At 40.9% G+C, this 144179-nt stretch overlaps 1 protein-coding gene and 2 pseudogenes across 2 annotated transcripts; 2 read left to right on the top strand and 1 right to left on the bottom strand.

The window, feature by feature from the left end:
* Positions 1-42413: 42413 nt before the first annotated feature.
* Positions 42414-143376, top strand: RSBN1L (round spermatid basic protein 1 like). Its single transcript, XM_025380329.1, has 8 exons — positions 42414-43040; positions 95253-95369; positions 110135-110775; positions 127121-127258; positions 129719-129861; positions 134244-134411; positions 138714-138822; positions 138910-143376. The coding sequence occupies exons 1-8, from the start codon at positions 42458-42460 to the stop codon at positions 139546-139548; spliced, it is 2538 nt and encodes an 845-aa protein (XP_025236114.1). The 5' UTR covers positions 42414-42457; the 3' UTR covers positions 139549-143376.
* LOC112621122 lies at positions 56527-56901 on the bottom strand (annotated as a pseudogene). Its single transcript, XR_003118667.1, has one exon. The product of XR_003118667.1 is annotated as a 60S ribosomal protein L37 pseudogene (transcript).
* LOC112620551 lies at positions 68648-81395 on the top strand (annotated as a pseudogene).
* Positions 143377-144179: the final 803 nt, after the last annotated feature.

Here is a 144179-nt window from a genome sequence, read left to right as displayed (position 1 = left end):
TGTGGTCCCAGCTACTCGGGAGGCTGAGGCAGGAGAATGGCGTGAACCCGGGAGGCGGAGCTTGCAGTGAGCTGAGATCTGGCCACTGCACTCCAGCCTGGGCGACAGAGCCAGACTCAGTCTCAAAAAAAAAAAAAAAAAAAAGAAAGGCATTCTAATAGTCCTTTTAGCAATTATGTTTTTTAAGGCTAGAATGATATATACACGTAGTGATTTTTATTGTGAAAGTCTTAAGCCCATGACTGGGAGTTAGCACGAGTCTAAAAATCCTTTTTTTTTTTTCTTTTTCATTTTTTTGAGACAGGGTCTCACTCTGTCGCCCAGGCTGGCGTGCAGTGGCCCAATCTCGGCTTACTGCAACCTCCGCCTCCTGGGTTCAAGCTATTCTCCTGTCTCAGTCTCCCGAGTAGCTGGGATTACAGGCACGTGCCTCCATGCTCGGGTCATATTTTGTATTTTTTTTTGTTTTGTTTTTAGTAGAGATGGGATTTCACCATGTTCGCCAGGCTGGTCTCAAACTCCTGACCTCAAATAATCTGCCCACCTCGGTATCCCAAAGTGCTGGGATTACAGGCGTGAGCCACTGTGCCCAGCCTCCTTTTTATTTAAATGTCTCTAAACAATTATTTGAGAATTTCTGATAGGCAATGCTATATCTACTGCCTCCAACTTACAAGCATTCATATGGTGCTCACTGTGTCCACATACTGTTTTAAGTAAATTATTTAACTAACGCTATAGGCACTATCTTCAGTCTCCATTTATATATTTGGATATCAAGTTACGGAGAGAAGTTAAGTAACTTGTCCTAGGTTACAATGAAGGGAAGGTTTGTTCCCTCTATACTAGATGAAGGATGTGGGAGAGGAGGCGGGACTGGAGTTAGGTGATATTATATATTCAAGTCACAGCCCTATTAAGTAATTCTTCCCGGGAAAGTAACCACGAGAGCAGAGAGGCCTTAGCATTTGACATCTATTATGTGACTCCAAGCTTTCTAGCCTTATCTGCCACTCCCACTCCTCCTCCGCCCTAACCTTCAACCAGAAATTTAGCCCCCAAATAAACATTGGAATTTTCCAACTCTATGCTTTGCTCCTTGGCCCCACCCTGACCACTTTCTCCAAAAGCAAAAGTAGAGTGACATACCTTTCAAAGTCCACCAAGTTTACTTTGTTTATAAAGTCTTTCTACTTCTCCATGTATCACTCCCGTGATCTCTGGCAGAATTATCTACTTTCTCCATCAAGCTTCCTTGGCTCTTGTATTCTATTCAGTTTTTCCACATCATTTAAAATTGGCTGTTTATAAAATATGTCTTCCACATTTGCTTGCAAGCTTCTTGAGGGCCTAACCCGATTTTCTGCTTACAGGTAGACCCAGATGCACATAACTTACAAAGAAATTGTCTGAATAGAGGTGGCAGTCAGTCAGAGTGAAGAAGGTACCCTTTTCGGGCTGTTACATAAATTTTAAATTCCAACACTTTGGGCAGCTGAGGTGGGAGAATCACTTGAACCCAGGAGTTTGAGACCAGCCTGGGCAACATAGCGAGATTCCATCTCAGGAAAAAAAAAAAAAAACACTAGTGAGACGTGGTGGCATGCACCTATAGCCCCAGCCAATCAGGAGGCTGAGGCAAGATAATCACTTGAGCCCAGAAGGTCAAGGCTGCAGGGAGTCATGATTGTGCCATGCAGTCCAGCCTGAGCAACGGAATGAGACCCTATCTCAAACCAACTAACCGCTGCTAGAAGCACTTGCATATAGTGAAGAATTCATAATTGAGTGGCAGAGAGACAGATTATGAGGCATCCTTCTTGATGGAGTGTTTTATAGGAAAGGCAACGTGGCTCTGGAACTAGCAGCTGTAGGGCTGGCTTCTGGATCCTGGCATCAACAGCATGTTTTGACAGCCCAGGTCTATAGAGTAGATTTGTGAGTCACTCCTGAAGCTCAGCCTATACACTATTTCTTTTTTTTGGAGATGGAGTCTCACTTTGCCACCCAGGCAGGAGTGCAGTATCTCAATCTTGGCTCACTGCAACCTCTGCCTCCCGTGTTCAAGTGATTCTCCTGCCTCAGCCTCCTGGGTAGCTGGGACTACAGGTGCCTGCCACCACTCCCGCCTAATTTTTGTAATTTTAGTAGAGACAGGGTTTCACCATATTGGCCAGGCTGGTCTGAAACTCCTGACCTTGTGATCTGCCCACCTCGGCCTCCCAAAGTCCTTATATGCTGTTTCTTTAACCTGACAAATTTTATAATATACCATGTAGTAAGTCCCTTTTGGCTTACACCAGCTAAGGGTAGATTTTGCCTCTGCATTGAACCCAGACCAATGCATCTCCCTAAGAAAAATTATTGTCAATAATTCTCAAACGATTGCCTCTCTAATGTAAAAAGCAAAGTAAATTCAGTTAACTTGTTAACAATTGCCTGAGTTCATAAAACAGATATTCCAGGAAGATAGGCCTTTTTTCAAACAAAGAATTCATAGAGCTATTTCACATTTACATTGTCTAAACTTTCTAAAAATAAGTGTTTTTCAGGCATTTAAAAATTAATCCAGGCAGGGTGCAGTGACTCATACCTGTAATCCCAGCACTTTGGGAGTCTGGGGCAAGAGGATTGCTTGAGCCCAGGAGTTCAAGACCAGCCTGGGCAAGATAGTGATACCTTGTCTCTACGAAAACATTTTTAAGGCTTGGTGCAGTGGCTCATGCCTGGAATCCCAGCACTCTGGGAGGCTGACGCAGGTGGATCACTTGAGGTCAGGAGTTTGAGGGCAGCTTGGCCAACATGGCAAAACCCCATCTTTACAGAAAATAAAGTTAGCCAGGTGTGGTGGCACACATCTCTAATCCCAGCTACTAGGGAGGCTGAGGCAGGAGAATTGCTTGAACCCAGGAGGTAGAGGTTGCAGTGAGCCAAGATCACACCACTGCACTCCACTCCAGCCTGGGCAACAGAGCAAGACTCCAACTCAAAAAAAAATTTTTTTTTAATTAGCTGGGTTAATTTTTTCATTAGTCTGTAGTCCTAGCTACTCGGAGGGCTGAGATGGGAGGATCTCTTAAGCTTGGAAGGTCAAGGCTGCAGTGAGCCATGATCATACCACTGCATTCCAGCCTGGGTGACAGAGTAAGACCTTGTCTCAAAAATTTAAAAAAAAAAAAAATCCATGTTTATTAAGACAATTTTTAAGATGATTTTTGAAGGTAATTTACATGTTATCTCAGCAAAATTTTCAATAATGTGAACTAAAGGCATTAATCTTTAGCAAAGAGATTTTTATTCAATATTTTATTATCAAATGTTCAAACAGAAAAGTTGAAAGAATTATACAGTGAGTCATATAATATACTCATCATCTAGATTCTACAACTAACATTGTTATTTTTATCACATGTCTAATGATCTATGCATCACTATTCATCCATTACTCCATCTTTTAAAATATGTATTTCAAAGTAAGTTGCAAACATGAGTACACTTCACACCTGAACACTTTAGCATAGTAAAAGGATTTTTTTCAGGTATAGTATTTGTCCACTGGAGGGCCTCCAAATGCCATAAAATGTATTAAAAGTAAGTTCATCTGTAGTCCCCAAGAACTGGAGAAGGTCCTAGGGAAGGAGACGCATGGTGTGTAAATTGCATCAATTAGGGCGAGAGACTCTATCTGAAATCCAGAAAGAAGATTTCAGCCTTTTTTATCTTTACCCTCAGAGTTTCTCTTCCTCTTTTTACAGGTACTTTCATTGTAAAGGAAAAAATGTGTCACTGGCCTCTCTCCCCAACAAATGATTTGAGCTCTTGAAGGTCACAATTCTTTAGACCAAAAACTCAGAAAAGTTGAAGTCAAGATGTTATTATCTTTGTGGAAATGAGTTGATGACATAAATTAAATGTTTGTTAGTTTGTTGATTGTTAACTCACCACGAGGACAGGGATTTTGTTATCACTTGTCCCCAGAATGTAGACAGACACTCCCTGGAACATACTAGTGCTCAATAAATATTTACTGAAGAAATGAATGAATCCAAGTGCTTTATTCCAAATATAATCTTCACACATTTAATGTCATTACTGTCAAAGTTAAGACAATTAGCCTACTTTTTAGTGTAATAGAGCTCAGCATAGCTATGTAATGTAATGAATACCATTAAATTCCAAAAAGGAAAACAATCTCAAATGTAGCTCATTTTTCCAAAAACATGAAGAAATCTTGAGGATTCCACTGGGAAGTTACCTTTACAAAAACAAAAACAAAAAGGGCTGGGCGCAGTGGCTCACGTATGTAGTCCCAACACTTCAGGATGCCAGGACAGGAGGATTGCTTGAGCCCAGGAATTCAAGACCAGTTTGGGCAACCCAGGGAGACCTTGTCTCTACAAAAAATAAAAATTGAAAAATTAGCCATGCTTAGTGGTACATGCCTATGGTCTCAGCTACTTGGAAGGCTGAGGTGGCAGGATCACCTGAGCCAGGGAGGTCAAGGCTACAAGTGAATGATGATCATGCCACTGCACTCCAGCCTGGGCAACAGAGCAAGACTTTGCCTCAAAAAACCCCCATATAATATGGATATAGATTGATTATCGTAGATCTGTAGCTGCAACTGCAGAAATGACCATTTTTTGCTATGTGCAGCAGAGGAGTCAGCTTAAGCCTTCCCAGCTTCGGGGGCTCAACTGGCGCTGCCGGGGCAGGTGCTGCAGAGACTTGTGTTGCTGGGCGAAGTAGCGCTGCCTTCTGGCGGGGGCCACAGGAAACTTTCCAGAATGGGCTTCCCAGAAGCAAATGTGAAGTTTTGAAATTGGGCTGAACTTCTTCTGTGAATCCATGGGAACAAGAGCCAGTGGAATCTGAGTCGTTAATTTTTTTTTTTTTTTTTTTTTTTTTGAGACAGCGTCTTGCTGGGTCGCCCAGGCTGGAGTACAGTGGCACAATCTCGTCTCACTGCAAGCTCCGCCTCCCAAGTTCACACCATCCTCCTGCCTCAGCCTCCCGAGTAGCTGGGACTACAGGCGCCCGCCACTACGCCTGGTTAATTTTTTGTATTTTTTAGTGGAGACGAGGTTTCACCGTGTTAGCCAGGATGGTCTCGATCTCCTGACCTCGTGATTCGCCCGCCTCATCCTCCCAAAGTGTTGGGATTACAGGCGTGAGCCACCGCACCCGGCCTTGAATCGTTAATGTTACTCTCCTTTTTTACCCACAGACTGGTGATACCTGAGGAAATTCAAGTACAATGCAATTTTTTAATTAACTTTTCTTTTTTTTTTTTGAGATGGAGTCTTGCTCTGTCTCCCAGGCTGGAGGGCAGTGGTACCATCTCAGCTCACTGCAACCTCCGCCTCCTGGGTTCAAGCAGTTCTCCTGCCTCAGTCTCCCGAGTAGCTGGGATTATAGGCGCACCCCACCACACCCAGCTATTTTTTTGTATTTTTAGTAGAAATGGGGTTTTACCATATTGGCCAGGCTGATCTCAAACTCCTGACCTCACGTGATCCGCCCACCTCAGCCTCCCAAAATGCTGGGATTATAGGCGTGAGCCACCGCACTGGACCTTTTTTTTGAGACAGGGTCTAGCTCTGTCATTCAGATAAGAGTGCAGTGGGACATCATGACTCACTACAGCCTCCAACTCCTGGGATCAAGTGATCCTCCCACCTCGGGTTCTCAAGTAGCTGGGACTATAGGTGCACACCACTGTGCCCAGCTACTATTTTTTTATTTTTTGTAGAAATGGGGTCTTGCTTTGTTGCCCAGGAAGGTCTCAAACTCCTAGGCTCCTGTAATCCTCCCACCACAGCCTCCCAAATACTGGGATCATAGGCATGAGCCACTGCACCCAGCCTTTGTATTAGCTTTTTAAGGTGATCATTTTCTTTAATACTTCTCTGGCCTAGAAGAGCATCTCCATATCCAGCACAAATTAACCAAACTAACATATATCTCAAACAGCAATCAGGGGCTGTGCTAACATCTGTAATCCCAGCACTTTGGGAGGCTGAGGCAGGTGGATTACCTGAGGTCAGGACTTTGAGACCAGCCTGGCCAACATGGTGAAACCCTTTCTCTACTAAAAATACAAAAATTAGCTGGGTGTGGTGGCATGCACCTGTAATCCCAGCTACTTGGGAGGCTGAGGCAGGAGAATCACTTGAATCCAGGAGGCAGAGGTTGCAGTGAGCTGAGATTGCACCAGTGCACTCCAGCCTGGGTGACAGAGTGAGACTCTGGGGGGGAAAAAAAAAGACAGAGTGCAGTGGCTCACATCTATGATCCCAGCACTTTGGGAGGCCAAAGCAGGCAGATCATGTGAGGTCAGGAGTTCGAGACCAGCCTGGCCAACATGGTGAAACTCTGTCTCTACTAAAAATACAAAACTTAGCTGGACGTGGTGGCACGCACCTGTGATCCCAGCTACTCAGAGGCTGAGGCACAAGAATTGCTTGAACCCGGGAGGCTGGGGTTGCAGTGAGCGGAGATCGCGCCATTGCACTCCAGCCTGGGAGACAGAGCAAAACTCTGTCTCAAAAAACAACAACAACCAAAAAAGAAAAATTAGCCGGGCGTGGTGATGGGCGCCTATAGTCCCTGCTACTTGGGAGACTAAGGAAGTAGAATCTCTTGAATCTGGGAGGCAGAGGTTCTGTGAGCTGAGATCACGCCACTGCAGTCCAGCCTGGATGACTTCTCAAAAATAAATAAATAAATAAAACCCCAGTCTCTACAAAAAATTTAAAAATTACCCAGTCATGGTGGTGCATGTCTGTAGTCCCCTGTTACTCAGGAGGCTGAAGTGGGAGGATCACTTGAGCCCACCAGGTTGAGGCTACAGTGAGCAGTGATGGTGCAGCTGTACTCCAGCCTGGGTGACAGAGCAAGATCCTAAAACAAAAAACAAACAAAACAAAACAGCCATTAGGAGAATTTTTTTTTTTTTTTTTTTTTTTGAGACGGAGTCTCGGTCTGTCCCCCAGGCTGGAGTGCAGTGGCCGGATCTCAGCTCACTGCAAGCTCCGCCTCCCGGGTTCACGCCATTCTCCTGCCTCAGCCTCCCGAGTAGCTGGGACTACAGGCGCCCGCCACCTCGCCCGGCTAGTTTTTTGTATGTTTTTGGTGGAGACGGGGTTTCACCATGTTAGCCCATGTTGGGATGGTTTCGATCTCCTGACCTCGTGATCCGCCCGTCTCGGCCTCCCAAAGTGCTGGGATTACAGGCTTGAGCCACCGCGCCCGGCCAGGAGAATTTTAAAAAATGTTTTTGTCAGCCAGGTGTGGTGGCTCATGCCTGTAATCACAGCACTTTGGGAACGAGAGGAGGGCAGATCATTCAAGGTCAGGAGTTTGAGACTAGCCTGGTCAACATGTTGAAACCCCGTCTCTACTAAAAATTACAAGAAAATTACCTGGGCTTAGTGGCGGGCACCTGTAATCCCAGCTACTCGAGAGGCAGAGGCAGGAGAATCGCTTGAACCCGCAAGGTGGAGGTTGCAGTGAGCCGAGATCTCAACACTGCACTCCAGTCTGGGCAACAAGCAAAACTCCATCTCAAAAAACAAAAAAAAAAGTATTTTTGTCTCTACAGCAGAATGAGACACAAATTATTTTTTGAATGTTCCTGCACAGACAATAACATAAACAGTAATTTTAAATCTATCAGTTTTCCTGTTAGCGATCATAATGGCAGCCTATCTAGGTGGGGAGCTAGGGAGAGGGAGAACAGAGAGACTTTAAAACCATAAAAGTCACCTTTTATTTGATACTCAAAAGAGGTTCTAGGAGAAATTTTATGAGATGGAAGTATGTGAGGAAATAAGGTACATACTATTTCCATGTTGTAAAATTCAGTTTAGTGAAATAAACTACAAGAGGTTAGATGTGTGAAGCAATATCCTGCTACAGGTAGTGCTGCCTTCACACTAAAGAAATGTATGATTTGTAGACACCAGGCCCTGCCAAGAATTTTTTTTTTAAGACGGATTCTCACTCTGTCACCCAGGCTGGAGTGCAATGGGTGTGATCTCGGCCCACTGCAACCTCTGCTTCCCGGGTTCAAGTAGTTCTCCTGCCTCAGCCTCCTGAGTAGCTGGGACTACAGGCGCACACCACTGCACCCAGCTAATCTTTGTATTTGTAGAGATGGGGTTTCACCATGTTGGCCAGGCTGGTCTTGAACTCCTGACCTCGTGATCCACCCATCTCGGCCTCCCAAAATGCTGTGATTTACAGGAATGAGGCACCGTGCCCAACTCCTGCCAAGAATTTTAAATGGCCCAATGATGACTGTTGTTAAAGTAAACTTAGAGAAAATACCCTTTTCATCATCAGAGGCTCACTCCCACTGGATGGAAGGTGATAGATTTCAAGCCCCAAACAGTGGAAGAAAAATTTATCCCGTTTAATTATAATATATTCCTTTTTTGGTCCAGTCTTTGACTCTCCTATTTATCTTGGAGTTAAAATGTCCTTTTTGTGAATGATGGGAATGAATAGGTTTTTAACATTTCAAGGGACTCACCTTGACCAAAAAAAGTTTAAAAAACTCCATGTTAGGCCAGGCGTGGTTGCTCATGCCTATAATCCTAGCACCTGAGATCAGGAGTTCGAGACCAGCCTGACCAACATGGTGAAACCCTGTCTCTACTGAAAAATACAAAAATTATCCAGTCATGGTGATGCATGCCTATAGTCCCAGGTAGTCGGGCGGCTGAGGCATGAGAATCACTTGAGCCTGGGAAGCGAGCCGAGATTGCACCACTGTACTTCCACCTAGGTAACAGAGTAAGACTCTGTCAAGAAAGAAAAGAAAAAAAAGGAAGGAAGGGGAAGGAAGGAGAGAGAGGAAGGAAGGAGAGAGGAAAAAAGGAGAGAGAGAGGAAGGAGGGAGAGAGACAGGAAGGAGAGAGAAAGAAAGAAAGAAGGAAAGAAAAAGAAAAGAAAGGAAGGAAGGAAGGAGAAGAAAGAAGAAAGTAAGTCCATGTTAGTCTCCAAAATTATTTTGGAAATTTTACTGTACATAAAATTCCAATATCTGGAATGTCTAAAGAGTATCTTCCAGAGTAGGGTTTTGTAATGCAAAAGATAAATACATTAAAATCACCAAGAATTTTAAAAATTCATTTTTCTTATGCAGGTACTAGACAGGAAACTGAACAAAATTGTTTGGTAGAACAGGAATGCCTCTATTTTTAGCCCCTGCAAAGCATCTCAAATTCTCTCAGGGAATGTACTAAAGCTAACCAGTAAAAGATTGCTTTTTGGTATAAATGTAAGGGATACAAGTGCAGTTTTGTGATGTGAATATATTGTAGTGGCGAGGTCTGGGCTTTTAGTGTAACCGTCACCAAAATAATGTATATTGTACCCATTAAATAATTTTTCACTCCTCTACCCCTCCCACCCACCCACCCCCCCTAGTCTCCAGTGTCTATTGGTCCACACTCTATGTCCATGTGTACACATTATTTAGCTGCCATGTATAAGTGAGAACATGTGGTATTTGACTTTCTGTTTCTGAGTTGTTTCATTTAAGACAGTGCCCTCCAGTTCCACCCATGTTGCTACAAAAGATACGATTTCATTTTTTATGGCTAAATAGTATTCCATTGTAATATATATATGTATGTATGGGCCAGGTGTGGTGGCTCATGCCTGTAATCCCAACACTTTGGGAGGCCGAGGTGGGTGGATCACCTGAGGTTGGGAGTTCGAGACAAGCCTGGCCAACATGGAGAAACCCCGTTTCTACTAAAAATACAAAATTAGCAGAGAGTGATGGCGTGTGCCTGTAATTCCAGGTACTCGGGAGGCTGAGGCAGGATATATATATATACACACACACACACACGTATATATATGTGGATATATACAGATACATATATACATATACATGTATGTGTATATATATACACACGTGTATATATATATACACACACACACACACACACACACCAGGCTAGGTTTGGTGACTCAGGACTATGATCCCAGCACTTTAGGAGGCTGAGGCAGGCAGATTGCTGCAGCTCATGATTTTGAGAACAGCCTGGACAACACGGCAAAACCTCTTTTCTAATTTTTTTTTTTTTTGACATGGAGTCTCACTGTCACTCCAGGCTGGAATGCAGTGGCACAATCTCGGCTCACTGCAACCTCCGCCTCCTGGGTTCAAGCGAATCTCCTGCTTCAGCCTCCCAAGTAGCTGGGACTACAGGCTCACACCACCACACCCAGCTAATTTTTGTATTTTTAGTAGAGATGGGGTTTCACTATGTTGGCCATGGTGGTCTCCAACTCCTGACCTCAGGTGATCCGCTTGCCTTGGCCTCCCAAAGCACTGGGATTACATGTGGTGAGCCACTGCACTTGGCCTGAAACCTTGTTTCTACAAAAAATACAAAAATTAGCCGGGTGTGGTGGCCTGTGCATGTAGTTCCAGCCACTCGGAAGACTGAGGTGGGAGGATGGCTTGAGTCCAGGAGGCAGAGGTTCCAGCGAGCCGAGATCATGCCACTGCACTCTACCCTGGGTGATAGAGCCAGACCTTGTCTCAAAAAAAAATATATAAATATGTGTGTGTGTGTGTGTGTATATATGTATATGTATGTATGTATATACACACACACATCACATTTTCTGTATCCCATCATTTGTTGATGGACACCACTCAGGTTGATTCCATATCTTTGCTATTGTGCATAGTGCTGTGATAAACATATGAGTGCAGGTATCATTTTTTTCTTTTTTATACAGTGATTGCTTTTCCTTTGGGTAGATACCCACTAATGGGATTGCTCAATCAAATGGAAGTTCTATTTTTAGTTCTTTGAGAAATCTCCAAACTGTTTGCCATAGAGGTTTTGGTAATTTACATTTCCACCTGTCGGTGGATAATGTGTTTCCTAAACACATTATCGGTGTCGGTGTATAAGTGTTTCCTAAAAAGTAGTTTTTGAAGTCAACTGCCTAAGTATACTTCCTAGCTCTACCATCTGCTAGCTGCATTATCTTGGTCAAATTACTTGAGCTACTTTGTGCCTCAATTTCTTCATTGATAGAACAGGGTTAATAGCAGAATCGAGATCACAGGGCTGTTGTGAGGGTTAAAACAGATAATCTATATAGAAGCTGAGTACACTGCCTGACACAAAAGTACTAATTTACTGCTGGCTGTATTAGTTAATGTTTAGGCTAACTTGCTGTAATAAAATTGTTCTAAATAAGAAATGTTTATTTCTCCCCTGTAACAGTTGTGAAGATAGACAAGAGTTCATCCAGGGACCCAGCTGGCCATGTCTCTACTTGCCTCTGTGAGTAGATTCCGTATCTGAGTAACAAGCAGTTGTCTTCAACCACATGGGGTTGAAGTAGCTCATCAGTACCTTGTCCACATTCCAGCCCTGAGTAAGGCAATGTGTGGAGAGTAGGCGAGTTCATTCTTGAGGCCATTAAAGCAGAAGAATCCTGATTACTTCCACTCACATTTCATTAACCAAAACCTAGTTCAAGTGGCCACACTGGTTTGCAAGGGAAGCTGGGAAATGTCTCCAGCTAGGAAGCCATGTGCCCACCCATCATTTTGAGTGGAGAGGGGATCTATTATTTATTTTTATTTTTATTTTTGAGATGGAGTTTTGTTCTTGTTGCCCAGGCTGGAGTGCAATGGCAGGATCTCGGCGCACTGCAACCTTTGCCTCCTTGGTTCAAGCAATTCCCTGTGCCCAGCCAGGGAATCTATTATTAAAAAGAAAAAGGAGGCCCACTCTAATGACCTCATTTTACTCTAATTACCTCCCTAAAGATCCTATGTCCAAATACACTCCCATTCTGAGGTATTTACGGATTTCAATATGTGAATTTTTGGGGAGACATAATTGGGCACATAGCATGGGTTAAAGAAAGTGGAAATTGTATCCTTTGACTTTTTTTTCTCCACCTTTCTGTGTAAGCAGGAAAGGACATCTTTTGGAAAAAAGATATGGAGAAGAAAATGCCCAGGAATGTGTAGAAGCAAGGATCCTGAGTTGCTCTTCTGGTAAGAAAAAAATGAAGGGGATAAAATGGGTCTCTGGGGTACACTGCCTTTAGCTCCAGAAATGTAAATAGGCTCTTAGGCTCCTTCTGTTACAGGCTCACGTTCTTAATCCTAATGACAAGAATGCCATTAGGGTTATTAGTAAAAAGATATTTTCATTTTACATTTATGCCTGAACTTTATGTTTCCATTTTAAACCAGGAAATAAACTCAGTCAGCACTTTTATTTATTTATTTTATTTTTATTTTTTGAGACAGAATCTCACTCTGTTGCCCAGGCTGGAGTGCAGTGGTGTGATTTCAACTCACTGCAACCTCCTCCCAGGTTCAAGTGATTCTCCTGCCTCAGCCTCCCAACTAGCTGGGATTACAGGTATGCACCACCACGCCTGGCTAATTTTGTGCTTTTAGTAGAGATGGGGTTTCTCCATGTTGGTCAGGCTGCTCTTGAACTCCCGACCTCAGGTGATCTGCTCGCCTCGGCCTCCCAAAGTGCTGGGATTACAGGTATGAGCCACCTCACCAGGCCGTATTTCTTTTTTTATTTTTATTTTTTGAGACAGTCTCGCTCTGTCGCCAGGCTGGAGTGCAGTGGCATGATCTCGGCTCACTGCAACCTCCAACTCCCTGGTTCAAGCGATTCTCCTTCCTCAGCCTCCCGAGTGCTGGGATTACAGGCATGTGCCACCATGCCCAGTTAATTTTTGTATTTTTAGTAGAGACAGGGTTTCACCAGGTTGGCCAGGCTGGTCTTGAACTCCTGGTCTCAAGTGATCCACCGGCCTCGGCCTCCCAAAGTGCTGGATTACAGGTGTGAGCCACCATGCCCAGTCAGTCAGTGTGTGTGTGTGTGTGTGTGTGTATATATATCTCTCTCTCTCTCTCAAGGAAATTAGCTGTGAGAATAAAAGGATAAGCAAACCAAGTAATGAATGTGTTCATCACTTTAGTTTTTGGTCATTAGCCAGTGTTTAATCTTTAATTATAAGCTGAGTTTCTGTTCCATGCAACTGAAAAAGATCTAACACAGGCGGAATAATAAGAAGACTTCATGGGAGCCATGGGATATAAAGCTGCAGGATAGAGGCCGAGTATATTTCAAGGGGGAGGGCCTCCTTACTTATGACATAGGCATCATAATGAGCACAGTGAGAAGTCTGCCTTTGGATGATGACAGTAATTTACACTGGCAGAGTTGTGTAGCAGGGGTCCTGATTTGAGTCTAAGCTCTGTTCCCTCTAGGACTCAGCCATGGGGGCATCCATCTGGAACACTGGTGGAGTTAGTCCACCTGAGAATATATTCACATAAGGGACAAGATAGCCTTTTGGGAGTCAGAGCTTGTGCATTTGGTTTGAGGCAATGTGAAAAACTGTAAACAATCTCAGATTTCACCCAACTTACAAGCTAAAAAGTTCGCCTGGCACATGGATGCTGGCAGAAGACATCATAGTCCCGAGCCAGAATGAAGACTTTCTTACAGCAATAGCGATAGTAATAGCCAGAGTATCCGTTTTGTGGTTTGTTTTTGGCATTAGTTTGCAAAGTCCCCATTTCCACAGGGAGAGGCAAAGAAGGCCAGATGGCATCTGCCCTTGCAGTGGGCTGCATTGTAGAAGAGGAACCTTCAGCTTCAGGAGCCGGAATCTTTTATAATGGCAATAAACTTGCTTGCCCTTCGCTCTGGAAAACCTTATTCCTAGCCTCTAAGACTGTCTGCTCTACAAACATCCCTGAAGAGAGAGTCCTGAATGAAGGGCAGTCAGTGCTTCACTCGCCAGACGTGCAGAAATGCAAAACCCATGAAGAATGATCTCTGACTAAACCAGTGTCTGAGCGAAAGGATAATCCTGAGGGTCTGTCCTGGTAACCTCTCACCCGTAATAGCTCATACAGATTCACACCAGAGTTGTAATTTAAGCGGGTTGTGATTTAAGGGGACTGTGATAAAAGAGTAAAAACTAAAGGGACTGTTTCATTGAAATCCTGTTACGTCACTGAGAGTGCAAGAAATCAGTATCACTGGTATCATTTATTTTGACAAAGCTAATGAATGTGGCTTTGGTACCAAGAGGAGGCATTACCACATCTATAAGCACATTATCACAGTGGCCCGAACTGTGATATCACAGTGGAGAGTAGAATATACCACCTCTTACTTAAAATGATATGTTCATGGATGCTAGTGGCATTCCAACATTAGCGTGAATTTTAAGTTTCCAAGAAATAATTTTAAGTCTCTAAGAAGTTTAGAATGATAAAGTTCCATCAATACTTGATGATTTTTGGATTATCCCCAAAAAACCCAATCAAATTTCTAGTAACGGTTAGTGATTTCTGAACTATCCCCAAAGATCCTGAGAGTACTAAAGGGCAGTTTCTTAATCTTTTTCCACATTATCACAAAGAATGGATGATGCTTATCTCAGTGATGTATTTCCATGGATGTACTCAAATTTGGGGGAGGGAAACACCCCACAACAATTTTATTGGTACATGAAGAAAATAATACTACAAAGTCATTTTGTTAAATATTCACTTAAGGCTAGGCATCATGGTGGCTCATGCCTATAATCCCAGCACTTGGGGAGGCGGAGGCAGGAGAATCACTTGAGCCCATGAGTTTGAGACTACGCTGGGCAACATAGTGAGACCCCATCTCTACAAAAATTAAAAATTAAAAAAATTAGTCTGGTGTAATGGTGAGCACCTGTAGTTCCAGCTACTAGGGAGGCTCAGAAGCGAGGATGCTTGAGCCCAGGAAGTCATGGTCGCAGTGAGCTCTGATCGTGCCACTGCACTCCAGCCTGGGCAACAGAGTGAGACTGTTTCAGAAAAAGAAAAACAAGCCTTGGGCTCAGTGGCTCACACCTATAATCCCAACTCCATGGGAGGCCAAGGTGGGAGGATCACTTAAGCCCAGGAGTTCCAGATCTGCCTAGGCAACAAGCGAGACACTGCCTCTATAACACATAAAAAAATTAGCGGGGCATGGTGGCATACACCTGTAGTCCCAGCTACTCGGGAAGCTGAGGTGTTAGGGGAGGATCACTTGAGCCCAGGAAGCTGAGGCTGCAGTGAGCTGTGTTCACACCACTGCACTTCAACCAGGATGATAGAGTGAGACCTTGTCTGTCAAACAAAACAAAAAACAAAAACAAAAACATGTTCATTTAACGTTAAGAATTCAACAATACTGAAATCAGTTATGTAAGAATCGCCAAAATGTAGCATATCTAATTTTTAAATATTATGATTTCTCCCCCAACCTTTACTCACAATACCAATAAAACAAGTACACATTATCTGAAAAGGCATAAAATTTATTGTTAAAAACATAAAATTGGTAGATTCCCTCCATGTTATTAACATAAGGAAGATTTTCACTTTCCTTTGAGAGTTTTCACTGGGCTATCGTAACTGTTAGGACCCTACTAACAATGTTCAGAGCTACTGTTTTTGCGTACTGTAGATGTTGATGCACTCACTCACAATTTTCTCTTCTGTGGGCATGAGTGAAGTTTCCTTTATTTATTACATTTTTTAGAGATGGGGGTCTCACTTTGTTGCCCATGCTTGAGTGCAGTGGCATGGTCACACCTCTCTGCTGTCCTGAATCCCTGGGCTTGAGCAGTCCTACCGCCCCGTGGGTGAAGCTTTAAGAAGTGAATTTGAAATACAAAAGTAATTCAAAATGGCTATAAAAATAGGTTGTGGTTTATGTATAATTCCCTGCATGAAACTCCTTTCTCAGGAAATTATATTGGAATGCATGTGAGAAAGTGATTTCTAAAATGCCTCATAATAGTCTGTGTGTGTATACATACATATACACAGATAAATAATTCAAAACTGGCCGAGCGCGGTGGCTCAAGCCTGTAATCCCAGCACTTTGGGAGGCCGAGGCGGGTGGATGACGAGGTCAGGAGATCGAGACCATCCTGGCTAACATGGTGAAACCCCGTCTCTACTAAAAATACATAAAAACTAGCCGGGCATGGTGGCGGGCGCCTATAGTCCCAGCTACTCGGAGGCTGAGGCAGGAGAATGGCGTGAACCTGGGAGGCGGAGCTTGCAGTGAGCCGAGATCGCGCCACTGCACTCCAGCCTGGGTGACACAGCGTGAGACTCCGTCTCAAAAAAAAAAAAAAATAATAATAATAATTCAAAACTTTGGTACCTTATTATACATGCTTGTTTATTTTTGTTTGTTTGTTCCTTGAACATCTTGCATACCAAGATAAATTATTTTGGATCATCTAATATCAAAATGTGACATACCCAAACCAAACCAAAACAAAAAACAAAATGTGGACAGGCATGGTAGCTGAGGCCTGTAATCCCAGCACTTTTGGAGGCTAAGGTGAGAGCTCAGGAGTTCAGGAGTTCAAGACCAGCCTGAGCAATATAGCAAGGCCTCGTCTCTGCTAAAGACAAAAAAAAAAAAAAAAAAAAAAAGTGGGGGGTGCTGGGCATGGTGGCTGATGCCTGTAATTCTGGCACTTTGGGAGGCCAAGGTAGGTGGATCTACTTGAGGTCAGGAGTTCAAGACCAGCCTGACCAACATGGTGAAACCCTATCACTAGTAAAGAAATACAAAATTAGTAGGACGTGGTGGCACACATCTGTAATTCCAGCTACTTGGGAGGCTGAGGCAGGAGAATTGATTGAACCCAGGAAGTGGAGGTTGCAGTGAGATCACGCCATTGCCCTCTAGCCTGGGCAACAAGAGCCAAACCCCGTTTCAAAAAAAAAAAAGAAAAGAAACAAAAAAGTGACATACCAATGTGTTATTTTACTAATGTTGCAAGTGCTGAGCAAGAGGACATCTGAGCAGATGAAGCTGATGAGGTATCCTCTGAATGTGAGATTTCCTAGGGTGAAGATAAAACAAGCACTAAGGGGACTTTTACATAGGTTAGGGGACTTACCTGTCTGGAAATACTGTAGTATCTGAGTGAAGAAGTTCAATGAAAAAATAATTGAGAGGTTGTTAAAGCTAGTCTAAATGCACCTTATGGCAACCGTAGTTACCATGAGAGTTACTGGGAACATCTATTTCTCTGCAACCAGGAGACAATTGGGAACTTGGCTTTTAGAACATTTTACTTTTTCTTTTTTTTCTTTTTGAGACGGAGTCTCACTCTGTTGTCAGGCTGGAGTGCAGTGGCACCATCTCGGCTCACTGCAACCTCCGCCTTCCGGGTTCAAGCAATTCTCCTGTCTCAGCCTCCCAAGTAGCTGGGACAACAGGCTCACACCGTTAAGCCCGGTTTACTTTATTTTTTAAAAATTATTATTATTATTATTATTTTTTTTTAACTAGAGACGGGGTCTCACTATGTTTTCCAGGATGGTCTCACCATGTTTTCCAGGCTGGTCTCAAACTCCTAGGCTCAAGTGATCCTCCTGCTTCAGTCTCCCAAGGTGCTGGGATTACAGGTGTGAGCCTGCGTGCCTGGCACCATTTTACTTTTCTTAGAGCATATTTAACACTTGGGTTTATATTTCATTATTCGTGCATCTTTCTCTCCTTCCTAGATTGTAACATCCTGAAGGGTACTGGTTGTGTATTTTTACTCTTAGAATCCCCCACAGTGCCTCACATCCAGTGTCCAGGGTTGTTTAGAACTTGAAACTGGGGAAGAACCAAGGAAGAGTCCCCAAAGATGGACACTATGATTTTTTTTTTTAAGAGACAAGGTCTCACACTGATGCCCAGGCTGGAGTACAGTGGTGCAGTCATAACTCACTGCAGCCTTGAACTCCTGGGCTCAAGTAATCCTCTCTCAGCCTCCTGAGTAGCTGGGATTACAAGAGCATGCCATTGTGCCTGGCTTATTTTTTAAACTTATTTTTCGTAGAGACAGGGTTTCACTATGTTGCCCAGGCTGATGTTCAACCCTTGGCCTCAAGCAATCCTCCCACCTCCAGCCTCCCAAAGCACTGAGATATAGTCGTGAACCACCACACCCGGCTCTCTTCTTCTATAAACTATGGCTGAGATTCCTACTTTTGGGAGCATTCTTGGTGTTTGCAGTTTCTGAGCATGATTCTCCAGTAAACTGAAAAATCCTCTGATATAGTTCCAACAAATTCCCCTTTGCTTACGTTAGCTGAAATTGGTTTCCCTTGCTTACAACCAAAGAACTGTGACAGGAGAAAACAAAGGCAGTTGGTCGGGCATGGTGGCTCACACCTGTAATCCCACCACTCGGGGAGACCAAGGCGGGCAGATTACCTGAAGTCGAGAGTTTGAGACCAGCCTGGCCAACATGGTGAAACCCTGTCTCTACTAAAAATACATAGTTAGCTGGGCGTGGTGGCAGGCGGCTGTAGTCCCAGCTACTCCGGAGGCTGAGGCAGGAGAATCGCTTGCCTGGGAGATGGAAGTTGCAGTGAGCCGAGATCATACCACTGCACTCCAGCCTGGGCCACAAGAGCGAAACTCTGTCTCAAAAAACAAAAACAAAGAGAAAACCAAAGGCAGCCATCTTCCTCTAGTTTTTAGCAGTCTCTCCCGGTACCTCTCCATCTAAATCCGTCTTTCCAGGTCCCACCACAAAAGTACCTGGAATTGTTCAAGCCTTAGTTCTTGAGGCCCCAAACACTACATTCACGTTGTTCATGGGGCGATTTTTAAATAAAAAATGTGTGAAAGAAATCCTCTTAGAAATGTAACATGTAACTTTTAACATGCTACTGAATTGCAACAAGCATGTGGAAATACTGGAAAGGCAGCTGTAGATGAAACAGCCAAGGGAGAGCCAACAATTATGGTTGGTGTTAAGTTAGATGAGTTGAAATAAGAGACAAATATTTCCTAGGATTGTATTAAGGCATATGCATGAAAAAGGAGGGAAGCAATTATTTTTGCTTTATTTGGCACTGGGCAGGCTTCAGTTGGAACAAACTATATTTAATTTTACATGTCATACTATATAAAGAGAAAAAACTTGGACAGTATTCAGAGAACAGCAACTGATTAAAGGTTTGTGAAATTAGACCTATGGGAAATTGTGAAAAGAACTGGGCAAGTTCAGTCAAATGCAAGACATCCAGGTGTGATGAATGATGAACAATTAACTGTAAGTATGTGAAGAGATGGTTACCAAGTCTCAGGTATAGGTGACACAGAAAGGTAAATCATGGGATTGAAAAAACAAACAGGCCAGGTGTGGGGGCTCACACCTGCAATCCCAGCACTTTGGGAGGCCGAGGTGGAAGGATCGCTTGAGCCCAGGAGTTTGAGACCAGCCTAGGCAACAAAGCAAGACCCTATTTCTACAAAAAATAGAGAAAATTAGCTGGTTATGGTGGTGCGCACCTGTGGTCCCAGCTACTCGAGAGGTTGAGGTGAGATGGTCACTTGGGCCCAGGATGTCAAGGGGGCAGTGAGCTGTGACTGCACTACTCCACTCCAGAGAGATATCCTGCCTCAACAAATTGCATAGCAATGGAAGTAGAGACCAAATATTGTGAAAAGGTTAAACCAAAAAGCTTTAAAGAAACTGATGGAGTTATAATTTAGAATTCTGTATATACTATTATTGAAACAATTGAATTCAATTTTATACTTATACTGAATTAATTAGAAATAACTTAGAAGAGGCCGGGCGCGGTGGCTCAAGCCTGTAATCCCAGCACTTTGGGAGGCCGAGACGGGTGGATCACGAGGTCAGGAAATCGAGACCATCCTGGCTAACACGGTGAAACTCCGTCTCTACTAAGAAATAAAAAAAACTAGCCGGGCGAGGTGGCGGGCGCCTGTAGTCCCAGCTACTGGGGAGGCTGAGGCCGGAGAATGGCGTGAACCCGGGAGGCGGAGCTTGCAGTGAGCTGAGATCCGGCCACTGCACTCTAGCCTGGGCTACAGAGCGAGACTCCGTCTCAAAAAAAAAAAAAAAAAAAAAAAGAAGAAATAACTTAGAAGAAAAAGTTTTCAATGGATTGCATTTTTTTGACCAGACTGGAGTGCAATGGCGTGATCTTGGCTTGCTGCAACCTCTGCCTCCTGGGTTCTAGTGATTCTCCTGCCTCAGCCTCCCAAGTAGCTGGGATTATAGGCGCCTGCCACCACACCCAGCTAATTTTTGTATTTTTAACAGAGACCGGGTTTCGCCATTTGGCCAGGCTGGTCTTGAACTCCTGACCTCAAGTGATCCACCTGCCTCGGCCTCCCAAAGTGCTCGGATTACAGGTGTGAGCCACTGCGCCCGGACAACAGATTACATTTAACAAGTAAAAATCATCAGACAGCCGGGCGCGGTGGCTCAAGCCTGTAATCCCAGCACTTTGGGAGGCCGAGACGGGCGGATCACAAGGTCAGGAGATCGAGACCATCCTGGCTAATACGGTGAAACCCCGTCTCTACTAAAAAATACAAAAAACTAGCCGGGCGAGGTGGCAGGCGCCTGTAGTCCCAGCTACTCGGGAGGCTGAGGCCGGAGAATGGCGTGAACCCGGGAGGCGGAGCTTGCAGTGAGCTGAGATCTGGCCACTGCACTCCAGCCTGGGCGGCAGAGCGAGACTCCGTCTCAAAAAAAAAAAAAAAAAAAAAAAAAAAAAAAAATCATCAGACCAAGTGTGAAGAATGTTTTTAAGAAAAAACGGTGTATTTTTTGGGTCTTCTTTGGGACGTAGGCTAGCAAGAACAGCGAACAGCTCCTGAATAAGGAGCTGAATAAGCAAGAACAGCTCCTGAATAAGGGCAGTTCCTCTGTAAGTAAGGGATTGTGTGGGGCAAAGGGTAGGAGAAAAAGTGTGGTGAACAGCTTTTCTGGCCCTTGGAGTTTATCCTTCATTAAAGATTCCCCAGGAATCCCCACCATGAGATACATAATTCTCTCCAAAAGGGTCCTGTAACATATTTAATTCATAAAATCTAATATGCATGTTCATTGTACTAATCTTTCAATTTTTTTAAAATAAAAAGCTGAGATCCTCTGAGTATTTGTTTCTTATTTGCACCCTTTCTTGCTAAACTAGTTTCATTATACTGCTTTGATGTCTCCCTGATGGCAATTTTCTTGTTGCTGTTATTACTGTGTACACTTGGTAGAGAAATTAGATAAATCTTCAAGAAATGAAGAATTTTTAAAATGATTGAAAACCAAATAAATACATTTTACTAAAATTCTGGCAGGCAAAGTCTTTAAGTTATTACATAATTATCTAGTTAACATTCTTATTTTTAAAATTGTATTTTAAATTTGAAATGCAATGCAATGCATTCATACAACTTAAAACTCAATAGCTACAAAAGGATATCTAATAGAAGTTTCCGGCCTGGTGTGGTAGCACATGCCTATAATCCTAACTACTCAGGAGGCTGAGGTAGGAGAATCACCTGAGTCCTGGAGTTTGAGGCTGCAATGAGCTATAATTGCACCGTTGCACTTCAGTCTGGGTGACAGAATGAGACCCTGTCTCAAAAAACAAACAAAAACCCAAAAAACAACAAAAACTATGTGTGGGCTTTTGTGTGGACATAAGCTTTCAACTTCTTTAATAAATGCCAAACTTCCTTGTTAAATACCGAGGAGCGTGATTGCTAGATCATGGGGTAAGAGTATGTTTCATTTTTTATTTATTTTTATTTTTATTTTTTTGAGATGGAGTCTCACTCTGTCGCTCAGGTTGGAGTGCACTGGCGTGATCTCGGTGGGATTACAGGCATGAGTCACTGTGCCTGGCCTGTTTCGTTTTTTAATAAACTGCCAAACTGCCTTACAAAGTAGTCTTCCATCTTACATTCCCACTAGCAACCAATGAGAGTTCCTGTTGCTACACATCCTCTCCAGCATTTGATGTTGCCAGTGTTCTGGATTTTGGTCATTCTAATAGGTGTGTAGGATGGGCACTGTGACTCACACCTGTAATCTCAACACTTTGCAAGGCCGAAGTGGGAGGACTGCTTGAGGCCAGGAGTTTGAGACTGCAGTGAGCTATGATCATACCACTGTACTTCAGCCTTGGCAACAGAATGAGATTCTGTCTTTAAAAAACGTATCGGGCCAGGCATGGTGGCTCACGCCTGTAATCCCAGCACTTTGGGAGGCTGAGGCAGGCGGATCACAAGGTCAGGAGTTCGAGACCAGCCTGGCCAGCATGGTGAAACCCCGTCCCTACTAAAAATACAAAAAAAAATTAGCTGGGCATGGTGGCACATGCCTGTAGTCCCAGCTACTTGGGAGCCTGAGGCAGAAGAATTGTTTGAACCTGGCAGGCAGAGGTTGCAGTGAGCCAAGATTGTGCCACTGCACTCCAGCCTGGGTGACAGAGCGAGACTCCATCTCAAAAACAAACAAACAAGTAAACAAACAAACATATCATCCTCATCATAGGTTTTGGTGAGGTATTATTGTGTTTGCATTTCACTGATGACATACGATGCGCAGCATCTTTTTCTTTCCTTCTTAGAAAAAAATTCAGATCCTGCACATGAAGCATCTTTTCATATGCTTATTTCTCACCTGAATATCTTCTTCAGTGTGATGTCTTTCAAGGTGTTTGGTGCTTTTTTTTTTTTTTTTTTTTTGAGATGGGGTCTCACTGTTGCCCAGGCTGAAGTGCAGTGGTGTGGTCTCAGTTCACTGCAGCCTCTGCCTCCCAGGCTCAAGTGATCCTCCCACCTCAGCCTCCCAAGTGAGTAGCTGGGACCACAGTGACACGCCACCATGCCTGGCTAATTTTTGTATTTTTAGTAGAGACAGGGGTTTCTCCATGCTGGCCAGGCTGGTCTCAAATTCCTGGGCTCCAATGTTACACTAGCCTTGGGCTCCCAAAGTACTGGGCTTACAGGCGTGAGCCATCGGGCCCAGCCCGGTACATTTTTTAATTGGGTGTTTTCTTAGTGATGAGTTTTAAGAATTCTTTGTCGGCAAGGTGTGGTGGCTCACAACTGTAATCCCAGCACTTTGGGAGGCCGAGGCGGGCGGATCAGGAGGTCAGGAGATTGAGACCATCCTGGCTAACACGGTGAAACCCGTCTCTACTAAAAACACAAAAAAAGTAGTTGGGCGTGGTGGCGGGCGCCTGTAGTCCCAGCTACTTGGGAGGCTGAGGCAGGACAATGATGTGAACCTGGGAGGTGGAGCTTGCAGTCAGCCGAGATCGCGCCACTGCACTCCAGCCTGGGCCACAGAGTGAGACTCCTTCTCAAAGAATTTATTGTCTATTTTAGATAACAGTCTTTTATCGGATATGTCTTATAAATATTTTCTCCCAATCTGTGGCTTCTCTTTTTATCCACTCGACAGTGTCTTTTCCAGAGCACAAATTTTCAATTTTAAGGAAGTCCAACTTATTGGACTTATTAGTTCTTTCTTTCATGTATCATGCCTTTGGTGTTGTACCTAAAAAGTCATCGCGAGACCCTAGGTCATCTGGATTTAATTCTGTCTTATCTTTTAGGTGTTTTAAGGCTTTTGCATCGCATTTTATATCTAGACATATGACTTTTTTTTTTTTTTTTGACATGGAGACTCACTCTGTTGCCCAGGGTAGAGTGCAGTGGTGCGATCTCAGCTCACTGCAACTTCTGCCTACCGGGTTCAAGCAATTCTCTGCCTCAGCCTGCAGAGCAGCTGGGATTACAGGCGCCCGCTTACTGCAGCTTTACAGTAGGTCTTTTTTTTTTTTTTTTTTTTTGAGGTGGAGTCTCATTCTGTTGCCCAGGCTGGAGTGCAGTGGCGAGATTTCGGCTCACTGCAACCTTCACCTCCCAGATTCAAGCAATTTTCCCGCCTCAGCCTCCTGAGTAGCTGGGATTACAGGCACCCACCACCATGCCCATCTAATTTTTGAATTTTTAGTAGAGACAGGGTTTCACCATGTTGGTCAGGCTGGTCTCGAACTCCTGACCTCAGGTGATCCACCTGCCTCAGCCTCCCTAAGTGCTGGGATTATAGGTGTGAACCACCGTGCCCAGCCAGAAAGCCTTGAAGTTGGGTAGTGCCATCCTCTAACTTTGTTAATCTTCTTCAGTATTGCATTGCTTATTCTTGGTCTTGTCCCTCCTCCATATAAACTTTATTATTATTATTTTTTTTTGCGAGATGGAATCCTGCTCTGTCGCCCAGGCTGGGGTGCAGTGGCGCGATCTCGGCTCACCTCAACCTCTCCCTCCTGGGCTCAAGGGATTTTCCTGCCTCAGCCTCCTGAGTACCTGGTATTACAGGCACCCACCACCACGCCTAGCTAATTTTTGTATTTTTAGTAGAGATGGGGTTTTACCATGTTGGCCAGGCTGGTTTCAAACTCCTAATCTCAGGTGATCCACCTGACTCGGCCTCTCAAAGTGCTGGGATTACAGGTATGAGCCATTACACTTGGCCTCCACTTGTTCTTTAAAGTATTCTTTTTTTTTTTTTTTTTGAGACGGAGTCTCGCTCTGCCGCCCAGGCTGGAGTGCAGTGGCCGGATCTCGGCTCACTGCCAGCTCCGCCTCCCGGGTTCACGCCATTCTCCTGCCTCAGCCTCCTGAGTAGCTGGGACTACAGGCGCCCGCCACCTCGCCCGGCTAGTTTTTATGTATTTTTAGTAGAGACGGGGTTTCACCGTGTTAGCCAGGATGGTTTCGGTCTCCTCACCTCGTGATTCGCCTGCCTTGGCCTCCCAAAGTGCTGGGATTACAGGCGCAAGCCACCGCGCCCAGCCTATAACGCAGTTTTTATTTTTATTTCTTTTCTTTTGGTTGGGTTTTTTTTTTGTTTGTTTTTTTGAGACGGATTCTTGCTCTGTCTCACTATGTTGCCTAGGCTAGACTTGAACTCCTGGGATCGTGGGGTCCTCCTGCCTCAGACTCCTGAGTAGCTGGGGCTACAGGTGCATGCCACGGCACCCAGCTAGAATGCTGGAATTCTAGAATTCCTTTCATTTCTCATTCCTTTTCTGTTTTATTTAGAGTAGCTTCTTTAACTCTCTCTGTAGAGCCCTGTTTATTTCCTTTGTAATTGGTATGAAGATTTTATACATGTATGAATGTATTATGCATATAATTTTTTTGTTGTAATTTATCCCATGAGGCCTGGATTATTATGTTCATTTAGTTTGCTACTGTATACTTAAAACTTAGCATAATGACTGCTAGCACATAGTAGGAGCTCAATAAACATTTGCTAAAAGAAGGAAGACTCAGAGTATATTTTTATTGAAATGATTCACTGATGCCAAACTATCTGAATAGTTTGTTCTTTATATCTTTTTATATGTACCCTTTAGAAAAAGGTAAAAACTTCCCTGAACTATGGCTTATGGGCTATCAGACTAGCCACTTGACATAGCATGATCTTGGAAAAATGAGCCATCTGAGAATACCACAAATACAAAAACTCTAATTCTGAAACACTCCACTGCTATCCCCAAATGGTGTTGGGTATTTTTTTTTTTTTTTTTTGAGACGGATTCTCGCTCTGTCTCAATGGTGTTGGGTATTTTTATTTTTTATTTTTTATTTTTTGAGACGGATTCTCGCTCTGTCCCCCAGGCCAGAGTACAGTGGTGTGATCTTGGCTTACTACATGTTCTGCCTCCTGGGTTCACACTATTCTCCTGCCTCAGCCTCCCGAGTGGCTGGGACTACAGGCGCCCGCCACCTTGCCCGGCTAAATTATTATTATTATTTTTGTATTTTTAGTAGAGACGGGGTTTCACCATGTTAGCCAGGATGGTCTCAATCTCCTGACCTCATGATCCACCCGCCTCGGCCTCCCAAAGCGTGTTAGCTTTTATGACAATTTAAACATATATAGGCTGGGCACGGTGGCTCACGCCTGTAATCCCAGCACTTTGGGAGGCCGAGGCGGGTAGATCACCTGAAGTCAGGAGTTTGGGACTAGCCTGGCCAACATGGTTAAACCCCGTCTCTAATAAAAATACAAAAATTAGCCGGGTGTGGTGGCAGGTGCCTGTAATCCCAGCTACTTGGGAGACTGAGGCAGGAGAATCGCTTGAACCTAGGAGGCAGAGGTTGCAGTGAGCTGAGATCATGCCACTGCACTCCAGCCTGGGCGACAGAGCAAGACTCGGTCTCAAAAACAAACAAATAAAATATAGATCCTGAAACTACTTGCAAAAAGAAAAAAAATTTAAAAATAAACATATGAAAGGTATATGTAGTTCCAAATATCAGCTTACAGTAATATGATTGTAAGTCATGGGTGAGGGACTAAAACAAACATACACTAAACTGGACAAACAGGTTTTGAGTCTATTAGAGTCCAAAGGTGGCAAAGTTACAGTTAAATGAATAGTGCACAAACAAAAATTGTTAAAAGAACAGTGGTGAAAGGAGAGAGAGGGGAGTCACTTACTGAGAAATACATTTTTGTGAGTAGTACACATATTCTTGACCAAGTGGGTATAGGACACAGACTGCTGTGTGGCCACAAAGGGGACTAAATTAAAGAGGATAGATGGATTCTTTTTTTTTTCTGGGACGAAGTCTCACTCTGTTGCCCAGGCTGGAGTGCAGTGGCATGATCTCAGCTAGCGATTCAAACGATTCTCCTGCCTCAGCCTCCCAAGTAGCTGGGATTACAGGCGCCCACCACCACGCCCATCTAATTTTTGTATTTTTATTAGAGACGGGGTTTCATCATGTTGGCCAGGATGGTCTCGATCTCTTGACCTCATGATCCTCCCTCCTTGGCCTCCCAAAGTGCTGGGATTACAGGTGTGAGCCATCATGCCCAGCCAGATGATAGATGGATTCATTTTTTAGCTCACTACAACCTCTGCTTCCCAGATTCAAGCGAATCTCCTGCCTCAGCCTCCTGAGTAGCTGGGACTACAGGCATGCGGCACCATAGCCAGCTAATTTTTGTATTTTTAGTAGAGATGGGGTTTCACCATGTTGGCCAGGATGGTCTCGATCTCTTGACCTCGTGATCTGCCTGCCTCGGCCTCCCAAAGTGCTAGGATTACAGGCGTCAGCCACCGCACCCAGCCTGATAGATGGATTCTTATAAATCCAATCCCATTACTGAAAAGCAACTCCAAGCATAGGCCCTATAATAATAGGTCAGTAGCATCTTTATCATCCCCATCCATGTAAATTCCTTTCATTTTACTAACACGCTATAAAATAAACATAGAATACGTAGTCATAAAACATGGAACTTCAAGACTAAATACAAGAAACAAAGATTTAAAACAAGGGTATATTTTTTATAAATGGCCAGTCCTCTATGACTGCCTAACGTAACTGCTGCATATTGGACTTCCACATAAGATTTAGTTGGAAGAAAGGCTTCTTCTATTACTTTAAAAAATCTAAAAACTACCTGTCTAAACAATGGCAAAACTATTACAAATACATGTGGATTTAGGCCTGGTGTGGTGGCTCATACCTGTAATCCTAGCACTTTGGGAAGTCGAGGAGGGCAGATCACTTGAGCCCAGGAGTTCAAGACCAGCCTGGGCAACATGGTGAGACTCCATCTCCACTAAAAATACAAAAAGGAGATGGGCATGGTGGTGGGCACCTATAATCTCAGCTGCTCAGGAGGCTGAGGTGGGAGGATGACCCGAGCCTGGGAGGTTGAGGCTGCAATGAGCCGTGATTGTGACACTGCACTCCAGCCTGCATGACAGAGTAAGACCCTGTCTCAAACAACAATAATAACAAAAACAAAAACCCACAAATACACGTGAATTTAAAAAAAAAAGCAGCATTTCAAAATGCTTTGGTTGACTTAACCTAAGTAAAGCCAAAAATCATCAAATATTCCACGGCACACAAAGATCTAAAATGCAGAAAATATAATGCACAAAAATATTTTCATATTAATACATTAATTAACATATTGTTGAATTCTGGATTTTGCTGACTTACAAATAGGCACCAAAGAAGTACATCTGAGTTTGAGGTGTATCCCTAGCCTTGAAAACTCAATCACAGTGTTTTGCAATTTTAGGCACATGTCTAATGTATGACTTGTATAAAAAGGACAGGTTGTCCTTAATACTTGAAGATTAAGTAGCTAGACTAGTGCATGTTTTGCCTATAGCCCTCCCTATGCTGATGAGATACTATTACAGTCTTCACAGCTATGATTTTGCTTGCTAGGACCCCATCTTCAGTCAGTTTGGGCTGGTGTAACAAAGTACGATAAACTGGATGACTTAAAGACAATTTATTTCTCACAGCTCTGGAGGCTGAAAGTCCAAGATCAGAGTGCCAGTGTAGGGTTCTGGTGAGGGTTCTTTTCCAGGCCGACTTCTTGTATCCTTACATGGCACAAAGGGAGTGAGCTGGCTCTCTGGACTCTTCTTATATGGCACTAATCCCATCCACGAGGGTTCCACCCTCATGACCTATTACCTCCCAAAGACCCCATCTCCAAAACCCATCACATTGGGAATTAGGTTTCAACATATGAATAGAAAGGGAAACCTACGTCCATAACCAGCCCTGTTTTTGCTTGTGGCTCCACTTCTGCCTAATGGGATTCAATGATACTTTTTTTCTTAAATGTAAATTTTTTTTGCCTAAAACTATTGTATATCACCATCCTGTTTTGAGTTAAAGATAAAATATTTCCCAGTTTCTTCAACCTTTAACATAAACTATACTACAAATGTAAACAAATTGTTTTCCCACCATAATGGCTTTAAAAAGTAGAATAAATACTGCAGTCAAGACATCACCTTAAGTTAAATTATTTTTTTGTTGTTTCTTGAGACAGGGCTTTGCTCTGTTGTGCAGGCTGGAGTGCAGTGGCATGATCATGACTCGCTGCAGCCTCAACCTTCGGGGCTCAAGCAATTCACCCACCTTGGCATCCCAAGTAGCTAGAACTACAGACATATAGTATCATGCCAGCTTAATTTTTTAATTTTAATTTTTAGTAGAGAAAAGGTGAAGCCGGGCGCGGTGGCTCAAGCCTGTAATCCCAGCACTTTGGGAGGCTGAGATGGGCGGATCACAAGGTCAGGAGATCGAGACCATCCTGGCTAACACGGTGAAACCCCGTCTCTACTAAAAAATACAAAAAACTAGCCGGGCAAGGTGGCGGGCGCCTGTGGTCCCAGCTACTCCGGAGGCTGAGGCAGGAGAATGGCGTAAACCCGGGAGGCGGAGCTTGCAGTGAGCTGAGATCCGGCCACTGCACTCCAGCCTGGGTGACAGAGCCAGGCTCAGTCTCAAAAAAAAAAAAAAAAAAAAAGGTGATATGGTTTGGCTTTGTCCCCACTCAAATCTCATCTTGAATTGTAGCTCCCAGAACTCCCATGTGTGGTGGGAGGGACCCGGCGGGAGATAACTGAATCATGGGGGTAGTTTCCCCACACTGTTCTCATGGTGGTGAATAAGTCTCACGAGATCTGACGATTTCATAAGGGGTTTCTCCTTTAGATTGGCTCTCATTTCTCTCTTGTCTGCCCCCACCTAAGACGTGCCTTTCACCTTCCGCCATGATTGTGAGGCCTCTCCAGCCACGTGGAACTGTGAGTCCACTAAACCTCTTTTTCTTTATAAATTACCCAGTCTTGGGTATGTCTTTATAAGCAGCATGAGAATGGACTAATACATGAGGGCTGATCTCAAACTCGTGACCTCAAGCAATCCTCCTGCCTTGGCATTCCAAAGTATTGGGATTACAGGCGTGAACTACTGTGCCTAGCCTAAGGTCAATTCTTGAATACAGAGACTGTATAAAGATAGGACATTCATGATTTGGACTCTTAAACATAAACCAACTCTTCAAAGCCTTTGCATCATCTCATCAGTGTTGCCTGAAGTTTTTGACCAAGTATCTCAATCTGCTAGGGCTGCTGTAACAAAGTATCACAAACTGGATAGTTTAAACAACAGACATTTGCCTCACAGTTCCGGAGGCTGCAAGTCCAAGATCAAGGTGAGCAGGACTGATCCTTCTGAGGGCTGTGAGGAGAATATGTCCCAGGACCCTCCCCTTGCTTCTGACAGTTTGCTGGCTACCTTTGGAGTTCCTTGGCTAGTAAAAGCATTACCCCAATGTCCGCCTTTACCTTCAAAAGGCATAGGCATTCTTCCTGTTTGTGTGTCTGTGTTCAAATTTTCTGTTCTTGGAAGGACATGAGTCATACTGGATTAGGGATTGGGGGACCACCTTATTGCTTCTTTTTTTCTTTCACTTTTGTTTGTTTGTTTGTTTGAGACGGAGTCTCGCTCTGTCTCCTAAGCTGGAGTGTAGTGGTGTGGCTCACTGCAAACTCCACCTCCCAGTTTTTTTTTTTTTTTTTTTTTGAGACTGAGTCTGGCTCTGTCACCCAGGCTGGAGTGCAGTGGCCGGATCTCAGCTCACTGCAAGCTCCGCCTCCCGGGTTTACGCCATTCTCCTGCCTCAGCCTCCGGAGTAGCTGGGACCACAGGTGCCCACCACCTCGCCCGGCTAGTTTTTTGTATTTTTTAGTAGAGACGGGGTTTCACCGTGTTAGCCAGGATGGTCTCGATCTCCTGACCTTGTGATCCGCCCGTCTCAGCCTCCCAAAGTGCTGGGATTACAGGCTTGAGCCACCGCGCCCGGACACCTCCCAGTTTTAAGCGATTCTCCCACCTCACCCTCCCGAGTAGCTGGGATTACAGGTGTCTGCCACCAAAATACAAAATAATTTTTGTATTTTCAGTAGAGACAGGGTTTCACTATGTTGGCCAGGCTGGTCTCAAACTCCTGACCTCAGGTGATCCGTCTGCCTCGGCCTCCCAAAGTGCTGGGATTACAGGTGTGAGCTACCACGTCCAGCCTAATTTTTTAATTTTTATTAGAGACGGAGTTTCACCATGTTGCCCAGGTTGGTCTTGAACTCCTGACCTCAGGTGATCCACCCACCTTGGCCTCCCCAGAGTGCTGGGATTACAGGTGTGAGCCACCATGCCTGGCCTCCTATTGCTTCTTAACTTGACCTCACTAACTATTACATCTGCAATGATCGTATTTCCAAATAAGGTCACAGTTTGAGATAATGGGGGTTAGAACTTAAACATGAATTTTTGAGGTACACAATTTAACCTGTAATACACTATATTATGTCTGTATTTATTTATAAATTATTTTGATCCAGTACTATAATAACAATTATACACACTGTAACTCCTACACAATTTGAAATTTTAAAATTAAGACAAAGGTAACTGTACATAGAATCAGTATGTTTTCTGAACCCTTATAGATTGTCTTGCACACTCCTGGATTACACACATCTCATCAATCTCAAGAATAAAATCAAACTCTTTGGCTTGACAACCTTCCACAATCTGACCTCTGTTTTCTTGCCAGTCTCATCTCCTGTCATTCACAATATTTCCAGCATTCCAACCAGTCTGAACTTTTGCAGTTTCCCTTGTGCGCTAGGCTCTTTCTTCATTCAACAACTCTATGCATGCTGTCTCCTGCTACTGGAATGCCCTCATTCTCCTTGCTTCCTATGAACACATGGTAAACTCCAATCATCTTCCGAAACTCAGTTCAAACGTCATCTCCCCTGGGGAGCCTTCACTGACTGCTCTAGGCAGCATGAAGCATTTTGTCAGTGCCAGTAGCACCTTGGTCATATCTTTATTATTGCAAATTTCTGTTTACACGTATGTCAGGTGGAACCGATAGCTGGCCTACAAAAACAATGCATTTTCAGGTGGTTCTACTTAACATTCCCTAGACAACAAGTCCACTGAGAGCAGGGACTGTGTTTCATTTATTTTATATTTCCAGTCACTAAAATGGGGTTTGGCATAAAGTAAATGCCTAATACAGGCTTTCTGAAATTAAGGAAAAGCTTACTCTAGCACCGCAAACTGTCTACTTGCAGATTTTCCTTTTCGAGAATGGGGTAGTAACTTGATCTCTTCTATAACAATAACTATTAACTATTACTTAAATTTTCTTTGGTTTTATTTAGCTTAACATTATTTTAAACAATTCCTCCCCCTCTTTGTTTGCTTCTGTATATGTGGTAAAATATCTTCAAAAAATATACTCTTTTTTTTGGTTGTTGTTTGTTTTTAATTGGTGACTGGGGTTTCACTATGCTGCCCAGGTTGGGCTCAAGTGATCCTCTTGCTTCAGCTTACTGGGTAGCTGGGAATATAAGCATTTGCCACTGTGCCTGGCCTTATTTTTAAAAAATACAGAAAAATCAGGAACAAGGTACCTAAGTACTGTTTTGTAACCAATACCAAAGTATTTCACAATTTTACTGTCTTACTTTCAAAATATTTTAATGCTTTCAGATAAGAATTATAAGTAATCATAAGTAGGAATATACATAGGAAAGCTAAAGAGATTAGCTGTGTAAAATGAATATGACATTTAAAATTCTGACAATTACTTAGTAGCAGCAAAGGTAAATCTAATTCCCAAATTTCAATTGTCCCTAATATTATCTGGTTTGAAGAAAAGCTGTGATAACGGCAACAGTGTTTAAGTATTGCATGGGTAGTCAAAAGGCAAATTGGCCTGATCTGACATGTGGATCTGGCCAACTGAAGTTAGAAAGCAGTACCTGGTGAAGTCTGTGAGGAATTAGCAGGAAGTGAAAATGGTTACGTGAACATTTTTCACTCTTCCTCATTAAAGTCCCTAAGTTAACAAAAGGTATTTACTGACTCTTCAGCATGCCAAGGCTGTCAAGGGCAACACTTTACACAATCTGGCTCTCACCCATTTTAGAGAGCCCTCTCCTTTTATGGCACTTTGTGTCCTTTATCCTTGAACCACAATGAACTTCTCACAAAGAATACCACATTGCATGTGTCATTACTCTCCATCTCTTTCCAAATGCTTGTTCCTCAGCCTAGAAAGTCTTTCCCCATGTTCTTTGCCTACTAATTTCATTATATTATTAATTACATTGTCACACAGTGCTGGGCACATTGTAGACACTTAATACTGTTTGATTGTCATCAGTAATAAATGAGATCAGTCTTGAACAACAGAGCAACACAGTCTTAAACAAGAGATTATTTGGAAACAGATCTTGTGATTAAAGTTAACTCCATGAGGACAGAGACTGGGTCTGCCTTGTGCCTGGCAACAGGTAGGTGTTAAGCATTTACTGACTAAACACTTAACATATGTGGAAAATAAGGAAAGCAGACTTTTTCTTTTTTGAGATGGAGTCTTGCACTGTCACCCAGGCTGGAGTGCAATGGCTTGATCTCGGCTCACTGAAACCTCTGCCTCCTGGGTTCAAGGGATTCTCCTGCCTCAGCCTCCTGCGTAGCTGAAATTACAGGTGCCCACTGCCACACCCAGCTAATTGTTTTTTTGTACTTTTAGTAGAGACGGGGTTTCACTATGTTGGCCATGCTGGTCTCGAACTCCTAACCTCGTGATCCACCTGCCTCGGCCTCCCAAAGTGCTAGGACTACAGGCATGAGCCACTGTGCCCAGCCAAAAGCAGACTATTTAATAAACTTGACAATAAACTGAAGAAGTGAATCCATAAATGGATGGTGACAGAAGAACCTCTAGCATAAGTGGTAGTATACCAAGGAATAAAGAAACTGTAGAAAATAATGTCATTGACTAGCAAAAGCAAGCAAACGAACAAACAAAAAACCACACACAAAAAACTATTATAATGTTACTACAAACATAACAGATTATGGGGGAGAGAGGCAATATATATGTAAATATGACTTATGCTTTCAATTGTCATAAGTGGTCAGAGAAATTAGTTTGCTGATAGAAATAAAAATAACACTACCTTTCATATCCTCAAAAAAAAAATCATTTCCCCCTAACATATTGGGGTTTTTCTGTTTGACACTCCTATTTGGAACTTCAAAAATGGTATTTAGGCTGGGTACTGTGGCTCACGCCTGTAATCCCAGCATTTTGGGAGGCCGAAGCAGGCGAATCACTGGAGGTCAGGAGTTCGAGACCAGCCTGGCCAACATGACGAAACCCTGTCAACAAAAAATACAAAAATAAGCTGGGTGTGGTGGTGCGTGCCTATAGTCCCAGCTACTCAGGAGGCTAAGACACAGAATTGCTTGAATCCAGGAGGCAGAGGTTGCAGTGAGCTGAGATCGCACCACTGCATTCCAGCCTGGGTGACAGAGCAAGGTCCTGTTTCAAAAAAAAGAAAGGTATTTAATCCCCAAACATTTATTCATTCACAAATACCTATATTATAATTGTATACTGCAGTTTATATTGGTGCTGCATTATTTTAGGTTTCTTTCCCTATAACCATTGAATCACTTCACTTGGCATCATCAAGTGAACTTTTTTTTTTTTTTGAGATGGATTCTTGCTCTTTTGCCCAGGCTGGAGTGCTGTGGTGCGATCTAGGCTCACTGCAACCTCCACCCTCCAGGTTCTAGATACTCTCCTGCCTTAGCCTCCCAAGTAGCTGGGATTACAGGTATGCACCATCACGCCCAGCTTATTTTGTACTTTTAGTAGAGACAGGGTTTCACCATGTTGGCCAGGCTGGTCTCGAACTCCTGGCCTCAGGTGATCCACCTGCCTCAGCCTCCCAAAGTGCTGGGATTATAGGCGTGAGCCACTGCGCCCAGCCCATCAAACAACTTTTAAGAGAAACTGTGTGCCTCCAGGATCTATGCCATGTACTGCCAGTTTACTGTAAGGAAACTAAAGTAACTGGGTGTCCAGACTATTCACACATTTGACACAGATGAAAGTGATGAGTAAGGCATACTGGCAGTATTTGTAAGCTCAGATGGCAAGATTAAGATTTCAGGACAAACCCCACCTAAGGTTAAAAGAACTTAACAAATAGAAAGCACCTTTATCTTGCATTTGCACTTGTCCATCTATGTTGTCAAAGCTGGATTTGGCAAACCTTTACTTCAGGTTTCAGGTCTTGATATTCAAGGTTTCTTGGTATCTGATTTGTCTCTCCTTATTCTACACTTTCACTAGCAGAAAACTCCCAGTGACATTAGAACTTAGTATTTTCCACCCATTGAGATGAATTATACAGATTAAATAGGGAAAAGATTAGGATTAAAATCCTTAGAATAGGCTGGGCGCGGTGGTTCACGCCTGTAATCCCAGCACTTTGGGAGGCCGAGGTGGGTGGATCACGAGGTCAGGAGATCGAGACCATCCTGGCTAACATGGTGAAACCCCGTCTCTACTGAAAATACAAAAAATCAGCCAGGCGTAGTGGCGGCCACCTGTAGTCCCAGCTACTCAAGAGGCTGAGGCAGGAGAATGGCGTGAACCTGGGAGGTGGAGCTTGCAGTGAGCCAAGATCGTGCCACTGCCCTCCAGCCTGGGTGACAGAGTGAGACTCCGTCTTAAAAAAAAAAAAAAAAAAAATCCTTAGAATAGGCATTATATGTAAAGAGACTTATTGGGTTAGTTTTAAAAGTTAAACAAAAGAGTGGTTATTTCCTTGATGGGTCCTTAGCTGTTGGTATAAGCTAATGGTATAGAAGTAGTTATTAATTTGAGGGGAATCAAGAAGAGCCAGCACTTGAATGTGAGGCAAAATATATATTACGATATCATCATATTGTTACCTCAAGGCACTGTACATAAATCATACAGACAAGCTTTTCAAAGCAGAATCTGCAAAATTAAAATTATGAAATAACTTTGTGACAGTCGTAGTTTTGTAATTTGTTGGCTGTACTCGCATGTGTGGTATTTGTACAAAACTGCACTCTTCTAACTGTGGGTTATCAGTTATCAGGAACCCACTCCCGTAAAAACTAGTCTACTCCTGGATAATGGCATTAATCCTTTCATGGGGCAGAGCCCTCATGACCTCATCACCTCTTAAAGCCCCACCACTCAACACTGTTGCATTAGAGATTCAGTTTCTAAGCCATGAACTTTGGGGAACACACAACTTTTGGGGACACATTCAAACCTGTTCTTTTCTATGAGATAAAAGCGCTGGAATCTACCAGCACTCTAAGAAACACTGCATCTTTTTTGAATGTCTATTTTCTGAACATAAAACTTTAATTAACTTAAACTTCTAAAGAGGCCTGACCAATGTCTGGATTTAACATTCTGATGCTTTAGACTTCTGCTTCCTCTTGCAAAATAGGACATATTAGAAAGAAAACTGGTGTAGAGTCAGAATAAACATGAAATTCCAGCTCAGTTTTGAAAAATGCCTTGGAAAGCTTTGTAGAATTGGGATGATGCAAAACACCCACAAACATAAGAGATACACAAGGCACTCAGTAAACAGTATCCTCTTAACCACAAGTGGTGTGACATTGTGGCTCAAACTATGAAGCCAAGAATGGTTACTCTGGAGGTTATTCACTGTTCAAAAAGAAAGTAAAGGATAGTAAAGAAAATTAACAAATTAGGTACTGGGCTGCATTTGCAATTCGGACATTCTATGAGTCTATCATTTTTCCTTACATTTCTTTGCCACACCTAGGCTTCGAGGTGTGGATAAATACATTTTACTCTCTACCTACCAGTTCTTACCTAAAATAGCTTCCTCTTCCTGGAGAATTGACTAGAACCACAAACCATTTTTTTTTTTTTAACAACCACAAAACTTAAGCTTTTCTTTTCTGAGATTTACATGATTGAAAAAGGCTCCTTATACCCATTTTACAGGCCTCCTATCCCTTTCTTAAAATAAGTATCAAAATGAGCTGATGTTCTTCCATATGAAAATTCTGGCAGCATAATTAACCCCAGGAGAGACATTTATGGATAGTTTCTATTTACTCCATTTGGCCCCTTTTACTCTTTCTACCTTTTGCTTTCCGCTGTGTGGTTGCTAATGGCTCTTCAGTGAAGCCTTTAAGCGGTGGCTGATCCCTCTACTACAATTTTCAACTTTATTTTCCCCCAGTTTGCTCTCCTTAAATACACAGAGGACAGCTCTAAAAACTGCTAACACACATTTGTTGTGGCTGGAAGTTTGAATATATTCGATTAGCATCTATTCCAGCAATGGACAAAGGCAGGGTTGTGCATGAAAACAAACCAAACTCTCAAAACTATCTTAACAAAACGAAGCTACTCCTTTCTAGATGGAAGTCAGCCTGCTCGTCTGTGGGTTATATCTGACTCACAGATGTTTTGTTTGGCTTGCATGGTGTTTAGGAAACTTCCCATTAAAAAGTCTACATATTTAGCAAGTAGGCCCACTATTTCCATAAGGGAACGATCAGCGAGCGCTGAGAAGCACAAATGTATATTGTAGAAAACACACCACATTCCCAGTTTTCTATAGTCCCCTCCACTTCCTATTATCTCACATTCAACCTGACTCTGACTTATTATTATTTTTTACCCATTGCTACGGTTTCAATGTGTCCCCTCCAAAATTCAGGTGTTGAAACTTAATGGCCAATGTAATGGTATTAAGATGTGGGGCCTTTAAGAGATGTTTAGGCCAGAAGGGTTGCTCTCTTGTGAATGAGGTTTATGGGATTACAAGAGGCTTCATGGGCAAGCGGATCACTTGAGCCCAAGAGTCTGTGACCAGCCTGGGTAACACAGTGAGGCCCCATCTCTACAAAAAATAAACAAAAATTAGCTGCGAGCTGTGGTGAGTGTCTGAAGTCCTAGCTACTTGGGAGGCTGAGGTGGTAGGATCACTTTAGTCCAGGAGGTTGAGGCTGCAGTTGCGCCACTGCACGCCAGCCTGGGTGACAGAACAAGATTCTGTCTCAAAATAAGTAAATAAGATAAAAGAGGCCTCATGAAGCCTTCAGCCTGCTAACCTTCTGCCTTCTACCATGTGAGGCCAATATGTTCCTCCCCTCAGGAGGATGTGGCCCATATCAAACAAATGAACCTGCCAGTGCCAGGATCTTGGGCCTCCAGCCCCTAGAATTGTGAGAAAATAAATTTCTGTTCTTTATAAAAGACCCAGTTTCAGCCGGGCATGCTGGTTCATGTCTCTAATCCTAGCACTTTGGGAGACCATGGTGGTCAGAGTGTTTGAGCCCAGGAGTTCTTGACCAGCCTGGGCAACAACATGGCGAAGCCCTGTCTCTACAAAAATATAAAAATTAGCTGGGTATGGTGGCGCATGCCCTAGTCCCAGCCACTCGGGAGGCTGAGGTGGGGGGAATGCTTGAGCCCAGGAGGTCAAGGCTACAGCTGTGAGCCTGCCACTGCACTCTAGCCTGGGTGACAGAGCTGAGACCCGACCTCAAAAAAAAAAAAAAAAAAAAAAAGGTGGAGAAGCAGGGTGTAGGGTAGGTAGGGTAGCATGCTTTTGGTAGAGCCGTTACAGGGAATGAAATGGAAAAGGAAGCAACAGATAACCAGTGAGTCGACAACACCAACAACCGAAAAGCAAAAAGGTATGGAGATGAGAAAACGCACTTCATGGTTCAACAGGTCCAAGGTCCAAGAGTACCTGAAACTTGTCACTCTTCCAGTGTTTCTTGGCTCAGGGAATGGCCCCACGGTCCAAGTTTTGCTGGTTAGAAATATAGAAGGTATTCATGATATCTGCTTCCCTTACGTTCATTATCCAAATCATCACATAGGCAACAGCCAAAGGAAAAAGCACATCAGGTAGAGAGAACCACATTGCAATGTTCCTATGTTGAAAGACAACATCGTGCATTCTGGAGATTAAAGATCTTTTAGTTTGAACGAAGAAGGGGCTAGATCATGAAGGGTCTTATAGGACACATTAAGGATTTTGTTTTTTGTCTTGAGAGCAATGAAAGCCATTGACTTCAGGTCTGAAGCAAGGCAAGAGAGGTGGTCAGATCCAGGCTTTTTTTCGTTTTTTTGAGACGGAGTCTCACTCTGTTGCCCAGGCTGGAGTGCCCTGGCATGATCTCGGCTCGCTGCAACCTCTGTCTCCCAGATTCAAGCGATTTGCCACCACAGCCTCCCGAGTAGCTGGACTACAAGGGTGTGCCACCATGCCCAGCTAATTTTTGTATTTTTAGTAGAGACAAAGTTTCACCACGTTGGCCAGGCTGGTCTCAAACTCCTGACCTCAGGTGATCTGCCTGCCTCGGCCTCCCAAAGTGCTGGGATTACAGGCATGAGCCACTATACCTGGCCGAGGTCTTGAAAAGAGCTTTCTAGCTGTAGAATTAAAAACCTGTATGAGATTATAAAGAGATTATGCTAAAAGAAATTGGTGATAGTGGTAGAAAATCTCTGCCAGTTAAGAGTTGACAAGAATAATCTAGTTGAAAGGGAATGGCTAATTACACAGGACAGAAAATAAGATAGTTGCGTATGTTTTATAACAGACAAGTACTGTCTTTAGACCTGGGTAAGGGGCCTCTGTTTACTTGGCCCTCCTCTTGCTGTAAAGGATGAGGAGCCCATGAGGTCAGGGGCCATGCCTGCCTGGAGCCTGCACTCCTCTTTTAGACTGGCTAGATCTGAGGGCAGAGTGAGCTGCCAATTGCACATCACCATTTGCAGGCGGGGGATATGGACATATGCCTGGACATGTTGGGTGTATGTACAGCCCCTTTTGGTGTGGCAGGTGATGAAGTTGGGGATGGGAGAATGGGGTCAGTCCGGGGACTCTGAGAACTCTAAATTCAAACATGGACTTCCAGATCATATGAAAGTGGATCTGTCAAGGAAGTAGAATAGAATGTATTTTATAGAAGTTTGTTATCTTGATTTATTTTTTAAATATTTAGACAGATGGTGTCTGGACCTCCATAGCCACACTCTTGCCCAGGCTCTACAAATTTAGTGCCAGGCCTAATAACAGTGCATGAGAGTATAATGTAATGCAAGGAGTAACAAATTCATGCAGGCAAGGGTATAGTTTACCTGGGCTCTTAAGAAGTCAGATTTAGGCCGGGCGCGGTGGCTCAAGCCTGTAATCCCAGCACTTTGGGAGGCCGAGACGGGCGGATCACAAGGTCAGGAGATCGAGACCATCCTGGCTAACACGGTGAAACCCCGTCTCTACTAAAAAATACAAAAAAAACTAGCCGGGCGAGGTGGCGGGTGCCTGTAGTCCCAGCTACTCAGGAGGCTGAGGCAGGAGAATGGCGTGAACCCAGGAGGCGGAGCTTGCAGTGAGCCGAGATCTGGCCATTGCACTCCAGCCTGGGTGACAGAGCAAGACTCCGTCTCAAAAAAAAAAAAAAAGAAAAAAAGAAGTCAGATTTTCCAGACCTGTGTGCTAGAGATCAGAGAATGAGTGGTGCAAGTTTCCAGGCACTATATTAATGGATGTTAGAGACACTTTACTAGATTAGGAGGGTCAACAATTAAAAACTGAATTCAATTGTAATAGTTTCGGAGTGATTTTGAAAATCTTCTTGAATATGGCATAAGTTGAGTGTGGAAGGCACCTTAGTGATCATGTAATCAAATTTACTCATTTAACAGGTAAGAAAACAGAGGACCTAACAAGTGAAGCAGCCAGACTAAGGTCACGAAACTAGTGCATTAGCAGATGATTTCCAGCCTAATCCTCTCGGTCCACTCTCCCACCAATGCTAATTTTCTTGAAGACATCTGCTGCCAGTCAATTCCAATTAGAAAGTTTTCATGTTACACATTCAATAATTTTATTACTTTAAAAAATTTGAGGCACCTAAAAATAAGACCATAAACCAATATTAAATTTGACTTCAGACCTTTTTTTTTTTTTTGAGATGGAGTCTCACTCTGTTGCCCAGGCTGGAGTGCAGTGGCGCAATCTCGGCTCACTGCAGTCTCCACCTCCAGGGGTCAAGTGATTCTCTTGCCTCAGCCTCCCAAGTAGCTGGGACTACAGGCGTGCACCACCATGCCTGGCTAATTTTTTTTTGTATTTTTAGTAGAGACAGGATTTCACCATGTTGGTCAAGGTGGTTTCGAACTCCTGACCTCAGGTGATCCACCCACCACCGCCTCCCAAAGTGCTGGGATTACAGGCGTGAGCCACTCACCGCTCTTGGCCGAAAAAAAAAAAATCTTAAAAATATTCTTTAAAAAATGAATAAATTGGCACTGTCACCCCGGCTGGAGTGCAATGGCAGATCTCGGCTCACTGCAACCTCCGCCTTCCGGATTCAAGGGCTTCTTCTGCCTCAGCCTCCAGAGTAGCTGGGACTACAGGGGCGTGCCACCACGCCCAGCTAATTATGTATTTTTAGTAGAGACAGGTTTATCACTATGTTGGCCAGGCTGGTCTCGAACTCCTGACATTGTGATCTGCCCACCTCGGCCTCCCAAAGTGCTGGGATTACAGGCGTGAGCCACCGCGCCTGGCCACATTTCTTATCTTTTAAGCTAAAACCCATCTCCCCAAATTGCTTATCTTCGAAGCAAAAATCAAAGCACATGCTTACAAAACATCCAACACGCAGTGTGCTTACTAAATGCTAAAATACAGAAATCGAAAAAAACAATTCTTGTCTTTCAAACATCTATAAATAATCGCCAACAAATTTTTCTTGGCAACTCTAAGTTATAATAATTATTATAAAATTAAAATCTTAAGGCCGGACATGGTGGCTCACGCTTGTAATCCTAGCACTTTGGGAAGAGGAGGTGGGCCGATCACCTGAGATCAGGAGTTCGAGTCCAGCCTGGCAAACATGGTAAAACCCCGTTTCTAATAAAAACACAAAAATTAGCCGAGCATGGTGTCGGGCGCCTGTAATCCCTGTTATTGGGGAGGCTGAGGAAGGAGAATAGCTTGAATCCGGGAGGCGGAGGTTGCAGTGAGACGAGATCGCGCCACTGCACGCCAGCCTCGACGACAGAGCAAAACTCTGTCTCAATAAATAAACAAAATAAATAAATAAATAAAAAATGTTAAGGGTCTAGCCACAACAGTTCAAAAAAGTCTCCAAATCCAGGCAGACTCTCTCCTTCAAGCTTGTAAGTAATCCGAAAGTTCTAGAGTTGCCGGAAGTTATCTCCCTCAATGGATTAGAGCACATGATCTAGCAATAATAACGTACCTTGTCACCACATCAAATGATTTTGAACATCTCCCATCATCGACTACCGACTAACAAAAAGAAGGACTTGATTCCCGGCAAATTTTTCTCTTCTGAACTGAGCATCCCCGAAATCCAGCTTTCTGAACGCGCAGATGCACGGTGAGCGGTACCCCAGGAAAAATGGAAGGGAAAGCGGTACAAGCTAAAAGTCTTCTTGGCAGCAGAGACGATCGCTACCTCGGCCAAGACAGATCTGGGGGTCCAGGGCAGGGATTCTTCCCTGATATCCACCCGGCACCCGAGTTCACGCTGGCAACAGTGGAAAGCCCTCCCCTCGCAGAGCGCTCCGCCACTAGCCGCACCCCTCCGAGCTCTGACCTCCAAAGAGGGTCCCTTTGGCGATCCCGCCCCTTCGTCTGATGTTTGTGCCTTTGATTGGCTCTTAGGTGGATCTCTCAGCGTGGCTCGCCCAATGGAGGTCTCGGTCGGTGGCCCGGTCGCTCCGCCCCTTCCCTAGCCCACGCGGAGGGCCCGCCCCCTGCCCCGCGCCGGCTAGCGGAGGAGAGTAAATACAACAGAAGCGCAAAATGGCGGAACCGCCGAGCCCAGTGCACTGTGTCGCTGCCACCGCCCCCACCGCCACCGTCTCGGAGAAAGAACCGTTTGGCAAGTTGCAGCCCTCCTCCCGGGACCCTCCGGGTTCTCTGTCCGCCAAGAAGGTCCGGACTGAGGAGAAGAAGGCACCGCGGAGAGTGAACGGAGAAGGGGGCAGCGGCGGGAACAGCAGGCAGCTGCAGCCGCCGGCAGCTCCTTCGCCTCAGAGCTATGGCAGCTCCGCGTCTTGGAGCTTTGCCCCTCTGTCTGCTGCTCCCTCCCCGTCCTCTTCTCGGAGCAGTTTCTCTTTTTCCGCTGGCACGGCCGTTCCCTCTTCAGCCTCCGCTTCCTTGTCTCAGCCGGTGCCGCGCAAACTGCTGGTCCCTCCTACGCTGCTGCACGCTCAACCTCACCATCTCCTTCTGCCCGCCGCCGCCGCTGCCTCGGCTAATGCTAAGTCGCGCAGACCTAAAGAGAAGCGGGAGAAGGAGAGGAGGAGGCACGGTCTCGGCGGGGCCCGAGAGGCCGGCGGGGCCTCCCGGGAGGAGAACGGGGAGGTGAAGCCGCTGCCCCGAGGTGGGTGCCGTGCGGGGAGGGGGAGGGGAGGGTGCCGCGGGTCCCCGCCGCCCCACTGGCGCCCACGGGGCCCGGGAAGGGGGAGCGCGGCGGCCTCGTGCGCCAGCCTGGACGGGCCGGGAGGCGTCCGGTTTTCAGCAGAGGATTTTGCAGTTCCCAAGGGGATAGGAAATGGAGCCTGTAATTTCGGTTGCAGAGAAGGGGATGGCCGACGCTCTTATTTTCTGTATCGTTTCTTCCTCCCAGTTAGTGCGCTGCAGGATTTGTAAAAATCCATCTTGAGGACTCCCCTAGGTGTGTTTGGCTAGGGAGAGAGATGGAGGGAACGGGATGGGGGAAGGGTTTGGTCTTGTAAAAGATGCTCGGTTGATTGTTAGGCCATTTAGACGTGGTCGCGGGAATTCGTATTTGTGACACAGCGTTCAACCCCGGATAATCCTGTCAAAAAAGGGGTGTGGAGAGAGCACTGGCGTCAGCTGGAAGCTACCAGAGGCCTGAGCTTTTCATCCCTATTAGGGAAATGAGGTAGCGTGCAGGGCCCGAAGTGCGCTGTTTCGTAAGGTATCCTCCCTGCACCCTACTCTCCGCTGCGTATTCTTAAGTGTTTTGGGTGGTCCTGTTTGAAATAGCACCCTTCTGAAAGAATTTTCAGCCATATTCTTTTTTTCCTGCAGCAAATGATAAGAGCCAGGAGCTTTGACGATTTTTGGACAGGTCAAGCGGCTGCAGAATGTTTGAGCATTAGAAAAAGGCAGATTCTTAAGGGTTCTTGTCAGACAGGGTCAGTTTTGTTTTTAAATGTAGGCTAGTCGTATAATTTTTCAGATAGTGTTTCTTTAAAATAGGTGTTTCTGCCACTTCAGCTACGGATACATAATGATCTGACAATAGTGCAACATACAGACTAGGTGAAAATCAAATCTTTATGTGATCACAAGCTTAAAGCGCATGATCTTCATTATAAATGTGCACTGCTACACAGTGTTGTCAAATGACTCTTTTTTTTTGTTTTTTAGAAAAAGAAATGTCAAGCAGTTTTGGCATTGCTGATCTAACAGTAACTTAGGTCATGAAAAGTTTTCTGTTTGGTATAATATTGTTTTCACAATTTAAAACATGCTGCATGTGCATGTAGCAATAGTGCCACTTCTTCCTTGATATTTTTTGCCTGTAGCAAAACTTTGACATCTAAGCATAGCCATTAGGGACTCTGGTGCAATGTAAAGATCTCTCAGCTTCCGGGAGTGTTGCTTCTAGGAAAATGGTTTTGAGGATGGGATTTATGGTACTTTTATTCAGGAATTTTAGGTGGTTAGTATTTTAAAGCTATTTTGTTTTAACAATTATATGTAAAATTTAGGGGATAAGTGCCTGGAAGTCTGTCCGTAAGCAGCTTGGTATCATCACTAGTGTTTGTGGTGTATAAACTGCACATTTGCTCTAAGTTCTCTGAAAGAGGAAGTAAATATGAATGTTACATACTTGGAGTAATGGAGTATTTGAGAATAAGCATTCTTTAACAATTCTAACTTGAAATGTGGAGTACACAAATGGTCCTTAAAGTGAAATGGCTGTTAAAGAGGAATTTTTATAGTCTTTTCAATTACATTTCGAATCCTCCTTCTTTTGAGGGTTAACACTAATATTGTTAATCCTGAATATAAACAGTAATAGGTTTTACATTAAGATGTGGGAATGATCTTTTCCCATGACCTATGTGGATTTTTTTGAGTAGTGACAAGATATTAACACTACTGTAAGATTTTCATTTTTTCAGATAGAAATGCTCTTATTGAAAAACTGTCAGAGAAAAAGATTGCTTTTCAGTGTCTTGGTGGTAAATTTAATGGTGAAAATTTTTCCCTCGTAACTTGGGGAATACTTATATCTTTCTAAAGTTTGAATTTAACTGAATTGAAGTTCTGTTTTAACGAATTAAGAAGATTCTTAAATAGTGGTATTAACAAGTGGTATAGCAAGAATACATATATGCCTTTATTATAGATATAGTTGCAAATATGAAAGTCCTAATTTGCAATACAATGCTCATTTCTCTGTGCTTTTTGTAAAAATCTTGGTGAATGGGTGACCAAGTGTTTGTTTAGGTATATACCTCTTTTTAGTGTTGCTCTAAGTTGGCTGTGCATAGTTCAGTAACCCTTCAATTATCCACAACTGGCTGATTGAACAGTCTGAGTCAGAACCAGACATTAGCTATAAAGACACCTAAACAAGGAAGAGATTCTCCCTCAACAAAACAAACCTGAACCACGCACACTCGAAAGACCTAGCCTGCACCCCAATTTGATTAAACAGTTAAGCTCCTGTATTTGTAGTTGGGCTTTTAAAAAGTCTTAAGTCAGAACTGCTTTATTTTTACGTTGGTGACCATTCTAACAGAACGTATTTGGATTAAATGAAAGCATGTATATGAAAGGGCCTAGCAGGGTATTCAGTAAATGTTATTTGAAATCTGAAGCATAGTTATTAATTTTTTTAACCCTATAACTAATTAAAAGATGGGTGAATGCTGATAGAGGAAGGATCATTGACAGATATGAAAGTTAAGAATGATGAACAAGAGAATTATGAAAGTATACTAATATAGGCCCATTTAGTGCAGGGCTTGATGCCTCACAATCTCTAAGGCCATCTTATCATATTGCTGTAGCTGACTTGCGTGATAGCTTGACTCACCAAGTAAAAGTTAAGTTTCTTATAAAAAGGAAAAGTGCAAAACATTTTAGATTTTTTTTTTTTTTTTGAAACAGAGTCTCGCTCTTGTTGCCCAGACTGGAGTGCAGTGGCGCAATCTCGGCCCACTGCAACCTCCACCTCCTGGATTCAAGAAATTCTCCTGCCTCAGCCTCTAGAGTAGCTGGAATTATAGGTACTCGCCAACACGCCTGGCTAATTTTTGTATTTTTAGTAGAGACAGAGTTTCACCATGTTGGCCAGGCTGGTCTCAAACTCCTGACCTCGTGATCCGCCCACCTTGGCCTCCCAAAGTGCTGGGATTATAGGCGTGAGCTGCCGTGCCCAACCAACATTCTAGATTTTTAAAACCAGAAAATAATCTGATTTTAGTGCTTATGGAGGTAATTTACTGAAGAGTTAATATTCTTGTAAGACTGAATAAATTGTAGAATTGGTAAGTGTGGAAAGTAAAAATGGACGTATACCAAGAGTATCCAAAATTTAGAATTATTTTATGGCAAACAACACAACAAATATTTAATTAGCTATTAATGTGCCTTCACTGACTCCAGTAACCAGTAAAATTTGTATAGATCTTCTAACTATTGTTAGTACTTTTGCATTGTATTTGTTGACTTACTTTTTTCCTTAAAATGAGCCTGTGAAGTATTCCAAGACGAAACCAGAGCATTTCACTGAATTTTTACCTTGAAAGTGTAGTTGCAGAATTTAATGAAAATAGCAGCTTTTCTTAGAATCAAATAATCTGAGGTATATAAATGTGAGTGATATCAAAGGGATGGGTGTCTGAAGATTTTTCTAACTATACCCTCCAGTATTGTGACTGCACAATTTTAGGTTAAATTCATATTCAGAGTTTTTATCATATGACTAAATATTTGTTTCTGCTGAAGGAATAATTTACTATGATTTTATTTTCTTGTATAACCTTTTGTTTTTCATGTCTCATTTTTTTTCGTTTGCTTAGTTTTCTCTGGCAAAGTCTTTCTGTACCCTCCAGTAGCTCCATAAAATGCTTCTCAGTGCAATTTTCCACATGGGCAAATCTGTCAGATAAACTTACCCATTCCATTTGTTCCTGTAGACATCCCTTCTGGGGCTGGGTGCGGTGGCTCACGCCTGTAATCCCAGCACTTTGGGAGGCTGAAGCTGGCGGATAGCCTGAGCTCAGGAGTTCAACACCAGCCTAGGCAACACTGAAACCCCATCTCTACTAAAAATACAAAAAGTTAGCTGGGCGTGGCGTTGTGTGCCTATAGTCTCAGCTACCTGGGAGGCTGAGGCATCGCTTGAACCCAGGAGGCGGAGGTTGCAGTGAGCTGAGATGGCATCACTGCACTTCAGTCTGGGCGACAGAGCAAGACTCCGGCTCAAAAAAACCAAAAAAACAAGACATCCCTTCTGTGCTTTTTAGTCTGGGTTGTTTCCTCTTTAGGCCTGCTGTATAGCTATCACCTTGGGACTTTCCTTAGTGATATTCTGGGAATTTCTTTAACTTTTGTTGAACTTTATTTTTCTGACTATTATGCCTTCCTTTTGGTTTCTTCCTTCATTTTGGATTTTCATTTTGGATTTCATTATTACCCTTTTACTTGACTGGCGGTTGAGAAATTTCTGCATTGGAAATAATTTTCCCTCAAATGTTTGAAGGTGGTATTCCATTATTGTCTGGTTCCCAAAGTAGATTAAGATGTCTGATCTCCAAAAAGTTGTCTATTCTACTATCTGGGGGATTTCAATCCTTTCACTGAATTTTATAATTTATATATTTTTTTCTTTGGTGTTTTTCTTCACATCTCACTCTTCCTTCTGAACTTTCACTGAATTTTACTTTTTTTTTTTTTTGAGACAGAGTCTTGCTCTGTTGCCCAGGCTAGAGTGCAATGGCATGATCTTGGCTCACTGCAGCCTCTGCCTCCTGGGTTCAAGCAATTCTCCTGCCTCAGCCTCCCAAGTAGCTGGGATTACAGGTATTCGCCACCACGCCCGGCTAATTTTTTGTATTTTTAGTAGAGACAGGGTTCCGCCATGTTAACCAGGCTGGTCTTGAACTCCTGGCCTTAGGTGGTCTGTCTGCCTTGGCCTCCCAAAGTGCTGGGATCATAGGCGTGAGCCACCGTGCCTGGCCTTCACTGAATTCTAAAGTTTTAGCTTTTATTTTTTTGAGATGGTCTTGCACTGTTGCCCGGGCTGGGGTGCGATGGTGCAATCTTGGCTCATTGCAACCTCTGCCTCCCAGGTTTGTGTGATTCTCCTGCCTCAGTCTCCCGAGTAGCTGGGACTAGAGGCGCACACCACCATACCCAGCTAATTTTTTGTATTTTTTAGTAGAAACAGGGTTTCACTGTGTTGGCCAGACTGGTCTCCAACTCCTGGCCTCATGATCTGCCTGCCTTGGCCTCCCAAAGTGCTGGGATTACAGGTGTGAGCCACCACGCCAGGAAAAGTTTAAGCTTTTAATAAGAATTTTTAAGAGCTCTTGTCCTTTGTTTCAGTATTATGGTATTTTGTTCCTCTTTCATGGGTGCAGCATTTTCTGTTTCCTCTTCAAGGATATTAATGACAGCTTCTTTGAGGTGTTCTTCTGTTCTTCCTATTATTTTTGGTTCTTCTTATTTGTTTGTTTTGGTCGCTTTCTTTTAGTTGGAGATTTTGTTCAGATCTTTGTGATCATGAGCAAGGTTAATGACTAATGGACTGCCATGTTTTTAATCTTCATTTCTTTTCTCTGGATGCTGGGTAAGAAGGCTTTCAGTTTCTTCAGATAGAGGTCCTTTAATTTTCCTGTCTCTGTGTGGGTGGAATGATGGAGAGAGGAGGGGTGTCTTAGTCACTCGGGCTGCTATAATAAAATACCATAGAATGGGTGACTTAACAGAAATTAATTTTATAATTCTGGTGGCTGGAAGCCTGAGGTCAGCATACCATCGTGGTCAGGTTCTGGTTAGGGCTCTTTTCCTGGTCTGTAGATAACTGCCACCTTCCTGTGTGCTCACATGACTTTTCCTATAATGGAAAGAAAAATCTCTTCCTTTTCTCTTTATAAAGCTACCAATTTTATTGGATTGGGACTGTGCCCTCTGACCTCATTTAATCTTAGTTACCTCCTAAAAGCCTTATTTTCAGATACAGTCACATCAGGCATTAAGGCTTCAACATACGGATTTTGGGGAGGCATGATTCAGTCCATAGTGAAGGGCTTGGCAGAGGTAATGAGTTTATATGACAGGGTTCTAGTGCTTCATAGGGGAAGAAAGCTACAAGTCTTGTCATTTAGTAAGTTTTTACCTAGTCTCTCTGTTTTCATACCAGCATTTCACTTCTCTTTTCTGTGAGCGATACCCCTCATCTTGGAGCCACTCTGATTCAGTTTTGCTGAGGACCATACCTCCTGTTCCCTTAGGAGTGTGTGTTTGTGGGTATTCTGCTCTATTTCCTAGCACCCTCGGATTTCTGAGCTTTTCTGGGGTATTGCAGGGTAAAGAGGATTGTTTGTTATTATCTCTCCCATTATGCTAAGGCATTTACCATTCTACCATTAGCTTTTTGTCTTTATACATTGTATTTCAGGTAATAGTTACAGTATCTCCTAGTTATGTCAGAAGTGGAGTATGTGTTTGTCTCTTTTTTCCTACTGTTTGGGTTCTTTTTTTTTTTTTTTTTTTTTTTTTTTTTTTGAGAAGGACTCTCACTCTTTCACCCAGGCTGGAGTGCAGTGGCACAATCTTGCTCATTGCAACCTCTGCCTCCCAAGTTCAAGCGATTCTCCTGCCTCAGCCTCCCAAGTAGCTGGGACTACAGGTGCCCACCACCATGCCCAGCTAATTTTTGTGTTTTTGTAGAGATGGGGTTTCACTGTGTTGGCCAGGCTGGTCTCGAACTCCTAACCTCAGGTGATCTGCCTGCCTCTGCCTCCCAAAGTGCTGGGATTACAGGTGTGAGCCACCATGCTTGGCCTGTTTGGGTATATTTTTAAGAGACAGGAATCTTGCTCTGTTGCCCAGGTTGGAATGCAGTGGCACTATCGTAGCTCAATGTAACCTTGAACTCCTGAGCTCAGAGGATCTTCCTGCTTCACCCTCCCCAGTAGCTAGGACTACAGGTGTGCAACCACGCCCTGATACACTTACTCTTTTTGAGCTGATATACGTCTGTTATAAAGGCATGATATTTTCACAGGGTGATTGTTAGAATGAACATAGTATATTGTAGAACCTGGCATATTGTTAGGCATTCGTAAGGGATGCTAGTTCCTGACCTTACTTTCATACCTAACGCATTGGAGACATGTAGTTTCACAAGTAAGTATAATTTGTCTAATTTTCCCATGGTGTCCTGGTTTCTGAGACCACCTGATAGTTAGAATGAACCATACTAACTTTTTGAAAGAAGTTTGTATTTCAGAAGTTTTAAGTTGGTTATAATAAATCTCATTAATTTTTCACCAATCTCAAGTGAATTAAACTTTTCAAGTAATGGATAAACTACCTAACATAGGATATTGAAAAATAATGAAAAACTTGTAACTTCAAAACATTTTCATTTTGAGTATACATTAAACTTTATGTTGTATATTTTATATTTTCTTGAATTACAGATTGAAAAATTTAACTTTTAATCACAAGATTTTTAATTAATACAAAAGAAACCAGTGTACTTTGAATTCTGGGTGTACTCATTATGCTACTTCAACAGTTTTTTTCACCTCCCCATCTCCACTTATTTATTTATTTTTGGCTCTAGCATCTTAAAGCCTATTCCAGATGTAAATAATTTTACCAAGAAACAATTAGGACTGATTTTTTTTTTCCCATTACATAACTAATAGTGCTTATGAAGTTTAAATAGTAGCCAGGCACGGTGGCTCATGCCTGTAAACCCAGCACTTTGGGAGGCTGAGGTGGGTGGATCACCTGGGGTCAGAAGTTCAAAACTAGCCTGGCCAACATGGTGAAACCCCGTCACTATCAAGAATACAAAAATTAGCTGTATCGGGCGCCTGTTATCCCAGCTACTTGGGAGGCTGAGACAGGAGAATCACTTGAACCTGGGAGGTGGAGGTTGCAGTGAGCCAAGATGGTGCCATTGCACTCTACCCTGGGTGACAGGTGATGAGCGAAACTCCATCTCAAAAAAATAAAGTTTTAATTGTGTGTGTGTGTAAATGTGTAAATATACAAGTGAGATTCTTCCTTTACCCCAAACTATCATTAATTGATGTATCTGTGATATCTCAACCCCCATACTGTCATTAATTTGGTATATTGCCAGTCTAGAATAGATTTGCTTCTATATTTTCCAGATTAGCGCTTGTTAAAAAATTTTTTAAAAATTGTGATAAAATACATGTACCTTGACTCTTTAATATGACTTTGACTTTTTGAAGATACCAGTCCAGCATACTTATTATCATGCAAATTTTCCTGTATTCATAATTTTTAAATAGTTATCTTATTGTGGTGATATTTACTTTATATTTCTTGTAAATTGGAAGTTAGCTATAAAGACTCTGTTAAATTCAGGTTAAACAGTTTGGGTGAGAGTGTTTCCTAGGTGCTCATATTACATCAGGAGGCATACAGTCTTTAGATTGTCTCATTATTAATGGTGTTAAATTTGATTACTTGATTAAGGTGACCACTAGGTCTCTCCATTGTAATGATTCTTTTTTTTTTTGAGAGGGAGTCTTGCTCTGTCACCCAGGCTGGAGTGCAGTGGCTCGATCTCGGCTCACTGCAACCTCTGCCACCCGGGTTCCAGCGATTCCCCTGCCTCAGCCTCCTGGGTAGCTGGGATTACAGGCGCATGCCACCATGCCCAGCTAAGTTTTGTGTTTTTAGTAGAGACAGGGTTTCATCATGTTGACCAGGCTGGTCTTGAACTCCTGACCTCAGGTGATCCGCCTGCCTCGGCCTCATGATTACAGGCATGAGCCACCACACCTGGCCTGTAATGGTTTGTTTTTATATTTGCATTTAGCTTGTAATCTGTGGGGTGATGCTTTGTGAATATCCAATTCCCTGACTATCTTTTACTTAATAATATTTTCTTTCTTGTTTTTTTGTTTTTTTCTGAGATGAAGTCTCACTTTGTTGCCAAGGCTGGAGTGCAGTGATGTGATCTTGGTTCACTGTAACCTCTGCCTCCCAGGTTCAAGCAGTTCTCCTGCCTCAGCATCCCAAGTAGCTGGGATTACAGGTGCCTGCCACCATACCCGCCTAACTTTTGTATTTAATTTCTTTTCTTTTCTTTTTTTTTTTTTTTTGAGATGGAATCTTGCTTTTGTCGCCCACGGTGGAGTGCAGTGGTGTGATCTTGGTTCATTGCAACTTCTGCCTCCTGAGTTCAAGGGATTCTCCTGCCTTGGACTCCTGAGTAGCTGGGATTACAGGTGCCTGCCACTACGCTGGGCTAATGTTTTGTAGTTTTAGTAGAGATGGGTTTTCACCATGTTGGCCAGGCTGGTTTTGAGCTCTTGACCTTATGATCTGCCCGCCTTGGCCTCCCAAAGCGCTGGGATTACAGGCATGAGCCACTGCGCCCAGCAACTTTTGTATTTTTGATAGAGACAGGTTTCACTGTGTTGGCTAGACTGGTCTCCAACTCCTGACCTCAAGTGATCTGCCCGCCTCGACCTCCCAAAGTGCTGGTATTACAGGCATGAACCACTAGGCCTGGCCTTAATGGCATTATATTGTTAATTATCCCAGCCTAACCATTTCATTGGGGGTTAAAGAATGATGCCAAATGATTTCTAAATATAAAATGAATTATTTTGGGGGGTGGGAAATTCAGTATAAATTGCTCCTCCTATGTCTAGTTTAAAATTTGGCAATCTATTTTTATTTCGGATACCAGAGTAAATACTGTAAGTTTATTGTTATCTGTATGGTCAGAATCTTGTGGTAAACACTTTTATTGAATTCTTAATTCACCATACTTTGAATTTTGGAAGGCCACTTGCACAGTGCTTGTAGATAAAGATTGATTGTAGTAGTCCAGTTACAGTTGGTAATCTATTACAATATTGGTAACATGGCCAAAAATAAAAAAGCCCTGCCAATTTTTAAATATAGCAAATATGTATTACTGATACTGTGTATAATTTAAAATTATAATCTCTATTCCATGATGCCCTCTCTTGGCTAATATAGATTAACTGTATACCCACATGAATTCCCATTAAACTAGATTTTTTTTTTGAGACAGAGTCTCACTCTGTCACCCAGGCTGGAGTGCAGTGGCGCGATCTCAGCTCATTGCAACCTCTGCCTCGGTTCAAGTGATTCTCATGCCTCAGCCACCCAAGTAGCTGGAGTTACAGTTGTGCGCCACCATGCCCAGCTAATTGTATTTTTAGTAGAGGCAGGGTTTCACCATGTTGACCCGACTGGTCTTGAATGCCCGACCTCAAGTGATCCACCCGCCTTGGCTTCCCAAAGTGCTGGGATTACAGGCTTGAGCAACTGCGTCTGGCCTTGAACTAGATTTCATGAAGTCCTTTAGAGTAGGTATTGTTTTAGTGATCATTTATGACCTTTCCCTTACACTCAGTGATTAATCTGAAGAAAAAATATATAATACCTTTTTATTAAGAAATTAATTTTATCATCCTTTGGGTATATACCCAGTAATGGGATGGCTGGGTCATATGGTACCTCTAGTTCTAGATCCTTGAGGAATCGCCATACTGTTTTCCATAATGGTTGAACTAGTTTACAATCCCACCAACAGTGTAAAAGTGTTCCTATTTCTCCACATCCTCTCCAGCACCTGTTGTTTCCTGACTTTTTAATGATCGCCATTCTAACTGGTGTGAGATGGTATCTCATTGTGGTTTTGATTTGCATTTCTCTGATGGCCAGTGATGATGAGCATTTTTTCATGTGTCTGTTGGCTGTATGAATGTCTTCTTTTGAGAAATGTCTGTTCATATCCTTTGCCCACTTTTTGATGGGGTTGTTTGTTTTTTTCTTGTAAATTTGTTTGAGTTCTTTGTAGGTTCTGGATATTAGCCCTTTGTCAGATGAGTAGATTGCAAAAATTTTCTCCCATTCTGTAGGATAAATCATGCTGCTATAAAGACACATGCACACGTATGTTTATTGCAGCACTATTCACAATAGCAAAGACTTGGAATCAACCCAAATGTCCATCAGTGACAGACTGGATTAAGAAAATGTGGCACATATATACCATGGAATACTATGCAGCCATAAAAAAGGATGAGTTTGTGTCCTTTGTAGGGACATGGATGCAGCTGGAAACCATCATTCTTAGCAAACTATCACAAGAACAGAAAACCAAACACCGCATGTTCTCACTCATAGGTGGGAACTGAACAATGAGATCACTTGGACTCGGGAAGGGGAACATCACACACCGGGGCCTATCATGGGGAGGGGGGAGGGAGGAGTGATTGCATTGGGAGTTATACCTGATGTAAATGACGAGTTGAGGGGTGCTGACGAGTTGATGGTTGCAGCACACCAACATGGCACAAGTATACATATGTAACAAACCTGCACGTTATGCACATGTACCCTAGAACTCAAAGTATAATAATTAAAAAAAAAACTTAAAAAAAAAAAGAAATTAATTTTATCAACCATGTTTGCATTGCATATTTAAGTAGCTACTTTTGTTAGCTTTTTTTTTTTTTTTTTTTTTTTGGAGATGGAGTCTTGGTCTGTCGCCGAGGCTGGAGTGCAGTGGTGCGATATCGGCTCACTGCAAGCTCTGCCTCCTAGGTTCACGCCATTCTCCTGCCTGAGCCTCCCCAGTAGCTGGGACTACAGTCGCCCGCCACCACGCCTGGCTAATTTTTTGTATTTTTAGTAGAGACAGCGTTTCATTGTGTAAGCCAGGATGGTCTTGATCTCCTGACCTCGTGATCCGCCCACCTCGGCCTCCCAAAGTGCTGGGATTACAGGCGTGAGCCACCACGCCCGGCCAGCTTTTTTTATAGAAGGGTATATGTTTCCTGTAGATATTTAACTTAGAACCACTTTCACTGTTTGTCATTGGAGCAATATATGGAAAGCAGATGTCCTGGGATAATATTCTGGTTGGATCACTGATGAATTTTATATCTTAAAGGAATGAATATTCACTATTATTCAGTTTTCTCATTTGAGAATAATGAAAGTACCAAAATTTGTAAATTTTGTCAAGCACTTCTCTCTTTTTTTAAATTATAGATGACTGGCATCTATATGAGGCACTTTCGAGATAGGTCATAAGCTTATGCAGTGAGTACTTGGGTGCACCATGAGCTGGGATATGAGCTCTTTGAGGACAGAAATAGTAATAATAATAGCCAAAATGTATAGACCTGTACTTAGCTCTTTACATATACTGTGGTTTTATATAATTTTCACTAGTCCTTTAAAGTTTAATTAGATATTAGCCTTTCATAAATACTGTATGGGAGTTCAGAAAATTTAAATATAAAATAAGTTGTAAATCTAGGTTTCAGATCTTTAGATAGTCTGATTTCAGAGCCCCAACTCTCAAGTACCATGCAAACTTTGTTAAATTTGTTTTTAAATCTCCTTCATCTAGAATCATACCTTGCGTTATGAGACTATCAAATGAATGAACTGGGTTTTGGAGGAAGAGTAGAATTTAGGTAAATCGAGATGATGGAGACAGGCTTGTTTGGGGTTGGGAGGTGGGATGGTGTGAAGAAGATTGTAGAGGCAGGAGGGTGTGTGGCATGTTCAGTAGTCTGGGAAGAGAACCATTGGCTGAGATAGATGCTTTTGTACAAAGTTGGAAGTTAAGATGGCATGGCAGTTGAAAGTTGGCCACAGTGTGCCTTCCTTTTGCCAGGATGAGGAGTTCAGACAATTTTTTTTTTTTTTGGAGACAGAGTGTTGCTCTGTAGCCCAGGCTGGAACGCAGTGGCACGATCTTGGCTCACTGCAAGCTCCGCCTTCTGGGTTCACGCCATTCTCCTGCCTCAGCCTCCCCAGTAGCTGGGACTACAGGCGCCCGCCACCACGCCCGGCTAATTTTTTGTATTTTTAGTAGAGACGGGGTTTCACCACGTTAGCCAGTATGGTCTCGATCTCCTGACTTTGTGATCCACCTGCCTCAGCCTCCCAGAGTGCTGGAATTATAGGCGTGAGCCACTGCGCCCGGCCAAGTTCAGACTATTATGTGTGCAACAGCAAGACACAGTTTTTTAGGAGGGTGATAATATATTTAAATTGGTATTTTAGCAGTAATAACTTTGGCATTGTGCAGGATGGATTGGCTGAGAGAAGAATTGGAGACAGATATGGAAGACTACTGTATTAGTGAAATGAAGTGATTTTACTGAAAAAATGATTGGTATACTTGGACATGGAAAGGAAGACCTAGAGAGAAACATATGATAAAGCATCTTGATTATTGAATGTGTAGCAAGAAAGGAGGATTCAGAGATATTTTCATGGCTTCCGATGAAGAGAATAAGCATATCACTGAAAAATTGCGAGTTGGCCCGCCGGAGAACTGAGTTTGAAATGTAGTCTGGTACCTTATATTAGAGTTTTGTCATCAGATAGAACTCAACATTAGTGGTGAGTCAGTGGTAAGGGTTAAAAATAACTGCTTGACATAGAAGGGATTCTGTTTTGTATGTGTGTGTGTATGTGTATGTGTGTCTGCCTGCCTGTGTGGAGGGACCCTTTTAGAACTCACAGGGGCAGATAGCAGTAGTTTCTCTTTCCCTTTTCCCCTCTCCTCTCCTCTCCTCTCCTCTCCTCTCCTTTTTTATTTATTTATTTTTTTTATTTTTTAAAACCAGAACATTTATTGCATGACTAATCGTTGACATTCTTAAGATGAACTAGATGCTGCAACAGCTGCCCTCTTGGGTTTAGGTGTTGTTCCTTCACGGAATCCATGCCTGAATCTGCGGTATACAATTTTTATGTGCCTCATTCGACCAGTTCCGGTGGTATTTCGTCTTTTAGCCTTGGCACTCCAGTTATACTTTCTCTTGCGCTTCGCAGGGTAGCCACATTTGCCACAGGTCGACTTCTGAAGGTGGTAGGCCTTAGAGCCACAGCGGCGGCACAATGTGTGCGTCTTATTGCGACGCTTTCCAAACGATGACGTTCCCTTTGTCATCTCGCTTCTGCAGCCGAGACCAGAGAGCTCTTTTCTTTTCTTTTCTTTTCTCTTTTTTCTCTTCTCTCCTCTCTACTCTCTTCTCTCCTCTCTCCTCTCTCCTCTCTTCTCTCCTCTCTTCTCTCCTCTCTTCTCTCTCTTCTCTCTTCTCTCTCTTCTCTTTCTTCTTCTCTCCTCTTCTCTCTTCTCTTCTCTTCTCAGACAGAATCTTACTCTGTCACCCAGGCTGGAGTGCAGTGGCACGATCTTGGCTCACTGCAACCTCCGCCTCCTGGGTTCAAGCGATTCTCCTGCCTCAGCCTCCCGATTAGCTGGAATTACAGGTGCCCGCCACTACACCTGGCTAATTTTTGTATTTTTAGTAGAGACGGGGTTTCATCGTAATGGCCAGGCTTGTCTCAAACTCCAGAACTCAGGTGATCCCCCTGCCTTGGCCTGCGAAAGTGCTGGGATTATAAGCGTGAGCCACCGTGCCCGGCCAATAGTTACTTTTTTTAATGAGGAGCAAATAATCTAGAGTCCTCCTTAGTTCCTAGGTAACGAAATTAACTGTTTAGAGCCTTCCATCCCCACCCCCCTAATTTTCTTTTTTCTTTTTCTTTTTTTTTTTTTTTTTTTTTTTTACCATCAATAAGAAATTTACTTGTTTTAAAAAAATCCAAATGCTGGCATTGTCCAGAAGAATTTAACAGGTTTATTTATAATTATTACAAAGTTGAACCGCTGAAACTTGTTCACTGAAACATTTTAACTTGCATTAATGCTTTACGTCTCTGCATTTATATTAAAAATTCACATACAAATGAAAATGGAAAAACTGCCAATACCTGATTTCTGTCCCCTATTTTTCCACTCGCAATCATATACTTAGGTACCTTTTGACCCCATGGAAAAAAAATATGTAACGTTCAGAACTACCAATAACAGGAAGAAGAGGATTTTTTTTTTTTTTTGAGAATGAAATGTTTCCCATCATAGTGGCTTCTTAAGCACGATCTCCACGTATGCGGCGTGCTAGCTGGATGTCTTTTGGCATAATTGTTACACGTTTGGCATGGATAGCACACAGGTTGGTGTCTTCAAAAAGGCCAACTAGATAGGCCTCACTTGCCTCCTGCAAAGCACCGATAGCTGCGCTCTGGAAGCGCAGATCTGTTTTAAAGTCCTGAGCAATTTCTCGCACCAGATGCTGGAAGGGAAGTTTGTGAATCAGAAGTTCAGTGGACTTCTGATAAGGTCTAATTTCACGGAGCGCCACAGTACTAGACCTGTAACAATGAGATTTTTTCACCCCTCCAGTAGAGGGCGCACTCTTGCAAGCGGCTTTTGTAGCCAGTTGCTTCCTGGGTGCTTTACCACCGGTCGATTTGCGGGCAGCCATGGTACAGAGACCTCCTTACTTACCCCCCTTCTCCTTCAGCTGGAGCTCGGCGAGCGAGAGGCGGCGCTGGTGTTAGAGAGCAACGGCCCCCTAATTTTCTTTGTCTGTCTTCTGCCACTAATTTCAGCATTTGGTTTGGTTTTGGGCCCTTTGTACTCTTCTTTCTGGCTTTTGCTTATTGCCCTGGTAGTTTTCTCGTGTCCATTGTTAGCACTCCTCAAATTTTAACTTAGTCCACTTTTAAATCTATATAAATTGCTTCCTTGACATTTAATATGTCCTTAGATTTTTTTTTTTTTTTTTGAGACGGAGTCTTGCTCTGTCACCCAGGCTGGAGTGCAGTGGCGGCGTGATCTTGGCTCACTGCAACCTCTGCCTCCTGGGTTCAAGCAGTTTTCCTGCCTTAGCCTTCCGAGTAGCTGGGATTACAGGCGCCTGCCACTGCACCCTGGCTAATTTTTGTATCTTTAGTAGAGACAGGGTTTCACCATGTTGGCCAGGCTGGTCTCGAACTCCTGACCTTGTGATCCGCCCACCTCGGCCTCCCAAAGTACTGGGTTTACAGATGTGAGCCACCGTGCCTGGCCAGATATTTTTTAAGACTGTAGAATTAATATGTTCAAAACTTTTAGTCTTCTTTATCCAGATTTGTCTTGCTATGTATATTCCTTGTCTCAGTACCATATACCTAGTGGCTCAGTCTTGAAAACTGGGTTTGTACCCTCTGCTGTCATTTAACTTGTAGCCAAATCTGGTTACCACTCACTGTCTTTCATGTCTTTCCACTTTTGCTCTGTCTTTTCTACTAGTCTTAGTTCAAATTACCATTGTCTCTTGCCAGGATTATTGCACAGTTGCCTCCTTAGTGGGCTCCCTACTTCAGATCCATGTGCTTTCACTTCATTCTTTATGCTATATGGTCAGAGTGATAACCAGATATCTAAATGCATATCTAGTGTACAGCCATACCACCCTGAACCATGTATTTCATCTAAATGCATGTCTAATCATCTCACTTTCCTGTTGCTGGGATGAAGTTCAGATTCCTTGAAATGTCTTCCAGAGCTCTGGATGATCATATTCTTGTTTTGTTCTTCAGGCTCTTCTCAGTGCTCCTCACCGCCTAGAACTTTCTCCACCCATTTTCTTTCCGTCTCCAGCTCCACACTTTTACTACACCTAGCTAATGTCTGCTTATCTCTCTAGGTCTCAACTTGAAAGGGAGGCCTGTGCTCCTCTATGACTAGGTTAGGTTCCCTTCACTTTGTTCTTCTCTTATGCTGACTTTCTTTACTTCATTTTCTTGTTTTTTGTTGTTTCTGAGATGGAGTCTCGCTCTGTTGCTCAGGCTGGAGTGCAGTGGCGCGATCTTGGCTCACCGTAACCTTTGCCTCCTGGGTTCAAGTGATTCTCCTGCCTCAGCCTCCTGATTAGCTGGGATTACAGGCACCTGCCACCATGCCTGGCTAATTTTTGTATTTTCAGTAGAGATGGGTTTCACCATGTTGGCCTGGCTGGTCTCAAACTCCTGATCTTAAGTGATTTGCCTGCCTCAGCCTCCCAAGGTGCTAGGATTACAGGCTTGAGCCACCACGCCCAGCCCTTCTTTCCTTCATTTTAGTAACTTGTTTGTCCTCTTTGCTAGACTGTAAGTTCTGTGAAAGCTGGGTCTGTGATTATCTTCTTTTGGATCAGACCTTCAACTTCTGGATACATAGTTGGGAACTGAGTGAGTTGCAGTTCATTTCAGCCCTTTTTAGCTGCTCAGAAGAGATGCCCGATTGTCATTTAGAAAAACAATTGGCTGGTATTTCAAACTGAAAACAGCAGAAGGGTGATAATGGGATAAGAAGTTGATCAGCAGCTCACAGACAACAGGCAAATTGTCAAGTGGAAGGGAAATAAACTGTGTGGGTAATAGTAATCTAATTATATTTCACAAATTGAGTTATCAGAATTGCCATTTTGTATACTCTAACTTCACATAGTTGAAACTTATCACTACATTGTATAAAGAAGATCTTTTGCATATTAAATTTTTTTTTTAAACTATTTTTATTTTTGGGAACACAGTCTTGCTGTCACCCAGGCCAGAGTTCAGTGGCTTGATTATAGCCCACTGTAATGTCGAACCCCTGGGCTCATGCAGTCCCCTTGCCCCAGCCTCCCAAGTAGCTAGGACTACAGGTGAGCACCACCATACCTGGCCGATTTAAGGAAAGTTTTTTGTAGAGATGGCTTCTTGCTGTGTTGCTCAGGCTGGTCTTGAACTGCGTTCAGGCAATCCTCGTGTCTTAGCCTCTGAAAGTACTAGGATTACAAGTGTGAGCCACAGTGCCAGCCTGTATTGTTAGTCTGAGTTTGTTTACAAAAGCTGTGTTAACCAACAACAGTTTGGGAATGGACAGATAGAAGTAAAGGAGGGAATACTTTTTCTTATTTTAGAATAGTGGCATTTTGAGTAATTGTTCTGTGTTCAGAAGGAACCATATTTAAGTACAGTGTAAATTTCTAGTAAAATTTTTACCTGTTTTGCATACTTCCATATATATAGAATTATGAGTGAAAACATACATGTTGTGTAATATACAATGGAAAAACCATAGCACTGAGAATCAGGAGGCCTTAGGAGCAAATTCTTGCCCTACCACCCATTTGTGATCTGAAGGAAAGGAGTAAAACCTGTGTGAGACTGAGGGTCTTCATCTGTAAAATAAGGGGTTTGAACCAAATACTGAAGGTTCTTTGTAAGCTCATTTGACATTTTATAATTGTATGTTTTTTTTTGTAATCATAATGAAAATTGCCTAATTAAATTTTCTAACTATAATAGTATATGTTCATTGTAAAAATAATTCAAATTTTAGGAAGAAAAACATTTGAAATACTATTATGTTTTAATGATTATATTTTCACTTAGTGTATTATTTTCACTTATATGTACATGTATATAATTTTTATGTGTATGCTTTTTTATATGTCTACAAATCTTATATATACATAAATGATTTTTTTTTTTTTTTTTTTGAGACGGAGTTTCGCTCTGTTATCCAGGCTGGAGTGCAGTGGTGCAATCTTGGCTCACTGCAACCTCCACTGCAGGTTCAAGCCGTTTTCCTGCCTCTGCCTCCCGAGTAGCTGGGATTACAGACACCTGCCATCATGCCTGGCTAATTTTTGTGTATTTGTAGAGACGGTTTCTCCATGTTGGCCAGGCTGGTCTTAAACTCCTGACCTCAGGTGATCGACCGTCCTCAGCCTCCCAAAGTGCTGGGATTACAGGCTTGAGCCATTGTGCCTGGCCACATATGTGATTTTTTTAATGTACACAACGTTGTTTATGTGTTCTGCAACCTGCTTTTTTCATTTAGCAGTATATTAGAAATACTGTTCCATGTCAATACATGTAGAACTATATTATTAATTTTAATTGCTTACCTAGTATTCCTATTTGCATTATATGTATAAACCATAATATATTTAACTCATACTATATTGTGGGACATTATATTCTTTTTTCTGTTGTAAATGATGCTAAAATAAAACTTCATGTGTGGGCATTTATTCATTTAAAACTTAGGATACAGTTCTAAAAGTTAAATTATAGAGGGTAAGGGGAAAGTTAAAGATATATACACTTTAAATTTTGATAAATAATGCTTTCCTGAAAGATAAACAATTTGCTGTATCACTTGCATTATATATGAGACTGTCCATTTTTTACATTCTTTCCAATGCTGTTTTCTCAGATTTCAAAATCCACGTTTTGATTGTTGGAAATTTTATGCATTTATTAATGATTAAGATTAAACATATTTTCACATTTCACTTAAATGTTCATGTGCTTTGCCAAGTCTGAGGGACTTATCCTTTTCCTTTTTTAAAAATTGGTTTGTGAAACTTTGTATATTAGACATATTATCCCTTTACTGTTGCAGTTTTTTTCTCTCTAAACTATCATTAGTTCATAAACATTATTTAAGGGAGTTGTGCTTGGTCTTTCTTTCATACGGAAGTTTTATGTTTTTATGTACTCAAATTGATCAGTAATTTAATTTTTTGGCTTTTCTCTCTCTCCTTTTTTTTTTTTTTTGATGGAGTCTCACTCTGTCGCCCAGGCTAGAGCGCAGTGGTGTGATCTCAGCTCACTGCAAGCTCCGCCTCCTGAGTTCATGCCATTCTCCTGCCTCAGCCTCCCGGGTAGCTAGGACTACAGGCATCCGCCACCATGCCTGGCTAATTTTTTGTATTTTTAGTAGAGACGGGGTTTCACCGTGTTAGCCAGGATGGTCTTGATCTCCTGATCTCGTGATCTGCCCACCTCGGCCTCCCAAAGTGCTGGAATTACAGGTGTGAGCCACCGCCCCCGGCCTCTCTCTTTTTTTTTTTTTTTTTTAAAATGAAGACACAGTCTTACTGTGTTGCCCAGGCTGTTTCTCAAACTCCTGGCCTCAAGCAGTCCTCATGCTTGGCCTCTTCCAGTGTTGGGATTATAGGTGTGAGCCACTTCGCTTGGCTGTTCTGGCTTTTCTTTCTTTTTTTTTTTTTTTTGAGAGGGAGTCTCGCTGTGTCGCCCAGGCTGGGGTGCAGTGGCCGGATCTCAGCTCACTGCAAGCTCCGCCTCCCGGGTTTACGCCATTCTCCTGCCTCAGCCTCCCGAGTAGCTGGGTCTACAGGCGCCTGCCACCTCGCCCGGCTAGTTGTTTTTTGTATTTTTTAGTAGAGATGGGGTTTCACCGTGTTAGCCAGGATGGTCTCGATCTCCTGACCTCGTGATCCGCCCGTCTCGGCCTCCCAAAGTGCTGGGATTACAGGCTTGAGCCACCGCGCCCGGCCTATTTCTTAGAAATGTTATTTCTACCTTTAGTTCATAAAAATATTTTCTGAAATAGCCTATTATTGTTTTATATGACATTATTGATTAAAATCTTTGCTCTGTTTAGAATTTATTTAGACACAAAATTAGGAATCCAAATTAATTTTGTTCCAGTAATTAGTTGTTTTAACATCATTTATTGAATAGTCCTTCCTTTCCACAAATATGTAGAATGCTGATGTTTATCATACTAAAATCATATGTGTAGTTGGGTCTGTTTTTAGATTTACACTTTTTTATATTTACCTCTGTAAATTTGTTTCTGCTCAACTAATACCCTCATTACTCTATCTGTAGGATAGATTTGGTATCTATAGGGCAAAAATCCCGATACTCTTATTCAGAATTTTCCTGGCTTTTTGAAACATTAAACTTCTTGAATTGTAATTTACATAAAATACATTTACCCTTTTTAGGTATATAGTTTTATGAGTTTTGATGAATAGTTGATAGCCACCAGCAGAGTAATGACATAGCAGATTTTTATCACGGCAGAAAGTTCTCTCTTGCTACTCAGTGCTCTCCCATCATCTTTAATCCGAGGGTGATCTGTTTTCTGTCCCAATAGTTTTGCCTTTTTTAGAATGTCATATAAGTTGAATCAAACACTAGCTTTTTCTGTCTAGCTTTTTTCACTTGTTATATTGCTTTCGAGATCCATTAGTACAGTTGCATGAATCAGTTCATTTATTTTTGTTTCTAAGTAGTAATTCCTTTTGTGGAGATAGCACAATTTGTTGCTACAAATTGGTGGACATTTGGATTGTTTCTGGTATTTGAAGATTATGAGTAAGCCTGCCCTAAACATTCACATAGAAATCTTGTAGTGGGCGGCCGGGCACGGTGGCTCATGCCTGTAATCCCTGCACTTTCGGAGGCTGAGGCGGGCAGATCACAAGGTTAGGAGATCGAGACCATCCTGGCTGACACGGTGAAACTCCGTCTCTACTAAAAATACAAAAAAATTAGCCAGGCATGGTGGCAGATGCCTATAGTCCCAGCTACTCGGGAGGCTGAGGCAGGAGAATGGCGTGAACCCGGCAGGTGGAGCTTGCAGTGAGCCGAGATCGCACCACTGCCTTCCAGCCTGGGGGACAGAGTGAGACTCCGTCTCAAGAAAAAAAAAAAAAAAAAAATCTTTTGGTGGGCTGTATGTGGTGACTCATGCTTGTAATCCCAGCGCTTTGGGAGGCTGAGATGGGCGGATCACCTGAGGGTGGGGAGTTTGAGACCAGCCTGACCAACATGGTGAAACCCCATCTCTACTAAAAATACAAAAATTAGGCGTGGTGGCATGTGCCTGTAATCCCAGCTACTTGGGAGACTGAGGCATGAGAATTGCTTGAACCTGGGAGGCAGAGGTTGCAGTGAGCTGAGATTGCACCACTGCACTCCAACCTGGGCAACAGAGTAAGACTCCATCTCAAAAAAAAATAAGTTTGGAGTGGATATATGTTTTCATTTTTCTTGGGTAAATACCTAGCAGTGGGAATTTTTTTTTTTTTTTTTGGTGACAGTCTCACTCTGTTGCCCAGGCTGGAGTGTAGTGGTGTGATCTTGGCTAGGTGATTCTTGTGCCTCAGCCTCCCAAGTAACTGGGATTACAGATGCCCGCCACCACACACGGGTAATTTTTAAAAAATTTTTAGTCGAGATGGGGGTCTCACCATGTTGGCCAGGAAGGTCTCGAACTCCTAGCCTCCAGTGATCATGCCTGCGGTAGCCTCTCAAAGTGCTGGAATTACAGGCATGAGACACTGTGCCTGGCCCTAGCAGTGGAATTGTTGGGCTGTTAGGTGTAAGTGGGCTGTTAAGTATGTTTAAGTTCACAAGAAACTGCCAAACTGTTTTCCAAAGTAGTTATATTTTTCATTTCTCCCAACTCTGTTTTTGCCTTATTCAGACCTCCCCTCAAGAAAGACTCCCAACTCTTGATATTGCCAGTTTAAAAATCTTCAGCCATTCTAGTAGATGCATAGTAGTAGTTCGTTGTGGTTTTAATTTGCATTACGCTAATGAAGAGTGATTTTGAGCATCTTTTCACGTACTTGTTTTCTATATATATTTCTTTGATGAGTTGTCTGTTCAAAGTGTCTGTTACTGGGTTGTTTTCTTATTATCAAATTGTGAAAGTTGTTTACATATTCTGGGTACAAGTCCTTTATCAGATACATGTTTTGCACATGTTTTCTACTATTCTCTGTCTTTTCATTCTCTTAATAGTGTCTTTCACAGTTTTTCACAGCAGAAATTTATAAATTAATGAAGCCCACTTTATACTTTTATTTCTTTTATGGTTTGCATCTTTTGTTTCTTAACTTCAAAAGCTTTTCCTAACCCTAGATCACAGGATTTTCTCTCAGATTTTCTCTAGGCATTTTATAGGTTTAGGTTTTATATTTAGGTCCGCAATGCATTTTGAAAACTTCCGTCTATAAGGTTTGGGTCAAGATTCCCTTTGTTTTTCTCTTTCTCTTTTTTTTTTTTTTTTTTTGGACACAGTCTGTCACTTTGTCACCCATACTGTGGAGCGTAGTGGTGTGATCATGGCTCACTGCAGTCTTGAACTCTTGGGCCCACATGATCCTCCCTTCTCTTACTCTTCGTGTGTTCTTGTGACTATTGTTATTGTAGTATTTTTGTCACTCTGTGTTACTGGGTGCTTTTGTAATAAAATTCTATTTATATTTAATAATAATGGCTATATTTGTCCAGTGCTTAAAATTAGGTATTGCACATAGTGTTGGAAACAATGCATATGTTGCCTGTTATAAAAATTGTGAAAGACCGGGCGTGGTGGCTCACGCCTATAATTCCAGCACTTTGGGAGGCCGAGGTGGGTGGATCACCTGAGTTTGGGAGTTGAAGACCAGACTGACCAACATGGAGAAACCCTGGGTCTACTAAAAATACAAAATTAGCTGGGTGTGGTGCTGCATGCCTGTAATCCCAGCTACTCGGGAGGCTGAGGCAGGAGAATTGCTTGAACCTGGGAGGCAGAGGTTGCAGTGAGCCGAGATTGTGCCATTGCACTCCAGCCTGGGCAGCAAGAGTGAAACTCCGTTTAAAAAAAAAAAATTGTAAAAGACAAGTGTTATTATCTATAAAGATGAGACTACTGAGGCACAACATGGTTAAGTAACTTGCTTTGTGTCACTTGATCAGTTATTGGCAGAGCTAGAATTTGAGCTTAATATGTATAATTATAAAGCCTGAATTATTTCCGTTATATCACAATACATTTAGGCTTTCTTTCTTTCCTTTCTTTTCTTTTCTTTTCTTTTCTTTTCTTTTCTTTTCTTTTCTTTTCTTTTCTTTTCTTTCCTTTCTTTCTTTCTTTCTTTCTTTCTTTCTTTCTTTCTTTCTTTCTTTCTTTCTTTCCTTTTCTTTTCTTTCTTTCTCTGTCTCTCTTTCTCTCTCTCTTTCTCTCTTCCTCTCTCTCTTTCTTCCTTTCTTTTCTTCCTTTCCTTCCTTTCCTTTCTTTCCTTTCTTTGTTTCTTTCTTACAGAGTCTCACTCTGTCACACAGGCTGGAGTGCAGTGGTGTGATACTGGCTCACTGCAACATTAGTCTCCCAGGTTCAAGTGATTCTCATCCCTCAGACTCCCGAGTAACTGGAATTACAGGCATGGGCCACCATGCCCGGCTACATTTTGTATTTTTAGTAGAGATGGGGTTTCACCATTTTGGTCAAATGACCTCAAGTGATCTATCTTCCTGCCTTGGCCTCCCAAAGTGCTGGGATTACAGGGGTGAGCCACTGTGCCCAGCCTGCTGCTTTCTTTCTTATGCGGATTTAAAAAACACTTATTTATGGCCTGCTTTGTGCTTGGGTGGGGGTGGAAGAAGGGGAGATACAAAGAGGAGAACTTTATATTTCTTGCCTTGAGATAATTTTTAATTTTATTAGAGAGAGAAATAGCTGCAATGTAAAATACACTGCTTATTGTTGGTAATTTTTTCCCTGCATATTGCTTTTTTATTTGTCTTCTATGGTTGCCTTCAAATGCTTATCAATAGTAATTTGTTTCTTTTTACTTAAATCCTTTTGCCCCCTGGAAACTTCATTCACATTGAGCGTCACTTATATGCAAAGCACCATTCTAGGTTCTACAGAAGGTAGCAAAGAAGAGCAAGATATGATAATTGCAAAGGAGCTTAGAAAACAGGAGGGCAGATTGAGCAGTTATAGAAAAAATCAGAATTCAAATTATAAAAGAGGGAGGAGGAGGATATGGTCATTTGTGGTTGTGGGCATCGAAGAGTGCTTAGTGGAGGAAGCTAAATTTCACCTAGATCTTACAGGATGTGTAGGATTTTGGTAGGTGGAATTGGGATGGGCAATGACATTTTAGCTAAGGGATATTAGTAAAAATTATTAGAGTAAGATATTTGAATAATGATGAATCAAGTAATCTGGAATCTTGTTATATATGTGGGTGAACAGTTGAAGAAAAGGCAAAAAGAAGGTGAGTCTTAACTGAAGATTCTTGAATGACATATTGTGGGAGTTTTCTGTTTTTAGATAGGCAGAGGTAAGCTGGTTTGTTTGTTCATTCATTTTAAGCAGAAGAGAGTGACGTGGTAAACTATACATTGAAGGAACCTTTTTTGGTCACTGTGCTTACTTGGTGGAAAGGAAAGAAACTATAGGTATGGAAACCCTTTCTTTCAAAAGCTAGTGAGAATACAGTAGGTGGTGACTATGGAAAGGGAAGAAAGGACGGAAATATTTTAACAGAAGGATAAACTGAACTGGTCAAGTGATTTAGTGTTAGGGGAAAATTGAAGAAGGAAGTATTGGTGTTACTGAAAATTTTTTGTATTTGGATGTTGGATGAGGATGTGCCATTAACAGAGAATTGGAAGGAGAACTTCAACTGTTTTATATTAGAAAGATGATATTTTGGTGTTCAATATTCCTTATGGAGATGAAGATGTGGAGTTTGGCAGAGAGGTTGGGTTGGGAGATTTATTTGGAGATTAATTTGCCATGAGGTTATAGTTTACATCATGTGAGTACATTTTTAGAGGCAGTGTAGAGAAGAGAGAAGAATGCATAGGAAAGATCCTAGCTAAATGTCCCGGTTTGGATGGTAGGATTATGAGAATGAGGGAGTAGTCAGGTAGGATAGTACAGTTTCAGTGAAACTTGAGAAATTTTGAGAAGGAATCAATACTGTTATATTGCAATGAGGTCCACGGAAAAAGGGCTGAGAAGCCACTGGACTTGTTAGCTTTGATTAGCTGTGTTAGGGAGGGGCTGTGATAAATCACTTCTTTCCCATTTACTGTTTGTGTAGTCCTTTCTCTTCTTTTTACTGTATCCTTCATCTCCTTCAATTTTTATTTTTGCTTATGTAATTCTAATCATTTTGTAGTGTAACTACTTTTCCTTCTGCTTCCCCATTTAAGTTCTGTATATTTCTCCTCTTCTGCCGCTGCTTGTTCTCTCATCCATTTCTAGCCATATATTATTCCTGGAAGGATATAGGAGAGGGAAGTGGAGGAATGTCGTTGTTGCTCAGTTCAATTGATTTCATGGACTGCATTATTATGGTATGAATTATGGCTCATATTCAGGGCAGGCAAAACTGATAGTGTGAAGCCTATTTGATATTTGTGCAGCAACAATATATTGTGACTGAAAGCTGTAGTATGAAATTCTGACATTTTCTTCTTTCTCTCTTTTTTTTTTTGAGACGAACTTTCGCTTTGTTACCCAGGCTGGAGTACAGTGGTGCGATCTCGGCTTACCACAATCTCCGCCCCCTGGTTCAATCAGTTCTCACGTCTCAGCCTTCTGAGTAGCTGGGATTACAGGCGTGCGCCACCTCACCTGGCTAATTTTGTATTTTTAGTAGAGATGGGGTTTCACTATGTTGGCCAGGCTGGTCTCGAGTTTCTGACCTCAAGTGATCCACGCGGCTTGGCCTCCCAAAGTGCTGGGATTACAGGCATGAGCCACTTGCCCGGCCGACATTTCTTAAGAACTTCCAGTGTGGATTTTTATGACACTGTAATTTCTAAAAAATGAATATAAAGAATATCCTGTACATCAAAATTTGTGGTTTGAAGAGTAAAAGCATGGCTTCTTTTTCTTAAAAACTGTTAAACCTAATACATAATGTATGTGTGTATGCATGTTCAGAATACATATATAGTTTATTTTTTAATTCTAATTTTAATTTTTTTTTTTTTTGAGACAGAGTCTTGCTCTGTCGCCCAGGCTGAGTGCGGTGGTGCGATCTTGGCTCACTGCAAGCTCCGCCTCCTGGCTTCATGCCATTCTCCTGCCTCAGCCTCCCGAGTAGCTGGGACTACAGGCGCCCGCCACCACGCCTGGCTAATTTTTTGTATTTTTAGTAGAGATGGGGTTTCACCGTGTTAGCCAGGATGGTCTCGATCTCCTGACCTGATCCACCTGTCTTGGCCTCCCAAAGTGCTGCGATTACAGGCGTGAGCCACCGTGCCCAGCCACTAATTTTAATTTTTTGAGTTAAGGTCTCACTCTTTGCCTAGACTGGAGTGCAGTGGCATGATCACCGCTCACTGCAGCCGTCACCTGCTGGGTTTAAGCGATCCTCCTACGTCAGCCTCCCAAGTAACTGGGACTGCAGGCATGTACCACCATGCCCAGTTAATTAAAAAAAATTTTTTTTGGCTGGGCGTGGTGGCTCACACACCTGTAATCCTAGCACTTTGGGAGGCCGAGGTGGGAGGATCATGAGGTCAGGAGTTCAAGACCAGCCTGGCTAGCATGGTGAAACCCAATCTCTACTGAAAATACAAAAATTAGCTGGACATGGTGGTGTGTGCCTGTAATCCCAGCTACTTGGGAGGCTCAGGCAAGAGAATCACTTTAACCTGGGAGGCGGAGGTTGCTGAGATCATGCCACTGTACTCCAGGCTGGGACACAAGTGTGAAACTCTGTCTCAAAAAAAAGAACTTTTTTTTTTTTTTTTTTTTTAGGGACAGGGTCTCTCTGTGTTGCCCAGGCTGGTCTTGAATTTCTGGGCTCAAGCTGTCCTCCCACCTTGGCCTCCCAAAGTGCTACGATTACAGGCGTGAGCCTCTGTGCCGGCCCATAATTATTTCTAATTTTCTCCTTTTTTTCTCTTGATTAACTATAACATAACATTGAGATAACATATATCAAGTGAGGTAGAACAACACTTGAACAGTTTTAATGGAGGGAGACCTTTGGAAACATTTTTTAAATGTGTTTATGTGAATACATATTATGTTATATATTCAGTGTTTTACTTTGAAATGTTTTTTTTCTTGTGTCTGCTAATATACTGTGAGTGATTCTAAATCTTTAAAAAAGTATATATCTGAACATAATTATCAGTTCTTTCGGGAAGGAGATTTAGGTTACCAACTTGATTATACAAATAATACATAATATATGAATCCTTTTCTTTTTCTTTTCTTTCTTTTTTTTTTTTTTTTTTTTGAGAGTCTCGCTCTGTCATCCAGGCAGGAGTACAGTGTTGCAATCTCGGTTCACTGCAACCCCTGCCTCCTGGGTTCAAGTGATTCTCCTGCCTCAGCCTCTGAGTAGCTGGGATTACAGGTGTGCATCACCACGCCCAGCTAATTTTTGTATTTTTAGTAGAGATGGGTTTTCACCATGTTGGCCAGGCTGGTCTCGAACTCCCGACTTCAGATGATCCACCCGCCTTGGCCTCCCAAAGTGCTGGGATTACAGGCATGGGCCACTGTGCCTGGCCATGAATCCCTTTCTATTGTAGAAGTTTCAGATAATTTAGGAAGTAAATAAAATAAAACCCAGAAGTTTCTTGTCTTTCTTCGCTAGGGATAAGCCCCCCATTTTTTTTTTTTTTTTTTTTTGAGACGGAGTTTCGCTCTTGTGGCCCAAGCTGGAGTGCAGTGACGCAATCTCGGCTCACTGCAACCTCCGCCTCCTGGGTCCAATTGATTCTCCTGTCCCAGCCTCCCGAGTAGCTGGGATTATAGGTGCGCACCACCACGCCTGGCTAATTTTTTGTATTTTTAGTACAAACGGAGTTTCACCATCTTGGCCAGGCTGTTCTCGGACTTCCGACCTCTGGTGATCCACCCACCTTCGCCTCCCAGAGTGCTGGGATTACAGGTGTGAGCCACTGCGCCCGGCCATGAATCCCTTTCTGTTGTAGAAGTTTCAAATAATTTAGGAAGTAAATGAAATAAAAACTAGAAGTTCCTTTTCTTTCTTCCCTAGGGATAAGCCCCCCAGCTTTTTTTTTTTTTTTTTTTTTTTTTTTTTGAGATGGTGTTTCACTCTTGTGGCCCAAGTTGGAGTGTAGTGATGCAATCTCGGCTCACTGCAACCTCTGCCACCTGGGTCCAATTGATTCTCCTGCTTCAGCCTCCCGAGTAGCTGGGATTATAGGCATGCACCACCATGCATGGCTAAGTTTTTTTTTGTGTTTTTAGTATAAACGGAGTTTCACCATTTTGGCCAGGCTGGTCTTGAACTCCTGATCTCAGGTGATCCACCTGCCTCGGCCTCCCAAAGTGCTGGGATTACAGGCGTGAGCCATCATGCCCGGCCAGGGGTAAGCCCTTTTAAGTGTTTGTTCTTTCACATCTTTTTCTGTGCATTTACAGATGTACATATATAAACACACACACTCACACAAGAGATTATACAATTTACTGTGTTATGTTATGTTATGTTATGAAATGGAGTTTTGCCCTTGTTGCCCAGGCTGGAGTGCAATGGTGCGATCTTGGCTTACTGCAACCTCTGCCTCCTGAGTTCAAGCGATTCTCCTGCCTCAGCCTCCCAAGTAGCTGGGATTACAGGCATACACCACCATCCCCGGCTTATTTTATATTTTTAGTGGAGACAGGGTTTCTCCATGTTGGTCAGGTTGGTCACGAACTCCCGACCTCAGGTGATCCACCCGCCTTGGCCTCCCAAAGTGCTGGGATTACAGGCATGAGCCACTGTGCCTGGCCAAGATTATGTAGTTTATTTTTAAAAACCTAAATATACTATCTATATGCCTTTTTCTGTAAACCTCCTTTTTTTTTTAGTTAACAGTGTGTCTTAGAGTGCTTCTGTTATATATTGTTAAATTTATACACACATACATATACATGTGTATCTCTGTATTTCTAGTTAAGTTTTGCCTTTATAAGTTTTTTAGTAAGCATTTCATTTCAGAGTAGTTTTAGATTTACAGAAAAGTTGCAAAGGTAGTACAGAATTCCCATATACCATTATTAACATCTTACATTTATTTAGCACATTTATCATAGTTAATGAAACAGTAGTGATGCATTATTATTAACTAAAGTCCATACTTTATTCAGAATTTCCTTAGTATTTTGTCTTGTATCCTTTTTCTGTTCAAGGATCCCATCCAGGATACTATATTATATTTAATCATCATGTCTCCTTAGACTCCTTTTGGCTGAGACAGTATCTCAGACTTCCATCGCTTTTGATGACCTTGATTGTTTGAGGTGTACCAGTTAGGTATTTTGTGGAACGTCTCCCAACTGGGATTTGTCTGATGTTGTTCTCGTGATTAGATTGGAGTTTAGGGTTTTGGGGAGTAAGACAATAACTGTAAATTTTAAAGATAAAATTTAATTTAAAAATAGTGAAAAATTTATAGTAAGAAGTGTCCCTAGGTTTCTCTGTTCGTGGTCCTCAGCTAGTTTAGTTTCCCATCTGCTTTTTTTTTTTTTTTTTTGAGACAGAGTCTCGCTCTGTCACCCAGGCTGGAGTGCAGTGGCCGATCTAGGCTCACCGCAACTTCCGCCTCTCGGGTTCAAGCGATTCTCTTGCCTCAGCTTCTAGGCGCATGCCACCACGCCCAGCTAATTTTTTCGTTTGTTTGTTTGTTTTCTTTGAGACAGTCTCGCTCTTGTTGCCCAGGTTGGAGTGCAGTAGTGCGATCTCGTCTCACTGCATCCTCCGCATTCCTGGGTTCAAGTGATTCTCCCGCGTTGGCCTCCCAAAATGCTGGGATTACAGGCGTGAGCCACTGTGCCTGGGCTAATTTTTGTATTTGTAATACAGATGAGGTTTCACCATGTTGGCCAGGATGGTCTCAATCTCTTGACTTCTTGATCCGCCTGCCTCGGCCTCTCAAAGTGGTGGGATTACAGGCGTGAGCCGCCGTGCCTGGCCATCATCTTTTTTTTTTTTTTTTGGAGACGGAGTTTCACTCTTGTTGCCCAGGCTGGAGTGCAGGGGTGCTCTTTCGGCTTACTGCAACCTCCGCCTCCTGGGTTCAAGCGATTCTTCTGCCTCAGCCTCCTGAGTAGCTGGGATTACAGACATGTGCCACCACGTGCAGCTAGTTTTATATTTTTAGTGGAGACGGGGTTTCTCCATATTGGTGAGGCTGCTCTCGAACTCCAGACCTCAGGTGATCTGTCGTGCCTCAGCCTCCCGAAGTGCTGGGATTACAGGCGTGAGACATCACACTCAGTCGCCCGTCTGCTTTTAATTCCAAATTTCTGAATAAAATGCTCATACTACTTTTCTTTAGTTAGACATATAGTACATTCTTGTTATGTTAGATAAGAATTACCACTTTATTTATTTATTTTTATTTTTAGTATTATTTTTCAAGACAGACTTGCTTTGTCACCCAGGTTAGAGTGCAGTGGCTCAGTTAGTAGCAGCGATTACAGGCCTGTGCCACCATGCTAAGCTAATTAAAAAACAGATTTTTTTTTTTTCCTGTAGAGACAAGGCCTCACTTTTTTCCCAGACTGGTCTTGCCCTTCTGGCATCAAGTAAACCTCCTGCCTCAGCCTCCCCGAGTGTTTGGATTACAGGTGTAAGCTACTGAGCCTGGCCAGAATGACCACTTTTATAACCTAGCTTCTTTCCTTTTTAGTAATTCCACATACCTTAGTTAAAACAATAATCAGTGCTTATAATGACTCTGCAAATGCTGTTTAATGCAGATCAGGGAGAGATCCTTTTTATATGGCTTTCTTCATTTTTGTGTAGTTAAAAATTGCCTCTCTTTTTCATTTACTTATGTATCCGTTGCTTCATTTTCTACTCTATTCTCTGTGTTCTGTGATAAGAGATAATTTGCCAGGTCCCCCTTTGTTTCTGGAGGTCTTGTTTTTAAGTGCTCCATTCTTGTACTTCAGCCTGAACTAGTTATCTGCTGAGCCATCTGCACAGTATTTATTTTAATACATTCTCATCTGTTCTTTTATGCTGGGTCCCCCGATCTCACATCGTCTTCCTTTGTTTACTACTCCTTAATTTACTTGAGCACACCTTCAAATAACTTACTGTGACAGCATGCATGTGTGGTAATTTTTTAAAAATTTTTGCTTGTCTGAATATGCCTTCCTGCATACTTGATTGATAGTTTGGCAGATTATAAAATTGTAGATTAAAAATTATTTTCACTTGCCAATTTTGAAGGCATTGCTGCATTACTTTCTAGCATCTGTGTACTGTTACTGTTGAAGAGTTCATTTCCATAGTTACCTGATCTTTTATGTGATCTGTGTATTTTTTCCTTTCCTCTAGAGGGTTTTAGGATCTTTTATTTATCCCAGTATACTGAAATTTCATAATTGTGTGTATAGTGTGTGTGTGAGGAGGAGACCACGGTGGTGGATTCCATTCTTTGTACTCATCCTTTATGAAAACTTTCGTTTGGGAGACTGATCTTTTTTGGGAAGATTTATTGTATTATTTATTTGATATTTTTCTTCCCTATACAATTCTAAACTACTCCCCGCACCCCCCCCCCCCGCCGAAATTTCAGTTAATTTGATATTGGATCTCCTGAATAGATCCTTTTAGGTCACCTTATTTTGCTGTTTTCTACTTTTTTTGCCTTTTGTTCAGGTTTTTGGGAGATTATCTCGCCTTTATATTCTAACATTTTAATTAAGTTTTTCAGTTTTGTTATTATATTTTTAATTTTCCATATCTCCTTTCTAAATTTAATTCAGTTTAAGCGTTTTAGGAAAGTACAGTCAGCTTGTTTTTAGGTACGTCCTTTGCCTTACCTGGGATGCCTGAGTCTAGAAGCCTATTTAGTTCCTTCAAAAATGGAAGTTCAGTGTTTTCCTTAAGGGATGAGAGTGAAATAATCTCAACTATTTGGTGTGGGAGGACTGGGAAGTTTAACTCTTCTTTTTATAAACTTTGAGTCAGTTTTCCTTAAGATAGCTATATGTGTGTTTGCATGTGTGTGTGTGTATATATATATGTGCAAACATATATGCATACATGTAATATGTGCATTTATGTGTATATACATGTATTCACACACATGTATATATGATAGTCTTGGGATCCTTTTATAGATTTTGACTCTTACTTTAAACATTAATGACTTCATAATTTTTCATTGTATGAGTATACCCAACTTTAATCAGTTCTCCATAATTAAAATTTAAGTTATTGGCCAGGTGTGATGGCTCACATCTGTAATTCCAGCACTTCGGGACATGGAGGTGGACAGAGTTCGAGATCAGTCAGGGCAACATGGTGAAACCCCGTCTCTACAAAAAATATAAAAAACTAGCCTGGTATGGTGGCATGTGCCTGTGCTTCCAGCTACTTGGGAAACTGAGGTGGGAGGATCACTTGAGTTGGGCAAGTCAAGACTGCACCGAGCCATATTCGTGCCACTGTACTCCAGCCTGGGTGACAGAGTGAGACCCTGTCTCAAAAACAAAATTTTTTTTTAAAAGTTATTTTCAGTTACTATTGTAAATAATGGGGAATGAGGACACTTGTATAGCTAGGTGGTACAGTTGGCCGTCTTCATCTGTGGGTTCTGCATCTGTGTATTCAACCAACCATAGATCAAAAGTATTTGGAAAAAAGCAATGAAAAATAACAATACAACAATAAAAATAATATAAATTAAACAATGCAGTCTAACAATTATTTACATCGTATTTACATTATATTAGGTTTTATAAGTAATCTAGAGATGATTTAAAGTGTGTGGGAGAATGTGCATAGGTTGTATATGCAAATACTATGTAATTTTATATAAGTGACTTGAGCATCCACAAATTTTGGTGCGTGGATTTAGGTATTTATGGGGGTGTCCTGGAACTAATCCCCCATGGATGATGGGCAACTGTATTTGTGCAGGTTTGCCTCCTTTTTATTAAATTCTAGCAGCGGAATTATGGAATCAAAGGACTGATCTGTTTTAATGTTTGTTCTACATATTGTTAAATTGCCCTCCAATAAGACTGTCTTTACACTCATTGTGTAGAAGTACCTATTTCACTTTACCTTTGCCAGCATTCGTTATTCTTTTTTTTTTTTTTTTTTTTTAAATAGTCAATTTGATAGGTGAAAAGTGGTTTCCTACTGCTCTGATTTGTATCTCTTTGAATACTACTGGTAAGGTTGAAATTTTTTCCATTTTTTTTTTTTTTAACGTTAGCATTCTTTGAAACTTGCTGTTTTATGTCCTTTGTTCCTTTATTTTTCAATTTTTAAAATTTAATTTTTAAAGTTTTTTTGGTATTGTAAAAGCTTTTTTTTTGTTTAAACAAAGCTCTACAGATGGTGAAGATGTGAAGAAAGGGAACCCTTGTACACTATTAGGAATGTAAATTAGTACAGCTCCTATGGAAAACAATATAGCGATTCCTCAGAAAATTAAAAATAGAACTACCGTGTGATCCAGCAATCCTACTGCTGAGTATATACTCAAAAGAAAGGAAATTACTATGCTCCCATGTTCATTACAGCATTATTCACAATAGCCAATATACGGAGTCAAGCTAAGTTTCCGTCAAGAGATGCATGGATAAATGAAATGTTGATATATATACACTGTGGATATATTATTCAGCCTTAAGAAAGAAGGAAATCCACCAAACAGGAACCCACATCCAGGAACAGAGCACTTTGCTCTTCCCTCAGACTGAATGGAGACCAGAAATCAGATGTTTATGCCCAAGAAAAGTAGGATTTCATTCAACACTTCTCCCGGATTGTCAGGGTGCTGACTGAGAATGAGATGGGGCACCCAGAGATAGGAGTGCTATTGCCCGACTCGAGGAGGTCCTGGAGTACAGTGCCATTGGAGGCAAGTATCACCAGGGTTTAATGGTGGTGGTAGCGTTCCAGGAGCTGGTGGAGCCAGGGAAACAGGATGCTGATAGTCTTGAGTGGGCCCTGACTGTGAGCTGGTGTGTGGAACTACTGCAAGCACTCTTCCTGGTGTCAGATGACATCATGGATTCATCCTCACTCACCTGCCAGGGGCAGATCGGCTGGTATCAGAAGCCAGGCATAGATTTGGATGCCATCAATGATGCTGTGCTTCTGGAAGCATGTATCTACCGCCTGCTGTGTCTACCACAATTTCAGTTAGGAGAAATAAGTTCAATAGAGATACATGCTTTGTTGCCTGGAGCAGCCCTATTACCTGAACCTGATCAAGCTCTTCCTGCAGAGTTTCTGTCAGACTGAGATTGGGCAGACTCTGGACCTTATCACAGCCCCCCCGCCCCGCCAGGGCAGGGTGGATCTTGGCAGATTCACTGAAAAGAGGTACAAATCTATTGTCAAGTACAATTGATTCCTGTAGCTGCAGTGATGTATATGGTGGGCATTGATGGCAAGAAGGAACATACCAGTGCCAGGAAGATCCTGCTGGAGATGGGAGAGTTCTTTCAGATTCGAGATGATTACCTTGACCTCTTTGGGGACCCCAGTGTGACTGGCAGAGTTGACACTGGCATCCAGGACAACAAGTGCAGCTGGCTGATGGTTCAGTGTCTGCAACAGGCCACTCCAGAACAGTTACCAGATCCTGAAGGAGAATTACGGGAGAAGGAGGCCAAGAAGGTGGACCTGGTGAAGGCACTATATGAGGAGCTGGATCTACCAGCTGTGTTCTTGCAGTCTGAGGAAGACAGAGCCACCTTATGGGTCTCGTGGCAGTACACGGTGCCCCTAACCCCAGCTATCTTCCAGGGACTAACACACAAAATCTGTGAGCGGAAGAAGTGGCCTATAGACTGCAAGGGCAGGGAGAGGAGGCTCTCAGTAAATTATTGTGTAACCTTAAAAAACAAAAACAAAAAGACAAAAACAAGGAAATCCTGTCATTTCATTTGCAACAACATGGATGAATCTGGAGGATATTGTACAAAATGAAATAAACCAGACACAGAAAGAGAAATGCCTTATGATCTCATTTATATGTGAGGTATAAATGAGTCAAACTCATAGAAAAAGTGTAAAATGGTGGTTACCGGATGCTGGGGGATTGGGGAGATGTTCAAAGGATACACAATTTCAGTTAGGAGAAATAAGTTCAAGGGATCTATTGTATATCATGGTGACTACAGTTAATACGTTATAGATGTGAAAATTGCTAAGTAGATTTTAAGTGTTCTCACCACACACAAAAAGATAAGTATGCAAAAATTTTCTCCTATTCTGTAGGTTGCGTGTTCACTATGATGGTAGTTTCTTTTGCTGTGCAGAAGCTCTTTAATTAGATCCCTTTTGTCAGTTTTGGCTTTTGTTGCCATTGCTTTTGGTGTTTTCGACATGAAGCCCATGCCTAGGGTTTTTATGGTTGTAGGTCTAACATTTAAGTCTTTAATCCATCTTGAATTAATTTTTTTTTTTCGAGACGGAGTCTCGCTCTGTCGCCCAGGCTGGAGTGCAGTGGCGCCATCTCCGCTCACTGCAAGCTTCACCTCCTGGGTTCATGCCATTCTCCTGCCTCAGCCTCCTGAGTAGCTGGGACTACAGGCGCCCGCCACCACGCCCGATTAATTTTTTGTATTTTTAGTAGAGATGGGGTTTCACCATGTTGATCAGGATGGTCTCTATCTCCTGGCCTCATGATCTGCCCGTCTCGGCCTCCCAAAGTGCTGGGATTACAGGTGTGAGCCACTGCCCTGGCTTGAATTAATTTTTATATAAGGCATAAGGAAGGGATCCAGTTTCAGCTTTCTACATATGGCTAGCCAGTTTTCCCAGCACCATTTGTTAAATAGGGAATCCTTTCCCCATTGCTTGTTTTTGTCAGGTTTGTCAAAGATCAGATAGTTGTAGATGTGTGGTATTATTTCTGAGGCCTCTGTTGTGTTCCTTTGGTCTACATCTCTGTTTTGGCACCAGTACCATGCTGTTTTGGTTACTGTATGCTTTGTAGTATGGTTTGAAGTCAGGTAATGTGATGCCTCCAGCTTTGTTCCTTTGGCTTAGGATTGACTTGGCAATGCGGGCTGTTTTTTGGTTCCAAATGAACTTTAAAGTAGTTTTTTCCAATTCTGTGAAGAAAGTCATTGGTAGCTTGATGGAGATGGCATTGAATCTATAAATTACCTTGGGCAGTATGGCCATTTTCACGATATTGATTCTTCCCCTCCATGAGCATGGAATGTTCTTCCATTTGTTTGTATCCTCTTTTATTTCACTGAGCAGTGGTTTGTAGTTCTCCTTGAAGAGGTCCTTCACATCCCTTGTAAGTTGGATTCCTAGGTATTTTATTGTTTGAAGCAATTGTGAATGGGAGTTCACTCATGATTTGGCTCTCTGTTTGTCTGTTATTGGTGTATAAGAATGTTTATGATTTTTGCATGCTGATTTTGTATCCTGAGACTTTGCTGAAGTTGCTTATCAGCTTAAGGAGATTTTGGGCTGAGACAATGGGGTTTTCTAGATATACAATCTTGTCATCTGCAAACAGGGACAATTTGACTTCCTCTTTTCCTAATTGAATACCCTTTATTTCTTTCTCCTGCCTGATTGCCCTGGCCAGAACTTCCAACACTGTTGAATAGGAGTGGTGAGAGAGGGCATCCCTGTCTTGTGCCAGTTTTCAAAGGGAATGCTTCCAGTTTTTGCCCATTCAGTATGATATTGGCTGTGGGTCTGTCATAAATAGCTCTTATTATTTTGAGTTACGTCCCATCAATACCTAATTTAACAAAGGGCTAATATCCAGAATCTACAAAGAACTCAAATTTACAAGAAAGAAACAACCCCATCAACAAGTGGGCAAAGGATATGAACAGACATTTCTCAAAAGAAGGCATTTATGCAGCCAACAGACACATGAAAAAAATGTTCATCATCACTGGCCATCGGAGAAATGCAAATCAAAACCACAATGAGATAGCATCTCACACCAGTTAGAATGGCGATCATTAAAAAGTCAGGAAACAACAGGTGCCAGAGAGGATGTGGAGAAATAGGAATACTTTTACACTGTTGGTGGGACTGCAAACTAGTTCAACCATTGTGAAAGACAGTGTGGCGATTCCTCAGGGATCTAGAACTAGAAATACCGTTTGACCCAGCCATCCCATTACTGGGGATATACCCAAAGGATTATAAATTATGCTGTTGCAAAGACACATGCACACGTATGTTTATTGCGGCACTATTCACAATAACAAAGACTTGGAACCAACCCAAATGTCCAACAGTGATAGTCTGGATTTAGAAAATGTGGCACATATACACCATGGAATACTATGCAGCCATAAAAATGGATGAGTTCATGTCCTTTGTAGGGACATGGATGAAACTGGAAACCATCATTCTCAGCAAAGTATCGCAAGAACAAAAAACCAAGCACTGCATGTTCTCACTCATATGTGGGAATTGAACAATGAGAACACTTTACAGGAAGGGGAACATCACACACTGGGGCCTGTTGTGGGGAGGGGGGAGAGGGGAGGGATAGCATTAGGAGATATACCTAATGTAAATGATGAGTTAATGAGTGCAGCACACCAGCATGGCACATGTATACATATGTAACAAACCTGCACGTTGTGCACATGTACCCTAAAACTTACAATAAAAAAAAATAAAAAAGATAAGTATGTGAAGTAATGCATATATTTGTTGAATAGCTTGATTTAACCATTTTACAATGCATTCATACATCAAAACACCATGTACACCATAAATATATACAATTTGTATTTGTCCGTTTAAAAAGAAAAAAGCTCTGCTTAAGAAGGAAATTAACCCATTGTCTTTTGGGGAAAATTGTTTGTCCTATACTTACACTCAGAAAAATTGTGGATCCTTAATGTTAGGGAAGCATAGTTTCATTCAGTCATAGAACTTACTGTAAAAAATGACTAGGCCAGTTAGATAAGGGGACTAAATTTGAGAAACTATTCCCGGAAGACTTTAAGGACTAAGAATTTTCTTCTGTGGTGTAGCATGGCAAAGGAAAAGAAGGAAGGATTAATGAAGATGAACCAAGAGCACCTTATGAAAGAGAAAGTCATTGATTTACTGTAGAAAATAATGCAGTAATTTCTCACTTTATCACAGAAACTGTTTCATGCATAAAACAAGCATTTATTGAAAGAAAGCCTTCTCTACTCATGGAGTTTACGTGGATGGGGAGGAGGATGGTAAGACAGATGTTTGTAACCAGAATACAGTGTGAAATTTCCTGTAATACATATAGATAACCCAATTACTATACAGTATAGTACTAATGGACCTTGTTTAGTTTCTTAGCACAGAAAAAATAAGAATTGTCCTTTAGGTGATTGCCAAAAGTTAGAACTGTTACCTCTCTTTCCTGTAGTGACAAATGACATCTGAGAATTAAGAGAGAGAATAAAATGAAATGAGACTCAACAAAAAAATTTTCATTTTGAATAATTAAAAATTTTTTTTTCTATTTTTGAGGTCATCAGTGTGAGAATGATGATAGTTAAAAATTTTTGTCATAATTAAGGTATATTATATTTTAGGAAGCTAGGAAGTATGTAGTACATTTTAAAAAGTCATGAGAATAATTAAAAAATGACAGTCTTCTGTTATCTGGTAGATAATTCTGAAGATTCCAGGTAAATGGATTGTTGACATGTTTATTCTAGTTTTTGTTTTAGAGATAGAGTCTTGCTCTGTCACCCAGGCAGAAGTGCCTTGACACTGTCATAGTTCACTGCAGCCCCCTGAGTAGCTAGAACTACAGGTGTGTACCACCATGCCTGGGTAATTTTTTTTTTTTAAAGGTTTTTGTAGAGACAGTATCTTGCTTTGTTTCTCAGGCTTATTTTTTGATATTTACTTTAGAGACAGGGTCTTACTCTGTCACCCAGTCTGGAATGTAATGGCATGGCTATAGCTCACTGCAGCCTCGAATTCCTAGGGTCAAGTGATCCTCCCATTGGGTTTATTTTTACTTTTTTAGAGATTGGGTCTTACTCTGTCAGCCAAGCTAGAGTTGCAGTGCAGGGTTCATAGCTCGCTTCATTCTTGAACTCGTGGACTCAGGGGATCCACCTGGGTAGTTTGGTGTGTAGGCATGTGCCATCATGCCCAACTAGTTAAAAAAGAAAAAAACCCAACTTTTTTTTTTTTTGTTAAGAGATGCAGACGTCTTTATGTTGCCCAGGCTGTTCTCAAACTCCTGGCCTCAAGTGATTCTCATACGTCAGCCTCCTGAGTAGCTGGGATTACATGTGTGTGAGCCTGGCTCTTGTAACTGTATTTTGTACCTATTAATCATCCTCTCTTCATCCTTCCCTTCTTTCTGCCGTTCCTAGCCTCTAGTAACTGCTTATCGACTCTCTACCTTCATTAGATCCACTTTTTAAGTTCTTACATATGGGTGAGAACATGCAGAATTTCTGTGCCTGCTTTATTTCATTTAACATAGTGACCTCCAGTTCCATCCACATTGCTGCCAGTGATGAGATTTCCTTCTCTTTTTAGGCTGAATAATATTCCATTGTGTATATGTACCACATTTTTTTATCCATTCATTCATTGATGAAACCTTAGGTTGATTCTCTGTCTTGGCTATTGTAAATAGTACAGTAAACATGGAAGCGCAGGTATTTCTTTGATAACACTGATTTCCTTTCTTTTGGGTAGGTTCTCAGCAGTAGGATTGCTGGATCATATGGTAGTTCTATTTTTAGTTTTTTGAGGAACCTTCATACTAGTTTCCATATTGGTTGAACTAGTTTGCATTTCCACCAACAGTGTACAAGTGTTCTCCTTTTTCTGCATCCTTGCCAGCATGTTTTTTATGTGTGTGTTTTTGGTAAAAGCCATTCTAACTTGGGTGAGACTATATCTCATGGTTTTAATTTGCATTTTCCTGATGATTAGTGATGTTGATTCTTTTTTCATGTACTTGTTGGCCATTTGTATGTTTTTTGAAAAATGCCTATCTAGATCATTTGCTGACCCCCCCGCCCCATTTTTTTTTGAGATAGGGTCTCTGTCACCCAGGCTGGAGTGCAGTGATGTGGTCATGGCTCACTGCAGCTCCAACTTCCCAGGCTCATGTGGTCCCCCTACCTCAGCCTCTCAGGTAACTGAGACTACAGGTACACGCCACCATGCCTGGCTAATTTTTTCTTTTCTTTTTTCTTTTTTTTTTTTTTTGAGTTGGGGTTTCACCATGTCAGTCAGGCTGGAGTGCAGTGGTGCCATCTCGGCTCACTGTAACCTATGCCTCTGGGGCTCAGGTGGTCCTCCCACCTCAGCCTACCGAGTGGCTGGGACTACAGGCATGTACCACCTGGCCTGGCTGATTTTTGTATTTTTTGTAGAGATGGGGAGTCTCGCTGCGTTGCTGGGCTGGTCTCAAACTCCTGGGCTCAAGCGTTACACTCGTCTTGGCCTCCCAACAATTTACGTCTTTTTTTTTTTTTTTTTTTTTTTTTTGAGACGGAGTCTCGCTCTGTTGCCCAGGCTGGAGTGCAGTGGCCGGATCTCAGCTCACTGCAAGCTCCGCCTCCCGGGTTTACGCCATTCTCCTGCCTCAGCCTCCCGAGTAGCTGGGACTACAGGCGCCCGCCACCTCGCCCGGCTAGTTTTTCGTATTTTTTAGTAGAGACGGGGTTTCACCGTGTTAGCCAGGATGGTCTTGATCTCCTGACCTCGCGATCCGCCTGTCTCGGTCTCCCAAAGTGCTGGGATTACAGGCTTGAGCCACCGCGCCCGGCCAATTTATGTCTTTTAATTGGATAGTTTAGTCTATTTTTATTCAATATTTTTATCAATAGATAAGGACTTATTTTCTGGTTGTTTTCCTCTCTTCTTTCTTCCTGTTTTCCTTTTGTGTTTAAGTGATTTTTCTCTAGTAGTATGTTTTAATTCATTGCCTTTTTTTTAGGGTATCTATGGTAGGTTTTTGCTTTGTGGTTACTGTGGGGCTTGCAAAAATATCTTCTAGAAATAACAAGGTTTTTTTGTTTTTGATTTTTTGAAATGGAGTTTTGCTCTTGTTACCCAGACTGGAGTGCAATGGTGTGATCTTGGCTCACCACAACTTCTGCCTCCTGGGTTCAAGTGATTCTCCTGCCTCAGCCTCCTGAGTATCTGGGATTACAGGCATTTGCCACCACGCCGGGCTAATTTTGTATTTTTAGTAGAGACGTGGTTTCTCCGTGTTGGTTAGGCTGGTCTGGAACTCCTGACCTCGGGTGGTCTGCCTGCCTAGGCCTCCCAGAGTGCTAGGATTACAGGCGTGAGCCACTGTGCCCGACCACAAGTTATTTTAAACAGATGTCAACTAACTTTGATCAGAAAGATACCAAGGAAAAACTTAAACAAACAAAACCTCTTTAAGTCAATTTCCATCACATTTTGACTTTTCTTCTCTTAATGTCGATCTTTTCATATTTCCCATCTCTTAACAGGTTGCCATGGTTATTTCTGATAGATTTATCTTTTTTTTTTTTTTTTTGAGATGGAGTCTCACCCACTCTGTTGCCCGGGCTGGAGTGCAGTGGTGCGATCTCTGCTCTGCAACCTTGGTCTCCTGGGTTCAAGCGATTCTCCTGCCTCAGCCTCCCAAGTAGCTGGGATTACAGGCACGCGTCACTGTGCCTGGCTAGTTTTTGTATTTTTAGTAAAAATGGGGTTTCACCTTGTTGGCCAGGATGGTCTGGAACTCCTGATCTCAAGCAGTCTGCCCATTTCGACCTTCCCAAGTGTGGGATTACAGGCGTAAGCTACTGCATGCGCCCTGCCCATTTACCTATTATACTTGATGCCAAAAATATGAGTGGATTATACACCACAGTTACAGTGTTAGGGTATTCTGAATTTGTGTACTTTTACCCATGAGTTTTGTACCTTCAATTTTTTTTTGTATGTTAGCACCCCTTTGTTTCAGATTGAAGAGCTTCTGAATATGTTGTCCTACTTCCTCCATGTATAGTTGTTGAGAGGTTTATTGTCAGGCTAATCGGAGCTCTTTATATGATACTTGCTTCTTTTCACTTACTGCTTTGTAAAATCCTATGTTCGTCCTTTTTCTCTGATAATTTGACATGCCTTGGGGTAGTCTTATTTTGGTGGAATATGTTTGGTGATCTCTGACCTTCCTGTGTCTGGACACGTATCTTTCTCCAGGTTTGGAAGGTTTTCTGGGATTATGTTTTATTTATTTTTTTCAGAAAAAATTTAACAGGTTTCTTTATAAAGTTGAACTGCTGAAACTCGTTCACTGAAACATTTTGACTTGCATTAATGCTTTACATCCCTGCATTTATATTAAAAATTCACACACAAATGAACATGGAAAAACTGCCATTACCTGATTTCTGTCACCTGTTTTTCCATTCACAATCACATACTTAGGCACCTTTTGACCCCATGGTGGGGAAAAAAATCTAACGTTCAGAACTACCAGTAATGGGAAGAAGATAATTTTTTTCTCGTGGGAGAATGAAATGTTTGCCATCATACTGGATTCTTGAGCATATTCCCCACCAATATGGTTTGGCTCTGTATCCCCACACAAATCTCATCTTGAATTGTAATCCACACCTGTTGAGGGAGGGACCTGGTGGGAGGTGATTGGATCATGGCAGCAGTTTTCCCCCATGCTGTTCTTATGATAGTGAGTGAGTTCTCACGAGATCTGCTGGTTTAAAAGTGTCTGGCAGTTCCCCCCTCACTCTGTCTCTCCTACCATCTTGTGAAGAAAGTGCTTGCTTCTCCAGCACTATCGTGCTGCCACGATAGTGGGTTTCCTGAGGCCTTTCAAGCCATGTAGAACTGTGAGTCAATTAAACTTTTTTTCTATCTCAGGTAGTTCTTTATAGCAATGTGAAAAAGGATAATACATCCACGTATTAGTGGTGTGCTAGCTGGATGTCTTTTGGCATAATTGGTTTTTTTTTTCTTTCTTTTGAGATGGAGTTTTGCTCTTGTTGCCCACGCTGCAGTACGGTGGCGTGATCGCAGCTCACTGTAACCTCCACCTTCCAGGTTCAAGCGATTTTCCTGCCTCAGCCTCCTGAGTAGCTGGGATTACAGGCACGTGCCACTACGCCTGGCTAATTTTTTGTATTTTTAGAGAAACGGGGTTTCACCATGTTCACCAGGCTGGTCTCGAACTCCTGACCTCAGATGATCTGCCCGCCTTGGCCTCCCAAAGTGCTGGGATTACAGGCGTGAGCCACCGCGCCTGTCCCTTTTGGCATAATTGTTACATGTTTTGCATGGATAGCACACAGGTAGGTGTCTTCAAAAAAGGCCAACCAGTTAAGCCTCACTTGCCTCCTGCAAAGCACCAATAACTGTGCTCTGGAAGCGCAGATGTGTTTTAAAGCCCTGAGCAATCTGTTGCACTAGACGCCGGAAAGGAAGTTTGTGAATCAGTTGTTCGGTGGACTTCTGGTAACGTGTAATTTCACGTAATACCAGGCCTGTGATGATGATGTGTCTTTACCCTTCCAGTAGAGGGCACACTCTTGTGAGCGACCTCCTGGCTGCTTTACCACACTGGTCAATTTACGGGCAGTCAGCTTTGTAGGAACTATGGTATAGAGGCCTCCTTACTTACCCACCTTCTCCTTAGGCTGGAGCTCAGTGAGCTAGAGGTGGTGCCGGCCTTAGAGAGAGACAGTGGTGTGGCGGTGGCTGCAAACACAATTGAAAAGGATTATTTTTTAAAACAAGTTTACTGCCCCTTCTTTCTCTACTCCTTGAAACTACTCTTATGTTTGTTTTGAGGTTATTCGCTATATCTTGTAGTCATGCTTTGCTCCTTTTTATTCTTTTTTCTCTTCTGTGTATTTTCAAATAATTAGTCTTTAAGTTCACTGATTCTTTCTTCTGCTTTATTCTTTCTACTGTTGAGAGCCTGTAGTGCATTTTTCATTGCAGCAAATGCATTTCCCAGTTCCAGGATTTCTTTTTTTTTCCATTATTTCAATATCTTTGTTAAATTTCTCTGATAAATTCCTAAATTGCTTATCTATGTTATCTTGGAGTTGTCTGAGTTTCCTTGAAACTGCTATTTTGAAGTTTTGATCTGAGAGCTCACATGTCGCTGTTTTGTTAGGGTTGGTCACTGGCTCCTTGCTTTGGGGGGGTGATGGCTGCCTGTTTGCTGTTGTGTCTTGCGGTCTTATGTCTGTGGCTTTGCATTGAAGGATTATTTATGTATTCTGGTCTTCAGTGTCTGGTGTCTGGCTTGTTTTGGTCCTTACAGAGTTTATTTGCTTAGTGGTTTTGTGCGGTTGTCTGTCGAATCCCTTTAATTCCATATTGCTGCCTCCTTTTCAGCACTAGATGTCGCAGTAAGCCCAAGTTCGCCTATTTGGGGCAAATGTTCAGAGGACTGCCTATCCCCAATGACGGGGTGGAGGCGCGGCTGGCAGGGGGTGGGAGTTGATCCTACAAAGGATACTCCCGCCGTGTGGGAGGGCTGGCTGCAGGTTCATGCCCAGAAGACCCATGGAGCTTGCCTCCTGTGGTGTGGTGCTGCTCAACAGCCACCCTGATTTGGCCTAATTTTTTGGCTGAGATAAACTGCAGAGTTTCCTGGACTGTCTCCAGCTGCCATCAGGGCTTTTTCTCCCTACAGGCACTTGCAATGCTTCTTGTGGATTAAGGCAGGAATGGTTTTCCTGCAGGAGAACCCAAGATGATAAAGAAGCTGGCTGTCTGCCTCATTCTTACGTTTTCTAATGTAAAACTTTGAGTCTTGGGGGATTTTTCCATGGGGTGCCTTGCAGGTCTGGGGAGGGGAATCACAGAAGTTGGTTTCTCTTACCATCTATTTGGAGTTTTAAATTTCCCTGTGGCCCTGGGGATCATCTGCACCTCAGGTTTGAGTTCTGGGATATTGCTAGCGATAGTCTTGATCCTGGATATTTGCTTTTGGTTTTCTTTGGGGAAGAGTGAAGCCAGATGGCTTCTGCTCTGCCATTTTGATAGTGCCACTTATTTTTTTTTTTTTAGCATATTGAAAATATTCTGCTGGCTTGTGGCTGTTGAGAAGTCAGTAGGCCTTTGCTGTTTTAAATGTGGTCTGCTTTTTCCTTTCACTTCTTTTATAGTCTTCTCTCTGTCTGCAGCTTCCATTGTGGTGTTTTTGTGTGTGGAATTCTTTTTATTCATTCCATGTAAGAGTTACTAGCTTTCTTTAATCTGATTTTTCTGCCCTAATTTTGAGGTCTGTATGGCTGCAGTTGGAAGGAGGTGGTAAACAGGGATTTCTTCAAGGTTTCTGGGGACCCTGTAGCTGCAAGGTCAGAACAGAAGTGAAGGCAGTGTCCACTACTGACACCTTGGGAGCCCTCACGACTTTAATAATAATAGAGACTAGTGAATTTTATTGAAACCAGATGAGATTATTTTGTTGCTAATAACTGATGTTCCAAAGTGGTAGTTACAATAAGAATCAACTGGCATTTGTTGACTGTAAGATTCTTAGTGCAGTATTATTATTCATCTTTATTTCCTAAATCCATACATACTTAATAGAAGTGTATTGGGTGAATGAGATACATATTACACTGAAGCGTATATGGCTTGTACTGCTAAATCGTAAGTTCACCGTATTTCTGAAGATCCCATTTATGTTTTGTTTAAAATTATTTTAGGCTGGGCACAGTGGCTCACTGCTATAATCTCAGCACTTTGGGAGTCTGAGGTAGGTGGAGAGCTTGAGCACAGGAGTTTGAGACCAGCCTGGGCAACACAGTGAGACCCTGTCTCTACAAAAAATTAAAAAATTAGCTGGGTGTGATGGCGTGCACCTGTTGTCCCAGCTACTTGAGGGGCTTAGGTAGGAGGATCGCTTGAGCCTGGGAAGTCAAGGCTGCAGTGAGCTGTGGTCATGCCACTGCACTCCAGCCCGTGTGACAGAGGAAGACCCTGTCTCAAAAAAACAAACAAAATTATTTTAATGAGTTTCTTTTTATATCTTAACCTTTATGTGTGGGCTAAACACATACTTTATATGTGTTTAAAAGGTATGTGTTTAGCCCATGTTCATTTTTCCACATATATAATTTCCTTTTTGTTCTGGGTTGATAGTAACTTAGTCATGTATTCCTTCTTCTTTCTTCCATTCTTAGATTCCTTTGGCCGTTTGGGTTTAAACTATATCATAGGTCTGTTTGCATCTGTTCCCCCCACTCCCCTTTGTATTTACTTATTTATGCCTTAAAAAGTTGACCTCATGTTTAGAGCAGCTTTAGGTTCATAGCAAAATTGAGCAGAAGGTACAGACTTCTCATATACCCTCTCCCCCAACACATGCATAGCCTTCCCCATTATTTTTTATTTATTTATTTATTTTTTTGATACGGAGTCTTGCTCTGTCGCCCGGGCTGGAGTGCAGTGGCACGATCTTGGATCACTGCAAGCCCCGCCTCCCGGATTCATGCCATTCTCCTGCCTCAGCCTCCCAAGTAGCTGGGACTACAGGCACCCACCACCATGCCTGGCTAATTTTTTGTATTTTTAGTAGAGACCGGGTTTCAATGTGTTAGCCAGGATGGTCTCGATCTCCTGACCTCGTGATCTGCCTGCCTCGGCCTTCCCCATTATTAACATCCCCTACCAGAGTGGTACATTTGTTACAACTGATGAACTTACATTAACACATCATTACCACCCAAAGTCTATCGTGTACATTAGGAGTCACTCTTGGTGGTATAAATTTTCATGGGTTTGGACAAACGTGTAATGACATGTATCCACCATAATAAAGTACGGAATATTTTAAATGTCCTAAAAATCCTCTGTGTTCTGCCTATATTCATCCCTCCTCCCCTCTATACCCTGGCAACCACTGATCTTTTTATTTAAAGTCTCCATAGTTTTGCCTTTTCTAGAATGTCATATGGTCAGAAGCATACATTATGTAGCCTTTTCACACCGCTTCTTTTACTTAGTATGTATTTACATTTCCTCCATGTCTTTGCATGGCTTGATAGCTCACTTCTTTTTAGTGCTGAAGAATATTCCATTGTCTGAATGTGCTACCTAAAGGACATTATGCTTGCTCCCAAGTTTTGCCAATTATGAGTAAACCTGCTGTAAATATTGTGGTACAGATTTTTGTGTAGACATAAGTTTTCAGCTCCTTTAGATAAATACCAAAGCCTGTGATTGCTGGAACATATGATAAGAATATATTTAGTTTTGTAATAAACTGCTAAACAGCCTTCCAGAGTGGCTGTACCATTTTACATTCCCACCAGCAGCAGATGAGAGTTCCTGTTGCTCTGTATTTTTGCCAGCATTTGGTGTTGTCAATGTTCTGGATTTTGGTCATTCTAATAGGTGTGTAGTGGTATCTCATTGTTTTTATTTGTGTTTTCCTGATGACATGAGGAGTGGCACATCTTGTCATATGCTTATTTGCTATCTGTATATCTTCTTTGGCGAGGTGTCTGTTAAGGTCTTTGGTCTTTTTTTTTTTTTTTTTTGAGACAGGGTCTCACTTGTTCATCTAGGCTTAAGTGCAGTGGCACGATCTTGGCTCCCTGCAACCTCTGCCTCCTGGACTCAAGTGATCCTACCACCTCACCCTCTCACCTAAACCTCCCACCTCAGCCTCCCGAGTAGCTGGGGCTACAGGCATGCATCACCGCGCCCAGTTAATTTTTGTACTTTTAGTAGAGATGGGGTTTCATCATGTTGCCCAAGCTGGTCTTAAACTCCTGGGCTCTAGCAATCCGCCTGCCTCAGCCTTCCAAAGTGCTGGTATTACAGGCTTGAGCTACTGTGCCCGGCCTGGTCCATTTTTAATAGTTTGTTTTCTTATTATTGAGTTTTAAGAGTTATCTTTTTTTGGATAATAACCCTTTATCAGATTCATCTTTACCAAGTATTTTCTTATAGTCTGTGGCTTCTTTTTAGTCTCTTGACTGTGTCTTTTGCAGAACAGAAAATTTTAATTTTAATGAAATCCAGCTTATCAATTCTTTTTTTAATCTATTGTGCCTTTGGTGCTGAATCTAAAAACCCAGAATCCCTGGTCATCTAGATTTTCTTCTGTGTTATTTTCTAGCACATACCACCTCTCCCAGTTGTTCCAGTACTGTTTGTTGAAAAGACTTTTATCTTCATTATATCTCCATTATATAGCCTTTGCTCCTTTGTCAAAGATAAATTGCTTGTATTTAAGTGGATGTATTTCTGGACTCGCTGTTTTGTTCCATTGATCTGTTTGTGTATTCTTTAGCCCGTAAGACATTGTCATGATTCCTCTTTTTATTTTTAAATAAAATGTGTAACCCTTATATTTAGTTTGACTTTTCAAACAGATAGTTTCTTGCTTTTATGGTGGCAGAGTTCTTACTTTTATTCTGAGAATTACGATGATAAGGTCAGTTACGAATGTTTCCCAAGTCTGAGATTAGACTGTGAAGGATAAAACCATACAAATTCTTGGTCACAGAAAGAAATGAATAAAAACTGAATAAGAATTCTAGTCTTGTTAGGAGTAATGTATTGTAGTAAACAGTGTTGCCAGGGCACTGTTTTCCATCATAATCACTTCTGTATGTAAAGATCTAGAAGTGGCTTTTTCTTTTTCATTTTTTTTGAAATGGAGTCTCACTCTGTTGCCCAGGCTGGAGTGCAGTGGCACCATCTTGGCTCACTGCAACCTCTGCCACCTGGGTTCCAGCGATTCTCCTGCCTCAGCCTCCCAAGTAGCTGGGATTAAAGGCACCCGCCACCATGCCCAGCTAATTTTTTATATTTTTAGTAGAGATGGGGTAATTAAATAATTAATTAAATAATTAATTATAATAATTTAGTAGAGATGAGGTAATTAAATAATTTTAAATAATGGCTTTTAATAACGGGTTATCTTTCAGTTTCTTTTTGGAATGTATGTATATTTCTAAAGTTTAAAAATAATTGAGTCATAGTGTACAATAGTTTCCCTAGAAGCTACAATTTTGCTAGAAGCTAGTACAATTTCCCTAGAAGCTAGTTTGATTTCATTCTGAAAAATATGTCTTGTGATTGTGGTAGGCTTATATTGTGAATGTATGCTATTGAAAGTTTACAGTTAGTTGTTGGCTACGTGTGGTGTCTCACGCTTGTAATCCCAGCGTTTTGGGATGCCGAGGCATGCAGATCACTTGAGGTTAGGAGTTCGAGACCAGCCTGGCCAACATGGCGAAACCGCCTCTCCACTAAAAATATAAAAATTAGCCAAGCACGGTGGTGTGCGCCTGCAATCCCAGTTACTTGGTGCCTGAGGCAGGAGAATTGCTTGAACCTGGGAGGTGGAGGTTGCAGTAAGCTCAGATCGTGCCACTGCAGTCCAGCCTAGGCTGCAGAGCAAGACTTTGTCTCAAAAAAATAAAAAAAAAGTTCATAGTTATTTTAACCTGTATGATTACAAGTCAGGATCGTGAGTACCTTTAGGGGTGTTATGTAAAGACTGGAAGGGAACACAGAAGGATTCTGTGTTGCTGTTTCACAAGTATCTCCATTTTATTACATTAATATTATACTTTAATAAAGTTTAATAGTTATTAAAATACTACTTCTAAGTTGATAAGATTAACATAAATGATTAGAAAAAGAAATGTGGAGACATTTTAGGTGACTTTTTTCAGTTGCAATTTTAAGTGATATATAAATAGTTCATCTTGTTAAAAGTTTACTTAGGAAATATTATCTAATATAATGTGTCTAAGCTCCAGATACTTGGAGTAACTTTTTTTTTCCCCCCGATATAGAGTCTCACTCTGCCACCCAGGCTGGAGTGCAGTGGCGCGATCTTGGCTCACTGCAACCTCCGCCTCCCTGGTTCAAGCGATTCTCCTGCTTCATGCTCCTAAGTAGCTGGGATTATAGGCATGCACCACCACGCATGGCTAATTTTTATATTTTTAGTAGAGACGGGGTTTTGTCACGTTGGGCAGTCTTGTCTTGAACTCCTGACCTCGGGTGATCCGCCCACCTTGGCTTCCCAAAGTGCTGGGATTATAGACGCGAGCCACTGTACCTGACCTGGAGTAACATTTTATAGCTAGACAGCAGCCTATGACAGGATTTCAAGGACTTTAACATCAGAAAGTAAGAGTAGCAAACCAATCAGAAGTGTGGAAACACTTTAATCTATTCCAGAAGTTAAGTTATATGTGGACAGATAGGGAGTTTATCTAGTTTATTCACCCCTGTATCCCTAACCCTTTTTTTATACTCAGACTACGTATTTGTCGAGTCAGTGAATTCCTGTTTGCTGTACTCTCATATGCTTGGAGTGTTATCAATTAAAAAAAAAAAAAAAGTTGTCAGTTTTATAGGTGAAAATAATGTCTTAATTAGTTTAAAAATGTTTATTAATCACATGGATTTAATTTTTTGAAAATTTATTTAAGTAGTGTAGACCTGTGCTATTCAGTGTGGTAGCCACTAGTTTTATGTGACTCTTCAGCACTTAAAGTGGAACTAGTTTCAAATTGAGATGTGTCATAAATGTAAAATATACGTTAGATTTTGAAATCTTAAGAAAAAATGTAAAATATCTCATAATTTAAAAATATCAGTTCGGTGTTGAAATTATAATGTTTTGGACCTGTTGGGTTAAGCAAAATACATTATTAAAATTAATAAAATTGTTTTTCGATTCAGATTTAGATTACTGTCTAGATCAGGACAGTGCTTATATAGACAGTAATGTAATCATTACATGATTAGGACTTGGGTTATGGTAGTATTTATAGAAAGGAAAGTAAGGAGTGATTTTTTTTTTTTTTTTTTTTGAGACGGAGTCTCGCTCTGTCGCCCGGGCTGGAGTTCAGTGGCTGGATCTCAGCTCACTGCAAGCTTCGCCTCCCGGGTTTACGCCATTCTCCTGCCTCAGCCTCCCAAGTAACTGGGACTACAGGCGCCCGCCACCTCGCCCGGCTAGTTTTTTGTATTTTTTAGTAGAGACGGGGTTTCACCGTGTTAGCCAGGATGGTCTCGATCTCCTGACCTCGTGATCCGCCCGTCTCGGCCTCCCAAAGTGCTGGGATTACAGGCTTGAGCCACTGCGCCTGGCCGTAAGGAGTGATTTTTAAGGGATTATGCAGTATGTATATATACTCTATAATCTCTACTATGTTCTGGGATATTTCACATCTTGTGTATTTCCATCATGGTTTTGTAATCAATAATAAGATTTTTGAGGGCAAAGCTTTATATCCTTCTCTATATTTTGCCTTTTGCTGGGTGCAAAGGAAGTCATTTAAACAAAGAAGAATTTAATAGGATATCAAATATTTTGTTTCAAGTTTTAGAGTGCAAATGAATGATTCCTAGAGTTATTATGCCCTTTATTTAAATATCATAGTATCACCACATAGTCAGATTGAGTCATACTATTTTTAAAAGGAGCCAAGGGTAAGGGAACCAACATGTAGTCTTATATGTGCTCGGCTCTACTTAGTCATTTTACATCTTTTTTCATGTAATCCTTATATTAACCATGTGAGGAAGGTATCAGCTACTATTTTACAGATTAGGAAACTGAGATCAAGTAATTTTTCTCTTATGTTGCTAATCCATAGATGCTCAATTTCAGCACTAGCACTTTTCCACTGTAGCTTTTGCTTCAGCTAAAGTTAGTTAAGTGATATGAAATAAATTTAATATTTTGGTTGACATGAAGTAGGTGAAGAATACTTAGAATAAAATGTATAATGATAAATTTTGACAATATGTGTTTCATATTCAGTAAAAAAAGGAAATTTAGAAATATTCCCCAAAACCTGAGAGGAAAAAGAAAACACATATTTGTTCCTCATTCTGATTTTCTTTGTGTATTGTAATTCCAGAAATTTACCTATAGTTTGTGCAGATAAATAAAATTGTAATTTTTTCATTTTAAATATTTCTTCCGTTTTGTCTTCCAGATAAAATCAAGGACAAAATTAAAGAGAGAGACAAAGAAAAAGAGAGAGAGAAAAAGAAACATAAAGTAATGAATGAGATCAAGAAAGAGAATGGAGAAGTAAAGATTTTGCTGAAAAGTAAGTTTTATTCAATGATTTTAGTTCTACTTTATTTTGCTGTTCAGTATCTTCTGTTGGCTAAGTGAACAAAATAAGAAATGTTACTTGGTGCTGAATTTTGTGGAGAATAAACAATGATGAGGAAATGAAAAGTAAATGTAACAATGGAGAGTTCTAATCTGTATGGTAACATGTCTTATAGTATATTTATTTAGTGAGCCATTAAAAAGTTGTAAAGGTTAAGCTTCATTAAACTTAATTTCTTAAATTATTTTAAAATAAGTTAATCCTATGTTTGCATTACTAGTCTTACTTATATTTAGATAATCTAAAAGGAAGAAATCAACAAAAATTGCCGAAGCAAGTTTCAGTATGATAGGGATGGTGAAGGAAGTGATCTTAAAAATAATTGACTGTAATCACCATACCATAGTCTAGGATTTAGAGGGAACATTTTACTCTGAGCTAAATCAGAAGCAGTATGTTTCTTATATGTTTAAGAATATCCTTGTTTTATTCTTTTTTTTCTCTGTTATAGTTGCATTCATTTGCTATTTATATATGAGGGTAGGGTGGAGAGAAGAATTTGGGGGGTAGGTGGTTGGGTAATAAGTATACTACAATTCCTGTCAATAAGGCTGAGCTTGTAAAGAGAGAATTTATGGTAGAATAGACGTAAGGGTAGTCTTAAATTCACTCAGATGTCAAGGTAAGAATCAGTGGCATTTGGTTGCTAGACAACTAGCGAATTCACTATCTAGCAAATTCACTAGTGCTATCATGTTGGTAGTTGATGATCAGAACATGTTGACCTTAATTAACTTCATATTTAATTTAATTGTTCATAAGGCTTTATATTTGCTTAGAGGGGAAAAGACCACAGCACTGCATATGTAGCAAAATAACTGGTAGTTTATATTATTTAAGATAAAGAGTATTAGATTCTGTATTTTCATTGCATTCTTTGTCATGTTTTCAGATATTCGTTGTCTGTTATCAACATATCAGAACTTTGTTTTCCATGATATTCTTTCAACCTTGAAGAAATATGTCAGAGCTTAAGTTGGTGGCTACTTAGTTAATGCTCATGATCCTTTGTTCTGTTTCTTTTGCCAGTGTATTCTATCTGTTTTGTCTAATTAGATTGTAAGCCTTTGAGGCAGGAATGGAATATAACCACACTAGTTCTGTATAGCAGCCAGTGATGAATGCTTGAAAAGTCTACTTAAGGCTGGGTGCTCATGCCTGTAATCCCAGCACTTTGGGAGGCTAAGGTGGGTGGATCACTTGAGGTCAGGAGTTCCAGACCAGCCTGGCTGACATGGTGAAATCCCGTCTCTACTAAAAATAAAAAATTAGTGGGGCATGGTGGTGGGCATCTGTAATCCCAGCTACTTGGGAGGCTGAGGCATGAGAATCACCTGAACCTGGGAGACAGAGGTTGCAGTGAGCTTAGATCACACCACTGTACTCCAGCCTGGGTGATAGAGCGAGATACAGTCTCAAAAAAAAAAAAAAAAAAAAACGAAAAGGAAAAGTCAAGTTTACTTAACTTCACCCTTGATTTAGTCCAATAGCTATTTTTTCTGATTTAATCAGATAGTAGTTTTCTTATTCATTTGAAAATATCATGCTGTAAATTCTGTTACTTGAGAAGGAATCTGTTTTAGAAATACTTTATAAAAGCCTCATATGTTCTTGATTGAATACTGGATTCCTAACATAATGTGAATTATGTGAATCTAGAGATTACACATGGAAATAAAATTTAAAACAGCCTAAAAATTGAGATTTTTTTAAAAAAAGAAATATACAATATTAACTTTGAAGTAGACGAAAATTTAGGTGATATTTTGAACCAAGTTAAACTGAAACTGGTGATGAATAATGTAGAAGAATGAGATAGATGTGAAAATTAATTTGTGACTTCTGGGATGTCCATGGAAAAATTTAGGGAAAATGTATTCACAATGGAGGTAAGTAGTAATTTAATTACTGCCTTACAGTGTTACCAAGATTAAATGAGGGAAAGTATGAGGAAAGTGCCAAGTATAGTATCTGTCTCACAGATACTACTGAGTAGTAAATAGTTATGAAATCTTTCTTGTGAGTATGTGTGAGAGATTAACCTTGTGATTGAAAAGCAACAAAACCGGCTGGGCGCAGTGTCTGAAGCCTGTAATCCCAGCATTTTGGGATGCCGAGGCGGGTGGATCACCTGAGGTCAAGAGTTCAAGACCAGCCTGGCCAACTTGGCGAAACCCCATCTCTACTAAAAAAATACAAAAAATTACGGTGGGTGCCTATAATCCCAGCAACTCGGGAGGCTGAGGCATGAAAATTGCTTGAACCCAGGAGGCAGAGGTTGCGGTGAGCCGAGATGGTGCCACTGCACTCCAACCTGGGCAACAGAGAGAGACTCCGTCTCAAAACAAACAAACAAAAAAAACAAAACCAAACTATCTCCTCTCCTCAGTGTGTAGTATATAGATAATTAAGTGAATAAACACATAATTCTTTGGGAAAACAGTGCTTGTCCCATTGAAAGCACTGAGTGTTATCTGTTGTTACTATCTACGAGAAAGAATTTGCTTAGTGTGTGGGGCCATTTCCCAAGTGAGCTTGTGGCGGTGGTGGGGAAAGGCATCTTTTGTTGGTGGTGACTTGGAACAACAAATCATTTAGTTTGCTGAGGGAAAATATACTTTCATCTACTACTGTGTGCCACTTTTTTCCTTGTGGCCTCCAACTTTTATTCTATCCTTGTAATTTTTTTCTTCTGTTAATGATAATGTTGCAAGCTATGGTATACACAGGTATTGATGGATGATGGCATTTGAAAATCTAAAATAGATGCTAAGTATATCACACCAGTTCATTTCCTCCAGGTTTTTTTTTTTTTTTTTTGTAACGGAGTCTTGCTCTGTCACCCAGGCTGGAGTGCAATGGCCAGATCTCGGCTCACTGCAAGCTCCGCCTCCTGGGTTCACGCCATTCTCCTGCCTCAGCCTCCCGAGTAGCTGGGACTACAGGCGCCGGCCACCTCGCCCGGCTAGTGTTTTGTATTTTTTAGTAGAGATGGGGTTTCACCGTGTTAGCCAGGATGGTCTGGATCTCCTGACCTCGTGATCCACCCGTCTCGGCCTCCCAAAGTGCTGGGATTACAGGCTTGAGCCACCGCGCCGGCCCAGGTTTTTCTTAAAAATTGTGTCAGGTAGGCTGGGCGCGGTGGTTCACGCCTGTAATCCCAGCACTTTGGGAGGCTAAGGCGGGTGGACCACTTGAGGCTAGGAGTTTGAGACCAGCTTGGCCAACCTGGTAAAATGCCATCTCTACTAAAAATACAAAAATTAGCCGGGTGTGGTGGTGCTTGTCTGTAATCCTAGCTATTCTCGAGGCTGAAGCAGGAGAATTGCTTGAACCCAGGAGGCAGAGGCTGCAGCCGAGATTGTGCCACTGTACTCCAGCCTGCGTGACAGAGTGAGACTCGTTCTCAAAAAAAAAAAAAAAAAAATGTGTCTTTTTTTTGTGCAGTGGTGTGGTCTCGGCTCACTGCAACCTCTGCTTCCTGGGTTCAAGCAATTTTCTTGTCTCAGCCTCCCGAGTAGCTGGGATTACAGCCGCACGCCGCCACACCCGGGGCTGATTTTTTGTATTTTAGTAGAGACAGGGTTTCACCATGTTGCCCAGGCTGGTCACAAACTCCTGAGGTCAGGCAACCCGCCTGCCTCGGCCTCCCAAAGTGTTGGGATTACAGTTGTGAGCCACCACGCCTGTCCTGTCAAGTTTTTTTTACTAGAAATATATATAAAATTATATGCATGATAAAAAGTTTTTTATTAATGCAAAAACCTTATAAAGGTTTATTTGCTAAGAAAGTTGGATTATTTGCTCTTTTCAAAATAGTTTAAAGGAACAAATAAGTTTGAAACAAAGCTTATTTAGTGGGTCTCATGTTATACTAAAATTCACCAACTGCTTTTTCTGATTGTATCCAGTGTGTCCCAGGCATTTTTATGTTGTTTATTAATGATAAAGTGTGAGAACATGTGTTATGATTATAGTATTTTTTAGAGTAAATGTTTATTATTATAGCATTTTAAATAAGTTTGCTTGTGAGCAGTTAGAATGGGGGTTAAAAGAAGCCAGTGTCCAAGGTGATTGGTAGTGTACTAAAGGTCACAGGAAGGTAACTCATGGCTGGAAGAGTGACAGCCATTGCAGTGCATAAAAAGCAGATTCATTCTCCAGAGGCCAAAAGTTGAAAATAACTAAGCCAGTTAGTACTTTTTTCCTATATATAATAATGGGGCGGGGGAGAGAGAAAGATAGATATAAATTTTATAAATTTTTCTGAATTACTTTTGTTTTTCACTTTATTAATACAAAAAGTATACGAAAGTTAGTGGTAGAATTAAGCCAATGGATTTGTGATTTTAAAAGTTTTTTCTTAATTTTTCTTTTCATAATTAGCCATTAACAACACGTGCTGTCTTTGTTTCTGTGTGCTCTTCTTTCTGCCTCTGTGATTGTCTCTCTCTGGCTGTAGGTATATCTGCATCTCTGTTTCTGATTCCCTCACTCCCAGTCTGGCACTTTCTCTCTGACTCTGACTCTATACATGTGTGTATCTGTGTGCTTTGTGTGTGTGGTCTGCTATGTGCATTTGTCTGTGGCTTTTGGGAGGGTCTCCCATCAACATTTTTCTTTTCTTTTTTTTTTGAGATGGAATTTCACTGTGATACCCAGACTGGAGTGCGGTGGCACAGTCTGGGCTCCCTGCAACATCTGCTTCCTGGTTCAAACGCTTTTCCTGCCTCAGCCTACCGAGTAGCTGGGACTACAGGCACGTGCCACTGCACCTGGCTAATTTTTGTATTTGTAGTAGAGATGGGGTTTCACCATGTTGGCCAGGCTGGTCTCGAACTCCTGACCTCAAACAATCCACTTGCCTCAGCCTCCCAAAGTGCTGGGATTACAAGCATGAGCCACTGTGCCTGGCCACCATTTTACTTCTAATCTTACACTTTTTGAAGGGCCAGATTAGTTGGATAGCAATTCTGTTCTTTCTGTTATAGGTACCTGTCAGGATCCTTTATTGGGTTCTGTTAAAGGATTATAGATTTAGACTGGGCGTGGTGGCTCACGCCTGTAATCCCAACACGTTGGGAGGCCCAGGCGGGTGGATCATGAGGTCAGGAGATCGAGACCATCATGGCTAACAAGGTGAAACCCTGTCTCTACTAAAAATACAAAAACTTAGCTGGGCGTGGTGGCAGGTGCCTGTAGTCCCAGCTACTCAGGAGGCTGAGGCAGGAGAATGGCGTGAACCCAGGAGGCAGAGCTTGCAGTGAGCCAAGATCGCGCCACTGCACTCCAACCTGGGTGACAGAGCAAGACTCCGTCTCAAAAAAAAAAAAAAAAAAAGATTTAACATGGACTGTAAATACTATTTCGTGTAGGAGAAGCAAACTGGTATTTAAAATGGCCTTTTTCCTTATTTTAAAATTTTCCGCGTACATATCTACTGCATTTCATATGTAGAGATAGGAAATGAGTGAGAGATTATATAAAACTCTTTTTTTTGGTTTGGTTTTGTTTTGTTTTTTTTTTTTTTTTTTTGAGACGGAGTCTCACTCTGTCGCCCGGTAAAACTCTTAAATCTATCTAGTGAATGCTAATACCCCAGTGTGGTTTCATGTAAAGAATGCATTTTGCCTGTGTCCACTGGGGGTTCCCAAGGCTACTCCTAGGGCCTGTGATTTGCTGAAAGAACTCAGAGGACTCAGCATATAGTTGTACTTATGGCTATGATTTATTATAGTGAAAGAGGGCAGGCATGGTAGCTCACACCTCTTATCCCAGCATTTTGGGGAGCTAGGGCAGGAGGATTGCTTGAGCCCAGGAGTACGAGACCAGCCTGGGCAACGTAGCAAGAACCCATCTTAAAATATCTGTCTGTCTGTCTGTATGTATGTATGTATGTATACACACACACAGAGGCACACATACATACATGGCGAGAACCCATCTTTAAAAAAATATACACACACAGGGACACACAGGGAAAGGATACAAAATAAAATCAACAAAGAAAAATAGCACATGTTGCAATGTCTGGAAGAAATTAGGCACACGTTTCTTAAGAGTCCTTTCCCAATGTTGTCACACATGATGTGCTTAATTCTTGCAGTGGTGAATTGTGACAACATATGTGAAATGTTGTCTGCCAGAGAAGCTCATTAAAAACTTAGTGTCCAGGGTTTTCTTTGTACATTGGTCATATAGGCACCATCTGCCTTCCACAAACTAAAATTCCAGACTCCCAGAAGGAAAACAAGGGTTCAGCAAGTCTATATTGTTTAGGCCAGGCGTGGTGGCTCACGCCTGTAATCCCAGCATTTTGGGAGGCCAAGGCAGGCAGATCATTTGAAGTTAGGAGTTTGAGACCAACCTGGCCAACATGGTGAAACCTCATCTCTACTGAAAATACAGAATTAGCCGGGTGTGGTGTTGCATGCCTGTAATTCTAGCTATTTGATTGGCTGAGGCAGGAGAATCGCTTGAACCCGGGAGGCGGTGGAAGTTGCAGTGAGCCGAGATTGCACCACTACACTGCAGGCTGGGCGACAGAGTGAGACCCTGTCTCAAACAACAACAACGCAACAAAACAACAACAACAACAAAACTGTATTGTTTGCACAGTTTTGGCACAGTGAAGACTCTTACAGAATGGTGGGAACCCTCCAAAAATAAAAATTCCTAGATGCCACCCCAGAGTCAACCGTGCAAACAGGACTCTCTAAGAGTAACAGTCTCAGGTATATTATCTCTTCTGCATACAGTGCTCATTTCAGTATTTAATTACAGAATAGTTTTCCGTGGGAATTTTTTTTTTTTTGAGACACGGTCTTACTCTGTTCCCAGTCTGGAGTACAGTGGTGTGATCACAGGTGACTGCAGCCTTTACCTCCCCAGGCTCAGGTGATCCTCCTGCCTCAGCCTCCTGAGCAGCCGGGAATACAGATGTTTGCCACCACGCTCAGCTAATTTTTGTATTTTTTGTAGAGACAGAGTCTTGCTATGTTTCCCAGGCTGCTCTGCCATGAGAATTTAACTCCTTGATGCTCAGTCTAAGAACCTCTTGACTGGGTGCAGTGGCTCATGCCTGTCCCAGCACTTTGGGAGGCCGAGGCGGGTGGATCACCTGAGGTCAGGAGTTTGAGACCAGCCTGGGCAACATAGTGAGACACTGTCTCTATTAAAAATATAAATAAATAAGTTTTTTTTTTTTTTTTTGAGACGGAGTCTCGCTCTGTTGCCCAGGCTGGAGTGCAGTGGCCGGATCTCAGCTCACTGCAAGCTCCGTCTCCTGGGTTTACGCCATTCTCCTGCCTCAGCCTCCTGAGTAGCTGGGAATGCAGGCACCTGCCACCTTGCCCGGCTAGTTTTTTGTATTTTTAGTAGTGACGGGGTTTCACCGTGTTAGCCAGGATGGTCTCGATCTCCTGACCTCGTGATCCACCCGTCTTGGCCTCCCAAAGTGCTGGGATTACAGGCTTGAGCCACCGCGCCTGGCATAAGTTTTTTTTTTTAAAAGGAATCTCTTAACTGATTTCTTATTGGTTTGCATTTTTCAGTTCCTATTATAATACTTTTTGGTTTATCCTCATGCCTATGAAATAGACTAAGTATTGTCTCTGTTTTATTTCAAAGTAATGTGTTCTACTCACTATATTTTCTGATTTAACCTTTTTTGGTGTTAGGCATAAGTGTAGGATATTAAATATACTTTTGCTCAAATGAAGTTTTGTTCATTTTGGCAACAATTGCATAATTTATGCAGTTCTACATATATTTTCAGTTGTATTTAGGAATGTCATTAATCACACCTATGCCCTTTAAGCTTTCTTAAATTCTATTTTTTATTGCACTACTACCTTTTTTCCCTGATTTTTTTTTTTTGATTGTTTCATCTTTCATTTTGCTTAGTCTCCTGTTTCATTTATTTTTATTTCATTTATTTGTAGAGATGAGGTCTCACTATGTTCCCCAAGCTAATCTCGAACTCCTGGCCTCAGGTGGTCCTCCTGCCTTGGCCTCCCAAAGTGTTGGGATTACAGGCATCAGCCACCATGTCTGGACTGTTTTACCTTTTACATTTATTTTTATTTTTTTCTGTTGCCTCAGCTGGGGTGCAGTGGCATGATCATGGCTCACAGCATCCTCAACTTCCTGTGCTCAAGCCATCCTCCTGCCTTAGCCTCCTGAGTAGCTGGGACTACAGGCATGTACTAACATTTCCAGCAAATTAAAAAAAAAAAAAAAAGATTTTGTAGAGACAGGATCTCACCATGTTGCCCACACTGGTCTGGAACTGCTACGTGCAAGTGATCCTCCTGCCTTGCCCTCCCAGAGTGCTGGGATTACAGGTGTGAGCCACCATGCCTGGCCTGCTGTTTGACTTTTTAAAAAAAATTAGTATTGTTCTTAAGATACTAATTAACCTAAATATGATATTTTGATAGTTCATACCTAGGCAGCACGTCTGAATTTGATAACATTATTCAAGTGTATGTCTTAGCTGCTTACAGATAGACTCTCTTTTTTTTTTTATTTTTGGGAGATGTCCTGCTCTTGTCACCCAGGCTGGAGTGCAATGGCGCTATTTTGGCTGGGATTACAGGTGCCTGCCACCACGCCTGGCTAATTTTTCGTATTTTTAGTAGAGATGAGTTTTCACCATGTTGGTCAGGCTGGTCTCGAACTCCTGACCCCAGGTGATCCTCCCGCCCTGGTCTCCCAAAGTGCTGGGATTACAGGTGTGAGATACTGTACCTGGCCACAGATAGACTCTTTAGAGAATTAACACTTTTTCTTTTATGACTTTATACACCTATGTAATGAATAATGTTGACAGATTTCTGTCTTTGCTTCTCATACTAGGTCTTCATTGGATACTTAATTATCACTTCTATGAATTTTTACAGATAATTTCTTAATATCAGACTTCACTTTTATGGATTGCTATCAACTTGAAATAGTTTTTGTTGTTTTTAGGGCTAGAATTTAGTGGTATTCATATGTGCAAAAACGTGACTGAGGCTCAGCACGGTGGTTCATGTCTGTAATCCCAGCACTTTGGGAGGCCGAGGTGAGTGGATCGCCTGAGGTCAGGAGTTCGAGACCAGCCAGACCAACATGGTGAAACCCCGTCTCTACTAAAAATACAAAATTAGCTGGTCCTAGTGGCACATGCCTGTAATCCCAGCTACTCGGGCGGCTGAGGCAGGAGAATCATTTGAACCCGGGAGACGGAGTTTGCAGTGAGCTGAGATCATGCTGTTGTACTCCAGCCTGGGAAACAGAAAGCAAAACTCTGTCTCCAAAAAAACAAAACAAAACAAAGCAAAAAGAAAAACAACAAAAAAAACTTCACTGAAAGGAAGATAAGGGAAAAAACTATAAGCCTCAGGTAGTCTGTCAGTGAGACAGATTTTTTCATTCATACTTTCCTGAGTGTTCTTATGTAGCAATATGCTGGATACTATAAGGGATATAATGATGGAAAAAGAGATATCATTTCACTCTAAATTAATATAAAGGTTATTTGTTTCATTTATATGGTGTTGATGGACATACGGTATACAGGTATCCCATGAGAGAAGCATGTAACTTTTATAATATGAGTTAGGAGTGAAGTGATTTCAGTTCTAACTTGAGAAATGAGGGAAAGCAACATGAAGGAAAGGACGTAAGAGTTGTCTTTAATGCAGTGGCCCCCAACCTTATTGGTACCAGGGACTGATTTCGTGGAAGACAGTTTTTCCATGGACAGATGGGATGGTTTTGGGATGATTCAAGGACATTACATTTATTGTGCACTTTATTTCTGTTATTATTACATTATAATAGGTAATGAAATAATTGTGTAACTCACTATAATGTAGAATCAATGGGAGCCATGAGCTTGTTAATCTGTATTTACAGCAGCACCCAGCACTAGTATCATCTCAGATCTTCAGGCATTAGAGTCTCATAAGGAGCAGGCAACCTAGATCCCTCACATGCTTAGTTCACAGTAGGGTCCACCTTCCTATGAGAATCTAATGTTGACAGGAAGTGGAGCTCAGGCAGTAATGTGAGCGATGGGGAATGGCTGTAAATACAGATGAAGCTTCGCTGGCTCGCCCACTGCTCACCTCCTGCTGTGCGGCCTAGTTGTGACAGACTATGGACCAGTACCGGTCTGTTGCCCTGAGATTGGGGACCCCTGCATTAAAGGATAGTGTATTAGTCCATTTTCGCACTTCTATAAAGAAATACATGAGACTAGGTAATTTATAAAGAAAAGAAGTTTAATTGGCGTATGGTTCTGCAGGCCGTACAGAAAGCATGAAGCTGGCATCTGCTAAGAAACTTTCAGTTATGGTGGAAGGTGAAGGGAAAGCAGGCACACCATACATGGCCAAAGCAGGAGAGAAGTGGTTCTGGGGGACGTGCTGCACACTTGTAAACAACCAGATGTCACTCACTATGGTGATGCAGCACCAAAGGGGAAATCCACCCCCATGATTCAGTTGCCTCCTACCAGGCCCCACCTTCAATTGTAATTGGGGCTTACAGTTCGACATGAGATTTGGGAGGGGACACAGATCCAAGCCATATCATTTCATCCCTGGCCCCTCCCAAATCTCATGTCCTTCTCACATGGCAAAATTGAGTCATGCCTTCCCAACAGTTCCCCCAAATCTTAACTAATTCCAGCATTAACCCAAAAGTTCAAAGTCCAAAGTCTCATTTGAGACAAGGCCAAATATCTTCCACCTTTGAGCCTATAAAATAAAAAACAAGTTAGTTACTTCCAAGATGGTGGGGCGGGGGGAGGGCACGGTGTAGGCATGGAGTAAATACTCCCGTTCCAAAAGGGAGAAATTGGCCAAAAGAAAGGAGCTACAGACCTCATGCAAGTCTGAAACCCAGCAGGGCAGTCATTAAATCTTAAAGCTCCAAAATAATCCCCTTTGACTCCATGCCCCACATCCAGGACACTCTCATGCAAGAGGCGGGCTCCCAGTGCCTTGGGTAGCCCCACCCCTGTGGCTGTGCAGGGTTCAGCCCCTGTAGCTGCTCTCAAGGGCTGGTATTGACTGCGTGAGGCTTTTTCAAGTACATAGTGCAAGCTTTTGGTGGATCTACGATTCTGGGGTCTGGAGGACAGTGGCCCTCTTCTCATAGCCCCACTCTGCAGTCCCTTGGTGGAGACTCAGTGTGGGGACTCCAACCCCACATTTCCCCACATTACTGTTTCCAAACCATAAAGATTTGGAAAATTTGCAGTCTGGCCAGAACTGTGGTAGAAAAGAAAAGCCCATTGTCAGGTAAGAGTTCAAGCAGGCTGCAAAAATCTGCATAAATAAAACAAAAGAGCCAACTGCTAATAGGCTAGACAATGGGGGAAAGTCCTAGAAGGCATTTCAGAGAACCTTGTGTCAGCTTCTCCCATCACAGGCCTGGAGGCCTAAAAGGACTGAATGGTTTCCTGGGCCAGGCCCAGGGCCCTGCTGCTCTGCACAGACTCAGGATACTGCTCCCTGCTCCCCAGCCACCCCAGCTCCAGCTGTGGCTCAAAGGGGCCTGGACTCAGCTTGAGCCACTACTTCAAGGGTGCCAGCCATAAGTCTTGGTGGCTCTATGTGGTATTAAGCCTGCCAGTACACAGAATGCAAGATTCGAGGCTTGGGAGCTTCACCTAGTTTTCAGAGGTAGTATGGAAACACGTGGATGTTCAGGCAGAAGCCTGCTAAAGGAATGGAGCTCTCATGGAGAACCTCTCTACTAGGGCAGTCACTTCCACATTGTCAGATGTCTTTATAGCAATGCCCATTCCTCAGTACCAGTTTTCTGTATTAGTCCATTCTTATACTGCTATAAAGAAATACTTCTGACTGGGTAATTTATAAAGAAAAGAGGTTTAATTGGCTTATGGTTCTGCAGGCTGTACAGGAAGCATGATGCTGGCATCTGCTCAGCTTCTGGGGAGGCCTCAGGAAACTTTCAGTCACATCAAATGGATAGGAAAGAGTTCATTGGTAAGTAACGAGCAAGGCAAGGGTATTTTAAGGAGAGGAAATGCCTTTGCTAGTAGAATTATGTTTTGTAAGAAATTGTAAATAAATAGTGCAATTTGACCAGAGCATGAGGTACTTGAGGGCACTGTCTTTGGATTCCAGACTGAAGAGATTATAGGTAGACATTGAGAGCTCTTGAAAGCAGTTTAGCTAAGGAATGAATATGATTAAAAGAATATATAAAAATTATACAAAGGTTAATATGGCTCTAGCATTCAGGATGAGAGACAGCTATGCAGCTGTTAGACCAAAAATTAAGACAGTGGCATCAAGGAATTCAGAAGTAATCAAGGATGAGCTGGATAATTCTGTCAAATCATGGAGACACAGGAAAAAATGATTTGAGTAAATATAACTGGATTTGATATTTCAACATTCTGGGAAAGCAAATTTAAACAAATTGAAAACAGAACCAGAATTTAAGCAGTAAGAATGATAAGGTGATAAAGGAAATACCCTGGGCATAGATAATTCTTTTTTTCTTTATTTTTTTCTTTTTGAGATAGAGTTTCACTGTGTCACCCAGGCTGGAGTGCAGTGGCGTGATCTTGGCTCACTGCAATCTCTGCCTCCCATTTCAAGCAATTCTCCTGCCTCAGCCTCCCGGGTAGCTGGGATTACAGGTGTGCGCCACCATGCCCAAGCTAATTTTTGTGTTTTTAGTAGAGACAAGGTTTTGCTGTCTTGGCCAGGGTAGTCTTGAACTCCTGACCTCAAGCAATCCACCCACCTCGGCCTCCCAAAGTGCTGGGATTACAGGTGTAAGCTCCCGTGCCCGGCCGGAATTTTTTTTTTTTTTTTTTTTTTTTAATTTAAAAAGTTCTTTTTACTTTGTTAACCACTCAGGGCACAGATTATTCTTTATGAGAAGTTTGGTGGTCAAAGACTTTTAAACAAGGGTTTTGGAGTTGGTGGGAAGGACTTACTTTTGCAAATAGAACGTCTCAATCACTGGAAGAAGAAAGGAAAGAAAGATGTGAAGATGAAAATGTTTAGGTAAAGAAGCGGATTGGGAGAATTTCATTCATGGTAGGTTATCTGTGAAACTGAGATAAAAGATGGAATCAGTGAGTACCTTTTCTCAACCCTTAGTTCAGTGGCTTTCTTATATTATCTTTCTCATGAGGCTATTTACTTGTTTGTATTTTTCTTATATAGAAATGAATATAATGTGATAATATTGTTTATATGTATACTTAGATTCTATAGCTGTAAAGCCTCTGTGGATTAATCTTTTATCCTTTGGACTTCTACATTTCTGAGCCCAGAATATACTTGACTTTGTTCACAAAAGCTCTTTAACGTACAGGCTACATTTTTATTCATCTCTTTACCAGTACATGGGTATTATTTGAGCTTAGAATGTGATAAATGATTCTGATTTTTGTCATCTCTTTTGTAGTACCTTTTTGGGTCTTACTGTAATTTTGTAAACTGTGGTGGACTTAAAGTAGACTATATTAGATGCAAGAGTAATTTACTAAGAAGGAAATGTGGTAGAAAGCTAAGGAATTGCTGTGTTTGTTGCTGTTATATTGCACAACTCTTTTTGTCCCTTTGTGATTTATAAATCTCTGTGATACTTTGATGCAATTTTTAAGACCTGAGGTAAAGTAAAATTGATGATATATATATCAATGAGTAACATCTAGAGGGCATTGTTTATATTGATCTTTGTTCATCTTTACATTTCTGATTTTCTGCATTTAAAATTTGAAGGTTGTTTTCTTTTTTTTTTTTGAGACGGAGTCTCACTCTGTCACCCAGGCTGGAGTGCAGTGGTACGATCTCAGCTCACTGCACCCCCTGGCTCCTGGGTTCAAGTGATTCTCCTGCCTCAGCTTCCTGAGTAGCTGGGACTACAGGTGCGTGCCACCACGGTTGGCTAATTTTTTGTATTTTTAGTAGAGACTGGGTTTCTCGTGTGAGCCAGGATGGTCTTGATCTCCTGACCTTGTGATCTACCTGCCTCAGCCTCCCGAAGTGTTGGGATTACAGGCCTGAGCCACCATGCCCGGCCTGAAGATTGTTTTCTGAAATATTCATTCATCTCCTTATTTCTGTAAACTGAGCATTTGCTCTATGTCAGAATGGTAGCACACACTGTAGATGTAACTTTGCTCTACGCCTGCCTCTTTCCCTCTCTCCCTCTCTCCCTCCATCTCTCCTCTCCGTCTCTCTCTCTCTCTCTCTCTCTCTTTGTGTGTGTGTTTGTGTGTGTGTAGATGAAAAGACTGGCTGGCTGGGTGTGGTGGCTCATGCCTGTAATCCCAGCACTTTGGGAGGCCGAAGTGGACAGATCACAAGGTCAGGAGCTCGAGACCAGCCTGACCAACATGGTGAAACCTTGTCTCTTCTAAAAATACAGAAATTAGCTGGGCGTGGTGGCGTGCTCCTGTAATCCCAGCTACTCAGGAGGTTGCGTTGAGCTGGGATCCCGCCACTGGACTCCAGCCTGGGCGACGGAGCAAGACTCCATCTCAAAAAAGACTGACTAAATATTGATTATCAGTTCTGTAAAAAATGAGTCCTAAATATATAATTCTGAGTAAATTTTCAGAAGTAAACTTCTTATTTATACAAAACTGTTCCTAAAGCATGGTTTTTAAAGTAATTAAAATATGGAGTTTCAAAAAACATTTTTTCCAACAGGTGGGAAGGAGAAACCAAAAACAAATATAGAAGACTTACAAATTAAAAAGGTAAAGAAGAAAAAGAAAAAGAAACACAAAGAGAATGAAAAACGGAAGCGTCCGAAAATGTATAACAAATCTATTCAGACCATCTGCTCAGGATTGCTAACTGATGTTGAAGATCAAGAAACCAAAGGCATCCTAAATGATAACATAAAAGATTACGTTGGGAAGAATTTGGATACCAAGAACTATGATTCCAAAATTCCAGAGAACAGTGAGTTTCCATTTGTCTCATTAAAGGAGCCACGAGTTCAGAATAACCTCAAAAGGTTGGACACTTTGGAATTTAAACAACTCATTCATATAGAGCACCAGCCTAATGGAGGTGCTTCGGTTATCCATGCCTACAGTAACGAACTCTCCCCCCTGTCTCCTATGGAGATGGAGAGGTTTGCAGAAGAGTTTGTGGGTCTAGTGTTCAGTGAAAACGAAAACTCTGCAGCTTTCTACGTGATGGGTATTGTTCATGGGGCAGCTACTTATTTACCTGACTTTTTAGACTATTTTTCATTTAATTTTCCCAATTCACCAGTGAAAATGGAGATATTAGGAAAGAAAGATATAGAGACAACGACTATGTCCAATTTTCATGCTCAGGTAAGAGGTTTTTAGTTTTATTTTACAAAATAACTTTTAATTATATGTTTTTAGATGAATTTCTGTTTTTTGTTCCTAATTAGGTTGAAATAAAAAGGCAAGAATATAATGAAACCATTTGGGAGTATTAAGAGTAAATTACTTTCTTGATGTGAGCATAAGAATTTAAAATTCAATTTTCACTTATGTGTGTGTTTTTTTTTTTTTGCAAGGAGAGAACTTGAACCTAAGGAAATGAATTTAGCCATGCATTTTCCAGTCCTTAAATAGTTTTCTTACCTGGAAATCACCTAAAATTGTCTTCTAACTTTAGAATGCTTTGAGGTACTTAGCACCAGGCCCATCACATGGTAGGTACTGAATAAATGTAGGCCATTAAAAATATTGTGGTAGGAAGGAATCATCAGTTATTGTGTAATGATGTGTAAAAAGTAGCAATCAGTATATTGAGCTAATTTTCATTTCCTACCCTTCTCTATAGAGAAAGGTAGGAGAATATATATTATTCTGGAAAGCAGACATAATAGAGTCTGCTGGTTCTTGAACTTCAGTGTGGGCCCATCTGAAAGGCTGATGCCATTATTACCCATCCTCAAATTGGGACTGTTCAGGCTGGGAGATTGGCCAGTTCTCACATTTATTGATGCTGTAGTTTTTGGTTTTCTAGGAACAGTTTTCGGTTTCTAGGATAACATTCTAGTTTGGAAGGAGGGAAAAAGTAAAAGAAGTCTCAAAGGGATCTTAGTGGTGATTTATCCCAACATCTCTCAATTTACAAATAAGTAAACAGACGTAGAGAGAGAGGAGTGTAAGGTATTAACATTGTCAGCAGTGTCAGGAATAGAACAAAATCTTAATCATCATCCAGGGCTCCTTTCCTTATTCTGAATATATTCTTTTTTTGATGGGTGCTCAAGTTACAGTTTCCACTTTAAATGGTAGTCTGGATGTTCAGTCATATCTACATGTACCCCGCCCCCAATAGCATGAGTATGTTTGGTGTATATTCTGTAGTAGATTGTAGTCTGGAAAATAATGTGGGGTGTGTGTGTGTGTGTGTGTTTTTTTTTTTTTTTTTTTGAGATGGAGTCAGACTGGAGTGCAGTGGTGTGATCTCGGCTCACTGCAACCTCTGCCTTCCGGGTTCAAGCGATTCTCCTGCTTTAGCCTCCCAAGTATCTGGGATTACAGACGTGCACCACCACACCTGGCTAATTTTTGTATTTTTAGTAGAGACAGGGTTTTGCTATGTTGGCCAGGGTGGTCTCAAACTCCTGACTTCAAGTGACCTGCCTGCCTTGACCTCCCAAAGTTTGGGGATTATAGGCATGAGCCACCTCGCCTGGCCTGGAAAATAATTTTTAATGTGTGTGTGTAGGAATTATTCTCTAACATAAAATGTTTGAGAATTGAAATTTAAATATTTTCTAAGGTGGATAGGGAGCTATAGAGCATCCATTACTAGCCCTGTCATTTTATAGAAACCCAAAATGGTGAGTTACTTGTCTGAGGTTACACCTGAGTTTAATGGCAGAATCAGGACTGGCATCTAATAATAGTGTTCACTATTTATTGAGTACTGACTGTGCCAAGGACTAGTTCTTCTAAGTATTTTATATGTAGTAACTCCTTTAATCCTCTTTATAATCTTACTTTAGCGGTGAAGAAACAGATCCAGTGAGAGAAGAGATAACATGCTCAAAGTCCCTTATCACCTTATCATTCATTTGTCATTTATTACATGTCTCCTAAATGTCCAGTTTTATATTGGGCCTCTTGGCTCCCATTCCCGGTTATTTCCACAATATCACAAACTTTCTTGCTTTGATACTATGCAAGTTTGCTTCAGTAATCTTTTAAGTGTCACAGTTCATTGATGTGCATCACATTCATTGATGTGCATCACATTACATGCTTTTCAGATATTTTTTTCAAATAAAGTTGGGAATTATTAATTTTATACTAAATTATAAGAATTTTCATCTAAACTATGTAATATGTACACCATGAAAACTGCTTTTGTTACTAAATAAAATGAGATGCTGGACTTGTTAATCATGGCAGTGTATGCCTGGGTTGTGGATCTCAAGTCCTTGATGAGCCACCTACACTGGTTGTCACCATCTCTTCAGGCTTCTTGGATAGTATATATTGCAAAGAGGAAACTGCAGGCAAATGGATCCTGTTTGTTACCAGCTGTGGTTCTGGCCCCATATCTGTGTGATCTGCTACCCTGGTGACCTGAGCATGTCAGCTGCAGGGACTACTTTTGCTTCTTTAGCTTTAGACTTAAAGGCAGGAAAGTGCATGTGCAAGGACCATATTCCTTTTATCATAAGATTCTTCAGATCTTATTCCTGTGAGTGGGGAAGTTGTTGTCTGCAGATTGGGAGGTAGCCTTCGATTTGTCCTTAGACACTGGCTTTATGAAACTGAATGGCATCCAGAAGAGAGAGCAGTAGGAGAAAAATGAGCATGCTTATTCTTGCACAGTTCTATTTCTCATCCCTTGAGTTCTCCCAGTTAAAGCTCTCTCAGCCTACATTGAAGTGTCCCCTCCAGGAGGTGATTTTATTTAGTAAAATTTTTATTGAAGTATAATGTATACACAATACATATTATACATATTATAAATGTATAGCTTGATGAATCTTCACAGAGAACACACCCATGATTTTAAGAAGCCAAATATTATTAGTAGCCAGAAATCTTCCCCAGACGCTTCTTTATCAGTACTGTGCCAGCCCCCTAATCCTACCACATGAACCCAGGTGATCACTGTCCTGACTTTGAACATCACTGGTATATTTTACTTCTTTTTGAACTTGAGTGGAATCAGATAGTGTCTGGTCTCTTTTCTGTAGTATAATGTTTGTGAGATTCATCCATCTTGTATGTAGTGGTACTGTATATGGTATTCCATTGTGTTAATATACCACAGTTTATCTTGTTACCATCTGGATGGACATTTGAGTTGTTTCCAGTTTGAGGCTGTTAGAACACGGATGCTATGAATATTTTCCACATGTCTTGATGAGCATATGTATGTGTTTCTTTTGAGTATATACCTAAGATTAGGATTTCAGGATCAAAACATATGCACATATTCAGTTTTGCTAGATACTACCAGTGTTCCAAAGTTACTGCACTGATTTACATTCCCACTAGCAGTGTTCCATATCCTTTGCCATGCTTAGTAGTGTCTATCTTTTTCATTTAAGTCATTCTGGTGACTATGTAGTGGTAGCTCTCTGTGGTTTAATTTATATTTCCCTGATGACTAAGGATGTCAAGTACCTTTTTATCCAGTTGAATATCCTCTTTTGTAAAGTACCTGTCCACTCTATCAATTTTTTACTGCTTTTTTTTTCTAGTTGATTTGTTGGACTATTATATATGTAGATAAGAATCTTTTGTCAGCTAACTGTATTGCAAATACTTCCTCTCACTTGGTGTCTTACCTTTTCATTCTTAGGTGTTTTTGATAACTAGAAGTTCCTAAGTTTAATGTAATCTAATTTATAATTTATAATCCATTTATGATTACCGTTTCTTACATTCTGTTTTAGAAATCTGTGCCTACCACAAAGTCATTAATATATTCTGTGAACTTTTCTTCTGGAAACTTTTATTGTTTTACCTTTCATGGTTAAATCTATAGTTAATAAAACAGCAGCTAAAAGTATTGGAAAAATAATCTGTAGTTCATCTGGAATTGATCTTTGTATATCGAATGAGGTAAAGATCAAGGTTCATGTTTTTCCATATGAATACCCAAAAGACCTAGCATCATTTATGGAAAAGATACTCCTTCCTCATTGCATTGTCGTGTCACCTTAGTCATAAACCAGCTAATCATATGTGTGTGGGTCTGTTTCTGGGCTCTCTCTGATTCCATTGTTTTGTCTAATTGTTACAGCTTTATAATAACTCTTTCTATTGATTGATTGATAGATAGATACAGGGTCTTGCTCTATCAGCCAGGCTAGAGTGCAGTGGTACGATCATAGTGCTCTGTAGCCTCAGATTCCTGGGCTCAAGTGATCCTCCCACCTCAGCTTCCTGGGTAGCTGGGACTACAGGTGTGAGCCACTGTGCCTAGTTTATAATTAATCTCAATAATCTATAATCAGTTTGCTAGCTTTGTTCTTCAAGATTTCCATGGCTCTTTACACTTCCATATAAACTTTAGAATCAGCTTTTCAAGTTTCAAAGAGTTACCTGGTAGAATATTGCTTGGTATTACATTGAAACTGTAGATAAGTTAGGGTAGAATTGATGCCTTTACAACATTGAGTCTTCCGGTCTAATCATGGTATTCCCCTTCATTTGTCTTTTTATTTTCTGTCAGTAATACTTTTTGGTTTTCAGCATAGAGGTCTTGCAGATTTTTAAAAGATTTATTCCTGTATATTCAAGAACCTCATTTTGTTAATCACCCTTTTTGAGAACATGGAAGTTTTCAGCACTTCTTAGAATATGACATTAACACTCATCCTGAGAAACTGAAAATGTATTTTGTACACCATTTATCTTCCAACATCCCCCTTTCCCTTATCTGTGGTACTGTCATGTACATGCTAGTTACGTGGAATGTCAGAAGTTTAGTAATTAGCCATGGCGCTATTCAGGAGGCTGAGGCAAGAGGATCACTGGAACCCAGGAGTCTGAGCCTAGCCTGAACAACATAGCAAGGCCCATGTCTCTTTGCAAATAAAGAAAATCACACCACTGCACTCCAGCCTGGGCAGCAGAGTGAGATCCTGTCTCAAAGAAAAAAACCCCAAAAAACAAAAAAAAAATTTAGTAATTAGGTTATATGAAATTTAGAAAAAACGAGTTTTCCATTAATGAATGCTTGTTATTAGAATCATGTAGTGAAACTGTATATTTTGGTGGTGTCAAGTGGATCAGCCCATATACTGCTGTGTGAAATTGCTTTCACCAAAATCATTGGTTGAGATGACATTAATTGACCTAATGTGAGTCAGTATTCTAGGGGAAGGAAGAGCAGAGGTACCAATATTGGAATGTAGTTTTACTTAATATAAACCACAGCAAAAACCAGTTGTGGATAATAAAGCTAAATTAATGTTAAAGTGTTTGCTCAGGAATCAAACTTGATGACTTCTCACTAACTTCAGCTGCTCCTCAACTTACGCTAGGGCTGCATCCTAATAAACCTGTAAGTCAAAAATACTTTTAAGTTGAAAATGCATTTAAAACTCTGATAAACAGCTGGGCGTGGTAGCTCATGCCTATAATCCCAGCACTGTGGGAGGCCGAGGTGGGCGGATCACCTGAGGTCAGGAGTTCGAGACCAGCCTGGCCAACATGGTGAAACCCTGTCTCTACTAAAAATACAAAAACTAACTGGGCGTGGTGGTGGGCACCTATAATCCCAGCTTCTTGGGAGGCTGAGGTAGGGAGAATCTCTTGAACCCTGGAGGTGGAGGTTGCAGAGAACTGAGATCGTGCCGTTGCACTCCAGCTTGGGTGACAGAGCGAGACTCGTCTCAAAAACAAAACAAAACAACCTCTGAGAAGCCCACTGAAAAAAAAAAATTACAAGGAAGCGAACCACCTTAAGTCCTAATGCTACTTGACCTAACTGTGAGGTTTCAACCTGATAAACCCCTAGTAAAGTCAAAAAATTATGAGTTGAACCATCTGAGTCGGGGACCATCTTGACTAAGTTCAGTAGGTTCAGTTCAATAGAAGCTGCTCTTGTTATGAGATGACAATGCTTTCTGCAGAGCAGAGGAAAGCAGAACTGTAGAGAAAAGTTTTGTACTTGACATCTTTGTAATTCAGTAACTATACTTCAGTTCCCTTTTCTACCTTTTATATTCTGAAAAATCTTTGATCTAGTTAAAACTAGTCCAAAAGCAGTATTCAAAAGATCTAGAAAAATGTGGGAAGACAAGGTAGAGTGAAGTTGATAGAGAAAAATGGTACAAATCTTTTATTTTTACTTTTTTTTTTTAATTATTATTTTTTTGAGACGGAGTCTAGGTCTGTCATCCAGGCTGGAGTGTAGTGGCGCTATCTCAGTTTAATGAAACCTCTGTCTCCTGGGTTCAAGCGATTATCCTGCCTCAGCTTCCTGAGTAGCTGAAACTGCATATGTGTACCACCACACCTGGCTAATTTTTTGTATTTTCAGTAGAGATGGGATTTCACCGTGTTGGCCAGGTTGGTCTTTGACTCCTGACCTCAGGTGATCCACCCGCCTCGGCCTCCCAAAGTGTTGGGTTTACAGGCATGAGCCACCACACCCGGCCTGACACTTATTTTTTAGAATGTAATATAGTTTGGAAAATACATTTAGCAGCATTAAAGAAATTCTTGGCTGGGTGTGGTGACTCATGCCTGTAATCCCAGCACTTTGGGAGGCCGAGGCAGGTGAATCACAAGGTCAGGAGTTCCAGACCAGCCTGGCCAATATGGTGAAACTCCGTCTCTAATAAAAAAAATACAAAAAATTAGCTGGGCGTGGTGGTGGATGCCGTAGTCCCAGCTATTTGGGAGGCTGAGGCAGGAGAGTCAGTTGAATCTAGTAGGCAGAGGGTGCAGTGAGCCGAGATTGCACCACTGTCCTCTAGCCTGGATGACAGAGTGAGACTCTGTCTCAAAAAAAAGAAATTCATGAGAATACTATCCTCTAGGTAATTAATTAGCACCATTTTTAATTGATAAAAGAATATATATAGTAATGTTATATGTGCTTTATGTTTTACATGATGGTAGAAGCTGTGCACTGCAACCATTCAGTGATATAAATGGCAGTCCCTAGGTTGTGCAACCTGATGGTCCTGACCACCACTAGCTGTAGAACCCAAACCAAGTTCATGCTGAGTTTGTATCCTCATGAGCTTAGTTTTCTGTTTTAGTTATTGTTCTTAAATTACAATCAGGACAACCAAAATAATTTGCTTTAAATTCTGTAGAAACTAAAAGATGACAAATTATGTAGCTGTTTCTATGATTTTTGTAGTGATAGTGTTTATCTTTGTAATAGTACTTTGTAGCTTTCACAAATACTCATTTTAGCATCTGTTCAACTTTATTAAACACATGTACGTAACACTGACAAAGGATTAAAACATCCCTGTTCTTTCGTCTTTGGTTTTGGAATTCTTTTTACTTGTTTTTTTTTTTTTTTGAGGCGGAGTCTTCACTCTGTCCCCCAGGCTGGAGTGCAGTGGCACCATCTCGGCTCACTGCAAGCTCCGCCTCCCGGGTTCGCGCCATTCTCCTGCCTCAGCCTCCCGAGTAGCTGGGACTACAGGCGCCCGCCACCGCGCCTGGCTAATTTTTTTTGTATTTTAGTAGAGACGGGGTTTCACCTTGTTAGCCAGGATGGTCTCGATCTCCTGACCTCGTGATCCGCCCGCCTCGGCCTCCCAAAGTGCAGGGATTACAGGCGTGAGCCACCGCGCCCGGCCTCTTTTTACTTGTATAATTCTGTTTTCCATCTTCATCTGTATCCTTGCAGGTTGCCTGAAAGGTTTGAAGACCGTGTGGCATTATATATATTTTAACAGGTCATGTCATTTCTCTAATGCTGTGGCCCTGAGGTTAGTGATATAATATGAAACTGTATCATGAAAGTCTATTTGAGAATAGAAACATGTATGGACTTTTCCCAAAGTTTGTAACCTGTCCATATCTGTTAGCTTTTGCTGTATTAAATGTATAAACAGAAGTCTCAAAGCTTAGTGAACTGAAAAAAGGTTTCATTTCTCACAATTCTTTGGGCTTGCTGGACAATTCTTTTGGTCTCTGCTAACTTAGCTGGGGCTCTATGGCTTCATTCTTACATCTGATGATTGGCAGACCAGTTGCGTCTTGGCACACCTCACTTATATGGTTGGTGGTTGATACATGTCAGCTGGGTTGATGGCCACGTTTTTCTCATCATCCAGCAGGTTAGCCTGGGCTTATTTACATGGTGGTGGTTGCAGGGTTCCATTGAGTAAAAAGAGGGTAAGCCCCAGTGTACAAGCTTCTGCTTGTGTTGTGTTTGCTAATGTCCTGTTGACAAAGGGAAGTCACATGGTGAAACCCAGATTCGTGTGGAAAAATAGACTCCACTTCTTTTTTTTTTTTTTTTTTTGAGACTGAGTCTGGCTCTGTCGCCCAGGCTGGAGTGCAGTGGCCGGATCTCAGCTCACTGCAAGCTCCGCCTCCCGGGTTTACGCCATTCTCCTGCCTCAGCCTCCGGAGTAGCTGGGACCACAGGTGCCCGCCACCTCGCCCGGCTAGTTTTTTGTATTTTTTAGTAGAGACGGGGTTTCACCGTGTTAGCCAGGATGGTCTCGATCTCCTGACCTTGTGATCCGCCCGTCTCAGCCTCCCAAAGTGCTGGGATTACAGGCTTGAGCCACCGCGCCCGGCAAGACTCCACTTCTTTTAGGTTATTTATTCATTTTGCTTTATTTTTTTGTGTGTATGACAGAGTTTCACTCTGTTGTCCGGGATGGAATGCAGTGGCATGATCTCGGCTTATTGCAGCTTTCCAGGTTTAAGTGATTCTCGTGCCTCAGTCACCTGAAAGCTGGGATTAGGCATGTGCCACCTTGGCCTCCCAAAGTGCTCGGCCTATTTAAAAAATTTTTTAAATTTTTAATATTTGTTGGTACATAGTAGATGTATATATTTATGGAGTACATAAGATATCTTGATACAAACATGCAATATGAAATACGTGCATCATGGAGAATGCGGTGTCCATTTCCACAAACATTTATCCTTTGTGTTACAAACAACCCAGTTAACAACACTCTTTTAGTTAAAATGTACAATTAAGTTATTACTGACTGTAGTCACCCTGTTGTGCAATGAAATTGTAGGCCTTATTCTTTTTTTGTGCGTGCCCATTAATAGACTCCACTTCTTGATGACGGGAGTGGCACAGTCACGTTGCACAGGAGTGAGCATATAGGCCTGGGAAGAATTTGTGGCCATTTGCAATTGACCATGTTCATTTTAGGTTTTCTTTTTTTTTTTTTTTTTTTTTTAACATTTTAATTAAATGGATTTATTTAAAAAGACTATAAAATTTGACATCAAGAGAGATAAAAAAGACCCATAAGATTTAAATTGACAAATAAAAAAATGATTGGCTACAAACATAATTTAAGTATAGTAATTATAAAATTTTTGTACTGTGAGTTCATTTCCCTTATAATTCTTGAAAACCATTCTAAGCAATCTATCGTTTTAGGTTTTCTACCATCTGTATTTCGTTCAAATATTCACTCAGACATTTATTGTGCTCCTGAGTTCTACCGTAGGGATAGAAAAAGGCGAATAAAATAGGAGTTTTCTCTGTCAATAAAGAAATTAGATTTCTGTCTTGTCACTGTCTTTAATCAGTGCACATACTCTGGAACCCTGTACTAAGAACTGTGAGAATGTGAAAACTGGAGCAGTCATTGTCTAACCACCCTTCGTCCACTTCCAAACTCTAAATCTTATTTTAATTTTATTCTGGTTCTAAGTTTTTTCTCAGGCAACTTACATCAATGTATTAACTGATGCTTAAAAGTCTATTATTTTAATAATGAAACTTATTAAATCTGATCTGACTGTTAGACCTGCTTCACTATAGAATTGGGGCAGAACACTAGCATTTGTTGAATTCATGCTGGAGTCATTCACTGTTAGGCTAGTAAAAGCAATTTGATGTTTCATCTTTGAAACGTTGCTTGCCTTTGTACTAAATTTTCATTTTGACCAATTGTGCCTGCCCCAGCCTCCTCAAATACTTATGAACTGATCTATACAAAATACCATGTCAGGGACCAGATGAGATGCTCTAATAATAATAAAAAAAGCTTTACCCCTTTATTTTACTAATTTTAAAGTGGATAATACTTTCGTTCTTATTTTGGTTGCAGTTATATGGGTATTTTTGAAATAAAACGTTGATTAAATATTCCCTATTTTAATTAGAAACTATCTGCCAGATGTGGTGGATAATGGCTCCCCCTTGTGGCACAGTCATTTATGTCATTTTTAGATTGCCTCAGAATGTTCTGAGCAGGCCTTGTTTTTAAAAATAAGGGACTCTCCTCCCCACACGCTAAAAAAAATCCTCAGCAGAATTGAATCAACAGCTTCTGCTCCCACCCCCTCAATTCTTTGGCTCTAATAATGATCCTATTTTTATATTTTCTTCACATTGTGCTGATACAAGGTAAAAATACCTGTCTTCTATATTTATTGTGGATCACTATGAAAGTATTCTGAGGAACTTTTACTATCTTGGAATGTTGATAGGTATACTAAAACAACTACAAAAAAACAGGTTTTGAAGTCCAAAATAGTGTAATGCTGGACCAAATAAGTAATATTTGTTTGCATTGAGACTTCTCAGAAACTTATAGCCAGTGTGCGTGGTGAGCCTCCTAAACAAGAAGGGTTTTCCAGACTTAGTGGACTGTAGAGCTCTCTCTTCAGGGAACATGTTTTGGGAAACAGCAGGTTGTTTGCAAGTGAGTTGTTCTTTGGAGTTTTTTAAAAAATTGCTTATTATTACTATATTTGCCTTTTCCTGATTGCAACAGTTTTCATAATTTACGTAAGAGAAAACAGTAATAAGTAAAACATCTTATAGATTTGTTTTTGGCAATATATTTCCTGTTAAGAATAGGCTACTTTTTTCCCTTTGTAGCAAGCCAATCTCAGAATCCTAAGATTTTTTTTTTTTTTTAATTACATTGTATAAGTAGAATATTAGTTTAAACAATTGTTTAATTTTCTGTTAACCAAAGCTTCTCAGATTTTGGTATTGACACTTACTGGCAATGGGTACAATAGGTCTCCTACTTCTACTTTCTTCTTTCCCTTCATAATATTTATAGAGAATATACAAGCGGAAAAGTGATAATGTGGCCATGTTGGTCGTGGGGTTTTGTGGGGAGGGGGAGGAGATTTAGATTAAATATGTTATATTTCTTCTGAAGGCCACTATTTAAATACAAGCTTTCCCACAAATATATAATTATCATGCCTGTCTTTTATTGTGTTCTTTTTGACACATCTATATACCTAAATCAAGAGGAACTGTATGTATCTTTTTAATTCAGTGCATTTCTTTTTTTAGAAAGCAAATATATTTTATTATCATTTTTTATTTAGTTAATTTATTTTTTGAGACTGAGTCTCACTTTTGTCACCCAGACTGGAGTGCAGTGGTGCAATCTCGGCTCGCTACAATCTCCGCCTCCTGGGTTCAAGCATTCTTGTGCTTCAGCCTCCTGAGTAGCTGGGATTACAGGCACCTGCCACCATGCCTGGCTAATTTTTGTATTTTTAGTAGAGATGGGGTTTTGTCATGTTGGCCAGGCTGATCTCAAACTCCTGATCTTAAGTGATCCTCCCGCCTTGACCTCCCAAAATGCTGGGATTACAGGTGTGAGCCACTGTGCCTGGCCTATATTTTAAAGCAGTGACATGTTTTGGCTTTTTTCAGGTTAATTTTTTAACTGCATCAGAAAACTGGTTTGATTAATGTTTACTGAAGTGAATAAAAGCAAATATAGTAAGCTCACATTAAGCGTCATCAGGATGTGAGATTTTCCAGAGAAGTGATTTTTTTAGTTAGTGGAAACGTTTTAAGTACCAAGGTTCTATAAAAATACCTTCATTGCCGAACATATGCAACATAATGCAACTTTATTTTCAGTATTGGTTTGTCATTATGATACAATACTGATGTCTTAGGGCAGCTGCAGCTGTGTTTACCCTTTTCTCCTCCTTCCCCTTCTAAATTTGTGGTTTCTTGTCCTTTATTATTTTAGAGAGTAGTTATAATTGTGCCTAATACAGGAATGGATATGTAAGAAGAGGACATTTTATGAGCCATGGTCTTTGTGACATTTACTTTGATTATTTAGAGATTCTTCTAATACTTATCTGTTACCTCTCCCGCCTCACTGCCGTTGAATTCTTCGCAGTCTGGCATAGTCTGGATAGGTGATTTTTAGAGAATTGAGGCTTGATTTTTTGTGTGTGATATTGTAGATATAATTTTATCCTATGTAATAGGTGAATTGTGGATATTTGGTATATAGTTTTGCAACAAAAGAGGTGTCACCAAAATCAGGAATTATTTACATTTTTGTGAAAAGCATGTGGATTTTATTCTTACGTTTTAACAGTGTAAGTACCATCATTTATTTTATCAAGCAGTATATGCTTTTTAAATTGGAAATGCTATGTGTAACTTGCCATGTTTGTAACATTTAAGTTAATGGTTACAACTGATGGATTTGAAATATTGTGTTATTAAACTAGAAATTTGTATGAAATGATATATAATTAAAAGTTAAATTACAGTGTATTTTAAAATTTAATACTTTTACAGATTAAGATTTTGATGACTTCAATTTAATTTTTAAAATTTGGTTTATGTTTATTCAGGTGGGTGATCATATTTTTATCTTTACTATTGGATAATAAATGTTTTGGAAGATCATTGCTGTTTGTTTTAAACATGTGATAGCTAAGCAGTTTTTATAAAGGGCAATTTCCTAATAGAATTTATTTTTGGTTTTATTAGTGGGCAAATGGGATCTGCCTCACGGTTTTTGTACATTCTGGTTAAAAGAGAGAGACTTATACTTTTGTTATAGTAAGTTATGTGTGAAAGTGAATTTTACATATCTATATGTTTTAGATGTATTTTGGCATGAGATGGGAAGAACTAACTAAAAATTCAATTAAGATAATTACCAATATAATCTGAGTAGAGTCTGTATTACTTTAAAAATTCAGGGTCTCTAAAAAATCCTTTGAAATAGTTATGAATTTTAATAGGACCATACTTAATCAACAAAAGATAAAGCCTCTTCTTAGGTAGTGCCCAAAGTACACAGAGAATAGGGGTAAAAATCACTTTTTCATTTATTCAGTCTTTTTTTTTTGAGACGGAATCTCGCTGTGTCGCCCAGGCTGGAGTGCAGTGGCCTGATCTTGGCTCACTGCAAGCTCCGCCTCCCGGGTTTACGCCATTCTCCTGCCTCAGCCTCCCGAGTAGCTGGGACTACAGGCGCCCGCCACCTCGCCCGGCTAGTTTTTTGTATTTTTTAGTAGAGACGGGGTTTCACCGTGTTAGCCAGGATGGTCTCGATCTCCTGACCTCGTGATCCGCCCGTCTCGGCCTCCCAAAGTGCTGGGATTACAGGCCTGAGCCACCGCGCCAGGCCTATTCAGTCTTTTATGTTAAAAAATTTTAATGTTTAGGTCTATACTAATTTGGACGTGTTTTATTTTGAAATAAAAAGCAGTATTTGTAAACTTGGAAATTAATGTAAATGTGTAATTTGAAATGAGATGGCTAGGTCGGTAATACTTCTTCAATCAATGAAATAATTATTCTAACCTGAAATAGCAACATCTGGTCAAAACAAAATTAGTAGATAAAGTTCTTGAGTCATGACACAACATATGATTTGTCTGTAATATTACCACTCAAGTTTTACCCATTTTTTTTCCTGTTACTCAGTGATACATGTTTTTACTCACATTTAAATACATAGATTTTACACTACTGTGTTAAAGGACTGTGTTAACAGTTAGTTCTGGTTTTCTGATTATTATATTTATCTTCTACTCTCTATAGTTTAATGATGTTATAGTTTTTTGGTTTTATTTCATGTATAGTGTGACTTTTTAAAAATACTAGACAAATGGAAAGTTTAGTTGTGCTTTGTATTTTAGAAGAATTCACGTAATGAAAATTCTTTCCTAACAGTCATCCCCTCCCCACAAGATAAACTGCCCCAATTATTTAGCTGATCGTTGTTGGTGCTGTGATGTAGTAGGACGAACCAAGTCAGTGGCAGGGACTTGATTCTGGCTTTGTTAGAACTAAATGTTTTAGGCATCTAAACAAGATAAGGAAATTTATGCACAGAGAATGTACTTATTTGTGTGAAGTGGAAATATATATAATTTGACTTTTTTTTTTTTTGGTCTCTCTGTGTTGCTCAGGCTGTTCTTGAACTCCTGGGCTCAAGTGATCCTCTTGCCTCTGCCTTCTGGGTAGCTGGGATTACAGTTTCGTGCCACCACCCCTAACTCTAATTTGACTTTTTAGATATATTTCAAAGCACTTGGAAAATTTGTGTTTTACAATATCAGTTGTTTGATTTCACTTTCTAAATGGCTATTGCTGTTGTCTCTCAAAACTCCTTATGGTCATTTGCAGATACAAAACTCAGAATCTCAGAATCACTTAACAGACTTGATGTGTTATATTCTGGTAAATGTGCTAGAGTTCAGATTGATACCCTTAGCCTCTTTGTTAGACTGTGTTATAGAGATGCATAGACTGGATTTCTTACTGTGTTGCTATTAATGCATCTAAACATCTAGAGTCTGAAGACTGTTGTAGAGTTAGGCTTTAACTTTTAGCTCTCTTGATATAGGAGATGATAGGAATTTTTAGGAGACAGGAAAAAGGTGAGACAATGAGTACACAATGGGGGCACAAGCTCCAACTGTTCTTTTTTTTGTTTTTTGTTTTTTTTTGAGACAGGATCTCGCTCTGTTGTCCAGGCTGGAGTGCAGTAGCATGATCACAGCTCACTGCAGCCTGGACCTGCCAGGCTGAAGATATCCTCCTGCCTCTCAAAGTGCTGGGATTACAGGCCCCTAATTTTCTAACTTGTAGGAATGGTTTGTAGTTCTGATAAGTCAATTTGTAAGTTTAGGAAAACTTAAGCTTGGATATCTGGTGAATTTATTAAAGAATTAACGTCATTAAACTGCTTTGCTGATTATGATAACAAATGAGATTCTCTGTCTTAAATGATTTTGTTTTGAAAACATATGGGTTGGATTTACTTTGTTATATTGTGATACTCTGACCAGCTGTGATTGTAACGATTCAACTTTTGATGTGACTATCTTTTATAATCTGTGTCTGTGATGTGATAAAAGTTGACCATCCATGTTTGCCTGAAATACCAAGACTTTCAGTTTTAAGACTGATAGTCCTGGGCAAACTGGGACAAATTGGTCTCCTAAATTTGGTGTCTACAAAGGCTAATCCTGAGAAAGAGACAATTACAATTTTGCTTATAATTTGGTTATCAAAAGGAGTTGTTTTGCTTGAAGACAGACTCAACTTGTTTACTAGTGTTAGTATATGAAAACACGTAGGTTTCTTTGTCAGGATTTAAATATGCTGGCAAAAAATGTCATTACCAGTGAATCTTGAGGTTCAGATGGCTTTGTTTTGGCTCTTTGAATGCCACCCATTTACTAGCAATATGGCGGGTGAGTTTATATCATTATCAAGTTTTCTTCAGCAATCTGCTGTAAAACATTCCAGTTAAGGAAATCAAAGCTCAAGGAACGTAAATAATTTCTGAAGGTCATGTAGCTGGTAGATAGCAAAGGCAGATTTGGATCTTAGGATTCCTGATTCTTAACCTCCCCCCCTCCCCTCCCCTCCCCGCCGCCCCCACCCCCCCCACAGAGTCTTGCTCTGTCGCCCAGGCTGGAGTGCAGTGGCACGATCTCGGCTCAGTGCAAGCCCCACCTCCCAGATTCACACCATTCTCCTGCCTCAGTCTCCCAAATAGCTGGGACTACAGGCGCCTGCCACCACACCCGGCTAATTTTTTTGTATTTTTAGTGGAGATGGGGTTTCACTGTGTTAGCCAGGATAGTCTTGATCTCCTGACCTTGTGATCTGCCCGCCTTGGGCTCCCAAAGTGCTGGGATTACAGGCGTGAGCCACTGCGCCTGGCCGTAATTCTTAATTTCTAGTAGTTTCTCATCAGAGTTAATAATAGATATATAAACTGGTTTCTAGTTAATATTGTAAGATCAAAAAAGAAGAGCATCGCTGGTGGCCTTTTAGACATATAAGCCACTGGTGATGATTAATGTTTTCAGAGGGTCTACTTTGGAAAATTTTGATGAAAAGATATGAACTCATTTTACTTTAGGAAAATGCAGCCAACTTTGAAAAATACACCAACTTTTGAATATTCAGATAATGAGTTCCTCTGTTCTAAGGAGATGTTAGTTGTCTAGAATTAATGCTTATTTGTCTTAACTGTGTTTTCATAAGCAGTGTGTAGGAATAGTTAGAGAAAGTAAAATAGCTTGATTTAGTGCAAGTTTTATTTTTAAAATGCCTTATCTGTTACTGTTCGTAAAGTTTTGTTTTGTTTTGCTTGCCTCCTTATGATATAATATTCTGAGATAAAAATTTATTGTTACAAAATGATAGCAAGCATTATGTGTAACTTTTAATTAAATCCATTTTCTTCAGGTAAAAATAATGTATTTAACTTTTAATTAAATCCATATTCTTCAGGTAAAACGAACGTATTCTCATGGTACTTACAGAGCTGGCCCAATGCGACAAATAAGCTTGGTGGGAGCAGTTGATGAAGAAGTAGGAGATTATTTCCCTGAGTTCCTTGACATGTTGGAAGAGTCACCATTTTTAAAAGTAAGAGATAATCTGTCCTGGGATTAGAGTTTTTGTTTAAAAAGGCAAGAAAAACCAATATGAGTAATCTAAATTGTGAGTGTTTCTTTCATGCTACATGCACTATAAATGAATGGCTGTTTCAGAAATGGAAACATTTTGGTTTATTTGAACTGGAGGGAAGGAGAGCAAGAGATGGGAAACTCACATAATTCTTGTGTGTACATGTGACATCTCAGGTCCTGATTGTAATGGCAAAGCTAAGTGGTGGGCCATGAAATAACACCTGTTAACACTTTAGGAATTTAGGTTCCATGTGTTTATCAGCTCTTTATAAACTAAGTACTAAAGGATTTAAGAAGTACAGGAAAGATTCTACTACAAATGTTTAAGACAAAGGAATGGCAGTTTACCATTGTGGAAAACTGGCCTGCGAAATTACACATCCATATTTTAGCCTTGGCTGTACCTGTCTGGGTTGGGAAAGCCATTTAAACTTTCTGGGCTTCAGTTTCATCATCCATAAAATAACATGTTTAGACAATGTAGCCAAAGGCCCCTTTATTTTATTTATTTTTTTGAGACAGTCTCACTGTGTGTCCTGGCTGGAGTATAGTGGTGTAATGTGGAGCCCTGACCTCCGTGGGCTCAGATGATCCTCCCACCTCAGCCTCCCAAGTACCTGGGACTACAGGCACATGCCACCATGCCTAGCTAACTTTTGTATTTTTTGTGGAAATGGGGTTTCACCACGTTGCTGAGACTGGTCTCGAACTCTTGGGCTCAAGTGATCCTCCTGTCTTGGCCTCCCAAAGTGCTGGGATTACAGGTGTGAGCCCCTGTGCCCACCCCCACAGGCCCCTTTAAATAATTTGTAGCCAGATTCCTTTTTTTTTTTTTTTTAAAGCCTCTTCATTTTCAGAAAATATTTCTTGTGAGCTGCTGGGGCTATCCCACTGAGAGAGGAATCTCTGAGCTGTGTAGTTAGGTTAATTATTTAATCAGTAACTCAAAGGTCAGTGCAAACCTGCACTGAAATTCAGAGTCCAGGTAAGCTGTGGAATGTGACAAGATTTCTAATACTCACCACATAATCTATAGGACATCTTTTCTTTTATCACTTCTGTTTGCTTGTTTTTACCCTGTATGTGCATGTATCTTTTTCTTCCCTTTCTCTTTAACCTTGTTCCATTCCTTTTTCTCTTTTCTTTTTAAACTTTTTGTTCTTTTTCTACTTCTCTCTAGTAGTTACATAATGGAATTAGGTTGCATTTATTATTGAATTATATTTAAAAATTACCAAATATTATTTAAATGGTTGCTTCAAATTTAATTTTCAAAGTACATGAACTAAATGCATTATTTCTCTTTTCCTTCCGCTTCTGCTTCCCCTTCCCCTTCCCCCTTCCTTTTTCCTTTCCCTTCCCCTTTCCCTTCCTTTCCTTTGACAGGTCCTGCTATGTTGCCCAGCCTAGTTTTGAAGTCCTGGGCTCAAGCAGTCTTCCTGCTTCAGCCTCCCAAAGTGCTGGGATTATAGACGTGAGCTACCCGCACCCAACCTAAATGCATTGTTTCTACAGAAATTTGACAATCCTTTTTGAAAAGGGGGTGTGTGGTGAATTTTAAAAAAAATTTTTTTTCTCAACATTCCATGGACAGTGGCCCTCAGTTTCCTTCCTTCTTTTCTCTGTCTCTCTCTCTTTTTTTTTTGGTTTGAGACCATCCAGGCTGGAGTGCAGTCATGTGATCTCGGCTCACTGCAACCTCTGCCTCCCAGGTTTAAGTGATTCTCATGCCTCAGCCTTTCGAGTAGCTGGGATTACAGACACTACCATGATCCGCTAATTGTTTGTGTTTTTACTTGAGTTGGGTTTTGCCGTGTTGCCCAGGCTGGTCTCAAACTCCTGAGCTCAGGTGATCTGCTTGCCTCAGCCTCCCAAAGTGTTGGGATTACAGGCGTGAGCCACTGTGCCTGGCCACCTTCTTCTCTTTTCTCTTCCCGTTCCCCTCTGTCTCTTTTCTCTTTCTTTCTTTATTTCTCCCTTCCTTCCTTCCTTCCTTCCTTCCTTCCTTCCTTCCTTCCTTCCTTCCTTCCTCCCTCCCTCCCTCCCTCCCTCCCTCCCTCCCTCTCTCTCTCTCTCTCTCTCTTTCTTTCTTTCTTTCTTTCTTTCTTTCTTTTCTCTTTTTTCCTTTCTCTTTCTTTTCTTTCTCTTTCTTTTCTTTCTGCTAGAGGTGAATCATACCTCTAGCAGGGTAGGGGGACAGAACCATCCAAGCATAATTATTTTCTTGGTGTGTTTGAAACAATTTTTTGAAGCAAAGTATATCAATATATAGGGATATATTCAATATGTATTTCAGGTGCTTAAGTAAAAAGCTGTGAATGAAAGTGTGTTTGTCAGGGGAACAATGTTATTATTAACATACACTTGAAGATACATTTTGAAAATAATTGCAGTCTACATAATTATTTGTCTCCAGTGTACACTGCCATGGGGGACGCTATCTAGTCTAAAATTACAGAGTCGAAAAGATAGTGATGATGGTCCCATCATGTGGGTTCGTCCAGGAGAACAAATGATCCCTGTGGCTGATATGCCAAAGTCACCTTTCAAAAGGAAAAGGTATGTTGTATACACATTTTTATTGGAGGAGATGAGTGTTTGTGTGTTGGGGTGTGTATGTTAGTTCAAAATTGGAGGAAGAAGGAAGGCAAAGTTTAGACCATAATTGGGATATAAATTTAAAAATAGTGATACATGCTAATGTAATTTGTTATAAAACCTAAAATGTAAATAGGGCATGAGAAATGTAGGCAAATGACAAGAAATCGTAATGATGAATGGAAAAAATGTCATAAAATATAAACTATTTTGGAATAAATTTAATAATATTCAGAACCTGTGCTAAAAAGACTAAAACATTTTGTGGAGGATATAAAATAAGATCAGAACAAATGGAAAGCCTTACTGTGTTCTGGATTGGATAAAAATAATAGTTTTTAAAATTTTTTTACATTTCAATTGGACTCACACTTCCATTCCTGGATAAAATGATTTTAAAATTCATAAGGAAGTAAATTTTTCAGTGAAAGAGAAGATAAGTGAGGGGGAGCTTATGATACAGGATATTAAAAGTTACTATAAAGTTCAAATAGATCATTGGAATAAGAGTCCAGAAATAGATCTAAGTATATTGGGAACTTAATATATGAGATAGGTGGGAAGAGGAAGATGTATTTAATGAATAATGCTGGCATATTTGGCTCTCATAAAAACAAAGGCGGCAGAGCCCCTACCTTATACAAGAAGTAAATTAGAGAATTAAGCATCACAGATAAAACAGTTAAAATATTAGAATAAAATTGTTTAAGCCTGGAGGAGACCTTCCTAAGCAAGACCAAACAATGCAGTGACAATAGTATTTGGGAGGGAAGTGACATCAACAATGACGTTCAAAATTATGATAGACTGGACTAAAACATTCGGAACTCATGACAGACTAAAGTTAACGTCCAAAGAGCATTCATTCTCAAGTGTAAACAACCGAGTAGAAAAATAGACCTCAGGCAGTTAAGTTTATTTTAAAAGAACTATGAGATATTTTTATTCATTATATTGGCAAAAATTATTAATATAGCAATAATATTATAGGCTGGTAGGTATGTGAAGAAACAATTTTTTATATATTGTTGACTGGAGGATGAGCTGCTGTAATTTTGTGAAAGTAATCCAGCAATAGATCATAAAATTTAACATAAAACTCTTTGATCTAGCACTCCTACTTTTGGGAATCTATCCCAAGAAATAAAAACACGAAAGGTAAATAAATTTGTGGTAAGAAAAACGTTTTAAAAGGGTCCGAATGACTGTCAACAGGGGAATGGTTGAATAGATTTCATACATTCTTATTAAAGAGTATAGTGAGGCCAGGTGCAGTGGCTCACGCCTGTAATCCCAGCACTTTGGGAGGCTGAGGTGGGGGGATAGGGGTTTTACCATGTTGGCCAGGATGGTCTTGATCTCTTGACCTCTTGCCTGAGGTCAGGAGTTCGAGATCAGCCTGGCCAACATGAGGAAACCCCGTCTCTACTAAAAATACAAAAATTATCTCAGCGTGGTGGGACATTCAAGAGAATTGCTTGAGCCTAGGAGATAAAGGTTGCAGTGAGCCCAGATCGAGTCACTGCACTCCAGCCTGGCCGATAGAGCGAGACTGTGTTTCAGAAAAAGAGAGTATAGTGAAATAAGCCAGGTGCAGTGGCTCTTTTATGTAATCCTAGCACTTTGGGAGGCCAAGGTGGGAGGATAACTTGAATCCCAAGAGTTCAGGACCAGCATGAGCAACATAGTGAGATGCTGCCTCTACAAAATAAAAAAATAAAAAAAATTTAGCCAGTGTGGTGGCACATGTCTGTAGCCCTAGCTACTTGGAAGGCTGAGTCAAGGACTCCTTGAGCCCAAGAGTTTGAGGCTGCAGTAAGTTATGAGTACATCACTGCACTCCAGCCTGGGTGACAGAACCAGACCCTGTCTCTTAAAAAAAAAAAAAAAAGGCAAAATAGTTAAAGTTTTAAAAAATGTCTTGATCTAGATGGATATTCATGACACTTGAAAACAGCCAAATGTAGTGTAATGTATCTAGTATGATTTTGTCTTTATCCAAAGAAATAAATAACAGAATCCTCCTATGTGTGATTGTGTATTTATGTGAGCACAGAGAAAAGTGTGGAGAAAATGTACATTTGTACATTAGGGTAACGTCAGTTGGAATGGATGGAGATGATGCTAGGAGAGATTATAGCCTTTTTTGTTTTTGTTTTTGAGACTGAGTCTTGTTCACCAGGCTAGAGTGCAGTGGCACAGTCTAGCCTCACTGCAACCTCCGCGTCCCGGGTTCATGAGATTCTCCTGCCTCCGCCTCCCGAGTAGCTGGGACTACAGGCACGTGCCACCACACCCAGCTAATTCTTGTATTTTTAGTAGAGATGGGGTTTCACCACGTTGGCCAGGATGGTCTTGATCTCTTGACCTCATGATCCTCCCGCCTCAGCCTCCCGAAGTGCACAGGTGTGAGCCACCGCGCCCGTCCTGATTATAGTTTTTTCTTTAGATACCTAAAGGTGGTTTTACTGGTTACAGTGATTATTAAGTTAAAAAGAAAATGGGGAAAAAGTCATTGAGTAAACTCTGGGTTGCATGATGGCAGGGACTTTATTGGGTTTGTTACTAATGTGTCTCTAACACCTAAACACAGTGTCTGGTGCTTAATATTTATTGGATGAATAAAATTTTACAGGTTAATTTATAAGTTAGTAGTAAATGGTAAAACTGATGTGTTCCTCAGTGATTCTTTTTTTTTTTTTTCTTTTTTGAGGCGGAGTCTAGCTCTGTCACCCAGGCTGGAGTGCAGTGGTATAATCTCAGCTCACTGCAACCTCTGCCTCCGCGGTTCAAGTGATTCTCCTGCCTCAGCCTCCTGAGTAGCTGGGATTATAGGCGTGCACCACCATACCCTGCTCATTTTTGTATTTTTAATAGAGACAGGATTTCGTCGTTTTGGCCAGGCTGGTCTCAAACTCCTAACCTCAGGTGATCCACCCGCCTCGGCCTCCCAAAGTGCTAGGATTACAAGCGTGAGCCACTGTGCCCGGCCCCCTCAGTGATTCTTAATTTTTTTTTTTTTTTAAATGTATGGATCATTTTGAGAATCTGAAAGTCTTTTCTCAGAACAATACAGATAAATACAAACTTTTAGATGTAATTTAAAGGGGTTCAACACTACCTTGAGGAACTTCCGTTCACCTCAGGGTATACAAGCCACCGTATATGCGATAATAGTTTAACAAAAACAGTGTCAGGCATTGTGCCAAGTGCTATATAGTCTTAATTCATTAGAACGTGGTATTTATGCAACTAAATTTGTGGGTTTGAGAACCTGTTAGGTTTCCAGAGGAAGCAACACCATCTGGCATTCTGACACATGTAGAACATTAATCACGAAGAGCCAAAAAAAAAAAAATCATTTTATGTGTATGTGTAATAAGACTGTAATGCAGGGGTGCACACAGAGTAGTTAAATAACAGAGATTAAGGGTGGGAAAGTAGAGAACCAGTTAGGAAGAGTGAGCCCTGGGAAGACAGACAAGAATGAGAGGAGACAATTATGGGGGTAATACAGAGTTGCATCTGGAAGAAACAAAAACCATAGAGGAAGATACATAAAATGATGAATCTCAGCCAGAGAAATTCTTCTTACCCTTTCCTTGCTTACAGCAAAATTGGAGAGGTTTCAGCAATGAGTGAGGCTAAGTAGGCAGCAACTTCTGTATGCATATGCATTCTAGAAGGAAAGTGGTAGAGGACAGGGCCAGTGGGAAATGGCTGTCTTCCAAGACAGAGCTAAGGTTTTCCTTTCTACTTCCAATAAACCATGTATATTTTGTGGAAGCACTTATTGCTGGGTGTTTTATTGCTAAATCTATTTCTTTGATCCTTCCCTCACTAGACAGACTATAAACTCCCACGAGAGTAGGGTCCTCTTCTGTCTTATTTGCTATTGTCTCATTCACTGGCCCCAGTTCCTAGATAGTACCTAGCACATAGTATGTGTCTTATTAATATTGAATTAATGCATTTTTAAAAGTTACCTGTTTGTTTCAGATATATATCTATCTATCTTGTGTAAATACCCAAGAGATTTGAGTGGGGGCATGGTACCAAAGCCCCAGGTAAAGATTCTGTGTATAGGGAAACTTAGGTAAACAACACCATTTGTAATTTAATTTTTTATCCGTGTATTTCCTTACAACTGTTACTTTTATGAAGGTATATTAGAAAAATGAGGGTATTGTATGTGTGTTTTTGTTTGTTCTTGTTCATTTTAAAGATAGAATTTGATTTGAGAGCAGATTTAATATCTTTTTGTCTGAATTATGTGATTATTGAATGTTTGATGGCAATTAAGTGTCACTATATAAATGTAATTTTCTTTTTTAAAAAAACAGAACTACCAATGAAATAAAAAATCTTCAGTACCTACCTCGAACAAGTGAGCCCCGTGAGATGCTCTTTGAAGACAGGACAAGAGCTCATGCAGATCATATAGGACAAGGTTTTGAACGACAGACTACAGCTGCTGTTGGAGTGCTGAAGGCTGTGCACTGTGGAGAGTGGTATGTATAACTACTGCTATTTTAATCAAAGAATTTCTTGGCTTCTACAATTTTTCTTGGAAAATCTTAATCACTCCTCCTTACTGTGAGAAAAAAGTTGCATTTTTTACCTGTATTTGGATATCTTAATTGTATAATTGTACTAAAGATTTTAAATTGCTAGAATCTGGCTGGGCAGGGTGGCTCACACCTGTAATCCGAGCACTTTGGGAGGCTGAGGTGGGTGGATCACGAAGTCAGGAGATCAAGACCAGCCTGGCCAATATGGTGAAACCCTGTCTCTACTAAAAATACAAAAATTAGCCAGGCATGGTGGTGCACGCCTGTAGTCCCAGCTACTCGAGAGGCTGAGGCAGGAGAAACGCTTGAACCCAGGAGGCTGAGGGTGCAGTGAGCCGAGATCGTGCCACTGCACTCCAGCCTGGGTGACAGAGCAAGACTCTGTCTCAAACAAAAACAAAAACAAATAAATTGCCAGAATCTAGGTTTAAACATTTGGGTTAACTGAAATAATTAATTTCATGTTCTAAGTGACATAGATGTGAAAAAAAATTAAAAGGAAAACTAAGGCTTACCTGGTGCATACTGTATGCCTGTTTACAAATGTCATTTAATTTAATTTTTCTCAACTACGTTTTGCTCCATATTTATCATATAAGGAAACTGAGGCTCAGGGCTGTCAAATAATTTTTTTTACAGTCATATAGTTAGTAAATGGTACAGCAGAGACTGATTTCAATCTGATTCCACACTGTTCTGTTTTCTCTTCCTCCTGCTTTTCTGTACCCTTTCTGAGGTTTGGTTTCTCTTTATTATGTATTTGCTTTTCCATATTCTTTTTTTTCCAGCTTTGCTTACAAGTTTCACTTTGAATATTTTGACAGATTAAAAAATGGATTATTCTTTTAAATATACTTGAGATGTCATCTCATACATTGTTACTTTCCATTTATTAAATGGATAAAACATATAAAGTAAAGTTACTGTAATTTTGCGGCTGGGTGTGATGGCTCACGCCTGTAATTCCAGCACTTTGGGAGGCCAAGGCGGGTGGATCACCTAAGATCAGGAGTTCGAGACCAGCCTGGACAACATGGTGAAACCTCATCTCTATTAAACATACGAAAATTAAGCCGGGCGTGGTGGCTCACGCCTGTAATCCCAGCACTTTGGGAGGCCGAGGCGGGCGGATCGCGAGGTCAGGAGATCAAGACCATCCTGGTTAACACGGTGAAACCCCGTCTCTACTAAAAATAGAAAAAATTAGCCGGGCGTGGTGGCAGGCACCTGTAGTCTCAGCTACTCGGGAAGCTGAGGCAGGAGAGTGGCCTGAACCCAGGAGGCGGAGCTTGCAGTGAGCCGAGCTCACACCACTGCACTCCAGCCTGGGCTATAGAGCAAGATTCTGTCTCAAAAAAAAAAACAAAAAAAACGAAAATTAGCTGGGGCCAGGCGTAGTGGTTCACACCTGTAATCCCAGCACTTTGGGAGGCTGAGGTGGGAAGATCACGAGGTCAGGAGTTCAAGACCAGCCTGACCAACGTGGTGAAACCCCATCTCTGCTAAAAATACACACACACACATACACACACACACACACACACACACACACACACAAATTAGGCGGGCATGGTGGCACGTGCCTGTAATCCTAGCTACTGAGGAGGCTGAGGCAGGAGAATTGCTTGAACCCAGAAGGCAGAGGGTGCAGTGAGCCGAGATGGTGCCACTGCACTTCAGCTTGGGCGACGAGAGCAAAACTGTCCCGCCACCAAAAAAAAATAATTTTGCTTGCTTAGATTTTTGTTTTCCAAAATCGAGTATTGTTTGGGTATGAAATGTGAGTTGGAATATGCTATTTTGCTTATTAGAACCATTTAAATTTTTTTTCCCCCCCAAGAGACAGGGCCTCACTCTGTTGCCCAGCCTATAGTTCAGTGGTGCTATCATGGCTCACAGCAGCCTTGACCTCTTAGGCTGAAGCAAGCCTCTTGCCTCAGCCTCCTGAGTAGCTAGGACTATAGCCACACACCACCACATCTATAAATTAAGAACAATTAAGTCAACTTTGTTGATAGTGAATGTGGTTCACGTCTTTTATAGTCTTACTTATTTTTGTCTACTTGTTAATTTGCAACTTTAATACTGGATTTGTCTTTTTCCTGTCAGTTTTTCTAGTTTTTGCTCTATTTTTTCTTTTGTGACAGTTTTATTAAGCCATGATCACATACCATACAATTCACCCATTTAAAGTGTACATACAGTTGAATAGTTTTTAGTATATTCACAGAGTTGTGCAACCACCACCAAAATGATAGAACATATGATAGAACATTTTCATCACCTCACAAAGGAACCACAGCCTTTAGCCATCACCTCCCCAATCCTCCATCCTCCATCCTCCATACTCCCAGCCCTAGGCAAGCACTAATTTACTTTCTGTCAGTAGGTATATGTCTGTTCTTAACATCTAATATAAATGGAATCACATAACGTGGTCTTTTGTGATTAGCTTCTTTCACTTAGCATAGTGTTTTGAAGGTTGTTCCATATAGTTTGAAGCTGTGTTCTTAGGCAAGTACACATTTAGAATTGTTATTCTTGATAAATTGACCTATTTTTTCATTATAAACTGCCCTTTTTATCCTTGGTAATATTCCTTGTCCTGAAACTTTGTTAATACAGCCAATTCAGCCTTCTTATGATTTGTATTTACATGCTGTATCTTTTCCCATGCTTTTTCTTTTAACTTATGTCTATATTATTGTTACATGTAGATAGATACATAGTTGAGTCTTACTTTTTTTAACCCAGTGACAATCTTTGTCTTTTAATTGGAGTATTTAGATTATTTATATTTAATAGAAATATTAGTAAATTTGATTTTAAATTTACCTTCTTGCTTTTTCCAATTTGCTTCTTTATTCCTTTTTTACCCGTTTTCTTGTCATATTTAAGCATTCCATTTTACCTCCATGATTTGGTTAGTAGCTTATAGCACTGTGGGTTTTTTTGTTTGTTTTTTTTTTTTAAATTTCATTGTTGTCAACTTACCACAGTCTACCTTCAAATAATATTAGACTTCTTTATGTAATGTGTAAGAATCTTTCAATAGTATACTTCCAGTTATTCCCTCCCCTTCACATTTTCTGGCCTTTGTGCTAATTGTCTTGTATTTTACTTTACGTATGCTATAAACCCCACGATGTATGTTATTACTTTTTCTTTAAAGAATCATTTCTAAAGATATTTCTTTAAATGAGAATAAAACCTCTTTCATATTTATCGTTAGGTGTGCTATACATTCCTTTTCATAGATCTACATTTTCATTTAAGTATCATTTTCCTTCCGCCTGAAGAAATTCCTTTAGCAGTCTTTGTTATGCTGGTTTTCCGGTGACAGATTCTCTCAGCTTTTGTTTATTTGAACATGTTTTTATTTCACATTTTTGGAGGATATTTTTGGTGGGTATAGAATTCTAGATTGACTTTTTCTTTTAGTACTTTAAAAGTAGTCCATTCTCTTCAGGCTTGCATTGCCTTTGATAAGAAGTCTATGATCATTTTTATCCTTCTTTCTCTGTATATAATGTATTACATGATTCTCAGATTTTCTTTTTTATCACTGGTTTTTAGAAATTTAGTTATGATTTGCCTTCATATGATTTTTTTTAATGTTGTTTGGAATTTTATTCCAAAATCCATTTTTTAGCATCTCTGTAAAAATGTATTTATATATTCCTAATTAATTGAAGAATTTGAGAATTTTTTAGAATTATATTTAAAGGGACGAGTAACCTCAGCAAACACCAAGTTTATTATATTGGTACTTTTCTAATGAAATCTCTTAATTTATAAAGTTACTTAAGAGTTTTATGCTTCAGTATAGTTATATGTATCTTCTATGGAAAGAAAATACTCCCTTTTCCTCACATTTACTTCTAATTTTTATGTAGTATTTTCAACTTTAGCACTTAAATGTATGAAGCATTAATCTTATTCTTCAAATAGAACACTTAATTTTCTTGGTTTATACAGTTTACCAATTCAGATCATTTCAATTTTCCAAACTCTTGTGACAAATATTTATACAAAATGAAGTCAGTTTTTAATCTCTGTCTAGGTTGAAAGTCATGGTGTTGGCTCTTTCTTTAAATATGTGAAATGGCTTTCCAGTTAACAGTTTATTTGTAAGACAGTACTATGGTATTGACCATAAACCATTTTTGCTTTGAGTTTAATAAGAGCTCAAGAGAGTGAAACATTTATGGCAGATTCTTGTTATCTCATTTTCTTTTTTAGGCCTGATCAACCCCGTATAACCAAAGATGTAATTTGTTTTCATGCTGAAGATTTCTTAGAAGTAGTTCAACGAATGCAGTTAGATTTACATGAACCTCCACTGTCCCAGGTATTTTTAATACACTTACTGTCTTACACTTACTGGTTTAGCTTTTATTATGAAGAGTCTTATTTGTATTGTTTTATTATTTTTTAGTGTGTCCAATGGGTTGATGATGCAAAACTGAATCAACTGAGGAGGGAAGGCATTCGCTATGCCAGGATTCAGCTATATGATAATGACATTTATTTTATTCCAAGGAATGTTGTTCATCAGTTCAAGACAGTTTCAGCTGTATGCAGTTTAGCATGGCACATTCGGCTCAAATTATATCACTCAGAGGAGGACACTTCTCAGAATACAGCTACTCATGAAACAGGCACATCATCAGATTCCACATCATCTGTTCTTGGACCTGACACTGACAACATGGTTTGTGCTGTAAGCAAAGCCTCCTTGGATTCTGTTTTTTCAGATAAACTTCATTCTAAATATGAATTACAGCAGATTAAACATGAACCTGTTGCATCTGTAAGAATCAAGGAAGAACCTGTGAATGTTAATATTCCTGAAAAGACTAGAGCACTGAATAATATGGATGGCAAGAATGTTAAAGCAAAATTGGATCATGTTCAATTTACAGAATTTAAGATTGACGTGGATTCTAAATTTGAAAATAGCAACAAAGATTTAAAGGAAGAATTGTGCCCTGGAAATCTAAGTCTAGTTGATATAAGGCAACACAGTTCAGCACATTCAAATCAAGATAAAAAAGACGATGACATTTTGTGCTAAATTTGCATATAGCATCTAAAATCCTTTTTTAAAAAAATTTAATAATGTAATAAAGATTCATGAATTCTGAAAGCAAGCCAAGGACTTGCTCCTATATCTGTTACAAAACATTGTTTATGTAGCTTTGTAACATTCCTCAGTGCCTGTCCATAACTGTGAAGTATTAAGCACTTAGGGCCAGATGCACTGTAAACATTGCAGGTTTAAACATAAAGGAGTCTTTAAAAAAAATCATTTACGTTGGAATTTTAGGTTTTAGAATAGAGCTGACATTAACATATATATAAATATATATATATTTTGTAATATGAGCCAGAATTCTTTTTCAACAATTTAAAGCTTTTCCATAGAGCTTATTTATATCCTTTTTTTTTTCATTTTAAATGTGTCAGCACTGTAGTGTAAATAGCTTTTAAAATATCTTTTTAGTGTGATTTATACTGAAATGTGAGCCACTTAATAAAGGTTCATATTAATAAATATGTTTTCTGTTGAGTCTGCAAAGACAAACTGACAATTCATTTAAGTCATTTGTTTGATATGATTCTCTGCTGGTATATCCATTTAGTGTGGTATTGGAGTGCAAATGTACATAAGTCAAATCCAGTACATATTTAAATTCCCCACGCTGTGCTGGCTTTTTTTTTTTTTTTTTGGTATGGAGTCTCATTCTGTCACCAGGCTGGAGTGCAGTAGTGCAATCTTGGCTCACTGCAATCTCTGCCTCTCAGGTTCAAGTGATTCTCCTGCCTCAGCCTCCCGAGTAGCTGGGACTACAGGCACGTGCCACCACACCCAGCTAATTTTTTTATTTTTAATAGAGATGGGGTTTCATCATGTTGGCCAGGATCGTCTTGATCTCTTGACTTTGTGATCTGCCCGCCTTGGCCTCCCAAAGTGCTGGGATTGCAGGCATGAGCCACAGTGCCTAGCCTGTGCAGGCATTTTTAACAACCAAGACTCAGTTAAGAAAGTGTGCATCTGTGTGTGTGTGAATGTATATATGTATATCATATTTGCATAATTTTCTTAAATTGCTGAATAAGATGAATATGTAAAATTCCTTAGCCCTTTTCCCCAGAATACATTGAAAAATTTTTATATTAAACTATTAAGAAAGCGGTGTAGGTAATAGAAACAGTTTTAGAAAGTTAGGAGAAACAAGGTATGTTAATGATAACAAAGCCTTCTAACTAATGAAGTTACGTGGCCAGATTACATAGCCTACCATAGATTTTTTTGGTTATGTATGGAGTGATAAGAAGTATAGAGAATTTTCTTACTAATAAGTACCTTTACTAAGTAATAGCTGAGTATAAAATCTTTAGTTACAGAAAGCTTAATTGTGAGCAATTAAAATCCTTTTACATTTTTCTTGCAGAATGGGAGAAAAATATGGCAAATACAAAACTGTAAAATAAGGGCAATGACAATGACTCAACTGCCATGTACAGAGATGTAACTAACAAAATAGTTTGTGGTACCTCATCTCTCTCAGGATCCCCTCCCTACCCTAGCAAGGCAAACAACTTGGAATACTTCCTTTTCAAAAGAAGTTCTAGACATTAAATTGAGGTAGGAGACAGATTGCCAGTGCCTAACTACCGATGAGTAAAACAGACTCTTTAATGATAGACTCACTATTTGACACTGCTTCCACTATTGTAATTAAAAGTCAGACAGAAGTCTTTGATGTATGTGTTGCTGTAAGAAACTTTGCTCATTGCAGATCTATTTTGTTTGTTTTTGGTATTATTCTGGGCGCATACTTTGGTTGATGACTTTCAGTTGGGGTTCTTTGTGCTGCCTTTTGGGTTACTGTTGGTATTTCCATCTATAGTACCCATCAAAACTGCTCATATTTCTGGTTAGGGTGAAGCCATTTAGGAAGAAGCATTTTACCAGAACAAATAAAAGTTAATTGCAGCAATGATGTCAGTTCTGGCCCCTAGATTAATAAAAGGACAGGCAGATATCATAGGAAATTTTCATGGTTTGTAGGAAATCAGTGTTTGCAACATAGGAAGTTTCATGGGATAGGGAAGGTATAAATCAAGATAGTAAGAGTTTTGTTTTATATGTCATTGTCTTACCGTGCTCCCCACCTATTTAATCTTCTGTTTTAAGCTAAATTTATGGATTTGCACCTACCCTTTTGAGTGACAAAAGTTCTTAACGAACCAGTATTGAGAAATGAGAAGGGATGTGATTAAAATGGTTTTCTGTTTCTCTTTAAAGTTGAAGAACGATATATTTAACAAGAGATGTGTTTTATTTCCAATTTTCCAGTAGCATATATGTAGATGCATTGAGGTCATACTGTGAGAAAATGTCTTTAGGGTATCCCTCCAAAATATGAGCCTTAAACTTTTTAACTTAAAGGAAGGCATATCTAATAACAACCATAGTGGTTGCTTTTAGGTATAGTTTCCTATATAACCTATAGTCAGACTTATCTATAATATGAAAACTAAATTGTTTTAAAATGCATACATCGGCCGGGCACGGTGGCTCATGCTTGTAATCCCAGCACTTTGGGAGGTCGAGGCGGGCGGATCACAAGGTCAGGAGTTTGAGACCAGTCTGGCCAACATGGTGAAACCCCGTCTCTACTAAAAATACAAAAAAATTAGCTGGGCCTGGTGGCGTGCGCCTGTAATCCCAGCTACTCGGGAGGCTGAGGCAGGGGAATTGCTTGAACCAGGGAGGTGGAGGTTGCAGTGAGCCACGATCGCGCCACTGACCTCCAGCCTGGGCAACAGAATGAGACTCCTTCTCAAAAAAAAAAAAAAAGCATACATCTCTGAAGGTAAAGTATAAATCAGTGGGCTCAAGATTTGCAGGTATAGCCTTGTTATTGCCTTCAACAATGCTTACGTTCCTTGTCTTACGGGTTATAATTTTCAAATCCTCTTCAGATACAATCTGAGAACTTGTTGACTACCTTTGTTACATTTAAAAATTTTCTATTTTAATATTGCATTATATTAATGGTTTTATAGTTAGTACATTCCAGTTCTTTATCTGAAGAATATTGCTTTTATTTCCAGTTTCTTGGACCAGAACAATAAACTACGTAAGACATAGTTTCTATATGGTCATATACTATATAGAATAAAGAATTGTTACGTAAATTATTAAATGGGTATACAGACCTTTACATAAAAACTAAGGTACCTCAGTGGAATCTGCTATAGTGCTTCCCCCTCCCCACCCCTCCATTTTGTTTATAACCTTTTAGCTATCTAAATAATACATATTCCATACTCAGGTTAGCTGGTTAGCTAGCAAAAGAATTAACATTTGTGATATTTACTTGCAAACTTTACTGAAGCCATATTCATTATCTTCTTTGTCACCAAGGCTGTTGACCTTAAATAAACATTAAGTTATCTTGCACAACACTGTATATGTGTGTGTGCATGTGCCTGTTTCTGTGTACATTTGTGGGAAATAATTATGTTTGTTTCCACATGTATTCATTTTTAATCCATTCTGTAACTTTTCTGGGGGGGGGGGTTGGTCATTGAGGGTAGGGAAGGTTTTATATTTTAAGTTGTCGTTAAGGTATTTCATTAGTGTTCCTGAGTGTAAAACAGTTTTTTCCCAAATACTTATGGCAGATAAGAGCATTTTTGTAAATAATAAATTAGCACCGTTTGGATTAAATTTGCATTCAGTTGTTTTTTAGACAGGTTCATTGTCATGTAAAGCAAATATCTCAAAATTTATTTTGCATTTAGCAAAGGTGCAAGATTGTTTTTGGAGTTTGAGAGATATTTTCCTTGTCTTCCATCTTTCAATAAATACTAAAATTGATAACCACAATCTTTTTACTTTTGTAATTATTTTCTTAAAATTGACATTTTAATCTTGTCAACTTTAAAAGTTCTTTTCTGTCTTCAATAGAAACCATAAAATCTTGAATTGACTCCAATTTGAAAATCTTTTTTTTTACTCTTAAAGCTAACTCTCAAAAGTTGACTTACGCCAACAGAGACAGATATTGAGGATTATCTTAAAAAGGTCACTAAACCAGGTATGGGTGCTGGGAATGGTACGATAAATACCTCTCTTGTCCCACTAGATGTAACGATTGGGAAGACAAAAGCGACATTCTTTTCAAAATACTTTTAGACTGCATGATGGGTTTTAGGTGTGGTAGAATAGATCTTACTCTTTCTCTTACTTGATGTAACTACATTTATATGTAAACACAATTGACTGCATTGCCTGTTCTATGAAAGAGTCATGTTTGAGGTTTGGCACTGACAGTACACTTCAGATATGATAATTAAGGGGACAACTCAGGAGAGCTTGTAAGTCCTTTTGTCTTCTATCCTGGCTTTTCTTTTCTTTCTGTAACCCAGTACATACTACAGATGGAAATCATTGCTTTTTAGAACGTCAAGCACACACAGCCTAAAAACAAAGCTGTCTTTTCCTCGTAGCTTTATGGGTGTTGTATAGCAGTCATATCTCTGCTGAGAGCAGGGAAGGGAGGGGAAAACATCCTGCATTTCAGGTTATCTTCCCTTCCAGCTCTTCTTGGACTTCAGACCCAATCAGGGAATATGAATGAGCTGAGAACAAAATATGGGCTGGGCGAGTAGAATTTATGTTAACTAGAA

The sequence above is a fragment of the Theropithecus gelada genome, chromosome 3 (genome assembly GCF_003255815.1).
Source record: "Theropithecus gelada isolate Dixy chromosome 3, Tgel_1.0, whole genome shotgun sequence".
Classification (NCBI taxonomy): domain Eukaryota; kingdom Metazoa; phylum Chordata; class Mammalia; order Primates; family Cercopithecidae; genus Theropithecus; species Theropithecus gelada.
Note: the sequence above shows the minus strand (reverse complement) of the source record. Positions and strands in the feature narration are given on the sequence as shown.

Excerpts from the sequence above, each read along its gene's own strand:
- RSBN1L (XM_025380329.1), top strand. The coding sequence starts at position 42,458 with ATGGCGGAACCGCCGAGCCCAGTGCACTGTGTCGCTGCCACCGCCCCC. Across the intron at positions 43,041-95,252 it reads GGTGAAGCCGCTGCCCCGAG|ATAAAATCAAGGACAAAATT; the intron begins GTGGGTGCCGTG and ends TTTGTCTTCCAG. Across the intron at positions 129,862-134,243 it reads TCACCTTTCAAAAGGAAAAG|AACTACCAATGAAATAAAAA; the intron begins GTATGTTGTATA and ends TTAAAAAAACAG.